This window comes from Hirundo rustica, chromosome 4, assembly GCF_015227805.2.
Source record: "Hirundo rustica isolate bHirRus1 chromosome 4, bHirRus1.pri.v3, whole genome shotgun sequence".
In the NCBI taxonomy this organism is placed as follows: domain Eukaryota; kingdom Metazoa; phylum Chordata; class Aves; order Passeriformes; family Hirundinidae; genus Hirundo; species Hirundo rustica.
The window spans coordinates 817060-955601 of record NC_053453.1 but is presented as its reverse complement, the minus strand read 5'-3'; the positions used below and the strand labels follow the sequence as shown (position 1 = coordinate 955601).

The following is a 138542-nucleotide window of genomic DNA, read 5'->3' as shown; positions in this document are numbered from 1 at the left end:
AGCTGGAGCTCCAATCCCACTTCCAGAGATTTCCAGGTGCTCAGGAACGTGGTGGAGGAATCTTAACCAAAATAATGGGAATTTAAACAAATTTTCCCCTCAGGTTTAACATTTTTAATGGAGCTTTCACTGGGTTTAGGTCAGGTTCAGGTTCAGGTTCAGTTATTCCAGGCCTGGAGCTCCAGTCCCACTCCAGAGGGGATTTCCAGGTGCTCAGGAACGTGGTGGAGGAATCTTAACCAAAATAATGAGAATTTAAACAAATTTTCCCCTCAGGTTTAACATTTTAACTTAGCTTTCCCTGGGTTTGGGTCAGGTTCAGGTTCAGTTTCAGGTTCAGGTTCATTATTCCAGGAGCTGGAGCTCCAATCCCACTTCCAGAGGGGTTTTCCAGGTGCTCAGGAACGTGGTGGAAGAATCTCAACTGAAATAATGGGAATTTAAACAAATTTTCCCCTCAGGTTTAGCATTTTAACTTAGCTTCCACTGGGTTTGGGTCAGGTTCAGGTTCAGGTTCATTATTCCAGGAGCTGGAGCTCCAATCCAACTCCAGAGGGGATTTCCAGGTGCTCAGGAACGTGGTGGGAGAATCTTAACCTCAATATTTGGATTTTAAACAAATTTTCCCCTCAGGTTTAACATATTTAACCGAGCTTTCACTGGGTTTGGGTCAGGTTCAGGTTCAGGTTCAGGTTCAGGCTCAGGTTCAGGTTCAGGTTCAGTTATTCCAGGCCTGGAGCTCCAGTCCCACTCCAGAGAGGATTTCCAGGTGCTCAGGAACGTGGTGGAAGAATCTCAACTGAAATAATAGGAATTTAAACAAATTTTCCCCTCAGGTTTAACATTTTTAACTGAGCTTTCACTGGGTTTGGGTCAGGTTCAGGTTCAGGTTCAGTTATTCCCGGCCTGGAGCTCCAATCCCACTTCCAAAGGGATTTCCAGGTGCTCAGGAATGTGGTGAAAGTATCTTAACCAAAATAACGGGAATTTGAATAAATTTTCCCCTCAGGTTTAATATTTTTAACTGAACTTTCACTGGGTCTGGTTCAGGTTCAGGTTCAGGTTCAGGTTCAGGTTCAGGTTCAGGTTCAGGTTCATTATTCCAGGAGCTGGAGCTCCAATCCCACTCCAGAGGGGATTTCCAGGTGCTCAGGAACGTGGTGGAGGAATCTTAACCAAAATAATGGGAATTTAAACAAATTTTCCCCTCAGGTTTAACATTTTAACTTAGCTTTCACTGGGTTTGGGTCAGGTTCAGGTTCAGGTTCATTATTCCAGGCCTGGAGCTCCAATCCCACTCCAGAGGGGATTTCCACGTGCTCAGGAATGTGGTGGGAGAATCTTAACCTCAATATTTGGATTTTAAACAAATTTTCCCCTCAGGTTTAACATTTTTTAACCGAGCTTTCACTGGGTTTGGGTCTGGATCAGGTTCAGGCTCAGGCTCAGGCTCAGGTTCAGGTTCAGGCTCAGGCTCAGGTTCAGGTTCAGGTTCAGGTTCAGGTTCAGTTATTCCCGGCCTGGAGCTCCAATCCCACTTCCAAAGGGATTTCCAGTTGCTCAGGAATGTGGTGAAAGTATCTTAACCAAAATAATGGGAATTTAAATAAATTTTCCCCTCAGGTTTAATATTTTTAACTGAGCTTTCACTGGGTCTGGTTCAGGTTCAGGTTCAGGTTCAGGTTCAGGTTCATTATTCCAGGAGCTGGAGCTCCAATCCCACTTCCAAAGGGATTTCCAGGTGCTCAGGAATGTGGTGAAAGTATCTTAACCAAAATACTCAGATTTTAAACAAGTTTTCCCCTCAGATTTAAGTTTTTAAACTTAGCTTTGACTGGGTTTGGGTCAGGTTCAGGTTCAGGTTCATTTTTCCAGGAGCTGGAGCTCCAATCTCACTCCAGAGGGGATTTCCACGTGCTCAGGAATGTGGTGGGAGAATCTTAACCTCAATATTTGGATTTTAAACAAATTTTCCCCTCAGGTTTAACATTTTAAACCTACCTTTCACTGGGTTTGAAGCACGTTCTCCCCTCATGATCCAGACTGAGCTTTCCCTGGGATTGGGTCAGGTTCAGGTTCATTATTCCAGGCCGGGAGCTCCAGTCCCACTCCAGAGGAGATTTCCAGGTGTTCAGGAACGTGGTGGAGGAATCTTAACCAAAATAATGGGAATTTAAACAAATTTTCCCCTCAGGTTTAACATTTTAACTTAGCTTTCACTGGGTTTGGGTCAGGGTCAGGGTCAGGTTCAGGTTCATTATTCCAGGAGCTGGAGCTCCAATCCCACTCCAGTGGGGATTTCCACGTGCTCAGGAATGTGGTGGGAGAATCTTAACCTCAATATTTGGATTTTAAACAAATTTTCCCCTCAGGTTTGACATTTTTAACCGAGCTTTCACTGGGTTTGGGTTTGGGTCAGGTTCGGGTTCAGGTTCAGGTTCATTATTCCAGGCCTGGAGCTCCAATCCCACTCCAGAGGGGATTTCCAACGTGCTCAGGAACGTGCTGGAAGAATCTTAACCAAAATAATGGGAATTTAAACAAATTTTCCCCTCAGGTTTAACATTTTTTAACCGACCTTTCAATGGGTTTGAAGCACGTCCTTCCCTCATGATCCAGACCGAACTTTCACTGGGATTGGGTCAGGTTCAGGTTCAGTTATTCCAGGCCTGGAGCTCCAATCCCACTCCAGAGGGGACTTCCACGTGCTCAGGAACGTGCTGGAAGAATCTTAACCAAAATAATGCGAATTTAAACAATTTTTCCCCTCAGGTTTAACATTTTCTAACCAACCTTTCACTGAGTTTGGGTCAGGTTCAGGTTCATTATTCCAGGAGCTGGAGCTCCAATCCCACTCCAGAGGGGATTTCCAGGTGCTCAGGAACGTGATGGAGGAATCTTAACCAAAATAATGGGAATTTAAACAAATTTTCCCCTCAGGTTTAACATTTTAAACCGACCTTTCACTGGGTTTGGGTCAGGTTCAGGGTCAGGTTCAGGTTCAGTTATTCCAGGCCCACTCCAATCCCACTTCCAAAGGAATTTCCAGGTGCTCAGGAATGTGGTGAAAGTATCTTAACCAAAATAATGGGAATTTAAACAAATTTTCCCCTCAGGTTTAATATTTTTAACCGAGCTTTCAACTTTCACTGGGTTTGGGTCAGGTTCAGGTTCATTATTCCAGGAGCTGGAGCTCCAATCCCACTCCAGAGGAGATTTCCAGGTGCTCAGGAACGTGGTGGAAGAATCTTAACCAAAATAATGGGAATTTAAACAAATTTTCCCCTCAGGTTTAACATTTTAACTTAGCTTTCACTGGGTTTGGGTCAGGTTCAGGTTCAGGTTCATTATTCCAGGAGCTGGAGCTCCAATCCCACTCCAGAGGGGATTTCCAGGTGCTCAGGAACGTGCTGGAAGAATCTTAACCAAAATAATGGGAATTTAAACAAATTTTCCCCTCAGGTTTAACATTTTTTAACCGACCTTTCACTGGGTTTGAAGCGCGTCCTTCCCTCCTGATCCAGACCGAGCTTTCCCTGGGATTGGGTCAGGTTCAGGTTCATTATTCCAGGAGCTGGAGCTCCAATCCCACTCCAGAGGAGATTTCCAGGTGCTCAGGAACGTGGTGGAAGTATCTTAACCAAAGTAATGGGAATTTAAACAATTTTTCCCCTCAGGTTTAATATTTTTAACTGAGCTTTCACAGGGTCTGGTTCAGGTTCAGGTTCAGGTTCAGTTATTCCAGGAGCTGGAGCTCCAGTCCCACTCCAGAGAAGATTTCCAGGTGCTCAGGAACGTGGTGGAGGAATCTTAACCAAAATACTCAGATTTTAAACAAATTTTCACCTCAGATTTAACATTTTTAACCAACCTTTCAGTGGGTTTGGGTCAGGTTCAGGTTCAGTTATTCCAGGAGCTGGAGCTCCAATCCCGCTCCAGAGGAGATTTCCAGGTGCTCAGGAATGTGGTGGAAGTATCTTAACCTCAATATTTGGATTTTAAACAAATTTTCCCCTCGGGTGTAACATTTTTTAACCGACCTTTCACTGGGTTTGAAGCGCGTCCTTCCCTCGTGATCCAAACCGAGCTTTCACTGAGTTTGGGTCAGGTTCAGGTTCATTATTCCAGGCCTGGAGCTCCAGTCCCACTCCAGAGGAGATTTCCACGTGCTCAGGAACGTGCTGGAAGAATCTTAACCAAAATAATGGGAATTTAAACAAATTTTCCCCTCAGGTTTAACATTTTTAAACCGACCTTTCACTGGGTTTGAAGCACGTCCTTCCCTCATGATCCAAACCGAGCTTTCCCTGGGACTGTCGCAGATTCTTCCCTCATGATCCGAACTGAGTTTTTCCCTCGCCTTTCCAGAAGGTTCTTCCTCACCATCCAATTTATATATTTTTTGTCCTGTCCCCAGCCATCGTGGATATCGTGCAATCCCAGAAATGCGGGAAAATCCTGGTGGGAGACCCTCACCAGCAGATCTACACCTTCCGAGGGGCCGTCAACACCCTCTACACGGTGCCCCACACGCACCTGTACTTCCTGACCCAGGTGAGGGCGGCGTTTTCTGTGGATAAATCCCAAATCCGTGGAAAATCTGGCACCGGGGAGGGGATTTGTTTTTGGGGAATCCAGAACTTGTGGGATTTTAGTGAGGGAAAAGTGGGAGCTGGGAGGAGAAAGGCCTTTTTTTTTTTAAAAGGGAGCACATCTGGAATGCTGCATCCAGCTGTGGGATCCAACAGCAGCAGGACGCGGAGCTGCTGGGAGAGCTGGGGGTGCTCACCTGGAGAAGGGAAGGATGCAGGGAGAGCTTCCAGAACGTTCCAGGGCCTGAAGGAACTCCAGGAGAGCTGCAGAGGGGCTGGGGACAAGGCCTGGAGGGACAGGACACAGGGAATGGCTCCCAGTGCCAGAGGGCAGCGCTGGATGGGATCTTGGGAAGGAATTCCTGCCCGGGCTGCAATTCCCAGAGCAGCTGTGGATCATTCCCTGGATCCCTGGAATGTCCAAGGCCACATTGGACATTGGGGCTTGGAGCAGCCTGGGATCATGGAATTATCCCTGGAATGAGCTCTGAGCTCCCTTCCCACCCAAACCGCTTCAGGATTCTGGGATTTGGGACACTCCGAATCCATCCCGAGGGATTTTTCTGGAAAATGGGGAGAGGAAAGAGAGGGGAAGGGAAGGGAGACCCTTGATGGTGTCCTGAGATTCCAAGTGAAGCCCCTGGATGCATCAATTTCTTGGAGAGGAGATGGATCCAACCTCAGGCTCTGGAGCCGGGCTGGGAGAGCTGGGAATGTTCTCCTGGAGAAGGGAAGGATGCAGGGAGAGCTTCCAGAACATTCCAGGGCCTGAAGGGGCTCCGGGAGAGCTGCAGAGGGGCTGGGGACAAGGCCTGGAGGGACAGGACACAGGGAATGGATTGGGATTGGAAAAGGGAAGATTTGAGATCTTGGGAAGGAATTCCTGCCTGGGCTGCAATTCCCAGAGCAGCTGTGGATCATTCCCTGGATCCCTGGAATGTCCAAGGCCACATTGGACATTGGGGCTTGGAGCAGCCTGGGATCATGGAATTATCCCTGGAATGAGCTCTGAGCTCCCTTCCCACCCAAACCGCTTCAGGATTCTGGGATTTGGGACACTCCGAATCCATCCCGAGGGATTTTTCTGGAAAATGGGGAGAGGAAAGAGAGGGGAAGGGAAGGGAGACCCTTGATGGTGTCCTGAGATTCCAAGTGAAGCCCCTGGATGCATCAATTTCTTGGAGAGGAGATGGATCCAACCTCAGGCTCTGGAGCCGGGCTGGGAGAGCTGGGAATGTTCTCCTGGAGAAGGGAAGGATGCAGGGAGAGCTTCCAGAACATTCCAGGGCCTGAAGGGGCTCCGGGAGAGCTGCAGAGGGGCTGGGGACAAGGCCTGGAGGGACAGGACACAGGGAATGGATTGGGATTGGAAAAGGGAAGATTTGAGATCTTGGGAAGGAATTCCTGCCTGGGCTGCAATTCCCAGAGCAGCTGTGGATCATTCCCTGGATCCCTGGAATGTCCAAGGCCACATTGGACATTGGGGCTTGGAGCAGCCTGGGATCATGGAATTATCCCTGGAATGAGCTCTGAGCTCCCTTCCCACCCAAACCGCTTCAGGATTCTGGGATTTGGGACCCTCAGAATCCATCCCGAGGGATTTTTCTGGAAAATGGGGAGAGGAAAGAGAGGGGAAGGGAAGGGAGACCCTTGATGGTGTCCTGAGATTCCAAGTGCAGCCCCTGGGTGCATCAATTTCTTGGAGAGGAGATGGATCCAACCTCAGGCTCTGGAGCTGGGCTGGGAGAGCTGGGAATGTTCTCCTGGAGAAGGGAAGGATCCAGGGAGAGCTTCCAGAACATTCCAGGAGAGCTGCAGAGGGGCTGGGGACAAGGACAGGACATGGGGAATGGATTGGGATTGGAGAAGGGGAGATTTGGGATCTTGGGAAGGAATTCCTGCCTGGGCTGGGATTGCCAGAGCAGCTGTGGATCATTCCCTGGATCTCTGGAATGTCCAAGGAAGGATTGGAGCAGCCTGGGATCGTGGAATTATCCCTGGAACGAGCTCTGAGCTCCCTTCCCACCCAAACCGCTTCAGGATTCTGGGATTTGGGACCCTCAGAATCCATCCCGAGGGATTTTTCTGGAAAACGGGGAGAGGAAAGAGAGGGGAAGGGAAGGGAGACCCTTGATGGTGTCCTGAGATTCCAAGGGAAGCCCCTGGATGCATCAATTTCTTGGAGAGGAGATGGATCCAACCTCAGGCTCTGGAGCTGGGCTGGGAGAGCTGGGAATGTTCTCCTGGAGAAGGGAAGGATCCAGGGAGAGCTTCCAGAACATTCCAGGAGAACTTCCAGAACATTCCAGGAGAGCTGCAAAGGGACTGGGGACAAGGAGAGGACACAGGGAATGGATTGGGGTGGGATCTTGGGAAGGAATTCCTGCCCTGGCTGCAATTCCCAGAGAATCCCTGGAATGTCCAAGGAAAATGTTGGACATTGGAGCAACCTGGAACAGCGGGAGGTGAATCCCTGCCCATGGCAGGAGGATTTCCAGGGACATTTTGGGGATTTTGGTGCCTTTTCCAAGAGAAAAAATTACCCAGGAAGTTGGTGGGAGTCAGATAATTTGGATTTGAAGCATGACCGGGATTTCCAGGAACGTTTTGGATGGATTCTGCTGCTTTTTCCAAGAGAAAAGCCCTCCAGAACGTTTTAAGAATAACCAGGATTTCCTGGAATATTTTGGAGGTCTTCTGATGGCTTTTTCCACGAGGAAAAAAAACCAAAAAAAATCTCCAGAAGCTCGCTGGCAATCCCATAAATCCGTACCAGAGCAATCCTTTTCTAGATTCCATCGGTTTTTTTCCCTGCTGATCCCGGGATTTTTCCGCGCAGAGTTTCCGCTTCGGCCCCGAGATCGCTTACGTGGGCTCCACGATCCTGGACGTTTGCAAAGAGATCCGCTGTAAAAACCTGCTGGGGGGAAACCAGAGCGGTGAGCTCTAATTCCGGAGAGATTCCCCCAAAAAATCGGGATTAAATCGGCGGGAATCGAGTCGTTCTGTTCAGTGGATCCGTTTAGTTTTGGGGTTTGCTGTTAATTTATTAGGAAATAGTCCCGATAAAAAATGAAATTATTATGTGGGATTATTATAATGTAATGTCATGTGATGTAATATAATATAATATAATATAATATAATATAATATAATATAATGTAATATAATATAATATAATATACATTATATTATATTGCATTGTATTATATTACATTATATTATTAAATTACATTATATTATATTACATTATACTATATTAAATTATATTAGATTACATTATATTACATTATATTATATTACATTACACTATATTAAATTATATTAGATTACATTATATTACATTACATTATATTATATTACATTACACTATGTTGCATTACATTACATTATATTATCTTACATTACATTATATTATATTACATTATATAATATTATATTACATTATATGATATTACATTTTAGTATAGTATAGTATATTACATTGCATTATATAATATTATCTTACATTATATCACATTATAGTTCATTACATTATATTATATCATGTTATATTATATTACATATTATATTATATTGCATTTCATTATATTACATTATATTACATTATATTACATTACATTATATTACATTGTTATATTAATATAATAATAATACAATAATATTATACTGTTAGTAGTCACTAATAATAGATTTTTTAAGCATAGTAAATAAATAAAGTGAAGTAAAACAAAGAAAATAAAATTAAATTAATTAAAAGGAAATGAAATAAAATGAAATAAAATGAAATAAAATGAAATAAAATGAAATGAAATTAAATAAAATAAACCAAAATAAAATAATGAAATAAAATAAAAGTAAAATAGAATAAAATTACATAAAATAAAATTATATAAAACAAAATAATAAAATAAAATAGAATAGAATAGAATAGAATAAAATAAAATAAATTAAAATAAAACAAAATTAAATTAAATTGAATTAAATGCTTCCTCCTGCAGGTGACGTCAGGGCAGGCCGGGCCGGGCCCGTGGCGCTGCTGTCCCGCAGCAACTGGAACGTCTTTGAGGACGCCGTGAAATTCTCTGGGAGACAACCCCCGGCCAAAATCCACGTCATTGGGGTGAGGGGCAGCGCCCGCCGGGGCTTCCCAGAAAAAATTCCAGAGATTCCCATGGATATTCCAGGAAAAAAACGGAATTTTTTGTGCCCCAGGGATGCCGCGGTTCTCCGAGCTGTGCAGGCCTCAATCCGTTTTTAGGCCTCTTTGTCCTGTTTTTATCAGGGATGGGGCAGGGAAAAGAGGGATGGACGGTTGGAGTAAATTAATTCCATGATTTTCAATAAATATTCCAGGAAAAACCAGGAATTTTCAGGAAAAATCAGGATTTTTTTTGTGGGATGTTATTCAGAGCTGTTAATCTCCAACCCTTGTAGGCCTCATCCCATTTTTAGGCCTCTTTGTCCCATTTTTGTCAGGGATGGGGCAAGGGAAAAGGGATGGACAGCTGGAATAAAGAATTCCAAGATTTTAAAGAAATTTTCTAGGAAAAAAAAATGGGAATTTTCAGGAAAAATCAGAAATTTTTTTGTGGGATGTTATTTGGAGTTCCCCAACTCTTACAGACCTCATCCCATTTTTGGGATAATTTGCCCCATTTTCATGAGGGATGGGGCAGGGAAAAGAGGGATGCACAGCTGGAATAAAGAATTCCAAGGATTTAAAGAAATATTCCAGGAAAAAAATGGGAATTTTCAGGAAAAATCAGGATTTTTTTGTGGGTTGTTATTCAGAGCTGTAGCTCCCCAACCCTTGCAGGCCTCATCCCATTTTTGGGATAATATGTCTCATTTTTCATCAAGGATGGGGCAGGGAAAAGAGGGATGGACAGCAGGAATAAAGAATTCCAAGGATTTCAATGAATATTCCAGAAAAAAAAAAAAAGGGAATTTTGAGGAAAAATCAGGATTTTTTTGTGGGATGTTATTCAGAGCTGTTAATCTCCAACCCTTGCAGGCCTCATCCCATTTTTAGGCCTCTTTGTCCCATTTTTGTCAGGGATGGGGCAAGGGAAAAGGGATGGACAGCTGGAATAAAGAATTCCAAGATTTTAAAGAAATTTTCTAGGAAAAAAAATGGGAATTTTCAGGAAAAATCAGAAATTTTTTTGTGGGATATTATTTGGAGTTCCCCAACTCTTACAGACCTCATCCCATTTTTGGGATAATTTGCCCCATTTTCATGAGGGATGGAGTAGGGAAAAAGGGATGGACAGCTGGAATAAAGAATTCCAAGGATTTCAATAAATATTCCAGGGAAAAAACAGGAATTTTCAGGAAAAAGCAGGATTTTTTTGTGGGATGTTATTCTGAGCTGTTAATCTCCAACCCTTGCAGGCCTCATCCCATTTTTGGAATAGTATGTCTCATTTTTCATCAGGGATGGGGCAGGGAAAAGAGGGATGGACAGTTGGAATAAAGAATTCCAAGGATTTCAATGAATATTCCAGGAAAAAAATGGGAATTTTCAGGAAAAATCCGGATTTTTTTGTGGGATGTTATTCAGAGCTGTAACTCCCCAACCCTTACAGGCCTCATCCCATTTTTTGTATGATTTGTCCCATAATTTGGGATAATTTGTCTCATTTTTATGAGGGATGGGGCAGGGAAAAGAGGGATGCACAGTTGGAATAAAGAATTCCAAGGATTTCAATGAATATTCCAGGGGAAAAATGGGAATTTTCAGAAAAAAAACAGAATTTTTTTGTGGGATGTTATTCGGAGCTCCCCAACTCTTACAGACCTCATCCCATTTTTGGGATAATTTGCCCCATTTTCATGAGGGATGGGGCAGGGAAAAAGGGATGGACAGCAGGAATAAAGAATTCCAAGGATTTCAATAAATATTCCAGGGAAAAAAAGGGAATTTTCAGGAAAAATCAGGATTTTTTTGTGGGATGTTATTCAGAGCTGTAACTCCCCAACCCTTGCAGGCCTCATCCCATTTTGGGGATAATATGTCTCATTTTTATGAGGGATGGGGCAGGGAAAAGAGGGATGCACAGCTGGAATAAAGAATTCCAAGGATTTAAATAAATATTCCAGGAAAAAATGGGAATTTTCAGGAAAAAAAGCAGAATTTTTTTGTGGGATGTTATTCGGAGCTCCCCAACTCTTGCAGGCCTCATCCCATTTTGGGGATAATTTGTCCCATAATTTGGGATAATTTGTCCCATTTTCATGAGGGATAGGGCAGGGAAAAGAGGGATGCACAGTTGGAATAAAGAATTTCAAAGTTTTAAAGAAATATTCCAGGAAAAAACGGGAATTTTCATGAAAAATCAGGATTTTTTTGTGGATGTTATTTAGAGCTGTAACTCCCCAACCCTTGCAGGCTTCATCCTATTTTTGGGATAATATGTCTCATTTTTCATCAGGGATGGGGCTGGGAAAAGAGGGATGGACAGCTGGAAGAAAGAATTCCAAGGTTTTAAATGAATATTCCAGAAAAAAAAAAATGGGAATTTTGAGGAAAAAATCAGGATTTTTTTGTGGGATGTTATTCAGAGCTGTAACTCCCCAACCTTTGCAGGCCTCATCCCATTTTTAGGCCTCTTTGTCCTGTTTTTATCAGGGATGGGGTAGAGAAAAGAGGGATGCACAGCAGGAATAAAGAATTCCAAATTTTTAAATGAATATTCCAGGAAAAAAAAAGAGAATTTTCAGGAAAAAGCAGGATTTTTTTGTGGCCAAGAATGTTATTCAGAGCTGTAACTCCCCAACCCTTGCAGGCCTCATCCCATTTTTAGGCCTCTTTGTCCCGTTTTTGTCAGGGATGGGGCAGAGGGAAAAGGGATGCACAGCAGGAATAAAGAATTCCAAGGATTTAAATAAATATTCCAGGAAAAAAAAGGGAATTTTCAGGAAAAAAGCAGAATTTTTTTGTGGGATGTTATTCAGAGCTGTTAATCTCCAACCCTTGCAGGCCTCATCCCATTTTTGGAATAGTATGTCTCATTTTTATGAGGGATGGGGCAGGGAAAAGAGGGATGCACAGCTGGAATAAAGAATTCCAAAGTTTTAAAGAAATATTCCAGGAAAAAATGGGAATTTTCAGGAAAAATCAGGATTTTTTGTGGGATGTTATTTAGAGCTGTTCCTCTTCAACCTGACCAGGCCTCATCCCATTTTGGGGATAATTTGTCCCATAATTTGGGATAATTTGTCCCATTTTTATCAGGGATGGGGCAGGGAAAAGAGGGATGCACAGTTGGAATAAAGAATTCCAAGGATTTCAATGAATATTCCAGGAAAAAAATGGGATTTTTCAGAAAAAAGCAGAATTTTTTTGTGGCCAAGAATGTTATTTGGAGCTGTTGCTCTCCAACCCTTACAGGCCTCATCCCATTTTTGGGATAATTTGTCCCATCTTCATGAGGGATGGGGCAGGGAAAAGAGGGATGCACAGTTGGAATAAAAAATTCCAAAGTTTTAAAGAAATATTCCAGGAAAAAAATGGGAATTTTCAGGAAAAAGCAGGATTTTTTTGTGGGATGTTTTTCAGAGCTGTAACTCCCCAACCCTTGCAGGCCTCATCCCATTTTTAGGCCTCTTTGTCCTGTTTTAATCAAGGATGGGGCAGGGGAAAAAGGGATGCACAGCAGGAATAAAGAATTCCAAGGATTTAAATAAATATTCCAGGAAAAAAAAGGGAATTTTCAGGAAAAAAGCAGAAATTTTTTGTGGGATGTTATTCAGAGCTGTTAATCTCCAACCCTTACAGGCCTCATCCCATTTTTGGGATAATTTGTCCCATAATTTGGGATAATTTGTCTCATTTTTATCAGGGATGGGGCAGGGAAAAGAGGGATGCACAGCTGGAATAAAGAATTCCAAAGTTTTAAAGAAATATTCCAGGAAAAAAATGGGAATTTTCAGGAAAAAGCAGGAATTTTTTTGTGGGATGTTATTCAGAGCTGTTAATCTCCAACCCTTGCAGGCCTCATCCCATTTTTAGGCCTCTTTGTCCCGTTTTTGTCAGGGATGGGGCAGGGGAAAAGGGATGGACAGCTGGAATAAAGAATTCCAAGATTTTAAAGAAATTTTCTAGGAAAAAAAATGGGAATTTTCAGGAAAAATCAGAAATTTTTTTGTGGGATATTATTTGGAGTTCCCCAACTCTTACAGACCTCATCCCATTTTTGGGATAATTTGTCCCATTTTCATGAGGGATGGAGTAGGGAAAAAGGGATGGACAGCAGGAATAAAGAATTCCAAGGATTTCAATAAATATTCCAGGGAAAAAAATGGAATTTGTAGGAAAAATCAGGATTTTTTTGTGGGATGTTATTCAGAGCTGTAACTCCCCAATCTTTGCAGGCCTCATCCCATTTTTAGGCCTCTTTGTCCTGTTTTTATCAGGGATGGGGCTGGGAAAAGAGGGATGCACAGCTGGAATAAAGAATTCCAAGGATTTAAATAAATATTCCAGGAAAAAAAAGGGAATTTTCAGGAAAAAAGCAGAATTTTTTTGTGGGATGTTATTCAGAGCTGTTAATCTCCAACCCTTACAGGCCTCATCCCATTTTGGGGATAATTTGTCCCATAATTTGGGATAATTTGTCTCATTTTTATGAGGGATGGGGCAGGGTAAAGAGGGATGGACGGTTGGAGTAAATTAATTCCATGATTTTCAATAAATATTCCAGGAAAAAAATGGGAATTTTCAGGAAAAATCAGGATTTTTTTGTGGGATGTTATTCAGAGCTGTTAATCTCCAACCCTTGTAGGCCTCATCCCATTTTTAGGCCTCTTTGTCCCGTTTTTGTCAGGGATGGGGCAGGGAAAAGAGGGATGGACAGCTGGAATAAAGAATTCCAAGGATTTCAATGAATATTCCAGGAAAAAAATGGGATTTTTCAGAAAAAAGCAGAATTTTTTTGTGGCCAAGAATGTTATTTGGAGCTGTTGCTCTCCAACCCTTACAGGCCTCATCCCATTTTTGGGATAATTTGTCCCACAATTTGGGATAATTTGTCTCATTTTTATGAGGGATGGGGCAGGGAAAAGAGGGATGCACAGCTGGAATAAAGAATTCCACGGATTTCAATAAATATTCCAGGGAAAAAATGGGAATTTTCAGGAAAAAGCAGAATTTTTTTGTGGGATGTTATTCAGAGCTCCCCAACTCTTGCAGGCCTCATCCCATTTTGGGGATAATTTGTCCCATAATTTGGGATAATTTGTCCCATTTTCATGAGGGATGGGGCAGGGAAAAGAGGGATGCACAGCAGGAATAAAGAATTCCAAGGATTTCAATGAATATTCCAGGGAAAAAATGGGAATTTTCAGGAAAAATCAGGATTTTTTTGTGGGATGTTATTCAGAGCTGTTAATCTCCAACCCTTGCAGGCCTCATCCCATTTTTAGGCCTCTTTGTCCCGTTTTTGTCAGGGATGGGGCAGGGAAAAGAGGGATGCACAGCTGGAATAAAGAATTCCAAGGATTTCAATGAATATTCCAGGAAAAAAATGGGAATTTTCAGGAAAAATCAGGAATTTTTTGTGGGATGTTATTTAGATCTGTTACTCTTCAACCTGACCAGGCCTCATCCCATTTTGGGGATAATTTGTCTCATTTTTATGAGGGATGGGGCAGGGAAAAGAGGGATGCACAGCTGGAATAAAGAATTCCAAATTTTTAAATGAATATTCCAGGAAAAAAAAGAGAATTTTTAGGAAAAAGCAGGATTTTTTTGTGGGATGTTTTTCAGAGCTGTAACTCCCCAACCCTTGCAGGCCTCATCCCATTTTTAGGCCTCTTTGTCCTGTTTTAATCAAGGATGGGGCAGGGGAAAAAGGGATGGACAGCAGGAATAAAGAATTCCAAGGATTTAAATAAATATTCCAGGAAAAAAAAGGGAATTTTCAGGAAAAAAGCAGAAATTTTTTGTGGGATGTTATTCAGAGCTGTTAATCTCCAACCCTTGCAGGCCTCATCCCATTTTTGGGATAATTTCTCCCATTTTTAGGACAATATTTCCCATTTTATTTTGCTTTTATTTGCTTTAATTTGATTTGTTTCTGTTTGATTTGATTTGATTTGTTTATATTTGTTCTTTATTTGGTTTTATTTGATTTTATTTGGGTTTTGTTTTATTTGTTTTGGGTTTGTTCATTTTTTATTTGATTTTATTTGGGTTTATTTGGGTGTATTTTATTTGGTTTTATTTGATTTTAATTTATTTGGTTGATTTGATTTGATTTGATTTTGATTTGATTTGATTTGGTTTGGTTTAATTTGGTTTTATTTGATTTTATTTGGTCTTATTTTATCTTATTTTATTTGGGTTTATTTTATTTTTATTTGTTTTTATTTGGTTATTTTTTTATTTGGTTTTATTTGGGTTTATTTTACTTGGGTTTTTTTTTGATTTTACTTTATTTTATTGGCTTTGTTTTATTTTATTTTGCTTTATTTGGTTTTATTTGATTTGATTTTTGTTTGGTTTTATTCGTTTTGATTTGCATTTATTTGTTTTGATTTGATTTGATTTTTGTTTTATTTTATTTTATTTTATTTTATTTTATTTTATTTTATAGGTTTTAGTTGGTTTTATTTTATTTGGATTTATTTGGGGGGGTTGGGTATTTTTGTTTCGTTGTTTTATTTTGTTTTATTTGGGTTTATTTGGGTTTATTTTTTTTTTTTTTTATTTTATTTTATTTTATTATTATTTTTGGTTTATTTTATCTTTATTTTTATGCTTTATTATTTTTATTTTATTATTTTATTATTATTATTTTTATTTTATTTATATTTTATTTTATTTTTTATATTTTTTATTTTATTTTATTTTATTTTTTATTATTATCTTATTTTAATTTTTATTTTATTTTATTTTGTTATTATTTAATTTTTATTTTATTTTGTTTCATTTCTTTCATTTTATTTTATTTTTATTCCATTTTCATTTCATTTCATTTTACTTTAATTTCACATTATTTTATTTTCATTTTATATTATTTTAATAATTTTTATTTCATTTCATTTTACAACTAAAATATTTATTTCTTTACCTTAGGGCTTGGAGCGTTTTGGCCTGAACAAAATCCACGACATTTGGAAGCTCAGGCAAAACTGTGAGTCCTTTAATCCTCTTTTTCCTAATTAATTTTCAGTTTTTAATAATTAATTTTACATTTCCTAATTCATTTTTAGTTTTTGATAATTAATTTTACATTTCCTAATTCATTTCCGGGTTTTAATAATTAATTTTACATTTCCTAATTAATTTCCAGGTTTTAATAATTAATTTTACATTTCCTAATTCATTTGCAGATTTTGATAATTAATTTTACATTTCCTAATTAATTTTCAATTTTTAATAATTAATTTTACATTTCCTAATTCATTTCCGGGTTTTGATAATTAATTTTACATTTCCTAATTCATTTCCAGGTTTTCATAATTAATTTTACATTTCCTAATTAATTTTCAATTTTTGATAATTAATTTTACATTTCCTAATTAATTTCCATGTTTTGATAATTAATTTTATATTTCCTAATTCATTTTCAGTTTTTGATAATTAATTTTACATTTCCTAATTAATTTTCAATTTTTGATAATTAATTTTACATTTCCTAATTAATTTCCATGTTTTAATAATTAATTTTACATTTCCTAATTCATTTCCGGTTTTTGATAATTAATTTTACATTTCCTAATTCATTTTCAATTTTTGATAATTAATTTTATATTTCCTAATTAATTTTCAATTTTTGATAATTAATTTTACATTTCCTAATTCATTTCTGGGTTTTGATAATTAATTTTACATTTCCTAATTAATTTTCAATTTTTGATAATTAATTTTACATTTCTTAATTCATTTCCAGATTTTGATAATTAATTTTACATTTTCTAATTCATTTTTTCATTAAAACCTGATTTTTTAATGGTTGGGGGTTATCAAATTTTAGGCAAATTTTTGTCAAATTTATTTCAATTTTTTGTCAAAATTTGTCACATTTTTGTCAAATTTTGTCAAAATTTTGTCAAATTTTGTCAATTTTTTGTCAAATCTTTCAAATTTTGTCACATTTTTGTCAAGTTTTGGCAAATCTTTGTCAAATTTTATCAACTTTTTGGCAAATTTTTGGCAAATTTTTGTCAAATCTTTGTCACATTTTGTCAAATTTTTTTGTCAAATTTTTGTCAAATTTTTGTCAAAATTTTGTCAAATTTTTGTCAAATTTTATCAAATTTTAGGCAAATTTTTGTCAAATTTATTTCAATTTTTTGTCAAAATTTGTCACATTTTTGTCAAATTTTTGTCAAATTTTATCAAATTTTTGTCAATTTTTTGTCAAAATTTGTCAAATTTTTATCAAATTTTTGTCAGATTTTATCAAATTTTTATCACATTTTTGTCAGAATTTTGTCAAATTTTGGTCACATTTTGTCCAATTTCTGTCAAGTTTTTTACCAAAAATTCGTCAAATTTTATCAAATTTTAGGCAAATTTTTGTCAAATTCATTTTAATTTTTTGTCAAAATTTGTCACATTTTTGTCAAATTTTTGTCAAATTTTTGTCAAATTTTATCAAATTTTTGTCAATTTTTGTCAAAATTTTGTCAAATTTTTGTCAAATCTTTCAAATTTTGTAAAATTTTTGTCAAGTTTTGGCAAATCTTTGTCAAATCTTTGTCACATTTTTGTCAAAATTTTGTCAAAATTTTGTCAAATTTTATCAAATTTTAGGCAAATTTTTGTCAAATTTATTTCAGTTTTTGTCAAAATTTGTCAAATTTTTGTCACATTTTTGTCAATTTTTTAATCAAAATTTTGTCAAATTTTGTCAAATTTTATCAAATTTTAGGCAAATTTTTGTCAAATTTATTTCAATTTTTTCTCAAAATTTGTCACATTTTTGTCAAATTTTTGTCAAAATTTGTCAAATTTTTGTCAATTTTTGTCAAAATTTTGTCAAATTTTGTCAATTTTTTGTCAAATCTTTCAAATTTTGTAAAATTTTTGTCAAGTTTTGGCAAATCTTTGTCAAATTTTATCAAATTTTTGGCAAATTTTTGGCAAATTTTTGGCAAATCGTTGTCATATTTTGTCAAATTTTTTTGTCAAATTTTTTTCAAATTTTGTCAAATTTTTGTCAAATTTTATCAAATTTTAGGCAAATTTTTGTCAAATTTATTTCAGTTTTTGTCAAAATTTGTCAAATTTTTGTCACAATTTTGTCAAATTTTTTTGTCAAAATTTGTCAAATTTTGGTCAAATTTTGTCCAATTTCTGTCAAGTTTTTTGCCAAAATTTTGTCAAATTTTATCAAATTTTAGGCAAATTTTTGTCAAATTTATTTCAAATTTTTGTCAAATTTTTGTCAAATTTTGTCAATTTTTTGTCAAATCTTTCAAATTTTGTAAAATTTTTGTCAAGTTTTGGCAAATCTTTGTCAAATTTTATCAAATTTTTGTCAGATTTTTGGCAAATTTTTGTCAAATCTTTGTCACATTTTGTCAAATTTTTTTGTCAAATTTTTTTCAAATTTTGTCCATTTTTTGTCAAATTTTTGTCAAAATTTTGTCAAATCTTATCAAATTTTAGGCAAATTTTTGTCAAATTTATTTCAATTTTTTGTCAAAATTTGTCACATTTTAGTCAATTTCTGTCAAAATTTTGTCAAATTTTGTCAATTTTTTGTCAAATCTTTCAAATTTTGTAAAATTTTTGTCAAGTTTTGGCAAATCTGTCAAATTTTATCAAATTTTTGGCAAATCTTTGGCAAATCTTTGGCAAATCTTTGGCAAATCTTTGGCAAATCTTTGTCACATTTTGTCAAATTTTTTTGTCAAATTTTTTTCAAATTTTGTCAAATTTTTGTCAAATTTTATCAAATTTTAGGCAAATTTTGTCAAATTTATTTCAGTTTTTTTCAAAATTTGTCACATTTTTGTCACATTTTTGTCACATTTTTGTCACATTTTTGTCAAAATTTTGTCAAGTTTTATCAAATTTTAGTCAAATTTTTATCAAATTTATTTCAAGTTTTTGTCAAAATTTGTCAAATTTTTGTCAATTTTTGTCAAAATTTTGTCAAATTTTGTCAATTTTTTGTCAATTTTTGTCAAAATTTTGTCAAATTTTGTCAATTTTTTGTCAAATCTTTCAAATTTTGTAAAATTTTTGTCAAGTTTTGGCAAATCTTTGTCAAATTTTATCAAATTTTTGGCAAATTTTTGTCAAATCTTTGTCACATTTTTGTCAAAATTTTGTCAAATTTTTTTCCAAATTTTGTCAAATTTTATCAAATTTTAGACAAATTTTTGTGAAATTTATTTCAATTTTTTGTCAAAATTTGTCACATTTTTGTCACATTTTTGTCACATTTTTGTCATTTTTTTTGTCAAAATTTTTGTCAAAATTTTTGTCAAAATTTTGTCAAATTTTTGTCAATTTTTTGTCAAATCTTTCAAATTTTGTCACATTTTTGTCAAGTTTTGGTAAATCTTTGTCAAATTTTATCAAATTTTATCAGATTTTTGGCAAATTTTTGTCAAATCTTTGTCACATTTTGTCAAATTTTTTTGTCAAATTTTTTTCAAATTTTATCAAATTTTTGTCAAATTTATTTCAGTTTTTGTCAAAATTTGTCACATTTTTGTCACATTTTTGTCAATTTTTTTGTCAAAATTTTGTCAAATCTTATCAAATTTTAGGCAAATTTCTGTCAAATTTATTTCAATTTTTTGTCAAAATTTCTCGAATTTTTTGTCAAAATTTTGTCAAATTTTGGTCACGTTTTGTCCAATTTCTGTCAAATTTTTTGCCAAAATTTCGTCAAATTTTACCAAATTTTTTGGCGAAATTTCAGGAAAATCACTTCGAGAACCTTAATTACCCCCCTTCATTAAAATCTCCCCCCCCGGCAGCGGCGCTCGGCATCGCCGATCCCTTCGTCGCGAGCTGGGCCCGGCGCGGCGGCTTTGGGGCGCTGAAGGAATACGCCGAGCGCGCCGACGACCGCGAGCTGGAGGTGAAGATTTCCATCGTGGAGAAGTACGGCGACAGGATCCCCGAGCTGGTGGCCAGGATCCGGGAGTTCCACGTCTCCCGGGAATCCCTGGCGGGTGAATGACGAAACAAACAAAAAAAAGAGCGGGATCGTGGGGGGTTTTTTTGGTCCTAAAATCGGCTTTTTTGGGGGGTTTTCGAGGGAGAGAGGAGAGGTGGGATGGGAGGGTTTGGGGATTGTTCTCGTGGAGCTGGGGAGAGCTTCCGGAACGTTCCAGGAACATTCCAGGAAAGAGCTTCTGGAACGTTCCAGGAGAGCTTCCGGAACGTTCCAGGAGAGCTTCCGGAACGTTCCAGGAACGTTCCAGGAGAGCTTCCGGAACTTTCCAGGAAGAGCTTCCGGAACGTTCCAGGAGAGCTTCCGGAACGTTCCAGGAACGTTCCAGGAGAGCTTCTGGAACATTCCGGGAGAGCTTCCGGAGCGTTCCAGGGGAGCTTCCGGAACGTTCCAGGAGAGCTTCGGGAACGTTCCGGGAGAGCTTCCAGAGCATTCCAGGGGAGCTTCCGGAATGTTCTAGGAGAGCTTCCGGAACGTTCCAGGGGAGCTTCTGGAGCGTTCCAGGGGAGCTTCCGGAACGTTCCAGGAGAGCTTCCGGAACGTTCCAGGAACGTTCCAGGAGAGCTTCCAAAACGTTCCAGGAGAGCTTCCGGAACATTCCAGGAACGTTCCAGGAGAGCTTCCGGAACGTTCCACGAGAGCTTCTGGAACGATCCAGGAGAGCTTCCGGAGCGTTCCAGGAGAGCTTCCGGAATGTTCCAGGAGAGCTTCCGGAACGTTCCAGGAGAGCTTCCGGAACGTTCCAGGAGAGCTTCCAGAGCGTTCCAGGAGAGCTTCCGGAACGTTCCAGGAGAGTTTACGGAATGTTCCAGGAGAGCTTCTGGAACGTTCCAGGAGAGCTTCCGGAATGTTCCAGGAACGTTCCAGGAGAGCTTCCGAAACGTTCCAGGAGAGCTTCTGGAATGTTCTAGGAGAGCTTCCGGAGCGTTCCAGGGGAGCTTCCGGAACGTTCCAGGGGAGCTTCCGGAACGTTCTAGGAGAGCTTCCGGAGCATTCCAGGAGAGCTTCCGGAGCGTTCCAGGGGAGCTTCCGGAACGTTCCAGGAGAGCTTCCGGAGCGTTCCAGGGGAGCTTCCGGATAGTTCCAGGAGAGCTTCCGGAACGTTCCAGGAGAGCTTCCGGAATGTTCTAGGAGAGCTTCCGGAACGTTCCAGGAGAGCTTCCAGAACGTTCCAGGAGAGCTTCCGGAACGTTCCAGGAGAGCTTCCAGAATGTTCCAGGAGAGCTTCCGGAACGTTCCAGGAGAGCTTCCAGAACGTTCCAGGAGATCTTCCGGAACGTTCCAGGAGAGCTTCCAGAACGTTCCAGGAGAGCTTCTGGATAGTTCCAGGAGAGCTTCCAGAACGTTCCAGGAGAGCTTCCGGAATGTTCCAGGAGAGCTTCCGGAGCGTTCCAGGATAGCTTCCGGAATGTTCCAGGAGAGCTTCCGGAATGTTCCAGGAGAGCTTCCAGAGCGTTCCGGGAGAGCTTCCGGAATGTTCCAGGGGAGCTTCCGGAATGTTCCAGGAGAGCTTCCAGAACGTTCCAGGAGAGCTTCCAGAATGTTCCAGGAGAGCTTCCGGAATGTTCCAGGAGAGCTTCCAGAATGTTCCAGGAGAGCTTCCGGATAGTTCCAGGAGAGTTTCCGGAACGTTCCAGGAGAGCTTCCGGAGCGTTCCAGGATAGCTTCCGGAATGTTCCAGGAGAGCTTCTGGAATGTTCCAGGAGAGCTTCCAGAACGTTCCAGGAGAGCTTCCAGAATGTTCCAGGAGAGCTTCTGGAATGTTCCAGGAGAGCTTCCGGAACGTTCCAGGAGAGCTTCCAGAACGTTCCAGGAGAGCTTCGGGAACGTTCCAGGAGAGCTGCAGAGGGGCTGGGGACAAGGGACAGGACACAGGGAATGGAAAAGGGGAGATTTTGGGATCTTGGGAAGGAATTCCTGCCTGGGCTGGGATTGCCAGAGCAGCTGTGGATCATCCCCTGGATCTCTGGAATGTCCAAGGAAGGATTGGAGCAGCCTGGGATCGTGGAATTATCCCTGGAACGAGCTCTGAGCTCCCTTCCCACCCAAACCGCTTCAGGATTCTGGGATTTGGGACACTCAGAATCCATCCCGAGGGATTTTTCTGGAAAATGGGGAGAGGAAAGAGAGGGGAAGGGAAGGGAGACCCTTGATGGTGTCCTGAGATTCCAAGGGAAGCCCCTGGATCCATCAATTTCTTGGAGAGGAGATGGATCCAACCTCAGGCTCTGGAGCCGGGCTGGGAGAGCTGGGAATGTTCTCCTGGAGAAGGGAAGGATCCAGGGAGAGCTTCCAGAACATTCCAGGGCCTGAAGGAGCTCCAGGAGAGCTGCAGAGGGGCTGGGGACAAGGGACAGGACACAGGGAATGGACTGGGATTGGAAAAGGGGAGATTTTGGTGGGATCTTGGGAAGGAATTCCTGCCTGGGCTGCAATTCCCAGAGAAGTTGGATCCCTGGAATGTCCAAGGCAAAGTTGGCCACTGAGGCTCGGAGCAGCCTGGGACGGTGAAATCGTGGGACCTCTGCCCATTTGGGATTCCCGTTGGGATTTGGAGAGAGAAAATTCCTGAAATGCCCAACGTTCCTCTTCGGGAACGTGGCTGGAGCTCGGGATCCCAACCTGGAATCTCCCCTGGGGCAAAATTCCCTTCTCCCACCCGGATTCCCCACAGGATTTTGCTCCCGATTTAAATCTGGGTGAAAAGGCAACAGCTGCAGAGCGACAGGAAACAAAAAAATGCCATTTTTGGCACCAAAGGCTGCTCCTTTACCCTGGATTCCGGGGTTTTTTTTCCCAGATTTCCTCATCGGGACCGTGCACCAAGCCAAGGGCCTGGAATTCGACACGGTTTGGGTGGCGGACGACTTCATGCAGATCCCTTCTGTCAGTGGAGCTTTCCTGAGGAGGATGAACGTGGACCTGGGTGAGGGAGCAGCTCCGTGCGCAGCCCGAAAAACGGGAGAGGAAAAGGTGGAGGGCGGGAACGGAGCTGGGAAGGGGCCGGAGAAGCTGAGGGAGCTGGGACAGGGGCTCCTTCTGTGGAATTCCATGCCCAGGGTGGGAGGAACTGGATGGTTTTAATGTTCCTTCCAATCCAAACCATTCCATGATTCCAGAAGCTGGATCCAGCACGCTCCAAACCCCGATTCCACCACACAGAATTCCCCTCTGAATTACAGGGATTGGAGCAAAAGCGCTTGTGGTCATCAAGGATTTGTCTTGGGATAAATCAGTGCAGATCCAGGAGATCTCCTTGGCAGGAATGGGGGAAAAAAAAGAGACAAAATTCCTTGGGAATAAACTCATGGGATCGAGGTCTCTCCAGCCCCTCATCAGGCAGGGCAGGGCAGGAATTCCAGCCCCTTGGCACCTTCCCAGATTTCATCCTCCACCGGAGCTTTCCCTGGAATGCTGGGATCAGCTTGGGGCTGGGGAACGGAGCTGGGAAGGGGCTGGAGAAGCTGAGGGAGGTGGGAAAGGGGCTCCTTCCGTGGAATTCCGTACCCAGGGTGGGAGGAACTGGATGGTTTTGATGTTCCTTCCAATCCAAACCATTCCATGATTCCAGAAGCTGGATCCAGCTCGCTCCAAACCCCGATTCCACCACACAGAATTCCCCTCTGAATCACAGGGATCGGAGCAAAAGCGCTTGTGGTCATCAAGGATTTGTCTCGGGATTTGTTGGGGATAAATCAGTGCAGATCCAGGAAATCTCCTTGGCAGGAATGGGGAAAAAAAGAGGCAAAATTCCTTGGGAATAAACTCATGGGATCGAGGTCTCTCCAGCCCCTCATCAGGCAGGGCAGGGCAGGAATTCCAGCCCCTTGGCACCTTCCCAGATTTCCTCCTCCACCGGAGCTTTCCCTGGAATGCTGGGATCAGCTTGGGGCTGGGGAACGGAGCTGGGAAGGGGCTGGAGAAGCTGAGGGAGGTGGGAAAAGGGTTGAGCCTGGAGAAAAGGGGGATCAGGGGGGAGCTGGGAAGGGGCTGAGCCTGGAGAAAAGGGGGATCAGGAGGAGCTGGGAAAGGGCTGGAGAAGCTGAGGGAGCTGGGGCAGGGGCTCCTTCTATGGAATTCCATACCCAGGGTGAGTGGAACTGGATGGTTTTAATGTTCCTTCCAATCCAAACCATTCCATGATTCCAGAAGCTGGATCCAGCTCACTCCAAACCCCGATTCCACCAAATCCACCTTGCTCCAAACCCCAATTCAAACAGAATTCCCCTCTGAATCACAGGGATCGGAGCAAAAGCGCTCGTGGTCATCAAGGATTTGTCTTGGGATAAATCAGTGCAGATCCAGGAAATCTCCTTGCCAGGAATGGGGAAAAAAAGAGACAAAATTCCTTGGGAATAAACTCGTGGGATCGAGGTCTCTCCAGCCCCTCATCAGGCAGGGCAGGGCAGGAATTCCAGCCCCTTGGCACCTTCCCAGATTTCCTCCTCCACCGGAGCTTTCCCTGGAATGCTGGGATCAGCTTGGGGCTGGGGAACGGAGCTGGGAAGGGGCTGGAGAAGCTGAGGGAGCTGGGACAGGGGCTCCTTCTATGGAATTCCGTGCCCAGGGTGGGAGGAACTGGATGGTTTTAAGGTTCCTTCCAATCCAAACCATTCCATGATTCCAGAAGCTGGATCCAGCTCGCTCCAAACCCCGATTCCACCACACAGAATTCCCCTCCGAATTACAGGGATCGGAGCAAAAGCACTTTTGGTTATCGTGGATTTTTCTGCCCAATTCCAAAATCCCAGCCAGAGCCCTGGAGGAGAAGGAGGTGGAAAATAAGAACTCAGCCTCTGCCCTAAATCCTCCACCTTGCTTTCTCTCCATTGCCGTGTTCCAAACCCTCCAGCTCGGAGTTTTGCACCCTGTGCTGTCACACACTCCTGTTGAACTCCACAGCCACAATCCCAGCGCTGGGATTTCATTTTGGAGCCTTTTCCACGGCCTCAGGTCAACGCAGCGTTTGCTTGGGGGTCAGCGCAGAAAATCCTGGGATTCTCAGTGCTCAGGAAAACGGGGATCTGGGAGCAGAGCGCTGCCTTTGCACCGAGGGAGGAATGTGGGATGAGGCAGCAAACACCGGGGCTGCAAATTAATTCCTGCAAATTAATTAATTCCTGCAAATTCATCTGTGATCGGGATACACAAAGCAATCACACGGAGACGAGAGATTTCGCAGGGCTGAGTTGTTCCTCTGAGCGAGCTCAAGGCTGAGCCAAGGCCAGAGCCCCTCTGCCTGTTTATTTCTTACTTTTTATACATTTGTGGGTCTGGCTGTGGATTGGCTTCTGGAGTTTTCACCCCTCAGCCTCAGTGGCCAGACCAACTGTCAGTTACAATTGTTTTTAGGTTAGAAATGTGCAAACAAAGGGCAAAGAATGAAAAACAAAGGATTTGTTTATATTATTTCTGTGAGAAAGGCAGAAACTGCTCCTAATATTGTACAGTAGCTAAAAAGTCTGACTCCGTTTTATGACCAATTAAAAGGCTTTAAAAAACTCAGAAAAACCAGGGTGACATCAATCCCTGCAAATTCCTGCTTTCCCGGAGGAAAACCCCCCGCCGTCTGTTACCCTGGTTTTTCTGAGTTACTTCATTAGCCTTTTGATTTTCATAGATGGAGTCAGATCTTTTTAGTTATTGTACAATATTAAGAGCAGTTTTCTACCTTTCCCACAGAAGTAATATAAACAAATCCTTTGTTTTTCATTCTCTGTCCTTTGTTTGCATATTTCTAACCTGAAAACAATTGTAACTGACAATCGGTCTGGCCACTGAGGCTGAGGGGTGGAAACCCCAAAAAGCCAATCTTCTGCTAGACCCAGAAATGTACAAAAAGTAAAAAAATAAACAAAGGGGCTCTCTTCTCTGGGCTTTCAGCTGTGAGCTGGGATCAGAAGAACCTCTGCCTTGCCAAATCTCATCTGTGTGTGACTGCTCTGTGTGTCTCTGTGACAGCCGTCCTTCCGAGCCTGGAATCCTGGAATGCTTCTCCTTGGGATGCACCTTAAAGCCCATCCAATCCGTGGACACCTCTCAGTATCCCAGCGTGTTCCAAGCCTCATCCAGGCTGAGGAACCCGGGAGCTGTTCACCCCTAAATCCCTGGATTCGCTCCTCCCTCCCAGGCAGGACCCCTGAGGACGAGTGGAACCTGCTCTACGTGGCCGTGACGAGAGCCAAGAAATGCCTGCTGATGTCCAAATCCCTGGAAAACCTCCTGACTCTGGCTGGGGTGAGTGAAACCTTCCCCAGCAGAGGGAATCCTGCTCTGGGGTGATTTAAGGCACCAGAGGGTTATCCTAAAATCCATCCTGATCCCAGGATTCGTGCCTTGGGCTGCTCCTTGTGCCGGTGTTTACCGGAACGGCAGGAATCGCTTCTGTTCCTGCTTTTTGCTGCTCCATCAGAGATTCCAGCGGGAAGACAGAGGATTGCAGTGGGGTTTTTCCATAGTTCTGGCGTTTGGATGATGTTTTCCACAGATCCTGGGGTTTTATCTCCATGGAAGGGTGGAGGGGCCCTTTTCCCTGCCTGCAGGGCCTTCCAGCTTTTCCTTTCCTTTCCTTTCCTTTCCTTTCCTTTCCTTTCCTTTCCTTTCCTTTCCTTTCCTTTCCTTTCCTTTCCTTTCCTTTCCTTTCCTTTCCTTTCCTTTCCTTTCCTTTCCTTTCCTTTCCTTTCCTTTCCTTTCCTTTCCTTTCCTTTCCTTTCCTTTCCTTTCCTTTCCTTTCCTTTCCTTTCCTTTCCTTTCCTTTCCCTTTCCCTTTCCCTTTCCCTTTCCCTTTCCCTTTCCCATTTTCCCTTCCCCTTTCCCTTTCCCATTTCCCTTTCCCATTTCCCTTTCCCTTTCCCTTTCCCTTTCCCTTTCCCATTTTCCCTTTCCCATTTTCCCTTTCCCATTTTCCCTTCCCATTTTCCCTTCCCATTTTCCCTTTCCCATTTCCCTTTCCCATTCCCTTTTCCCATTTTCCCATTCCCTTTTCCCATTTTCCCTTTCCCATTTTCCCTTCCCATTTTCCCATTTTTTCCCTTTCCCATTTCCCTTTCCCATTTTCCTTTCCCATTTTCCCTTCCCCATTTTCCTTTCCCATTTCCTTTCCCCTTTCTTTTCCCATCTCTTCCCTCCCTTGGCTTCTGCTGGAGTTTTTTCATCACCAGGAATTTGGGATTTTGTTCCTTCTCTAAATCCCATCATGTTCCAAGTCACTTCCTTAGGGGTTAAAAATTTTATGGAACCACCTTCAGCTTCCCTCAGCTCCCTCTGAGAGGAGCTCTTCCCTTTTTCCCGTGTTTCCTAGGAGCGTTTCCTGCGGGTGGAGCTGCTGAGTGAGGCTGGGAAGGACAAGGGCGGAGCTCCCATCACTTGTTGTATGTCGGGATGTACAAAATCCCTGGAATTCAGCTCCGGGCTGGTGGTGAAGAAACTCCCGTTGGCTCATGTACGGTCACTTCCCTGGGGTTTGGGGTGTGGGATTTGGGATTTGGGATTTGGGGTTTGGGATTCGGGAGCCTTCCCCAGCCATTCCAGCCCTGTTCTGAGCAGGGATCTCAGCTCCCAATCCACTTCCTTGTGCCCACAACCAGGGGTGAATTCCCAGGGTAATTCCAGGAGCAAATCCTCTCCATCCTGAACATCCCATCCTCAGCTGGATCCAAATTCGGGGTTTTGCTGTCAGATCCCACGTGTGACTCCTGGACTCCGTGGAATATCCATCCGTGTGGGATTGGCACAGCGCCCCAGTGACAATCCCAACTTTTGGGGCCAGGTTTGGGCTTGATCCCACCTGGATCCTTGTCCGGAGGGTGCTGGGAACGCCGAGCTCCGCAGGGAACACGGGGTCCATCTGTGCAGCTCTGCGTCCAGGACAGCAGGGAACGGCCTCAGGCTGTGCCAGGGCAGGTTCAGGCTGGATTTGGGGGAAAATTCCTTCATGGAAAGGGTTTCCAGGCGTGGGAATGGGCTGCCAGGGCAGGGCTGGGGTGGAATTCCCGTCCCTGGAGGGATTCCAAATCCACGTGCACGTGGCGCTTGGGGACGCGGGTGACCTTGGAGCAGTTGGACTCGATGTCCTTAAAGATCTTTTCCGTGATTCCGTGTGGGATTTCCTTGCTTCGGGCACATCGTGGCTCCTTTCCCTGGATGTGGCAGAGCTGGGAAAAGCTGGGAAGCCGAGGTTGTGTTCCTGCAGCTTCCTCTTCCCTGAAATCTCCTCTTTTCCTCCCACAGAGCGACGGCAGCCGGGATCCCGGGGGATTCCTTTGCCAGGCTTGCACCTGGCAGTTCTTCGGCCCGCTGACGGCGCTCACCTCCTTCCCAAAGATCCAGAAAGAGCCAATCCAGCTCTAACAGAGCCCTCCAGCTTCCCAGAGCCGTCCTGGATGTGGGACAAATCCTCTCGGCACATCCCAGCTCCAAAATCAGGCAGATGGAGCGGGATTTCGGCCCAGCTCCAAATTCCAGGGGGATGTTGGAGCAGGATTTCGGCCCAGCTCCAAACTCCAGGGAAATGGAACAGGATTTCAGCCCAGCTCCAAAATCAGGTGGAGCAGGATTTCAACCCAGCTCCAAATTCCAGGGAAATGTTGGAACATGATTTCAACCCAGCTCCAAATTCCAGGGAAATGTTGGAACAGGATTTCAACCCAGCTCTAAATTCCAGGTGGATGGAGCAGGATTTCAGCCCAGCTCCAAAATTAATTGGATGTTGGAGCAGGATTTCAGCCCAGCTCCAAATTCCAGGCAAATGTTGGAGCAGGATTTCAGCCCAGCTCCAAAATTAATTGGATATTGGAGCAGGATTTCAGCCCAGCTCCAAATTCCAGATGGCTGGAGCAGGATTTCAGCCCAGCTCTAAATTCCAGGGAAATGTTGGAACAGGATTTCAGCCCAGCTCTAAATTCCAGATGGCTGGAGCAGGATTTCAGCCCAGCTCCAAATTCCAGGGAAATGTTGGAGCAAGATTTCAGCCCAGCCCCAAATTCCAAGTGGAGCAGGATTTCAGCCCAGCTCCAAATTCCAGATGGCTGGAGCAGGATTTCAGCCCAGCCCCAAATTCCAGGTGGATGGAGCAGGATTTCAGCCCAGCTCCAAATTCCAGGCAAATGTTGGAGCAGGATTTCAGCCCAGCTCCAAATTCTGGGTAGATTTTGGAGCAGGATTTCAACCCAGCTCCAAAATTAATTGGATATTGGAGCAGGATTTCAGCCCAGCCCCAAATTCCAGGTGGATTGGAGCAGGATTTCAGCCCAGCTCCAAAATTAATTGGATATTGGAGCAGGATTTCAGCCCAGCTCCAAATTCCAGGTGGATTGGAGCAGGATTTCAGCCCAGCTCCAAAATTAATTGGATATTGGAGCAGGATTTCAGCCCAGCCCCAAATTCCAGATGGATGGAGCAGGATTTCAGCCCAGCTCTAAATTCCAGGGAAATGTTGGAACAGGATTTCAGCCCAGCTCCAAATTCCAGGGAAATGTTGGAGCAAGATTTCAGCCCAGCTCTAAATTCCAGGTGGATGGAGCAGGATGTTCCCAGCTCCAGAGAAATTTCCAGGCTCCCTGGGGATGATGTGATGCCTTTCCTCCAGCCCTGCCTCATCCTCCAGGAGCTGGGATCGGGATATCCAGAGGAATCTGCACTTTAGGAATGGGATCAGACAGAACAGGGTCCCCTCTCTTCCCCCTGTCATCCCAAATATCCCATCCTGGATTTCCCATTCCTGGAAATCCCTCCGAGCCACTGGAAAAAAAGAGGAAACACAATGCTGGAAGGTATCCAGAGAAGATTTATTTCTTGGAAATGGACTGTTCCTCTCCAGCCACGGGAGGAAATCCTCAATCTCTCCCAGTGAACTGATTTTCCATCCTGGCAGCCAAGGGGTTTCCCTGGATTCTTTCCCTTCTCCCTGCAGCCATCCGGGAGGGAAAAAATGAGGCAGCAACGAAAAAATTCCTCTGCTTTGGTTTCAGCCAAACTCAGGGACAAACTACAGAGGGATTCCCAATCCTAAAATTAAATTTATAGCCCAAAAAAAAAGCCTTAACACTTCTTTTGTGTCTCTTCCCTGCCCTCAAATATCCTTTATTTCCCGGGAACGCTCGGGTGGATCACGCTCAATTCCAGAGCCGGTGCCATGGGAAACCAAAACTGAAAGTGGTTTTGGGAATCTCCCTTTTGCATCCTTGGTTTTTTGGGGTTTTTTTTTTTCCCATTCATGGAGCTGCTTCCCTCCCTCTCCTTTCCCTTCCAAAAGCCGACTCCAGGAATGCGTTCCCAGCCCGGGCAGGAATTCCGGCAAACTCCTGGACGTGGATGGAAGCGCAAAGCCCGGAGCGGGCGTTGGATCACGCAGGGCTCCCTCCCAGCCTCTCCTGCTGCCTGAGCATCCCGGTTCCTTGGGAATGGGGATGTTCCCAGTGCCCTCCCTGCCGCACAGCCCTGCATCAGAACAGGACAAGAGCAGCCGGGAAAATCCAGGGAATTTCAGCTCTTGGATCCCGGCCGCTTCCCGCCGGAGGATGGGAATGGACCCTTCATTTCCGTGGTGCTGGATGGATTCATCCCGATCCAGCCCTTCCCACCATCCAGCTCAAGGATCCGCCGCTCTGAGTGGGATTTTATATAGAAAATATCTTTATTTGCACAGAAAAAAAACGGGGATTTCCGGAGTGTAAGGAAACGAGTGGATAAAACCGGGATGAGTGGATAAAAAAAAAAAAACGCCGATGGATAAAGGAAAAACACGCAGAGGGAAAAATCTTCCCTAAATTGTGTTATTTGAGTCCTTGATGGTTTCTGCTCCAGCTTGGATTCCCCGTGAGGCGGTGGGGATCCAGAGCCGGGATCGGCGCTGGAAGTGCTTCCAGAGGATCCCTGAGCTGATCCCTGAGTGTGAGCCTGGCACGGTCCCAACACCTTCGGCTCTGCCCTGTGGCTGGAAGAGAGCAGGAGAGGGATGGGGATGTGGGGGAATGCTGGGATTGGTCCCTCTCCATCCAGTTCCTGGGATTTGGGACAAAGGCAGGAAAGGGATGGGGATATGGGGAAATGCTTGGTTAACTCTCTCCATCCATTTTCTGGGATTTGGGACAAAGTTGGGAAAGGGATGGGGATGTGGGGAAATGCTGGGATTGGTCCCTCTCCATCCAGTTCCTGGGATTTGGGAGAAAGGCAGGAAAGGGATGGGGATGTGGGGAAATGCTGGGATTGGTCCCTCTCCATCCAGTTCCTGGGATTTGGGACGAAGGCAGGAAAGGGATGGGGATGTGGGGAAATGCTGGGATTGGTCCCTCTCCATCCAATTCCTGGGATTTGGGAGAAAGGCAGGAAAGGGATGAGGATGTGGGGAAATGCTGGGATTGGTCCCTCTCCATCCAATTCCTGGGATTTGGGACGAAGCTGGGAAAGGGATGGGGATGTGGGGGAATGCTTGGTTAAGTCTCTCCATCCATTTTCTGGGATTTGGGACAAAGTTGGGAAAGGGATGGGGATGTGGGGGAATGCTGGGATTGGTCCCTCTCCATCTAATTCCTGGGATTTGGGACAAAGTTGGGAAAGGGGTGAGGGTGTGGGGAAATGCTGGGATTGGTCCCTCTCCATCCAATTCCTGGGATTTGGGACAAAGGCAGGAGAGGGATGGGGATGTGGGGGAATTCTGGGATTGGTCCCTCTCCATCTAATTCCTGGGATTTGGGACAAAGGCACGAGAGGGATGGGGATGTGAGGAAATGCTTGGTTGGGTGCTCTCCAGCTAATTCCTGGGATTTGGGACAAAGGCAGGAAAGGGATGGGGATGTGGGGAAATGCTTGGTTAACTCTCTCCATCCATTTTCTGGGATTTGGGACAAAGTTGGGAAAGGGATGGGGATGTGGGGAAATGCTGGGATTGGTCCCTCTCCATCCAATCCCTGGGATTTGGGACAAAGGCAGGAGAGGGATGGGGATGTGGAGGAATGCTGGGATTCCTGGGATTTGGGACAAAGGCAGGAGAGGGATGGGGATGTGGGGAAATGCTTGGTTAACTCTCTCCATCCATTTTCTGGAATTTGGGACAAAGGCAGGAGAGGGATGAGGATGTGGGGAAATGCTGGGATTGGTCCCTCTCCATCCAATTCCTGGGATTTGGGACAAAGTTGGGAAAGGGATGGGGATGTGGAGAGATGCTTGGATGGGTGCTCTCCATCCATTTTCTGGATTTTGGGACAAAGGGAGGAAAGGGATGAGGATGTGGGGAAATGCTGGGATTGGTCCCTCTCCATCCATTTTCTGAGAACTGGGACGAAGCTGGTAAAGGAATGGGGATGTGGAGAAATGCTGGGATTGGTCCCTCTCCATCTAATTCCTGGGATTTGGGACAAAGGCAGGAAAGGGATGAGGGTGTGGGGAAATGCTGGGATTGGTCCCTCTCCATCCATTTTCTGGGAACTGGGACAAAGGCAGGAAAGGGATGGGACAGGTATCCAGCTAATCCAACCCTATCCGTGCTCCTGGACAGAGCATGGGAATTGCCTGAGGCAGGGCAGCTCCTCTCCATCCCAAACCCCATCCCAACATCCCAACCCTCTCCGGGAATTAACCTGAAGCAGAGCAGCTCAGCTCCATCCCAAACCCCATCCCAACATCCCGACCCTCTCCCTGCCCACCACCAGCATCCCGATTTCCCCCAAAAATTCCCCAAATCCCAGCTGCCAGTGTGGGACGCCCACCCACCTTTGGGATCATCCACGGGAATCATCGGCGTTCAGGCCGGGACGAGCAGCTCCGTGCGCTCCGCCAGCCCTCGGGGGAGCGTCCGGAATTGCATCCCGTCACCCCTGGGTGCTCCCGGCGTTCCCGGGGTGGGCGCTCAGCCCGTGGGGACAGCGGCGGGAGGAGCCGCCTCCTCGTTCCCGCAGGGACGAGCCTCCATGGGAACGCCCGTGTCCGTCACCGCGTAGCCCCGCCTGGAGCAACTGCGGAGGGAAGGGGAGCGTCCAAATTCCAAAGCTGCAGAAACCTCGGAAAGCTCATTCCCGGGGTTTGGCACTTACTTCCTCCTCCTCCTCCTCCTCCAGCAGCAGACGGCCGCGATTCCGGTGGCCAGCAGCAGCGGGAATCCTGCGGGACGGACGCGCGCGGAATGAGGAGCATCTCCCAAAAGCCGTGGCTGATGAATCCCACCAAACTCCGGGCGCCATCACAAGGTGCCCTCCCCACCCCCAGAGGGAGGGAATTGGGAATTCTTCTTTCCAGGGAGAAATTTGGGTGTTGAAACCTTCCCCCTCCCCTCTCTCCGTGGCCATGGAGCTCCCACGGCTCCCAAAAGGGATTTTAGCTTAAAAAATAAATCCCTATTTCCCAAATAAGTTGTTTTTTTTTTTTTTCCCCAGCTTACCGACGGAAGAGGCCACGGACTGGATGGAAACTGGAAAAGAGGAGAGAAAAGGGAATTTTGAGCTGCAAAGGTAGGAAAGGGGAGGAACCTCAGTAAAAAGGAGGTCGGGGAGAAGGAAAAAAATCCGTTGGAAAAGCAGAAGAGCCTTCATGGGTGAAACGAGCTTTGCATTCCCTTGGGAATTGGCCCAACCTGCGGCAAAATCCGTGGGCGGGGCGGGCGGCGGCGTTGTCCCCTCGGCCGGCGTGGATCCGTCTGGGGCCATCCCATCAGGTGCTGGTGGCACAGAGGGGCTGGAATTCGGGCTGGCGCCGGCGCTTCCTGCTGGGAAAACGGTGGGGAAAGTTTAAACTCGAATTCCCCGAAATCGAAAGGCGGCGCCGTTATTTCCGTCGACGGAACGCTGGGATTTCAGCCGACGGGGGTTGGATTTGATCCCACCACGGGAATGTTGTGGTTCCCACACGCTGGCGGGCTCCAAACCCAATCCCAATCCTGCTCCTCACCCGTCTGCGTCGTGCTCTCCGTGCGCGGCGCCGGCGGCAGCTCCGGGCCGGGGGTTTTCCAGGAAAGAGCCGGATCTCCTTTGGGAAAACACAACAGCTTGGGAAATGAACTCTCCAAGTGGTTTGGTAAATCAGAGAATCAAAATTGTTTTATCCAGCGTTGAGGTCTGGGGGAAATTCCACGAGTTCTGGGCGTTCGTTGTCAAATTTTAACAATTTTTACATTTTAGCAAAAAAAAGGATTTCATGTCCATTGGCTTCAAGTTATTTATGCCCGTTCTATAATTGATTCATAATTTCCCCCTTTTTAATTATCCTAATGAATCCCTATTTTCAGCCTTTTCATCCTGTTTTCCCAGTCCGGGCACCTCTGCTTTATAAATTCCGCATTCCCGGTGTTCCAGCCTCAACAAGAAATTCCTCTCCCAGGTTTTAACCTCCTCCCCCAGCTCCGGGAGCACTGGTGGATGCGAGGCCCTAAACTTTTGTTTTCCCACCCCACGGATCCATCAGGAATTCCAGGGATTCCATTCCTCTGCGTAATTTGCCGCCCCGATCCCGATTCTTCGCGAAGGAGCAGAACTCGGCCGGCGCCGACGTTTGCTCCCATCCGGAGGTTCCCCGGCTCCCAAATTCCCACCCAGGACTCACGGATGCACTGGAGCGTGGGGTCGGTCCAGCGGGGCTCGGAGCCGTTCCAGAGGATGCACTGGATGAGGCTGGAGGTCCCGGCTTTCCGCTTGTAGCCGGGCTTGCAGGAGTAGCGCAGGCGGGAATTCAGCTCCGTGCGATTCCCGGCGTCGATGTGAGCGTTGGCCACGGCCTTGGGGCGGCTGCATCGCGCTGCGACGGGAACGGGACGAGAGGGAGAGAAAGAAAAGACGGAATCACGACGGGGAGATCCGACAGCCTCCGGCTGTGCCGGGGAATTCTCCGTTCCTCGTCCCTGGAAGCGTCCAAGGCCAGGTTGGACCGAGGCTTGGAGCAAGCTGGGATCGTGGAAGGCGTCCGTGCCCGTGGCAGGACACAGAATGAGGCGCTCCCTAAATTCCAACCCAAACCTTTCCACGATCCCGTAAAATCCTGCCTAGGGGTGGAGGCAGGGATTCATCCATCCCGCAGAAATAAAGGAACGCCGTGCCTGACGCGGGGAATGGAGAAAGGGAGAAGATTCCCAGCGGCTTTGGGATCGCTGGCAGCAGCTCCTCCAGAGGCTGGAGAAGGGGAAAACGCCGCTTCCGGCGTGTTTGTGGTCGCTCCTCCGGCCGGCGAGGAATTTTTATGGAATTCCATCCCCTTGCAGTGACCGTCCCAGGCCCGCATCTGCCTCCAGCTGCTGAATTCCGGCCGCGCTCGCCGCCCCCGTCCTTCAACACTCGGGAGATGGAAAATTCCAGGTGCTGGTGAATCCTCCCGCCACTTCCCAGGGTTTTTTCCCTCTCTGGAAGGTGGCAGCTGAAATCCCAGTGTCCCAGGCACCGGGACAACGATGGATTTTGAGTTGTGGCTTTGCTTTTCCCCAAACGAGCTCCCGCTTCCCCTTCGGCCTCGGGATGAGCTCGATTCCGTACCGAATTTCCCAAATTTTCTGGTGCAAGGGGCAAAATTTCCTGGTTGCTCCAAAACTCTGCCGGCACCTGGATCCCTGTGGAGGGGTGGGAACGGCTCATCCATGATCCTGGCCGCTGGAAGGTCCCGTGTCCCAGCGGGAGGCAGCACGGAGAGATGGAGAGATGTACAACGGGAATAACACAAAACACAGCAACGGGGGGCCGGGATGGGATGGATGGACAACCAGGATGGAGTGATGGATATCTGGGATGGGATGGACAACCAGGATGGAGTGATGGATATCTGGGATGGGATGGACAACCAGGATGGAATGATGGATATCTGGGATGGGATGGACAACCAGGATGGAGTGATGGATATCTGGGATGGGATGGACAACCAGGATGGAGTGATGGATATCTGGGATGGATGGATGGACAACCAGGATGGAGTGATGGATATCTGGGATGGGATGGACAACCAGGATGGAGTGATGGATATCTGGGATGGGATGGATGGACATCCAGGATGGAGTGATGGATAACTGGGATGGATGGACAACCAGGATGGAGTGATGGATATCTGGGATGGATGGACAACCAGGATGGAGTGATGGATATCTGGGATGGATGGACAACCAGGATGGAGTGATGGATATCTGGGATGGATGGATGGACAACCAGGATGGAGTGATGGATATCTGGGATGGATGGACAACCAGGATGGAATGATGGATATCTGGGATGGGATGGATGGAGAACCAGGATGGAGTGATGGATATCTGGGATGGGATGGACAACCAGGATGGAGTGATGGATATCTGGGATGGATGGCCAGGATGGAGTGATGGATATCTGGGATGGATGGACAACCAGGATGGAGTGATGGATAACTGGGATGGGATGGATGGCCAGGATGGAGTGATGGATATCTGGGATGGATGGACAACCAGGATGGAGTGATGGATATCTGGGATGGATGGCCAGGATGGAGTGATGGATATCTGGGATGGATGGACAACCAGGATGGAGTGATGGATATCTGGGATGGACGGATGGCCAGGATGGAGTGATGGATATCTGGGATGGGATGGACAACCAGGATGGAATGATGGATATCTGGGATGGATGGACAACCACGATGGAGTGATGGATATCTGGGATGGGATGGACAACCAGGATGGAGTGATGGATATCTGGGATGGGATGGACAACCAGGATGGAGTGATGGATATCTGGGATGGGATTGATGGCCAGGATGGAGTGATGGATATCTGGGATGGATGGATGATCAGGATGGAGTGATGGATATCTGGGATGGGATGGATGGACAACCAGGATGGAGTGATGGATAACTGGGATGGGATGGATGGACAACCAGGATGGAATGATGGATATCTGGGATGGATGGACAACCAGGATGGAGTGATGGATAACTGGGATGGACAACCAGGATGGAGTGATGGATATCTGGGATGGATGGACAACCAGGATGGAGTGATGGATATCTGGGATGGATGATCAGGATGGAATGATGGATAACTGGGATGGGATGGACAACCACGATGGAGTGATGGATATCTGGGATGGGATGGACAACCAGGATGGAGTGATGGATATCTGGGATGGATGGACAACCAGGATGGAGTGATGGATATCTGGGATGGATGGACAACCAGGATGGAGTGATGGATATCTGGGATGGATGGACAACCAGGATGGAGTGATGGATATCTGGGATGGGATGGACGACCAGGATGGAGTGATGGATATCTGGGATGGGATGGACAACCAGGATGGAGTGATGGATATCTGGGATGGGATGGACAACCAGGATGGAATGATGGATAACTGGGATGGGATGGACAACCAGGATGGAATGATGGATATCTGGGATGGGATGGACAACCAGGATGGAATGATGGATAACTGGGATGGGATGGACAACCAGGATGGAGTGATGGATATCTGGGATGGGATGGACAACCAGGATGGAGTGATGGATATCTGGGATGGATGGACAACCAGGATGGAGTGATGGATATCTGGGATGGGATGGATGGACAACCAGGATGGAGTGATGGATATCTGGGATGGATGGACAACCAGGATGGAGTGATGGATAACTGGGATGGGATGGACAACCAGGATGGAGTGATGGATATCTGGGATGGATGGACAACCAGGATGGAGTGATGGATAACTGGGATGGGATGGACAACCAGGATGGAGTGATGGATATCTGGGATGGATGGACAACCAGGATGGAGTGATGGATATCTGGGATGGGATGGACAACCAGGATGGAGTGATGGATATCTGGGATGGATGGACAACCAGGATGGAGTGATGGATAACTGGGATGGGATGGATGATCAGGATGGAGTGATGGATATCTGGGATGGGATGGATGATCAGGATGGAGTGATGGATATCTGGGATGGATGGCCAGGATGGAGTGATGGATATCTGGGATGGGATGGATGATCAGGATGGAGTGATGGATAACTGGGATGGATGGACAACCAGGATGGAGTGATGGATAACTGGGATGGGATGGACAACCAGGATGGAGTGATGGATATCTGGGATGGGATGGATGATCAGGATGGAGTGATGGATATCTGGGATGGATGGATGGCCAGGATGGAGTGATGGATATCTGGGATGGGATGGACAACCAGGATGGAGTGATGGATAACTGGGATGGATGGACAACCAGGATGGAGTGATGGATATCTGGGATGGATGGACAACCAGGATGGAGTGATGGATATCTGGGATGGGATGGATGATCAGGATGGAGTGATGGATATCTGGGATGGGATGGACAACCAGGATGGAGTGATGGATATCTGGGATGGATGGATGGACAACCAGGATGGAGTGATGGATAACTGGGATGGGATGGACAACCAGGATGGAGTGATGGATATCTGGGATGGATGGATGGACAACCAGGATGGAGTGATGGATATCTGGGATGGATGGACAACCAGGATGGAGTGATGGATATCTGGGATGGATGGACAACCAGGATGGAGTGATGGATATCTGGGATGGATGGATGGACAACCAGGATGGAGTGATGGATATCTGGGATGGATGGACAACCAGGATGGAGTGATGGATAACTGGGATGGGATGGATGGACAACCAGGATGGAGTGATGGATATCTGGGATGGATGGACAACCAGGATGGAGTGATGGATATCTGGGATGGATGGATGGCCAGGATGGAGTGATGGATGATCAGGATGGAACGATGGATATCTGGGATGTAGGGATAGGATGGAATGTTGGATATCTGGGATGTAGGGATAGGATGGAACGATGGATGTCTGGGATGTAGGGATGGGATGGAACGATGGATATCTGGGATGTAGGGATAGGATGGAATGTTGGATATCTGGGATGTAGGGATAGGATGGAATGTTGGATATCTGGGATGTAGGGATAGGATGGAACGATGGACATTTGGGATGGGATGTAGGGATAGGATGGAACGATGGACATTTGGGATGGGATGTAGGGATAGGATGGAACGATGGATATTTGGGATGTAGGGATAGGATGGAACGATGGATATTTGGGATGTAGGGATAGGATGGAATGTTGGATATCTGGGATGTAGGGATAGGATGGAACGATGGATGTCTATGATGGGATGTAGGGATGGGATGTAGGGATAGGATGGAACGATGGATATCTGGGATGTAGGGATAGGATGGAACGATGGATATCTGGGATGTAGGGATAGGATGGAACGATGGATGTCTATGATGGGATGTAGGGATAGGATGGAACGATGGATATTTGGGATGGGATGTAGGGATAGGATGGAACGATGGATGTCTGGGATGTAGGGATGGGATGGAACGATGGATGTCTGGGATGTAGGGATAGGATGGAACGATGGATGTCTATGATGGGATGTAGGGATAGGATGGAACGATGGATATCTGGGATGTAGGGATAGGATGGAACGATGGATATCTGGGATGTAGGGATAGGATGGAACGATGGATGTCTGGGATGTAGGGATAGGATGGAATGTTGGATATCTGGGATGTGGGGATAGGATGGAACGATGCATGGCCGGGCTGGATGGATGCATTGATCCCTGGCATGGATGGAACGATGTCCAGCCAGGAGGAGCACACAAGTGGGCTGGGATCATTATGGAACAGGGATGGAAGGACAGCGGGAATGGGAATGCCACGGCAGTGAGGACAGGAGCAGACAGGGTGGAAAATACTTAAATATTTTAAATATTACGAGGAATTGGAAACGGTGGGGATGGGAGCAGGATGGGGACGAACACTGTGGGAGTGGGAGCAGGATGGGAAGGGGACAGTGGCACAGCAGCAGTGGGGACAGGAACACAACGAAACACCCAGAGATAAAAACCTCTGTCCTCAAAAATTCCTGCCCCAGAACATCCCAGGGGGAATCCGCTCCGATGGATCCGGGTGGATCCGGGTGTGATCCTGGCCAGTGCAGACACAGGACACGAGGGACACGAGGACCACACATGTGCTGAGCACAGCTGCTCCTGCTCGGTCTCCTCTCAGACGTGGGTGAAATTCCTGGAATCAGCAGCTCTTGGAAGCGGGATTCAAGGAAACGCCCACCCGGGGACGTTTCGCAACAGCCTCGAAGCTCACCAGACCTGAAACTGCCTTTAGGACATGAAAACCCTCCCGGTGCCAACTCCAGCCGCTCCTCCGGAGGGAGCGCAGCAGGAAATCCAGCCAGAAGCACCGAAAATGTCCAGGAAAAGCGGGGATCTGCGAGCTCTGTTTATTCCTGCCAGCTTTTAAACCTGCCCTCCTCATCCCAAACCCTCCAAAGAGGGGGTTTTTTTCCCAGTTGGTTGGAATCTCCTCTTCCAAAAAAAGCCCAAGTTGTTCAAACAAGATCCCAGCGGCGCCGCTCTCCGGGATCACCATCCCGGAGATGAGACCACCACTTTGATGAGACAGAACATCCCAAGAGGGAAAAGGGGAGGAATCAGGAGGCCTTTATCCCTCGGCAGTCAGTTGGAATTTCCCATGGATGGATCATCCCAGGTGCTCAAAGCCTCCTCCCATCCTTGGCCAACCTCCCAAAGGAGCTGCGGTGCCGGGAGCCGACCGTCCCAGGAAAACGCTTCCAGCTGCCTGATTTCCACCTGGATTCCCTGCATCCTGCTGGGATTGAATATCCGGGCTGAAACGTGCCCAATGTCCGTGGATTTCGCGTTTCCGTGGAATTTTGACTTCGTTTTTTTCCCTTGTCTTTCTCCACCAAAGTTGCGGAGGATGAGCTCATTCCGGCACGTTGGGAAGCAGAACGCGGAACGGGACCGGGACGGTCCCAGGCGTGGAGATGCTGCCCTGTGATGTCACCCCATGTCCACACACAACTTCCCAAGGGTTGCACAACCACAGCTGGACACCGGAGAATCCACACCGGGAGAAACTTGGCTGTTCTCCTTCCAAAAAAAAAAAACCACGATCAGGAAAAGGCCCAGAGAGGTGGTGTTACCCTGGTTTTTCTGAGTTTCTTCATTAGCCTTTTGATTTTCATAGATGGAGTCAGATCTTTTAGTTACTGTAGAATATTAGAGCAGTTTTTCTACCTTTCCCACAGAAACAATATAAACAAATCCTTTGTTTTTCATTCTCTGCCCTTTGTTTGCGTATTTCTAACCTGAAAACAATTGTAACTGACAATTCATCTGGCCACTGAGGCTGAGGGGTGGAAACCCCAAAAAGCCAATCTTCTGCTAGACCCACAAATGTACAAAAAGTAAAAGAATAAACAAAGGGGCCCCCTCTTCTCTCCGCACTTTCAGCTGGGAGCTGGATCGGAAGAACCTCTGCGAAAATCTCTTGCCTGCGTGTGATTGCTTCGTGCGTCTCGGTGACAAGGTGGAGTTTTCCTGCCTCAAAATGCAAAAGCCGTGAGCCAAAACAGAGAATATTTCCAAGTGTGCCAGGGATGGGAGAGCAGGAGAGGACGGGGTACCCGGGTGGGAACACCTTGGGATGCAGCAGCACATCCCAAATCGTCCATCAAGTGAACTAAAAGAAATAAATATTATTCATTTTCTCTACCACTCCTTAAACCGACAGGTTTTTTGCCCCGAACAACGATCCCGGTGGCCCCGCTGCCGCCTGGAGGCCTGGGATCGGTGGTCACTTGGGAATGACTTCAGGGAAGGGTATTTTTAGCTCATTCCCAAAGCTCAGGGCTCGCGTCTTCCCAGCACATGGAGCTCATCTGGTTTATTTTTGTCACCCGACACATTTTACAGTCCTCGCTGTTCCCGTCATCCCTTTACGAACAGGGACAAATCCGTTTTTCCAGGGCTCCAGGAGCTCACAGGAGCTCGGAGAAGAGCGGGCACTGAAGCTGTCCCAAAGCTCTGCGTTCCCTTCCAGCCTCATCTCACGGAATCCTTCGCAGTTCTCGCATTTTTGGCGAATTAAATATTTCCCGATGGTCTTGCTGCTTCCAGCAGCTCCCGGCGGGACGAACCGAGGCGTAGTTCCGATGTCTTGAGCTGTGATGAGATTTTTCCCAAAGCTCCAAGAGCAACAGAGCTGGGAAGGGGCTGGAGAAGCAGGAAAAGCTGGGGGGAGCTGGGAAGGGGCTGAGCCTGGAGAAAAGGGGGATCAGGGGGGAGCTGGGAAGGGGCTGAGCCTGGAGAAAAGGGGGATCAGGGGGAGCTGGGAAGGGGCTGAGCCTGGAGAAAAGGGGGATCAGGAGGAGCTGGGAAGGGGCTGAGCCTGGAGAAAAGGGGGATCAGGAGGAGCTGGGAAAGGGGTTCAGCCTGGAGAAAAGGGGGATCAGGAGGAGCTGGGAAGGGGCTGAGCCTGGAGAAAAGGGGGATCAGGAGGAGCTGGGAAAGGGGTTCAGCCTGGAGAAAAGGGGGATCAGGAGGAGATGGGAAGGGGTTCAGCCTGGAGAAAAGGGGGATCAGGGGGGAGCTGGGAAGGGGTTCAGCCTGGAGAAAAGGGGGATCAGGGGGGATCTGGGAAAAGGGTTCAGCCTGGAGAAAAGGGGGATCAGGGGGAGCTGGGAAGGGGTTCAGCCTGGAGAAAAGGGGGATCAGGAGGAGCTGGGAAGGGGCTGAGCCTGGAGAAAAGGGGGATCAGGGGGGAGCTGGTGGCTCTGCACAAGTCCCTGACAGGAGGGGACAGCCGGGGGGGTCGGGCTCTGCTCCCAGGGAACAGGGACAGGAGCAGAGGGAACGGCCCCAGGGGGGATTTTAGGGAAAATTCCTCCATGGAAAAGGTTTTAAATCATTGGAATGAGCTGCCCTGGGAGGTTTGGAGTTCCCATTCCTGCAGGGATTTCAAATCCATGTGCACGTGGCACTTGGGGACACGGGCAGCGCTGGGTTAATTGTTAGACTCAGTGACCCTGAAGGTTTTTTTTCAGCTGTCACAATCCGGTGATTCCGGGATTCTGGACTTTTGGAGAGGCAAGACGAGGATGTGACATTCCAGGCTCAGCAGCCACGGACGCCTCCCAGTGCCGTGACGCACCCACGGAGAGCGTCCGGGCTGAAATCCCGCAGTGAGGCAGCTCCGGCACACGGATCCTAAATAAATCACCCGCAGCCTCCTTGGACGCGGTGAGGAGGCGGTGTGGGAATGCCAGGAGCGAGGTGGGCACCCGGGAACACAGGGCTGGGCACTCGGGGGGGGTCATGAGGCACCCGGGGAGAGGTCTGGGGACGTGGGGAGCAGCGTGGGCACCCCAGGGATGGCATGGGCACCCTGAGGAGCAGCTTGGGCACCTCAAGTGGGAGCTTTGGCATCCCAGGGAGCAGCGTGGGCACCCCAGGGAGCAGCAAGGACACCCTGAGTGGGAGCTTGGGTACCCCATGGATGGCATTGACACCCTGGGGAGCAGCCTGGGCACCTCAAGTGAGGGCTTGGGTGCCCCAGGGAGCAGCGTGAGCACCCCAGGGATGGCTTGGATACCCTGGGGATGGCATGGACACCCTGAGGAGCAGCCTGGGGACCTCGAGTGGGGCCTTGGGCACCCCAGGGAGCAGAGCAAGCATCCAAGGAAGCAGAGAAAGCATCTTAGGGACCGGAGCAAACACCTTAGGGACGGCACGGGCACCCCAGGGACAGCGTGGGCACCTCGGTGGGAGCTTGGAAAGCCCGGGGAGCGGCGTGATTCCCTCCGGAAACCCCGCGGGCTCAGCCGGGAGCGGAGCGGCCGTGGCCGGGAGTAGCACCGGCACCACGGGAAACCGGAGCGAGCACCCTGGGGACGGAGCGGGCACCCCGGGGAGAGCGTGGGCACCTCCGGGAAGGAGCTCGGGCACCTCCGGGAGAGTGTGGGAACCCCGGGGAGAGCGTGGGCACCCCGGGGAGAGCGTGGGCAACGCAGGGAGCGGAGCTGGCTCGGCAGGGAGCGGAGCGGAGATCCCGGGAAGCACCGAGGGCATCCCGGGAAGCGGAGCGAGCACCCTCGGGACGGAGCGGGCACCCCGGGGGGAGCGTGGGCACCTCCGGGAAGGAGCTCGGGCACCTCCGGGGAGAGCGTGTGCACCCCGGGGAGAGCGTGGGCACCTCCGGGAGAGCGTGGGAACCCCGGGAAGGAGCTCGGGCACCTCCGGGGAGAGCGTGGGCACCTCCGGGAGAGCGTGGGAACCCCGGGGAGAGTGTGGGCACCCCGGGGAAGGTGTGGGCACTCCGGGGAAGGGTGCGGGCACCGCCGGGAAAGGTGTAGAGATCCCGGGGAGGGTGCGAGCACCCCGGGGAAAGTGTGGAGATCCCAGGGAGGGTGAGGGCAGCCCAGGGAGGGTGTGGACACCCCGGGGAAGGTGTAGGGATCCCGGGAAGGGTGCGGGCACCCCGGGGAGAGCTCGGACAAGCCGGGGAGCCCGGGGCAGCGTCTCTTACCGGTGTCGGCGGCGGAGCGGAGCAGCAGGAGAGCGGCGGTAGCGCAGAGCAGCGGCCGGGCCATGGGAGCGGCCCGGGGCAGCTCCGGGCTCCAGCGCGGTCTCCGGCAGGAGCTCCGTGGCTCTTCCCGGCCGCTGTCGCCGTCCCGGCGTGGCCCGAGCGGTTTCGGTTTCGCTTTGGAGCCGGGGCCATGGGGAGGGGACGCACCGCCCTGCCGGGATGGAGAGCCAGGGGCAGGGAGGGGAAATGCCGGGGGGGACTCGGAATCCCAGGGGAATTCGGGGATGCGATGCCCGGAAAAGGAGGGAATGCAGCGGGGAGAGCGGGATTTATGGCCCAGGGAGCTGATGAGATGCCCCGGGAGGATGAGATACGTGGGGGATGCAAGGGCTGAAGGGATGGAAGAGGCCGGGAATACAAAACACGAGGGAGCGGGGAGGGTGTGGAACTTGGTGCCTGAAGAGGGGAGCTGCAGTAACCAGGGAGGGGATGCGATATCCACGGGATGGGAGATCTCCCGAGGAGGGAAAAAGGATGAAATATTCGGGTTCGCCATCCGGGGGTGGGGTGAGACGTTAATTCTGAGGAACTAAGGATTTTTAACGAAAGTTAAGATAATAAGTTGCTGAATTAGCTGAGGTAGATAGGTAATCTTTGTTCGCAGTTAACAGAAGTCGGATTGCGACGTTAATTCTGAGGAACTAAGGATTTTTAGGAAAGTTAAGATAATAAGTTGCTGAATTAGCTGAAGTAGATAGGTAATCTTTGTTCGCAGTTAACAGAAGCCGGATCTTAGATAAGCTACCCCGGATCTTGTAACTCATTTCTTGTCAGCTTTATGTTTATGTGGCTGTGCTTGTAACGAAAAACAAAATGTGGTAAATAGGACATAAGAGAGCTGCAGATTTCCTGCTTCAAGGACCCATTGAAGACAGGAAACTAAGTTCTACCAAGGAATCATTTGTCGCGAATGCATTGAAAAGGTAGAAAGGTCAGGACGAGGAAGACTCATCTTACTTCCTCATTTTGGGTGACCCCTCCCCAAAATAGACCCCCGACTCATTTTAAGAAACAAAGTACGCATGCTTAACAGCCTTTTTGCCAATTAGCATACGAAGCGAGGAATGGGAGGTGACAGGGGTATGAATATTTGTATTTTGGGTATTCAACACTTCTGTAAATAAAAGGCTTTGTAATTAATTACCTGTGAATTTCGCAGTTTGATTTAGGGAAATATCCCGTGTGCTGCCTCACTGTAATAAACACACACGGTCTAACTTTAAACTGTGAGAGAGTTTTGTACATCACAGTTGGGGATCGATACTGGATCAATACTCGTATTTCTTTAACAAGTCAGGGGGAGAGGGGATGGGATACCCCTGGAGAAAGCAGTGGTACTCTTGGGATGCAATATTTGGGGAAGGGATGCAATATTTTGGGGATGGGATGCAATATTTGGGGATGGGATGCAATATTTTGGGGTGGGATGCAATATTTGGGGAAGGGATGCAATATTTGGGGATGGGATGCAATATTTGGGGAAGGGATGCAATATTTTGGGGAAGGGATGCAATATTTGGGGAAGGGATGCAATATTTTGGGGATGGGATGCAATATTTTGGGGAAGGGATGCAATATTTTGGGGAGGGGATGCAATATTTTGGGGATGGGGTGCAATATTTTGGGGATGGGATGCAATATTTGGGGAAGGGATGCAATATTTTGGGGATGGGGTGCAATATTTTGGGGATGGGATGCAATATTTGGGGGATGGGATGCAATATTTGGGGATGGGATGCAATATTTGGGGAAGGGATGCAATATTTTGGGGAAGGGATGCAATATTTTGGGGAAGGGATGCAATATTTTGGGGATGGGATGCAATATTTGGGGATGGGATGCAATATTTGGGGAAGGGATGCAATATTTGGGGATGGGATGCAATATTTGGGGATGGGATGCAATATTTGGGGATGGGATGCAATATTTGGGGAAGGGATGCAATCCTGGCAGGGGATGAGGCAGCGCTCCCTGCCCAGGGGAACGCGGTATCCAAGGGAATCATCCTGAGGGATGCAGCTCCTCCCTCCTGTGCCTGGCCATGGATTTTGGGGGATTCCATGAGTTTGGGATGCAGGAATCCCAGAGCTGGAACACGCAAATCCCCCCAAAACTGGAAAACAAGCGATGATCCAGGCCTGGAAGATCTGCAGATCTCTCGGGCTCCATCCCGCAGCATTCCCAGGATCAGATCCCACAGATCTCACAGCAAATCCTCCCCAGCTCAGCTCCTCGCTCGCAGCTCCTCTTGGTTTATTCTCACGTGGTTTCGTTTTGTCAGGGAGCATCAGCAAACGGCCCCACGCGTCCAGGAACGGGAAGACAAAGGGTTACTGGGGTGACATTTCGTGGCCGGTCACCAAATCTTCATGGGAGGTGAATAAATTCTCCCTGCGCCGTCGAGGAAAGAGAATTCACCTCAATTAACCCTCCCCGGAGCAGAAGAGAGGCCGCACCCGTGACGAACCGCCGGGCCCTGCCAAATGGGTTTTAGGGAGAGCCCAAAGGAGGTGCCAGGAGGAGATGCCAGGAGGGAGGCGCTTAGGAACATTCCAGATGCAAACGCTGTGGGAATTCCATCCCAGCCGAGGTTTATCCCAGATTCCCAGGGCTGGCTGCTGATGGTTGAGGCTGTACTCTGGCCGGGCTGAGATCCCACGTGATAAAATTATGAAAAACAATCAGCAGGGCAGGGTTCACTGCGGTTTATTGCAGAGCTGAGCGTGATAATCTCGGGGTTTGGTTAAAAAAAAAAAAGAAAAAAATCGGTCTGGGAAGATTTTGCCTTTCTTCTCGTCGAAAGATGTAAAAAATCCCATTGTGCGATGTTGGAGTCCAGGGCGTTCCTTTGGCTGCCCTGGAGGGTCAGGGACCTGGGCAGGGGGGTCTGGGACCCCAGCCCAGAGCTCAGAGAGACACTGGCTTTGATCCCAGTCCATGGGAAAAACTTCCTACACTGAGAGAAGGTTTACAGGCCACAAGAATGTGAGAAATAGTAGTTTAGCTTATCACAGAATGAGAAAATAATAGTTTTAGGTTCCTAGCATTGAAGTGCATGGGGACAAGATGGAGAATTTGGGGCGTTGTCTCCTTCTTCTTCTCCTTCTTCTTCCCTCACTCCATTGCTGCATTGACGTGGCACAAAGTAGTTAGTGAGGATTGGGTCAGAGTAAAGATGACCTTTTTAGTAATAGTGATAGACGTTGGTAAGAAATAGTAAACAAGAAATACGTAGTAATTAGTATAAAAGATAAGGACAGCCCAGCTCGGGGGGAGACGTGAGGAATCCACGCAGCTGCGAACATCTTGTCGGACTCCGAGAAAATTGTAAGATAAAAAACAATAAACGAAGTATGCAACACTGAAAAATCTAAACCTGAGAACTCCGTCTCTTCCTTCGGCTCGGCTCGGAGCTGTGCAGGGGAGCAAGGACCCTGAAACCACCTCAATGTTGGGGTAAGCCCCCGACATCTGGCGTCCCTGGCTGGGCGGAAACATCTGGCGTCCGTGAGTGGGCAGAAACAGGATCCAGGGAATGACCCACAGCTGCTCTGGCAATTCCAGCCCAGGCAGGAATTCCTTCCCAAGATCCCACCCCAATCTCCCCTTTTCCAATCTGAAGCCATTCCCTGTGTCCTGTCCCTCCAGGCCTTGTCCCCAGCCCCTCTGCAGCTCTCCTGGAGCCCCTTCAGGCCCTGGAATGTTCTGGAAGCTCTCCCTGGAGCCTTCTCCTCTCCAGGTGAGCGTTCCCAGCTCTCCCAGCCTGGATCTCTGGGAACTGAGGGGCTCCAGCCCTGGAGCAGCTCCATGGATTCCTCTGGAATCGCTCCAGCAGCTCCAGGTGTCCCCAGGGCTGGGGCAGCTCTGCAGCTGGGGTCTCACCTGAGGGGACACAGGAGCAGAATTCCCCCTCTCCTGCTGCCCAGGATTGGGGGGTTCTGGGCTGGGGCAGGTCCAGCCTCACCCCCCCACACCCCAAATCCTTCCCAAGAGCTGCTCTCCATGCCTTCATCCCCAGCCTGGACCAGTCCCTCCTCAGCACGTAAATCTGTGTGTGAATGGATTTCAGTCCCCTCCAGCAGGTAAAGGATGAGCGTTTCCATCTGGGATCTACAATTAAAGGGCTGCTTTAATTGGAGCAAACCCTGTCCAGGTAAATGTTTAATTATTCAGTGGTTAAGGGCTGCTAAAACCTTTTGTGCCCCCATCTTTTTTGCGCGTTCTCCACCCCCAGTCTGCGTCTGAATCGTTCTGAATTGGTTCTGACCTGGTGCTCATTTCATCCACGTGATAAAGAATAGAATGGACCTTGCCAGGGACATGGAACGTTGGAGAGAATCCAGGGGAGGCCACCAGGATGATCAGAGGGGTGGAGCAGCTGGGAGGAAAGGCTGGGAGAGCTGGGGGTGCTCACCTGGAGAAGGGAAGGATCCAGGGAGAGCTTCCAGAACATTCCAGGGCCTGAAGGGCCTCCGGGAGAGCTGCAGAGGGGCTGGGGACAAGGCCTGGAGGGACAGGACACAGGGAATGGCTCCCAGTGCCAGAGGGCAGCGCTGGATGGGATCTTGGGAAGGAATTCCTGCCTGGGCTGGGGTTCCCAGAGCAGCTCTGGATCATTCCCTGGATCCCTGGAATGCCCAAGGCCACATTGGACATTGGGGCTTGGAGCAGCCTGGGATCATGGAATTATCCCTGGAATGAGCTCTGAGCTCCCTTCCCACCCAAACCGCTTCAGGATTCTGGGATTTGGGACACTCAGAATCCATCCCGAGGGATTTTTCTGGAAAATGGGGAGAGGAAAGAGAGGGGAAGGGAAGGGAGACCCTTGATGGTGTCCTGAGATTCCAAGGGAAGCCCCTGGATGCATCAATTTCTTGGAGAGGAGATGGATCCAACCTCAGGCTCTGGAGCTGGGCTGGGAGAGCTGGGAATGTTCTCCTGGAGAAGGGAAGGATGCAGGGAGAGCTTCCAGAACATTCCAGGAGAGCTGCAGAGGGGCTGGGGACAAGGCCTGGAGGGACAGGACACAGGGAATGGCTCCCAGTGCCAGAGGGCAGCGCTGGATGGGATCTTGGGAAGGAATTCCTGCCTGGGCTGCAATTCCCAGAGCAGCTGTGGATCATTCCCTGGATCCCTGGAATGTCCAAGGAAGGATTGGAGCAGCCTGGGCCAGTGGGAGGTGTCCCTGTCACAGCAGGGGTGGCACTGGGTGATCCTTCAGATCCTTTCCAATCATTCTGTGATTCCATGAGTTCCTGTAAGTCACCAGGAAGTTTCCACCCTGGGCACAACCCAATTACTGGAGGGATTTTTCTCAAAGTTCTATTCCCAGTGGTACTTTTCCACTGGAGGCCCTTGGTGTGGACAATTTCTCCCACCTTTTCCATGCACAAGCTCCTGGCGTGGTTTTAGGGATGCCTCCCTGTCCAGCTGGTTTGGTCAAGGGACATTTCACCATCCAGGTGGGAATTCCTGAGGCCCCAGCGCGGCTCCAAGGAAGGGGAAGCCGGGGGGATGCACCACCACAAGTGGAATTCCAGGTTTCTCCTTGGATTTAGCTCATGGAGGGGTTGTGCTGTTGGCTGTGACTCTTGAACTGGAGAGTTTTGGGTAAGAAAAGCTGGATTTTAAGTCAGCACTAGAGATTAGCCCAGCGTCTAAAGGCAGACAAACTCTTTGTTTCAAAACACCGGAGATGAGGACGGAAAATATTCCTTCGCATTCATTCTCCAGCAAACAGAAACCAAAACTCTGCCTCGAGGAGCAGAAATGGTCCAAGGTCCAGCAGTTAATCAGCTTTTGTCTTCCTTTGGGGATTCAAGCAGGAATGACTTCATTTCTTATCAGCTCTCACAGGTTCCTGCACCGAGTACATAAAACTCGCTCAGGACGTGAGCGCATCCTCCCAGGAGCGTTTGGGACCGTGCTTCACTGCGCTAATTCCACGTGCTGAGGGAAAACGCTTCCAAGAAACGATTTGTAGAGCTCAGGCCGGCAGCCTGGGATGATTTCCCCTGGAGTTAATTACTTCCCTTTTAATTACCTGCTATTAATCCAGCGAGAAGCGGTTGCTGGGCCTGGATTCTGTCCCAAAGCAGCGCCGCCCGTTGCGCTTGGGGACGCCTGGCAAAGTCAAAATGTTGCCCTGGAAATTAAGAGGGATGGAGAAAGGGGAAAAAAAAATCCAGTGGTAAATTTTTGTGTTATGGGAGTAGGAGGAGAAGGAGGAGGAGAAGGAGGAGGAGGAGGAGAAGGAGAAGGAGGAGGAAGAGGAGGAGGAGGAGGAAGAGGAGGAGGAGGAGGAGGAGGAGGAGGAGGAGAAGGAGAAGGAGAAGGAGAAGGAGAAGGAGAAGGAGAAGGAGAAGGAGAAGGAGAAGAGAAGGAGAAGGAGGAGGAGGAGGAGAAGGAGGAGGAGAAGGAGAAGAGAAGGAGAAGGAGAAGGAGGAGGAGAAGGAGAAGGAGAAGGAGAAGGAGAAGGAGAAGGAGAAGGAGAAGGGAGAAGGAGAAGGAGAAGGAGAAGGGAGAAGGAGGAGGAGGAGGAGGAGGAGGAGAAGGAGAAGGAGAAGGAGAAGGAGAAGGGAGAAGGAGGAGGAGGAGGAGGAGGAGGAGGAGGAGGAGGAGAAGGAGAAGGAGAAGGAGAAGGGAGAAGGAGAAGGAGAAGGAGAAGGGAGAAGGAGGAGGAGGAGGAGGAGAAGGAGAAGGGAGAAGGAGAAGGAGAAGGAGGTCCAGTGCTAAGCATTGCAGTCAAGGTCGTTCCCTCACAAAATACACCACACGTGACACTTGCTACCGTTTTACAGAGCAAAAATCTCCTCTTTCGGCCGGAATTTGGCAGAATCGGTAAAACCGAGGCGTCTGCGCTGCCCAGCAAAGCAAAGGAGCAGCGGGGCGGGCTGGGCTCAGCTCGGGGGCCCGCAGGGGATCTCCAGAGGGATTTTTTTGGAACTTCAGCTCCTTTTCCGTGTGAAGGGAAAGCACCCGTGAAACCGCCCGGGGTTTTTTTTCGGTTTTTTTTTTTTTTTTGGCCACGGGGTTGTTTTAGGTCTCAGCCTTTAATCTGAGGACTTTCAGTTCCAGGATGTGAGGCTGTGTTTGAGAATCAGCCCTTTTCCCCCAAAGAGAACGAGCGGGTTTTGGTCACGAGCTTGGATTTAATCCAATTAAATTATTTGTTCTAGGAGGGACGAGGAGCGACAAAACACGGCGTTGTGAAAATTCCAGCTGGGGGCTTTTTCCCTGCAAACGACATCCCCGGAGGGTTTCCTCCTGAAACAAAACGAATTCACAACTTTTTTTCGGTTCTCCAGGGCGAGAAGGAAGGGGGAAGATTTGCGTGGATCTTTCCAGCCTCACTTTCTAGGAATAAATAAACGTCCATCACGTTTGTTCCCTTTCCCCTTTTCACAATAAATTCCGGCCAGCTGGGGAAACTCCTTCCTTTTTAAAAGCTTATATTTCAAGCTAATAATTGTCAAATTCCACTCGGCCCTGCTGTCAACAGCTGTGAATTACGACAGGTCAGGAATCTTGAATACAATAAACCTGTGCTAAATCACCGGGAAAACTTTAAAAATCCCCAAATATTCCCCTCGGAATTAACGCTGTGATGATCTCATTGACCTCCACGAGCACTCGAAGGAATCAGTGCGTTAAAGAGGAACGAAAACAGCAGGGAAAACTCGTTTGTGAGCGGGCTGGGATTTATTTTGGAGCCATTCCTCCGCCTGCAGGTGGCTGAGGTTAGGAAACGTCAAGTTTTGGGTGGAAAAGTCAGAGCTGGGAGCGTGGCAGCGACAGCTCTCGGCTCCTGGGGTTGGGAGGAAGCACCCGCAGCCCGTCCCTGGGGGGATGATTTTATTCCCTCTTCGTCCCGGGGTGATAAATCCTGGGAATAAAAAGCCTGGCTGTGCCGCCCACCCGGGACAAAGCCTCTCCCGAAGGCTCGGGAGATCCGAAAAGGAGCTCGGGGCTCCAAAATTGGGGTTTTTGGGTGGTTGTGGAGGGTGAGTGATTAAAATAATACCAGAGAGTGAATAGAAGCTCTTCGGCAGAGGATCAAGGAGGTTAAGTTATATTATATTATATTATATTATATTATAATTATATTATATTATATTACATTACATTACATTACATTGCATTACATTACATTGCATTACATTACATTATATTGTATTATATTATATGGCATTATATTATATTACATTGTATTATATTATATTATATTACATTACATTGTATTATATTATATATATTATGCAATGTATAATATATCTAATTTTATACACAGTGTATAATAGATAACATATTTAATATGCAATATGTAATGAAATATAACATATAATCTATTAAACAATATAAAGAATATAACATTATGTAATATCTTGTAATATATAATGCAGATTATAATATAATAATAGTATAATAATATTACAGATAATAAATATAATATGCAATATATGTCTCTATCTTATGTAATAATATTATATATTATATATGTGTATATACATTACGTATATAGCATATATTTAGTTACATATATATTATATAAAGTAATATCTATTATATACTAAATAGTATATATAATGCATATTAGATATTAAATACTAGTAAATAATGCCTATTATATAATAAAATCATGCCTGTTATATATATAAGTAGTATAATATATATATAATATCTATAATATGTACAATAATAACATATAAAAATATATAATTTAGTAGGTGATGTAAAATATATGTTACATGTAAAATAGAACATAAAAATTATTATAGGTTGTATATTGTGTATTGTATATGTTATATGTTACATATTATATATTATGTATTATATATTGTGTATTGTCTATTATATATTGTGTATTATATATTATACATTATATCACACATCTAGTATGTATTCTGTATTATTTATTATCTATAACATATTATTTTAGGAAATAAACCCATCCTGTTTCAGAAACCCATCAGTGGCTGGCGTTTAGAGGAACAAAACCAAACCCTTTCCTCACAACCCTCTGCTCCAAGCAAAAAAAAAAAAAAACCCTGGAATTTTTGCCCACAGACAGAAGTCACAAATCCACAATTCCACGGAGACAAGGGTGATATCGGGGAATTCAGCTAAATTAATTCAAATTGCTCCGAATTTCCCTGTCACTCGGGTTTGGAATGCAGCAAATTCCCACTTGGGGGAAAAGGTGACAGCTTCTAGATGGAAATCCCTTAAATCCCTCAGGCCACTCCATAAAATCACCTCTGAGAAAGGAACGGAGGGGGAAGAGGAAAGAAAAAAACCTGAAGGAATCCTGTGACATTTTTAGCTCGTATTTTATTTTTTCCTTCCCTCATTGAATGAACTCATTCACGGCTCCAGCGTGTCGAGTTTATTTTAATTTCTCTCCTAAGGGATTATTCAGGAAAACGTAATTGTGTCAGGAGCTGGATGCGTTCCCACCGGAGCAGGATGTACCAGGAAAGGTCACTCAGCTCCTGGTGTCCTGCCCAAAATTATTCTCTGGGCTCTTAAACCTGGCTCAGCAGCACAGGAAAAAAAACAGGATTAAGCTTAAAAACCCGCGAGTTACCCCAGGAGTTTTCACAACTGCCCGGATCGCGGATTAGAAGCGGGAGAAGTCGGGAAAATGGGGTGGAATTAAGCAGTTTTTCATGGTCGGGTTCCTAAAATACCACAAAAAATCCATTTTTGGGGGGAGAAAGTTCATTAAAAATGGGATCGTGGCTTTGCGCTCCAGCCCGTGCAAGGTCACTGCTGCTGGATTTAACAGGATTCAGGCTCGGATTGGGCGCATTTCCTAAGGAATTGCCTGTTTTCCTTTTATTCACAGAGGTGCAAGGCCTGAAATGATTTTTCCCTGCGGGATGAGGAGGAGAATTACGTGGGAATTGCACAGAAATGACATGGGAATTACTTGGGGATCACACGGGAATTGACATGGGAATCACTTGGGAGATTTAATGGGACTCCTGGGTTTTGCCAGTGGGCAAAAAAAACCTCAACCTAAAAATGTATTATATTTTAAAATAATAGATTTTATATTTATATATTTATATATTTATATATTTATATATTTATATATAAATATATAAATATATAAATATATAAATATATAAATATATAAATATATAAATATATATATATAAAACACATTTTATGGTTGGTTTGCCTTTAGAGCTACGTGAGACTTAACTCTGTTAACTTGCTAACATGTGAATTACATGGGAATTTTAGGGTTTTTCTTGGGGCGGGGGTGTTTGTTGTTGTTTTGTTTTGGGGGTTTTTTTGGGTTTTTTTGTTTGTTTGTTTTCGCGAAGGGGCTCAATGTTTGGTTTGTCACGGGACTCAAACGCGAGTTTACATAAATTACACAGGAGCTACCTTGTGCCGTACCCCGGCTTTTGCCAAAGGCCCCAGAGCGCTGGATTATCACGTGAATCCGCGTGAATTCCACGGAAATTCCATGCGAACTCCACGCGAGCTGCCGTTCCTTCGCCAGGAGCTCGGATGGTTTCTTTATCTATTTCTTTATCTATTTCTTTATCTATTTCTTTATGCAGAGCCTCGCTCCCCTCACAAAATAACGACGCGGCTCCTTTAAGACGCACCCTCACTCTGGCCCCGCCCCTTCAGCGCGCGCACGGAGGCGTGGCCCGGCGCGGCGGAAGGCGTTGGGATGATTGACAGCGCCCCGGCCCAATCAGAGAGCAGCGAGAGGGAGGGGGGCGGAGCTTCCGGCGGAGCTGCTGAGGCGGCGGCGCTCGGAGGGAACCGGAGCGGAGCCGCCATGATCAAGAAGTTCGATAAAAAGGACGAAGAGTCCGGTACGGGGGGGGTTGGGGGTGACGAGGGGGCTGTTGGGGTGAGGTGACGCTGAGGTGGAGATGAGGGGACGCTGGGGTGAGGTGACGCTGAGGTGAGGTGACGCTGAAGTGGAGATAAGGGGACGCTGACGTGAGGGGACACTGAGGTAACGCTGAGGTGGAGCTGAGGGGACGCTGAGGTGAGGGAGGCTCTGGAATAGAATTCCCGGAGAAGCTGTGGCTGCTCCCGGATTCCTGAAAGTGTCAGGCTGGAGCGAGCTGGGATGGTGGGAGGTGTCGCTGCTCTGGAAGCGAAAGGTCCTTAAATTTCCTTCCAAGCCAACCCGGTCCGTGGTTCTGTGATATCTCTCACAGCTCGTGGGGTGTTTGTGCTTCAGCTGCAAGAAGTGACTGACAAAGTATTTCAGAGGAATTGGGGTCTCTTTGCTCTTCCTTGTTTGCGCAGCTGCTTTCTAGAGAGGATTTTATCCCTGTCTCTGCTCGGTGCGGATGTTTCATCCCTCAAAAAAAAAGGAAGAGAGCAATGATGACGTGTATTTATATTTATATCGTTACCTGGAAGTGTCCGAGGCCAGGCTGGATAGGGTTAGGAGCAGCTTGGGATAGCGAGAGGTGTCCCTGGAAAATCCCTTTCAAAGCTCTGGAATTTAAATCCGTGTTCCCCACAAAAAAACTGATGCCGCCCTGCATTTTCTCTGCTGCCCGAACGTGCCCAGCTGGGGGCTCGAGTTGTGTTCCGTTTTCAATTTCTTTCCGCTCGGGATGCGAGAATTGAGGAGTAAAGGAGCTGGAAATGAGGAATTCCAGCTTGGGAGGAGAGGGTCAGGAGCAGAAGTGAGGCTGTGGAGGGATTTATGTCCCGAAAAATGGTTTCGGTTCTTTCACATCCCGATCAGCCGCTCTCGAGCTGATGCCTTCAGTGCTTTTGGTGCCTGAAGGAATAAAACCAGGCAGATTAGGAGAGCAGAAAAAGGAAATCATTCACTGTCAAGGCAAATTAAATATCATATTCTTCCTCTCTTTTTTATTTTTTTTTACATTTATTCTTTCTATAACTCCGAATATACCACTTAATAAAGTGGATTCAAAGCCGCTGATGGCCAACATCAGTTATTCAGAGAGGAATGTTGCCGTTTTTAGGCGGTTTGGTAAAATTCTGGGGTTTGTTCAGGCCTGTTGGGGCGTGGGAGGAATTGATTTCCTCGACTGAGGGCTCTCTTTTCCCTCAGGTAGCGGCTCCAATCCTTTCCAGCATCTGGAGAAGAGCGCTGTGCTTCAGGAGGTAGGAGTAACCACAGGGTAATGCTTTTGGTGAATGATCTTTTCCTTCAGGGGGTGTCGCAGAAGGATTGTGGATGGCTGAATTCATAGGGTTAATTTAAATAAAATTAATTTTATCTAGAGTTAATGAGGGGGGGCGTTTTTTAGGGTAATTAGATGACACGTGGCTTCTGCCTTCCGTATGGATGTGTGGCATCTCAGGGAGCTGTTCCTGAAGAAAAAAAAAATCTTTTATTTTGAGGCATTTTCGCCAGTTCCAGGTGGCCAAAATTGAGCTGTTTGTGCTTTGTCCAGATTGCTGCGAGCTCAAGATCCAAGAGCACACGTTAAACACAAATAAAACCTACGAGCTGCTTGGCTGGGAACGGATTCGTTCAATTTGGATGCTGCAGGGGAATAATTATTTGGGATAATCAGGATTTATCCAGGCAGAATTTCTGTTTCATTCCCAGGCGCGGCTCTTCAACGAGACCCCGATAAACCCACGAAGATGCCTTCACATCCTCACCAAGATCCTCTACCTGCTGAACCAGGTAGCTCCTGAGGATTTCTCTCCATCCACAACGAACGTTTTTAGCAGGGGGAAGAAATTTCCAACCTCTTCCTGCCCCCAGGGAAAACTCCTTGGGAAACTTCCATCCCTGTGGGGGGCGTTTAGAGCGGAGATAATTCCCAATTATCTGGGAACATGCATTCCCTTGGGAGGAAAGGATGGTTTCTACCAGGAGAAAATCTCCAAGATTCCTGGTGTGTGGGAGGGCATTAGAAAAATAAAAAAGGAGCTGGATAATTCCTGCTTTTCCATCCTCTCTGCCGCTCGCAGGGCGAACACTTCGGAACCACGGAAGCCACGGAAGCTTTTTTTGCCATGACCAGATTGTTCCAATCAAATGATGTAAGGACCTGGTGGTTTTGCCTCTCCCTGCTTCTGCAGGAGCTGCCAAACCCTTGGATTATTTTTCTTTTTGGGGGGGGGGGATGTGGGAGGCAAACGTCGCACGGGAGGAGCTCTGGAGGCAATTCCTGCTTTGGAAATAAAGGATTGAGTAGCAGCACATGCTTGGGTTGGGGGTGGAGGTGGGTTCTGAGTTAATTAACGCTGTAAAAGCGGGGAGAATGACACAGGCTGAGTTTATAAATCGGCCTCGCTTGCTGGTCGTTGCTTCCGCTCGCAGAGCGCCATCTGCTCGAGCCAAAGCAGAGTTTGAAAATTGCCCGCGGATCAAAAGCTCCCCAGAAAGTGGATCAGCATTGATCCCCTTCAGGCAAGGGATGGGAGCACCCTAAAAATCCGTGGAATGCTTTGGGAATTGAGTCTGGGAGCTGGGCTTTGGGCTCAGCAGAATGTGAAATCCTTCTGTGATGGCGTGGGGGCTCGTTAATTTTAATTAAAAAGGGTTTGCTTGTTAGAGGTCTGTCCGAGGAAGGTGTAGCTGTTCCAAGATGTGATAAAATCTTTGGAAGTACGGAGCGTTTTGGGGTGTTTCTCGTATCCACGTTTTGAAAATATAAAAATACTTTTATATTTTTTAAAATATAAAAGTAATTGTTTGCAAAGACTTAACGTCAACGCTCGGCGTGTGTTCCTCATTTTATTTTGTCAGTAGCAAAGTCATTTTTTGATTGGGAGGCTTCTGAGTACGGCTGTGCTGCATCACTTTAATAATTAACGTGGATTTTTATAATAATTCTTACCATTTTACAAAATATTGATGTCGTACTCCTCTGATTCGTTTGATATCAGGGAACTTGGCTCTTATCCAGGGACCAAAATGTAGTTTTCCACTGTCAGCTTGGAACTGAAAAAGAGCTGGTTTTTCTTCTAGAGTGAAACATTTCGTTCTTTATGTTCATTTCTCTTCTAAAACCTCTGACTGCCGTTGAGTTTAACCTTTTTTCTTCGCAGCAAACCCTCCGAAGGATGTGTTACCTCACGATCAAAGAGATGGCCAATATCTCTGAGGATGTCATCATTGTCACCAGCAGGTGGGAACCCCTCCAGGCTTTTCCAGCCTCTGGAAAAGGGGCTGCAGCTCCCTGGGGTTGTTTGGGCAGGGTTGAGGTTTTTGGGAGGATGCAGCAGTTCTGAGATACACAGTATGTGTATCTCTCTGAAATTATATTTTGTTCCCACTCCCTGGGAGAATTCAGTTTATTGAGCGGTCGTTACTTTGTTTTCTTCTGTTTTGTGGCGGTGTTTTTGTTTTTAAGTTCTCGATGCTCCGTGGATTTGTCAGAGTTTTGGTTGTGGCTTTGCTGGCAGAGCAAATTAAAGCAAAGCAGAGCGAATTAAAGAAAAGCAGAGCAAAGCCCAGCTCATTCTCCCAGCTGAGCTCTGGATTTTTTTATTGCTGCAAAAATAGCCACTTGCAGCTGTTGCTGGAGCAAAAAATGGATCTGTTGTTGGATTGCTGAACAGCTTTAGAAAGATTATAAAATAAACCAAACTGAACTTTGGTCACTATTTCTAAATCAAAATTCTGTGTAGGACAAGAAGCACCAAGAAGGAGAAAGATTTAAACAAACCAAAGCAATACAACAGGCTGTGCATTTTACAGTTCTGTGTTTCCCAGGTTTTGATGTCTGTTATTCTCTAATTAAACTGATTATTAAGAACTGATTGTTGCTGACCAGAACTAGAGCAGCTAAATGAGCTGGATGTCACCTAAACACTGAGCTCTGCGGGTGTTAAACAAACCAAAGCAATACAACAAATTGTGCATTTTACAGTTCTGTGTTTCCCCAGGTTTTGATGTCAACTAGTCTCTAATTAAATGGATTATTAACAAATTGTTTCTGACCAGAACTAGAGCAGCTGAATGAGCTGGATGAGGAGGAAAGGCTGAGCCATGAGGATATTAAACAAACCAAACCAATACACCAGACTGTGCATTTTACAGTTATGTATTTCCCCAGGTTTTGATGTCAGTTATTCTCTAATTAAACTGATCATTAACAAATTGTTTCTGACCAGAACTAGAGCAGCTAAATGAGCTGGATGTCACCTAAACACTGAGCCATGGGGGTGTTAAACAAACCAAAGCAATACAAGAGATTGTGCATTTTACAGTTCTGTGTTTCCCCAGGTTTTGATGTCTGTTATTCTCTAATTAAACTGATTATTAAGAACTGTTTGTTGACCAGAACTAGAGCAGCTAAATGAGCTGGATGAGGAGGAAAGGCTGAGCCATGGAGATGTTAAAGAAACCAAAGCAATACACCAGACTGTGCATTTTACAGTTCTGTATTTCCCCAGGTTTTGATGTCAACTAGTCTCTAATTAAACTGATCATTAACAAGTTGTTGCTGACCAGAGCCAGAGCAGCTAAACGAGGTGAATGAGGAGTTGAGGCTGAGCCCTGGGGGTGTCAAAGAAGCGTTGCCAGGATGTTTTTTTTGTGGTTTCAGTTTGACCAAAGACATGACGGGCAAGGAGGATGTGTACCGAGGCCCGGCCATCCGAGCCCTGTGCAGGATCACCGATGTGAGTACACGCCGGGCACGGCTGCCCTGGGGCTTTCAAATCCCAACACTGCTCTGGTCAGTGCCCTGTGCAATTTCCAGGAGCTCTGGGAATGTGCAGCTGGAATGTTTGGGAGCTCCAGTTTCAGTCTGGGATTGTTCTGATCGATGCCCTGTGCAGTTTCCAGGAGCTTTGTGGGGCTGGAGCTCTGGGAATGTGCAGCTGGAATGTTTGGGAGCTTCATTTTCTATCTGGGATTGTTCTGATCAATGCCCAGTGCAGTTTCCAGGAGCACTGGGAATGTGCAGCTGGAATGTTTGGGAGCTCCAGTTTCTATCTGGGATTGCTCTGATCAATGCCCAGTGCAGTTTCCAGGAGCACTGGGAATGTGCAGCTGGAATGTTTGGGAGCTCCAGTTTCAGTCTGGGATTGCTCCACTCAATCCCCAGTGCAGTTTCCAGGAGCTCTGGAGCACTGGGAATGTGCAGCTGGAATGTTTGGGAACTCCAGTTTCAGTCTGGGATTGTTCTGATCGATGCCCTGTGCAATTTCCAGGAGCACTGGAGCACTGGGAATGTGCAGCTGGAATGTTTGGGAACTCCAGTTTCAGTCTGGGATTGCTCTGATCAATGCCCAGTGCAATTTCCAGGAGCACTGGGAATGTGCAGCTGGAATGTTTGGGAGCTCCAGTTTCTATCTGGGATTGCTCTGATCAATGCCCTGTGCAATTTCCAGGAGATCTGTGGGGCTGCAGCACTGGGAATGTGCAGCTGGAATGTTTGGGAGCTCCAGTTTCTATCTGGGATTGCTCTGATCAATGCCCTGTGCAATTTCCAGGAGCACTGGGAATGTGCAGCTGGAATGTTTGGGAGCTCCAGTTTCTATCTGGGATTGCTCCACTCAATCCCCAGTGCAATTTCCAGGAGCACTGGGAATGTGCATCTGGAATGTTTGGAAGCTCCAGTTTCTCTCTGGGATTGCTCTGATCAATGCCCTGTGCTATTTCCAGGAGCTCTGGGAATGTGCAGCTGGAATGTTTGGGAGCTCCAGTTTCTCTCTGGGATTGCTCTGATCAATGCCCTGTGCAATTTCCAGGAGCACTGGGAATGTGCAGCTGGAATATTTGGGAGCTCCAGTTTCTCTCTGGGATTGCTCTGATCAATGCCCAGTGCAATTTCCAGGAGATCTGTGGGGCTGCAGCACTGGGAATGTGCAGCTGGAATGTTTGGGAGCTCCAGTTTCTCTCTGGGATTGCTCTGATCAATGCCCTGTGCAATTTCCAGGAGCTCTGGGAATGTGCAGCTGGAATGTTTGGGAGCTCCAGTTTCTATCTGGGATTGCTCCACTCGATGCCTTGTGCGATTTCCAAGAGCTCTGGAGCACTGGGAATGTGCAGCTGGAATGTTTGGGAGCTCCTTTCCACCCCGAAATTCCCCTGCTGGTGACTTTGTCACCGTCCCCCTTCAGCACCAGGCAGCTCAAACCCGCCTCCACCTTGCAGAATTAACTCAGGATTTTTGCTGGGGGATCCTTTGAACGTGGATTTTTTTTTTTTTTGCCTTCTGCCGCTTTTCTTCTCCTCCTCCGACGCTTCCCCCCTTCCCTTTTTCCCCGTTTTCCCCTTCCCAGGGTACCATGCTCCAAGGCATCGAGAGGTACATGAAGCAGGCCATCGTGGACAAAGTCCCCAGCGTGTCCAGCTCTGCTCTGGTCTCTTCCTTGGTAAGGAAAGCAGGAGATTTTTGTGGATCTGCTGGGTTGTTTTTTTTTTTTCAGGCTGGGAAGGCGAATCTGCTGCATCTGTTTTGTTTTTATTCTGAGGTATCTCTTCATCTGCCTGGGAAATAAGGAAAAAGCAGAGTTTCCTTCCCCTCCTCAAATTCCTTTGAGGAGCTCAATCGTGATAATAGTGCAAAATGCTCAGATTTCAGTGTAAAACGTGAAATTTATCTGGGGAGGGACCGTGAAATCACCTGCTGAACCTGCAATTCAGGATTATTTCTGCTGGCAGACACCAGGAGAGCAAGAGGAAGGAATCCACTCAGTTCTTTTAGGAGAAAATTCCAGGAAAGATCTCAATAATTAATATTTTTATTAATCAAACTGGTAACTTGGGACTGAGACGGAATAAAATCCGCAGGGGGTGGAGGGAGGATAAAGAGTGAAACTGCTCCGAGCTCGTCTCCGACCTCAATTTTCCCACTTCTTTTTTGTGCAGCACATGATGAAGATCAGCTACGACGTGGTCAAAAGATGGATCAACGAAGCTCAGGAAGCAGCTTCCAGTGACAACATCATGGTTCAGGTGTGTTTGAGGGTGGCTGTCCCCAAAAATGCTCTGGGGCATTAGTGGCCTGCTGAGAGTTCTTAAGAAAACTTCAGGGGGGGGGAAAAAAAATAAAAATCATCTTTTCCTTTAGCTTTTTAAAAGCGAGAATTGCGGGAAAGAACTTGACAGTTTTCAAAATAATTAATGGATTTTTTCCACCATGCCAGCGCGGGATCGTTAATTAAGGGCTGGCTCTGGAGTTCTCTTCCCCTTTTTTCCTGCTGAATTTCTGGTAGCTGGAATGCTGCTGCCTGTGCTTGTTGTAGAAGGGATTTGAATCTTTGGATCTCAGCTCAAAAATCTTGGGAAATGATCTCACTGCCTCCCAAGGGGCATCGCCTGACCTTCAGAAAACTTGCCAGGTGCAAAAGATGAACCCAAATATCAGTAAGATCTCCACAAGAGCAGAATTTTTTTGTTTTGCACAGATATTCCAGACATCTGTGGAAATGGGATTATTCTGCCTGGTGCAGGATGTGGGATTATTCTGCCTGGTGCAGGATATTAAATTATTCTGCCTGTGCAAAATATTAAATTATTCTGCCTGGTGCAGGATGTGGGATTATTCTGCCTGGTGCAGGATATTAAATTATTCTGCCTGTGCAAAATATTAAATTATTCTGCCTGGTGCAGGATGTGGGATTATTCTGCCTGGTGCAGGATATTAAATTATTCTGCCTGTGCAAAATATTAAATTCTTCTGCCTGGTGCAGGATATTAAATTATTCTGCCTGTGCAAAATATTAAATTATTCTGCCTGGTGCAGGATATTAAATTATTCTGCCTGTGCAAAATATTAAATTCTTCTGCCTGGTGCAGGATATTAAATTATTCTGCCTGGTGCAAAATATTAAATTATTCTGCCCGTTGCAGACACATGTCCAGAAAGATTCTGTCAAATCGGCTTTGTTCTTGCCCACTTAGCAGCTTCATTAAATGCAGTAAATCAGTTTTGTGGGAGGGGAAAATGAACAAAACCAAACCAAAATAACTCGGCAAGGAGTTAGAAATGTTCTTTTGTGCTTCCAGCGGAAAAGCCTCAAGGATTTCTGTGAGCTCAGCTTGTCCTTTCAGGGCCTTGGGTTATCCTGGATGTGAATTTCCTTAGAAACGCACTCAGAAGTGCAAAGCTGAAACCTTTGAAGTTACCATATTTAATGAGGAGGGGAGGAGGAAAAAAAAAAACCAAAAAAGAAATAAATTAACTTTGTGGCTCTTTGGATCTTCGGGAACAGTTGAGAGCAGACAGAAAAAAAGGGGCAAGGAAACGTTGCAGATCTTTGCAACTTGTCAGGAAGCTCGGCTCCGTTGAGGTCAGGAGGTGTTTGTGGCGGGAAGCAGCGAGAGTTCCCCCTCGGTCGACGTTTTCCTGTGGATTTTCCGGCTCTACTCAGTGCCTTGCCCCTCTGTTTCCCATCCCGTAGTATCACGCTTTGGGGCTGCTCTATCACCTCAGGAAGAACGATCGCCTGGCCGTCTCCAAGATGCTGAACAAATTCACCAAATCCGGCCTCAAATCCCAGTTTGCCTACTGCATGCTGATCAGGATCGCCAGCAAACTCCTCAAGGAATCCGAAGAGGGGTAAGCCAGGGGCAGGATCTCAGTTAAAAAACCAAAATTAATTAAGGTTTGGAAACAGCGGAGATTTGGGAGGGTTTTTTTTGGGTTTTTTTTTAGCGTTGGTGGAAATCTCCGCGGAGACAGAAGTGGAGCGCTGGGATAATGCGTGGATTCAGTCTTAAAGGGGTTTTATCAGCCTAAAAAAATTCCTGGGGTTGTTGTGTTTGTAGCCATGAAATTCCTGAACTCGATTTTAAAGGGATTTTTCCCGTCTAAAGTCCTGGGATTGTTGTGTTTGTAGCCATGAAAGTCTTGGACTCAATTTTAAAGGGGTTTTTCCAGTCTAAAAGATCCTGGGATTGTTGTGTTTGTATCCGTGAAAGTCTTGGACTCGATTTTAAAGGGGTTTTTCCAGCTTAAAATCCTGGGGTTGTTGTGTTTGTAGTCATGCAAGTCTTGATCCTAAGGGATTTTTCCAGCCTGAAAGATCCCGGGATTGTTGCGTTTGTAGCCATGAAAGGCTTGAAATCAAAGGATTTTTTTCCAGTCTAAAACCCTGGGATTGTTGTGTTTGTAGCCATGAAAGTCTTGAAATCAAAGGGATTTTCCAGTCTAAAACCCTGGGATTGTTGTGTTTGTAGCCATGAAAGATTTGAACTCAATCTTAAGGGATTTTTCCAGCCTAAATTTTTGGGATTGTTGTGTTGTAGCCATGAAAGTCTTGGGCTCAAAGGGGTTTTTCCAGCCTAAATTTTTGGGATTGTTGTGTTTGTAGCCATGAAAGTCTTGGACTCGATTTTAAAGGGGTTTTTCCAGTCTAAAAGATCCTGGGATTGCTGTGTTTGTAGCCATGAAAGTCTTGGACTCAATTTTAAAGGGGTTTTTCCAGTCTAAAACCCTGGGATTGCTGTGTTTGTAGCCATGAAAGTCCTGGACTCGATTTTAAAGGGGTTTTTTCAGCCTAAAATCCTGGGATTGTTGTGTTTGTAGCCATGAAGGTCCTGTACTCGATTTTAAAGGTTTTTTTCTAGCCTAAAACCCTGGAATTGTTGTGTTTGTAGCCATGAAAGTCTTGGACTCAAAGGGATTTTTCCAGCCAAAAATCTTGGGATTGTTGCATTTGTAGCCATGAAAGATTTGAAATCAGTCTTAAAGAAGTTTTTCCAGTCTAAAACCCTGGGATTGTTGTGTTTGTAGTCATAACATTCTTGAAATCAAAGGAATTTTCCAGCCTAAAATATCCTGGGATTGCTGTGTTTGTAGCCATGAAAGTCTTGGTCTCAAAGGGATTTTTCCAGCCGAAATTTTTGGTATTGTTGCGTTTGTAGCCATGAAAGTCTTGAAATCAAAGGAATTTTCCAGTCTAAAACCCTGGGATTGTTGTGTTTGTAGCCATGAAAGTCTTGAAATTAAAGGAATTTTCCAGCCTAAAACCCTGGAATTATTGTGTTTGTAGCCATGAACGATTTGAACTCAATCTTAAGGGATTTTTCCAGTCTAAAATATCCTGGGATTGTTGTGTTTGTAGCCATGAAAGTCTTGGACTCGATTTTAAAGGGTTTTTTCCAGCCTAAAATATCCTGGGATTGTTGTGTTTGTAGCCATGAAAGATTTGGACTCAAAGGGATTTTTCCAGCCTAAATTTTTGGTATTGTTGCGTTTGTAGCCATCAAAGTCTTGAAATCAAAGGAATTTTCCAGTCTAAACCCCTGGGATTGTTGTGTTTGTAGCCATGAAAGTCTTGGACTCGATTTTAAAGGGATTTTTCCAGTCTAAACGATCCTGGGATTTTTGTGTTTGTATCTGTGAAAGTCTTGAACTCAATCTTAAAGGAAAATTCCAGCGTAAAATCCTGGGATTGTTGTGTTGTAGCCATGAAAGATTTGGACTCATAGGGGTTTTTCCAGCCTGAATTTTTGGGATTGTTGTGTTTGTAGTCATGAAAGTCTTGGACTCGATTTTAAAGGGTTTTTTCCCATCTAAAACCCTGGCATTGTTGTCTTTGTAGCCATGAAAGTCCCGTACTCGATTTTAAAGGACTTTTTTCCAGTCTAAAAGATCCTGGGATTGTTGTGTTTGTCACCATGAAAGTCTTGGACTCGATTTTAAAGGGATTTTTCCAGTCTAAATGATCCTGGGATTGTTGTGTTTGTATCCGTGAAAGTCTTGAACTCAATCTTAAAGGAAAATTCCAGCGTAAAATCCTGGGATTGTTGTGTTTGTAGCCATGAAATGTTTGGACTCAAAGGGATTTTTCCAGCCTAAAATCTTGGTGTTGTTGTGTTTGTAGCCATGAAAGACTTGAAATCAGTCTTAAAGAAGTTTTTCCAGTCTAAAATATCCTGGGATTGTTGTGTTTGTAGCCATGAAAGTCTTGGTCTCAAAGGGGTTTTTCCAGCCTAAATTTTTGGGACTGTTGTGTTTGTAGCCATGAAAGTCTTGGACTCGATTTTAAAGGGGATTTTCCAGTCTAACACCCTGGGATTGTTGTGTTTGTAGCCATGAAAGATTTGAACTCAATCTTAAGGGATTTTTCCAGCCTAAAATATCCTGGGTTTGTTGTGTCTTTAGCCATGAAAGTCTTGGTCTCAAAGGGGTTTTTCCAGCCAAAAATCTTGGGATTGTTGTGTTTGTAGCCATGAAAGTCTTGGACTCAAAGGATTTTTTTCCAGTCTAAAACCCTGGGATTGTTGTGTTTGTAGTCATGAAATTCTTGAAATTAAAAGGAATTTTCCAGCCTAAAACCCTGGAATTATTGTGTTTGTAGCCATGAACGATTTGAACTCAATCTTAAGGGATTTTTCCAGTCTAAAAGATCCTGGGATTGTTGTGTTTGTATCCGTGAAAGTCTTGAACTCAATCTTAGAGGAAAATTCCAGCGTAAAATCCTGGGATTGTTGTGTTTGTAGCCATGAAATATTTGAACTCAATCTTAAGGGATTTTTCCAGTCTAAAAGATCCTGGGATTGTTGTGTTTGTACCCGTGAAAGTCTTGGACTCGATTTTAACGGGGTTTTTCCAGCTTAAAATCCTGGGGTTGTTGTGTTTGTAGTCATGCAAGTCTTGATCCTAAGGGATTTTTCCAGCCTAAAAGATCCCGGGATTGTTGTATTTGTAGTCATGAAAGTCTTGAAATCAAAGGATTTTTTTCCAGTCTAAAACCCTGGGATTATTGTGTTTGTAGCCATGAAAGTCTTGGACTCTATTTTAATGGGTTTTTATTCCAGCCTAAAAGATCCTGGGATTGTTGTGTTTGTATCTGTGAAAGTCTTGAAATCAAAGAATTTTCCAGTCTAAAATCCTGGGATTGTTGCGTTTGTAGCCATGAAAGTCTTAGACTCAAAGGGATTTTTCCAGCCTAAATTTTTGGGATTGTTGCATTTGTAGCCATGAAAGTCTTGGACTCAAAGGGGTTTTTCCAGCCTAAATTTTTGGGATTGTTGTGTTTGCAGCCATGAGAGCCCCCTGTTCGACTTCATCGAGAGCTGCCTGAGAAACAAGCACGAGATGGTGATTTATGAGGCTGCCTCTGCCATCATCCACCTGCCCAACTGCACTGCCAGGGAGCTGGCACCCGCTGTGTCAGGTTGGTCCCAGCCCTTTGAACCCCCGAAATAAAGAAATTTACAGGAAACCTGCCGGAATTGTAACCCCCAAACCCCGATTTTCTGATGATTTGGGGTTAGAAGGGCTTTTAATCCCGAATTTAAAGGGGTTTTGGGGTCAGATCCCTTTTTCATCCTGAGGTTTAGGTAAGAGGTGGCACAGGGGTGATTCTGGTCTTTATCCAGCTGCAGGAATTTGGGATGGGAGGGAATCGTGGAATGGTTTGGGTTGGAAAAAGATCTCAAATCCCATCCAGTGCCACCCTCTACCATGGACAATGACACCTCCCACTATCCCAGGCTGCTCCAAACCTTGTCCAACCTGACCTTGGACGCTTCCAGGGATGGAACAAGCACAGATTTCTCTGGGAAAACTCTCCTCCACCCTTAATACAGAGCTGGAATGTTGAGACACGTGTGCCACCCCTGTTATTGGGATAAAAACCAGGAGCTGGTTTCTAACTTGGGATGGGAGGGAATCGTGGAATGGTTTGGGTTGGAAAAAGAACTTAAATCCCATCCAGTGCCACCCTCTACCGTGGACAGTGACACCTCCCACTATCCCAGGCTGCTCCAAACCTTCTCCAACCTGACCTTGGACGCTTCCAGGGATGGAACAACCACAGATTTCTCTGGGAAAACTCTCCTCCACCCTTAATACAGAGCTGGAATGTTGAGACACGTGTGCCACCCCTGTTATTGGGATAAAAACCAGGAGCTGGTTTCTAACCTGCGTGAAGCTCGTCATAAATTAGGCATAGAGCTGCATGAATATTTAACGGTTGAATGGAGATTTATTCGACTTTTTACTCTGTTCCTTTGCTTTGAAAGAAGCCATATCTTTATTTTTGGGGGGTTTTTTTTGTGTTTTTTTCCCCTGCCAGTGTTGCAGCTTTTCTGCAGTTCTCCCAAACCTGTCCTGCGCTACGCAGCCGTCCGGACCCTCAACAAAGTGAGTGCTTCAAAACCTCCAAAAACAAAACTTCACTCTCTGAGATCAGAGCCAGGCAGCAGTGCCTAATGATGCCCTTGGGATGACTTTATTTGGAATTATTCCGTGCTGGAGAATTGGCTTTTCCAGGCCAGCTCTCCTGGTGGGACAGAAATCTTTTCCTGCATTCAGGCCGTGCTTCCTCATTTCTGAGCCGAGGGGATGTCACGAGCTGGAGTTTGATAATTTGTGAGCTTTCAGCTGGAATCCTGGCTGTTTAATACCACAAAATCCACCAGGTGAAGGGAAAGCTCTGATTTCAGTGCCACGCAGCGCAACAGCAAAAAAAATCTGTCCCTGTCCAAACTTGAACTTAAAAAATCCATTTAAAGCGCCGCAACCTAAAACTCCCCTGAGCTCAGATTGCGTCCAACCCTCTGTCAAGAGACCAAGGTCTCTGTAGGAAAGATGTGCATTTAGGGAGATGATTGTTTTAATTTGTGTAGATTTAAGCAAAGGTGTTTGTGATGAACTAAGTAATATTAATCCTCTAAGATGCTTGAACAGAGACAAAGATGAGAAGCCCCCTGCGCCAGTGAAGAAGTGAGAAGATGTCTCTGTACCTAGAAGTAAAGAATCCTTTGCTTTGAAGTTATTTATCTTTAAAAGGTGACACCCCAGGGTGCAAAAGTCTAAGACCCATGACCCATCAGCAGCTTGGGAAACTGCTCCTGGGAAGGTCACAAAGGCAATTTTCTCCGGGCAGTTGTTTTTGTGACAGTTTAAAACCCACAAGAGAACTGTTCTAAGTTGTCAGTGGGTTCCATGACTCAAAAAGAGACTCTTCCCCTAATGAATTGATAAAAGACTATTATCAGATCGTGAAACTGACTAAAAATTACAGGTTTTGTCTCTTTATGTTGTTTTGTAAGAAAGTGAGCAGTTTGTAAGGGGAGAGGAAAGTGGTTTTTTTGAAGTTTCATTCCATTTTAGTTTTTCTCCAACTTTTTTTTTTCTCTTCTTTTAGTGTACGTTAACAAACTCTTTGTTAATTTTAAAGCTGAGCCTTCTTCGTCTTTGTCCTGGTTTGGGACAAATTTGGGAGAAAACCCTTGTATAGGATTCCTCTAAGGAAGCAAACTCAAGTGGCCCCTCCTTTTAACCGGTCCGGTAAAAAAAAAAAAACCCTTTGGAGAAAAGTGGAAAAAACTATTTTACTAAACAAATGAAGTGCATACAAGTATAAAGAATGAATAATATGAAACAATAAACCTCTCCTTCTGAAGTGAGATGGCAAATTGAGAAAGTCCTTGCCGTGGGTGGAGCTCGGCTCTCTCTCAGTCTCTCCTCAGTCCCAGTCCCTCCGGCGCTGCTGGAAAATGCCGAGGTCCCGGCCCCGGTGGGCCGCAGGTGCAGCCCCCAGTGCTCCCCTGGGTTTTTAGTCTAGAGCAGGTTTAAACAGTTCCAAGAAAAAGGAAAAAAAAACAGTCCAGGGAACTTCTCTGCCCTAGCTAGCTGAAACGAACTAAAAGCAAAACAAGATCTCTGTCCTGCAGTCTCTCCAAGCCTCCGCCGAACACCCCGTCCGCAGCAGAATGTGGAGGAGTCAGGCAGTTTTCTCAAAACAAACTCCGCGCTTCTCCTTGCTCTTAGAACCAGTCTTAAAGGCACAGGACTCAATATACAGCACAAACAGAACAGACGACTGGGGATACAAACATCATAAAGTTACCCTAGGACAGTCTTTCTCCTAGTCCCTCTCCCACAAAAAGAGTAAATATCAAGACCAAAATTCAGTAAACGTGAAACCGCTGCGTTAATTGGTGTCTCCGCCCGGTTTAAAATTCAAACCATAACACCCTCCGAACCGCAGCACGCCGCGGCTCCCAAACAGATCCCGGCACTCTGCGTTCCTTGCAGGTGGCCATGAAGCATCCGTCTGCGGTCACCGCCTGCAACCTGGACCTGGAGAACCTCATCACCGACTCCAACAGGAGCATCGCCACGCTGGCCATCACCACGCTGCTGAAGACGGGCAGCGAGAGCAGCGTGGACAGGCTCATGAAGCAGATCTCCTCCTTCGTCTCGGAAATCTCAGATGAGTTCAAGGTGTGGCGCTTGGAGCCCTCCAGCTCTTTCCCAGCGGGTTTTTCTCCCGTTCTTGGTGGGGTTTTTGTGGTTTTTTTTTCTTTTCGATGAAGGGGTTTTTTTTTTTCCCCTGCTTGTCGGCGTTTCGGGTGGGTAAAGTTCAGAAGGTGTTTTCCAGTTGAAGTTTCTTGTGTGCTTTCCTCCAAGAAAGGAGAAATACGGTTTGGTGGATTCTTGGCTTCTGTGCAGTGACCTGCAAAGCTTCCTTCTGGTTGTTTTAGGGAGGAGGAAGAGGAGGTGGCTTTAGGGAGGAGGAGGAAGAGGTGGGTTTAGGGAGGAGGAGGAAGAGGTGGTTTTAGAGAGGAGGAGGAAGAAGAGGTGGCTTTAGGGAGGAGGAAGAGGTGGTTTTAGGGATGAGGAGGAAGAGGTGGTTTTAGGGAGGAGGAGGAAGAGGTGATTTGAGGGAGGAGGAGGAAGAGGTGATTTGAGGGAGGAGGAGGAAGAGGTGGTTTTAGGGAGGAGGAGGAAGAGGTGGTTTTAGGGAGGAGGAAGAGGTGGTTTTAGGGAGGAGGAAGAGGTGGTTTTAGGGAGGAGGAGGAAGAGGTGGTTTTAGGGAGGAGGAGGAAGAGGTGGTTTTAGGGAGGAGGAGGAAGAGGTGGGTTTAGGGAGGAGGAAGAGGTGGTTTTAGGGAGGAGGAGGAAGAGGTGTTTTTAGGGAGGAGGAAGAGGTGGTTTTAGGGAGGAGGAAGAGGTGGTTTTAGGGAGGAGGAGGAAGAGGTGGTTTTAGGGAGGAGGAGGAAGAGGTGGTTTTAGGGAGGAGGAAGAGGTGGTTTTAGGGAGGAGGAAGAGGTGGTTTTAGGGAGGAGGAAGAGGGGGTTTTAGGGAGGAGGAAGAGGGGGTTTTAGGGAGGAGGAAGAGGGGGTTTTAGGGAGGAGGAAGAGGGGGTTTTAGGGAGGAGGAAGAGGGGGTTTTAGGGAGGAGGAGGAGGGGGTTTTAGGGAGGAGGAAGAGGTGGTTTTAGGGAGGAGGAAGAGGTGGCTTTAGGGAGGAGGAAGAGGTGGGTTTAGGGAGGAGGAAGAGGTGGTTTTAGGGAGGAGGAGGAAGAGGTGGTTTTAGGGAGGAGGAGGAAGAGGTGGCTTTAGGGAGGAGGAAGAGGTGGCGTTAGGGAGGAGGAAGAGGTGGTTTTAGGGAGGAGGAGGAAGAGGTGGTTTTAGGGAGGAGGAGGAAGAGGTGGTTTTAGGGAGGAGGAGGAAGAGGTGGTTTTAGGGAGGAGGAAGAAGAGGTGGTTTTAGGGAGGAGGAGGAAGAGGTGGTTTTAGGGAGGAGGAGGAAGAGGTGGTTTTAGGGAGGAGGAGGAAGAGGTGGTTTTAGGGAGGAGGAAGAGGAGGTTGTTTTAGGGAGGAGGAGGAAGAGGTGGCTTTAGGGAGGAGGAAGAGGTGGCGTTAGGGAGGAAGACGAGGTTGTTTTAGGGAGGAGGAAGAGGTGGTTTTAGGGAGGAGGAGGAAGAGGTGGCTTTAGGGAGGAGGAGGAAGAGGTGGCTTTAGGGAGGAGGAAGAGGTGGTTTTAGGGAGGAGGAAGAGGTGGTTTTAGGGAGGAGGAAGAGGTGGTTTTAGGGAGGAGGAAGATTTTTAAGTGTTCTTCTTGAGTTTAGATCACGTCAGTCTTGATGCACAGTTAGGAAACTGTGTTAATTACAGATTTCTACCTAATTTGTCCATTTTTATAGTGACTAAACTGGTAACAAATTGGTTCGGGATGGTTCGGTTACATCGTGAAGAGCACGGCTCTGCAGAAATCAGTCTGCGTAAAGCGGTCTAAAGTTTTTGTTTCTTATGAGAAAAAGAAGTTTGGAATTGCCAAGAGTTTTAATGACAGAACTTGAGTTCAAATGGGCAGAAGGAAGGAAGGAGAGGCCTTTGGGTTAACCCATTCCATCCCAAATTCCAGTCTTTTTTAGCAGAGCCAGGCCTTGCAGCACCCTGGCACAAAAACGGTTCCACGCTGCCCCCGGAGAATCCAGCACGTGATTTTTATCCTTGTAGGTGGATTTAATCAATCAAGGCGACAGCCTGAGACAGAAACCTGTGGTTTTTTTCCTTGGGAAATAATCCCATGACCCAGGTTGTTGTGGTTTTTTCCTGCAGGTGGTGGTGGTGCAGGCCATCAGTGCCCTGTGCCAGAAGTACCCTCGGAAGCACAGCGTGATGATGACCTTCCTCTCCAACATGCTCAGGGATGATGTACGTCTGCCACCTGCTCTGGGGAGGGATTTTTGGGATGATTTTGGACCTGCTTGGTGATGAGAAAGGTTTTTTTTTTTTCTGTCAGTGGGTGCGCAGAGAGATGAGTGGTTACAGCACCTGGGGGGGTCAGACCTGTGTGAAAAGCTCGGGAATTAGCGATGGAGCGGCTGCCTAGAGCTGAGCTTGGACAAGGTTAAGAGAATAAAATGGGTGATTTATTAAACCCTTCAGCAGGTTCATTGATGCCTCGAGAGGCTAAACGTTGTTAAAGGAATAAAGCAGGTAAATAAATGTCTTTAAAGATACACCTTGGCCAGTACGAGCTCAGCCGTGGCTCCACCCAAGATGGACTCCGAGTTTTCACACTTTTAGAAGTTTTGATCCATTTCCATATTGGGGTTCACTGTCCAATTCCAGCTCCAGGTGATGAAATCCCATCCTCCCAGATTGCTCTCCTCAATTTGCTGCTGTTTGCACTTTTTGGACCCAAAGCTGCAACGCTGTCCTGGTTCTGGGGCTGGAGGAAGATTATTTTAAACCGTGAGGAGAACTTGCTAACACTTCACGTGAAGTTCCGAGTTACGCACCGACGTATTTAAAATACAAAAGCTAAAACTTAAAGCACCGCACCTTGGGCAGCCAGAAGCTTCACAGAGGCTCCACCCAAGATGGTCACGAGGTTTTTTTTTTCTTTGAGACAATTCTAAGTTGGGTCCATTTACATAGCAGGGCTTAATCCTCCAATTACAGCTAATGAAGTCATTACCTGAAGTTTCCTCCTCCTAATTCACTTTTGTTGATACCTTTCAGGGCCTGAGGCTGTAGGGTGGAATTTCAGGCTTAGAGAGGATTGTTTTATTTGACCAAAACATGAAGACAGTTAACTGACGTTTTATATGGAGTCAAGAGTTACACCCTAGAGCAGTACAGGGTTTAAAAGATAGAAAAGCTAAAACTCCTAAGCCATCATTCAGAGGGCTGGGAATGCCCTGTGGGGTCACCCAGCCCGCTTTTATTTTTGGACAAACTCGTCCCCAGCGCGTACAAACGTTCACCGTCCCCAATTTCCCCTTTGCCAGGGCGGCTTCGAGTACAAGCGAGCCATCGTGGATTGCATCATCGGCATCATCGAGGAGAACCCCGAGAGCAAGGAGTCGGGCCTGGCTCACCTGTGCGAGTTCATCGAGGACTGCGAGCACACCGTGCTGGCCACCAAGATCCTGCACCTGCTGGGCAAGGAGGGGCCCAGGACGCCGGCGCCCTCCAAGTACATCCGCTTCATCTTCAACAGGGTGGTGCTGGAGAACGAGGCCGTCAGGGCTGGTGAGTGCAGCTCCAGGGATGGAATTCTGGCTCTTTGGTCTTTTTTCTCTACCTGGAAGTGAAATTCCGGGTGATTTTAGTAAGGAGGTGCTGTAAGAGTGGGGGTTTTATTTGAGGGCCCTTCAGTGTGGTGCTGGAGAACGAGGCCATCAGGGGTGGTGGGTGCAGCTCCAGGGATGGAATTCTGGCTCTTTGGTCTTTTTTCTCTACCTGGAAGTGAAATTCCGGGTGATTTTAGTAAGGAGGTGCTGTAAGAGTGGGGTTTTATTTGAGGGCCCTTCAGTGTGGTGCTGGAGAACGAGGCCATCAGGGGTGGTGGGTGCAGCTCCAGGGATGGAATTCTGGCTCTTTGGTCTTTTTTCTCTACCTGGAAGTGAAATTCCAGATGATTTTAGTAAGGAGGTGCTGTGAGAGTGGGGGTTTTATTTGAGGTCTTCAGAGTGGTGCTGGAGAACGAGGCCGTGAGGGCTGGTGAGTGCAGCTCCAGGGATGGAATTCTGATTTGTTGGTCTTTTTGTCCACCCAGAAGTGAAATTCCAGATGATTTTAGTAAGGAGGTGCTGTAAGAGTTTGTTGGGGGATTTCAGGGTGGTGCTGGAGAACGAGGCCACCAGGGCTGGTGAGTGCAGCTCCAGGGATGGAATTCTGATTTGTTGGCCTTTTTTCTCTACCTGGAAATGAAGTTCCAGATGATTTTAGTATGGAGGCGATGTAAGAGTGGGATTTTATTTGGAGATCTTCATGGTGGTGCTGGAGAACGAGGCTGTGACGGCTGGTGAGTGCAGCTCCAGGGATGGAATTCTCCACCTGGAAGGTTTTTCTTCACCTGGAAGTGAAATTCTGGGTGATTTTATTAAGGAGGTGCTGTAAGAGTGGGGTTTTTATATGGAGATCTTCATGGTGGTGCTGGAGAACGAGGCCGTGAGGGCTGGTGAGTGCAGCTCCAGAGCTGGAATTCTGGCTCTTTGGTCTTTTTTCTCTCCCTGGAAGTGAAATTCCGGGTGATTTTAGTAAGGAGGTTCTGTAAGAGTGGGATTTTATTTGGAGATCTTCAGGGTGGTGCTGGAGAACGAGGCCGTGAGGACTGGTGAGTGCAGCTCCAGGGATGGAATTCTGATTTGTTGGTCCATCTGGAAGTGAAATTCCAGATGATTTTAGTAAGGAGATGCTGTAAGAGTGGGGTTTTATTTGAGGTCTTCATGGTGGTGCTGGAGAACGAGGCCGTGAGGGCTGGTGAGTGCAGCTCCAGGGATGGAATTCTGGCTCTTTGGTCTTTTTTCACTACCTGGAAGTGAAATTCCGGGTGATTTTAGTATGGAGGCAATGTCAGAGTGGGGTTTTATTTGAGGGCCCTTCATGGTGGTGCTGGAGAACGAGGCCATCAGGGGTGGTGGGTGCAGCTCCAGGGATGGAATTCTCCACCTGGAAGGTTTTTCTTCACCTGGAAGTGAAATTCTGGGTGATTTTATTAAGGAGGTGCTGTAAGAGTGGGGTTTTTATATGGAGATCTTCCTGGTGGTGCTGGAGAACGAGGCCGTGAGGGCTGGTGAGTGCAGCTCCAGGGATGGAATTCTGGCTCTTTGGTCTTTTTTCACTACCTAGAAGTAAAATTCCAGATGATTTTAGTAAGGAGGTGCTCTAAGAGTGGGATTTTATTTGGAGATCTTCCTGGTGGTGCTGGAGAACGAGGCTGTGAGGGCTGGTGAGTGCAGCTCCAGGGATGGAATTCTGGCTCTTTGGTCTTTTTGTCCACCTGGAAGTGAAATTCTGGGTGATTTTAGTAAGGAGGTGCTGTAAGAGTGGGATTTTATTTGGAGATCTTCAGTGTGGTGCTGGAGAACGAGGCCGTGAGGGCTGGTGAGTGCAGCTCCAGGGATGGAATTCTGATTTGTTGGCCTTTTTTCTCCACCTGGGAATGAAAATCAGGGAATTATAATAATTATATTAATACAATGTTATACATTGTTTACTATATATTATATGCTGTATAATATATATATTATTATAATTATATATAATTATATATTTAACAATGTTATACATTGTTTATTACCTATAATATATATTGTATACTGTATATAAAATATATATTATAATATTACAATGTTGTGTTATGCTTATTAGCTGTAATATATACTGTATATTATCTATACAGTTATATACAATATATATAATTTATTCTATTTATTATATTATAATAAGTAACATAACATTAATACTATAATAATATAACAATATATTATATTTAAAATATAACAATATAATAATAGTATAAACTGTAGAGCTACATATATATATATGCAAAGAATTTTTAAAAAATTAAAAAATAATAATTATTTGGTCTAGGCCTGCTGGAATTGGAGGTGTCATACACAAGGAGGGGACGCTGCTTCTTCCCTGTCATGAGTTTGTATTTCCTGAAGCAGCTTCCCCTTCTCTCTGCCTGGGGATTTTCTCCAAGCTGGCACCAGGCTGAAATCAGATTATTTTGGAGAACAGCTCCAGGTGATTGCTGGGGGCTTTGAGCTCCCTGCAGAGCCTCTGGCCCTGGCCACCACTCAGATTCCTCTGGAGTGGGAGCTGCTGCAGATGGCGCAGGGGCCAAGGGCTGGAAAATTCCACGGAGCTCCAACAGATATCTGATGGAGAACTCCCTCAGAACAGATCTGCAGAGCTGATCAGCTGTCATCTCGATCACAGAACTATTTCCACGTGGAAATACAGAAATACTTTGGAATTCCCATATCTCTGAAAAGGTTTATGGTGTAAAAGTGAAAAGAACAGATTTACAGAGCTGATCAGCTGATCTCATTTCCATGTGGAAGCACAGGAATACTTTGGAATTCCCATATCACTGAAAGGTTTATGTTGTGGGGGTTTATGTTGTGGGGGAAATACAGGAATCCTTTGGAATTCCCATATCACTAAAAAGGTTTGTGGTGTAGAATTGAAAAGAACAGATCTGCAGAGCTGATTAGCTGATCTCAATCACAAAACTATTTCCACGTGGAAACACAGGAATCCTTTGGTCTTCCCATATCACTAAAAAGGTTTGTGGGAGTGAAAAGAACAGATTTGCAGAGCTGATCAGCTGTGATCTCGATCACAGAACTATTTCCACATGGAAACCAGGATTCCTTTGGAATTCCCATATCACTGAAATGTTTATTGTGTGGGAGTGAAAAGAACAGATTTGCAGAGCTGATCAGCTGATCTCGATCACAGAACTATTTCCACATGGAAACACAGGCATACTTTAGAATTCCCGTATCACTAAAAAGGTTTGTGGTGTCAAATTGAAAAGTACAAATTTGCAGAGCAATATAGCAGATCTCGATCACAGAACTATTTCCACATGGAAACCAGGAATCCTTTGGTCTTCCCATATCACTGAAAGGTTTGTGGTGTAAAAGTGAAAAGAACAGATTTGCAGAGCTGATCAGCTGTGATCTTGATCACAGAACTATTTCCACGTGGAAGCACAGGAATCCTTTGGAATTCCCATATCACTGAAGTTTATGTTGTGGGAGTGAAAAGAACAGATCTGCAGAGCTGATCAGCTGTGATCTCGATCACAGAACTATTTCCACATGGAAACCAGGATTCCTTTGGAATTCCCATATCACTGAAAGGTTTATTGTGTGGGAGTGAAAAGAACAGATTTGCAGAGCTGATCAGCAGATCTTGATCACAAAACTATTTCCACGTGGAAACCAGGAATCCTTTGGAATTCCCATATCACTGAAAGGTTTATGGTGTAAAAGTGAAAAGAACAGATTTGCAGAGCTGTTAATCTGGTCTTGATCACAGAACTATTTCCATGTGGAAACCAGGAATCCTTTGGAATTCCCATATCACTGAAAGGTTTATGGTGTGGGAATGAAAAGAGCAAATTTGCAGAGCTGATCAGCTGATCTCGATCACAGAACTATTTCCACATGGAAACACAGGAATCCTTTGGAATTCCCATATCACTGAAAGGTTTATGTTGTGGGGGTGAAAAGACCAAATTTGCAGAGCAATATAGCAGATCTTGATCACAAAACTATTTCCACATGGAAACCAGGAATCCTTTGGTCTTCCCATATCACTGAAAAGGTTTGTGGGAGTGAAAAGAACAGATTTGCAGAGCTGATCAGCTGTGATCTCGATCACAGAACTATTTCCACATGGAAACCAGGATTCCTTTGGAATTCCCATATCACTGAAAGGTTTATGTTGTGGGGGTGAAAAGAACAAATTTGCAGAGCAAATAGCTATATAGCTATCTGCTATATAGCAGATCTCGATCACAAAACTATTTCCACGTGGAAACCAGGAATCCTTTGGAATTCCCGTATCACTGAAAGGTTTGTGGTGTAAAAGTGAAAAGAACAGATCTGCAGAGCTGATCAGCTGTGATCTCGATCACAGAACTACTTCCACGTGGAAACCAGGAATCCTTTGGAATTCCCATATCACTGAAAGGTTTATGTTGTGGGGGTGAAAAGAACCGATTTGCAGAGCAGTATAGCAGATCTCGATCACAGAACTATTTCCACGTGGAAACCAGGAATCCTTTGGAATTCCCATATCACTGAAAGGTTTGTGGTGTAAAAGTGAAAAGAACAGATTTGCAGAGCTGATCAGCTGTGATCTTGATCACAGAACTATTTCCACGTGGAAGCACAGGAATCCTTTGGAATTCCCATATCACTGAAGTTTATGGTGTGCGAGTGAAAAGAACAGATTTGCAGAGCTGATCAGCTGTGATCTCGATCACAGAACTATTTCCACATGGAAACACAGGAATACTTTGGAATTCCCATATCTCTGAAAAGACTTATGGTGTAAAAGTGAAAAGAGCAGATTTACAGAGCTGATCAGCTGATCTCATTTCCATGTGGAAGCACAAGAATACTTTGGAATTCCCATATCACTGAAAGGTTTGTGGTGTGGGAATGAAAAGAACAGATCTGCAGAGCAGTATAGCAGATCTCGATCACAAAACTATTTCCACGTGGAAGCACAGGAATCCTTTGGAATTCCCGTGTCACTGCCAGGTTTGTGGCGTGGGGGTGAGAAGCTGTGTAAGTTGCCAGCTCAGGGAGGGGTACAGAGCTCGTGCTCCTGTGACGCCTCGCCGCTCTCCCCGCAGCCGCCGTCAGCGCTTTGGCGAAGTTTGGGGCTCAGAACGAGAACCTGCTCCCGAGCATCCTGGTGCTGCTGCAGAGGTGAGTGCTGGTGGCACGGCAGCGAGGGCTGGCTCTGGCACAGTCCCAGCTGGGGGAGTGGGAAAAGGCTGCTCCCGTTTTTCCTGCGGGGCCGGAGGGAGGGAGGATGGCGGGGAAGGGAAGGAGCGGTCGTGGAAAGGCGCGATGGTCGTTTTTGTCACGTTGCTCAAAGAGCAACGAATCACAGATTTGGGTTGGAAGAGCCTCAAAACTCATCCAGTGCCGTGGCCGGGAGCTCCTTCCGCTCTCCCAGGCTGCTCCAGCCCGGCCTTGGATCTTCCAGGGATCCAGCAGCAGCTGCCAAGGTTTCCCCCTTCCTCACGTCCAACCTAAATCTCTTTTCATTTCAAGCTGTTTCCCTTTTGTCCCATCAGGATCTGCCCATGTAAAAAGTCATCCTCCCCCTTCAGAGCTTTCCTCCACTGAGTGTTTTCAACATCCCCTGGAGGCAGGAAAATTCCTCTGCGGGTGGCTGATAAATAACATTTGTGTTCCCAGAGATGTCACGGGTTCGCTTTCCTTGCTAAGACGTGCGGCGTTAATGATTTAATTGAAATTAAACGCGAAATGGAACGCACGAACGCGTTTTTACACAGTTTGAAAAATCTCTCGAGGGAGCTCTGGCTGTCACTGAATGCTTTTTTTCCAGGATTTTTGTTCGCTTCCTTGCTTTTTTTTTTTTTTTTAATACTACTGCATTTTTATATATATATATATATATTTAATATTCCTACTAAAGAACCGGTACTCCCATCCCCGCATCTCTGCCTGAAAGCCCCTTCAATTGCAAAATTACAACAATTTAGAGGGAAAAGCGCTTACGTTCTCCGCTCCAAGGGAATCTCCAGCTTCCCTTAGCAGACCCCCGGCTTTCCAAACTGAGACAGGTTTTGTCAGGGCCGTTTTTAACTCGGCTCGCTGATGTTGGAGTCCAGGGCGTTCCTTTGGCTGCCCTGGAGGGTCAGAGACCTGGGCAGGGGGTCTGGGACCCCGGCCCAGAGCTCAGAGAGACACTGGCTTTGATCTCAGTCCATGGGAAAGGCTTCCTGCACCACAGGAGGGATTGCAGGCCACAGGAGTGTGAAAGATGGGAGTTTAGCTTATCACAGGGTGAGAAAACAGTAAATTTAGGTTTCTAGCATTGAGGTGAATGGGGGCAAGATGGAGGATTTGGGGCGTTGTCTCCTGCTTCTTCTTTCTTCTTCCCTCACTCCATTTCAGCAGTGACGGTGGCACAAAGTAGTTTAAAGAGATTGGGTCAAAGTAGGGATGACCTGTTTAGTATAAGTGATAGGTATTGGCAAGTAATGGTAAATAAAGAACACGTAGCAATTAGTATAAAAGATAGAGACAGCCCTGGGTGGGGAGGAGTCGTCAGGTGCCCAAGCAGCTGCACAGATCTCAGCTGGGCACTGAGAAAATTGTGAGATAAGAAACAATAAACGAAGCGCGCAACCTTGAAAAATCAGAACTTGAACGCTCCGTCTCTTTCTTGCTTTTGGCACAGAGCTTTGCAGAGGGCGAAAATACTCGAAAACCACCTGAATGTCGGGGAAAGCCCACGACAGTTTGGGTTTCTAGCATTGAGGTGAATGGGAGCAAGATGGAGGATTTGGGGCGTTGTCTCCTGCTGCTTCTTTCTTCTCCCCTCACTCTATGTTCTGCAGTGACGGTGGCACAAAGTAGTTTAAAGAGATTGGGTCAAAGCAGGGATGACCTGTTTAGTAGAAGTGATAGGTATTGGCAAATAAGGATAAATAAAGAACGCGTAGCAATTAGTATAAAAGATAACGACAGCCCTGGGCGGGGAGGAGTCGTCAGATGCCCGGGCAGCTGCAAACATCTTTGTTGGGCACTGAGAAAATTGTGAGATAAGAAACAATAAACGAAGCGCGCAACCTTGAAAAATCAGAACGTGAAGACTCCGTCTCCTTCATCCATTTGGCTCAGAGCTTCGCAGAGGGCGAAAATACTCTAAAACCACCTGAATGTCGGGGAAAGCCCACGACAGTTTGGGTTTTTAGTATGGAAGTGAATGGGGGCAAGATGGAGGATTTGGGGCGTTGTCTCCTGCTGCTTCTTTCTTCTTCCCTCACTCCATTTTCTGCAGTGGCACAAAGTAGTTTAAAGAGATTGTGTCAAAGTAGGGATGACCTGTTTAGTATAAGTGATAGGTATTGGCAAATAATGATAAATAAAGAACGCGTAGCAATTAGTATAAAAGATAACGACAGCCCCGTTCGGGGGGAGTCGAGGAGTCGCCAGATGCCCGAGCAGCTGCACAGACCTTTGCTGGGCACTGAGAAAATTGTAAGATAAGAACAATAAACGAAGCGCGCAACCTTGGAAAATCAGAACTTGAACACTCCGTCTCTTTCTTGCGTTTGGCACAGAGCTTTGCAGAGGGCAAAAATACTCGAAAACCACCTGAATGTTGGGGAAAGCCCACGACAGTTTGGGTTTCTAGCATTGAGGTGAATGGGGGCAGGATGGAGGATTTGGGGCGTTGTCTCTTGCTTCTTCTTTCTTCTCCCCTCACTCCATTTCAGCAGTGACGGTGGCACAAAGTAGTTTAAAGAGATTGGGTCAGAGTAGGGATGACCTGTTTAGTATAAGTGATAGGTATTGGCAAATAATGATAAATAAAGAACACGTAGCAATTAGTATAAAAGATAGAGACAGCCCTGGGCGGGGAGGAGTCGTCAGATGCCCGAGCAGCTCCACAGACCTTTGCGGGGCACTGAGAAAATTGTGAGATAAGAAACAATAAACGAAGCGCGCAACCTTGAAAAATCAGAACGTGAAGACTCCGTCTCCTTCATCCATCTGGCTCAGAGCTGTGCAGAGGGCAAAAAGACTCTAAAACCACCTGAATGTTGGGGAAAGCCCACGACAGTTTGGGTTTCTAGCATTGAGGTGAATGGGAGCAAGATGGAGGATTTGGGGCGTTGTCTTCTGCTTCTTCTTTCTTCTCCCCTCACTCCATTTCAGCAGTGACGGTGGCACAAAGTAGTTTAAAGAGATTGGGTCAGAGCAGGGATGACCTGTTTAGTATAAGTGATAGGTATTGGCAAACAAGGATAAATAAAGAATGCGTAGCAATTAGTATAAAAGATAACGACAGCCCAGTGTGGGAGGAATCGAGGAGTCGCCAGATGCCCGAGCAGCTGCACAGACCTTTGCTGGGCACTGAGAAAATTGTAAGATAAGAAACAATAAACGAAGCGCGCAACCTTGAAAAATCAGAACTTGAACGCTCCGTCTCTTTCTTGTGTTTGGCACAGAGCTTCGCAGAGGGCGAAAATACTCGAAAACCACCTGAATGTCGGGGAAAGCCCACGACAGTTTGGGTTTCTAGCATTGAGGTGAATGGGAGCAAGATGGAGGATTTGGGGCGTTGTCTCCTGCTTCTTCTTTCTTCTCCCCTCACTCCATTTCAGCAGTGACGGTGGCACAAAGTAGTTTAAAGAGATTGGGTCAGAGTAGGGATGAGCTTTTTGGTGTAAGTGATAGGTATTGGCAAATAAGGATAAATAAAGAACAGGTAACAATTAGTATAAAAGATAACGACTGCCCAGTGCGGGAGGAGTCGTCAGATTCCCAAGCAGCTGCAAACATCTTGTTGGGCACTGAGAAAATTGTGAGATAAGAAACAATAAACGAAGCGCGCAACCTTGAAAAATCAGAACTTGAAGACTCCGTCTCCTTCATCCGTTTGGCTCAGAGTTGTGCAGAGGGCAGAAAGACTCTAAAACCACCTGAATGTCGGGGAAAGCCCACGACAGTTTGGGTTTCTAGCATTGAGGTGAATGGGGGCAAGATGGAGGATTTGGGGCGTTGTCTCCTGCTGCTTCTTTCTTCTCCCCTCACTCCATTTCAGCAGTGACGGTGGCACAAAGTAGTTTAAAGAGATTGGGTCAGAGTAGGGATGACCTGTTTAGTATAAGTGATAGGTATTGGCAAATAAGGATAAATAAAGAATGCGTAGCAATTAGTATAAAAGATAACGACTGCCCAGTCCGGGAGGAATCGAGGAGTTGCCAGATGCCCGAGCAGCTGCAAACATCTTTGTTGGGCACTGAGAAAATTGTGAGATAAGAACAATAAACGAAGCGTGCAACCTTGAAAAATCAGAACTTGAACACTCCGTCTCTTTCTTGCTTTTGGCACAGAGCTTTGCAGAGGGCAAAAAGACTCTAAAACCACCTGAATCTTGGGGAAAGCCCACGACACTCTGATGTTCCAGACCTGGCTGATTTTTTTGTCCCTTTTGTCCCCAAACAGGTGCATGATGGACAGCGACGACGAGGTCCGGGACAGGGCGACGTTCTACCTGAACGTGCTGCAGCAGAGACAGCTGGCCCTGAACGCCGCCTACATTTTTAACGGTCGGTGAGAGCCAGGAGACAGCTCGGAGCTGTTAATTCACCCGGTTTTTTCTGGCCTGAGCACCTTCCCTGCCCGGTGTTTGTGCTGGGAGAGGCAGATTTAGGAGATTTAACAATCTAAACCTGGCCTTGGACGCTGCTGGGGGATCCAGGAGCTGCCGCAGCTGCTCTGGGAATTCAAAATAATGTAAATCTGAGGCAGATTTAGCAGATTTAACAATCTAAACCTGGCCTTGGACGCTGCCAGGGGATCCAGGAGCGGCCGCAGCTGCTTTGGGAATTCAAAATAATCTAAATCTGAGGCAGATTTAACAATCTAAACCTGGCCTTGGACGCTGCCAAGGGATCCAGGAGCGGCTGCAGCTGCTCTGGGAATTCAGAATAATCGAAATCTGAGGCAGATTTAGCAGATTTAACAATCTAAACCTGGCCTTGGACACTGCCGGGGGATCCAGGAGTGGCCGCAGCTGCTCTGGGAATTCAAAATAATCTAAATCTGAGGCAGATTTAGGAGATTTAACAATCTAAACCTGGCCTTGGACGCTGCCAGGGGATCCAGGAGCGGCCGCAGCTGCTCTGGGAATTCAAAATAATCGAAATCTGAGGCAGATTTAGCAGATTTAACAATCTAAACCTGGCCTTGGACACTGCCAAGGGATCCAGGAGCTGCCGCAGCTGCTCTGGGAATTCAAAATAATCTAAATCTGAGGCAGATTTAGGAGATTTAACAATCTAAACCTGGCCTTGGATGCTGCCGGGGGATCTGGGAGCGGCCGCAGCTGCTCTGGGAATTCAAAATAATCGAAATCTGAGGAGCATGGGTTGGGAAATGGAGCCAGGAGCGTGAGTTTGTTGGAACTTCCTGCACTTGGCACAGATTTCTTGATTTTCCTCCGTTTTTTTCGATCCGAAAGGAGGGTGAGGGTCGGTTGTAAAAACGTTTTATGTCCGTGATTAAAGAATTCACTGCGCAGAGGATTTAATTCGCCCGTGTGAGGTTTTTGGGAGCGAGCTGCTTAAACTTGGCAACTTCTGTGTCATCTTCAGAGCAGCTTTTTTTTGTTATAATTCTACTTTGCCTGTTTTGTGTTTCCTGTGTATCAGCAGTGCCTGGGGCAGGTCCAGCTCTTAAAATTGAATTTTTCTGCCTTTTCTCCTCTGCAGGGCTGACAGTGTCTGTTCCAGGCATGGAGAAAGCCCTGCACCAGTACACGCTGGAGCCCTCAGAGAAACCCTTTGACATGAAAACGGTTCCCCTGGCTACAGCCCCCATCTTCGAACAGAAAGCAGGTAACGGAATCCACCCAGCCCCCTGGAGAAACGGGCTGGAGGCAAGGCTCAGAGCCCCGGGGCTGCTCTTGTTCTGCTGATCTCCTTAGCGAGTGTGGGCATAATCAGGATTTATTGGTCCACAGCCTTTGGGGAAAAAGCCATTCCAGGAGCTCTCAGTCGCTTCTCCGGCCTTTTTCCGTGTCCTTGCACAATTCTTGAGCGTCTTCGCTTAGCACAAACAATTTTGAGTTTGGTTTTTTCTCTCCCTTCTCCTCCTTTCATTTATTTTTTTTTAACTGGTTTTTCAGGGCTAAGGTGTGGTTTATTCCTCATCACTCAGACTGATTCTCTCTGCTTTCAATCCAGTATTTTCACACCAAAAAAATTTTTAAAAAAGATATTTCAGTGTGTGAGGAGCTCTCCTTAGCGAGTGTGGGCATAATCAGGATTTCTTTGTCCACAGCCTTTGGGAAAAAGCCATTCCAGGAGCTCTCAGTCGCTTCTCCGGCCTTTTTCCGTGTCCTTGCACAATTCTTGAGCGTCTTCGCTTAGCACAAACAACTTTGGGTTTCGTTATTTTTCTTTCCCTTCTCCTCCTTTCATTAATTTTTTTTTAAACTGGTTTTTCAGGGCTAAGGTGTGGTTTATTCCTCATCACTCAGATTGAATCTCTCTACTTGCAATCCAATATTTCTACACCAAAAATTTAAAAACAAAAAAAGATATTTCAGTGTGTGAGGAGCTCTCCTTAGCGAGTGTGGGCATAATCAGGATTTCTTGGTCCACAGCCTTTGGGAAAAAGCCATTCCAGGAGCTCTCAGTCGCTTCTCCGGCCTTTTTCCGTGTCCTTGCACAATTCTTGCGCGTCTTCGCTTAGCACAAACGACTTTGGGTTTGGTTTTTTCTCTCCCTTCTCCTTTAATTTCATTTATTTTTTTTTTTAACTGGTTTTTCAGGGCTAAGGTGTGGTTTATTCCTCATCACTCAGATTGAATCTCTCTACTTGCAATCCAATATTTCTACACCAAAAATTTAAAAACAAAAAAAGATATTTCAGTGTGTGAGGAGCTCTCCTTAGCGAGTGTGGGCATAATCAGGATTTCTTGGTCCACAGCCTTTGGGAAAAAGCCATTCCAGGAGCTCTCAGTCGCTTCTCCGGCCTTTTTCCGTGTCTTTGCACAATTCTTGAGCGTCTTCGCTTAGCACAAACGACTTTGGGTTTGGTTTTTTCTCTCCCTTCTCCTCCTTTCATTAATTTCTTTTTTAACTGGTTTTTCAGGGCTAAGGTGTGGTTTTTATTCCTCATCACTCAGACTGAATTTCTCTACTTTCAATCCAATATTTCCTCACCAAAAAATTTTTTAAAAAAGATATTTCAGTGTGTGAGGAGCTCTCCTTAGCGAGTGTGAGCATAATCAGGATTTATTTGTCCACAGCCTTTGGGAAAAAGCCATTCCAGGAGCTCTCAGTCGCTTCTCCGGCCTTTTTCCGTGTCCTTGCACAATTCTTGAGCGTCTTCGCTTAGCACAAACAACTTGGGGTTTCGTTATTTTTCTTTCCCTTCTCCTCCTTTCATTAATTTTTTTTTAACTGGTTTTTCAGGGCTAAGGTGTGGTTTTTATTCCTCATCACTCAGACTGAATTTCTCTACTTTCAATCCAATATTTTCACACCAAAAAATAATAATATAAAAAAAGATATTTCAATGTGTGAGGAGCCAGGCTGGCAGTGGTTTGCAGCAGAATGTGGGAAACATATAGGGAAATGCGATAAATATAAGGAATATAATATAAATAATAGGATGTAAGGGATAATTCGTGGAGATTTAATGGCATTTAAACCTCCTGCGTGGTTTAGCTGAGGCCGAGCACAACGTCTTGGCTTTGTCCTCTCCACAGAGATTGCCCTGGTGACCAGCAAACCCGAGAAAGTGGCTCCTTCACGCCAGGATATATTCCAAGGTAGGAGAGATCAGCGGCTCTCCAGAACATTCCAGGAGAGCTGCAGAGGGGCTGGGGACAAGGACAGGACACAGGGAATGGAAAAGGGGAGATTTGGGGTTTTGGGAAGGAATTCCTGCCTGGGCTGCAATTCCCAGAGAATCCCTGGATCATTCCCTGGATCCTGGAATGTCCAAGGAAGGATTGGAGCAGCCTGGGATCATGGAATTATCCCTGGAATGAACTCTGAGCTCCCTTCCCACCCAAACCTCTTCAGGATTCTGGGATTTGGGACCCTCAGAATCCATCCCGAGGGATTTTTCCGGAAAATGGGGAGAGGAAAGAGAGGGGAAGGGAAGGGAGACCCTTGATGGTGTCCTGAGATTCCAAGTGAAGCCCCTGGATGCATCAATTTCTTGGAGAGGAGATGGATCCAACCTCAGGCTCTGGAGCCGGGCTGGGAGAGCTGGGAATGTTCTCCTGGAGAAGGGAAGGATGCAGGGAGAGCTTCCAGAACATTCCAGGGCCTGAAGGGGCTCCAGGAGAGCTGCAGAGGGGCTGGGGACAAGGACAGGACACGGGGAATGGACTGGGAGAAAAGGGGAGATTGTGGTGGGATCTTGGGAATGAATTCCTGCCTGGGCTGGGATTCCCAGAGCAGCTGTGGCTGCCTTTGGATCCCTGGAGTTTTCCAAAGCCAGGCTGGACATGGATTGGGACAGTGGGAGTTTCCAAGGGTGGTGGAACTGAATTCCCATCACGTCCCTTCCAACCTAACCCATTCTGGGATTCTCTGGAGCGTTGGGATGGGGGCGGGATCCGAGCCTGCTCCCGTTGATCTCCTCTTCCTTCCCGCACAGAACAACTGGCAGCCATCCCAGAATTCAAGGGCCTGGGTCCTTTGTTCAAGTCCTCGGAGCCAGTGCAGCTGACAGAGGCAGAAACGGAATATTTCGTTCGCTGCATCAAGCACGTGTTCCCAAACCACATCGTTTTCCAGGTGAGGGGATCCACCCCCTTCTCCCATTGCTCAGCAGCGTTTGGCAGTGTGGAACCACACAGCAAATTTGCTGCTTGCTTGATTTGGGAGGGAAAAAGAACCTGGTCAAAGTGCGATCGTGATACGCAAAGCAATCGCACGAGACGAGAGATTTTCGCAGGGCGGAGACTTCCTCCGACCCAGCTCAAGCTGAGCCAAGGCCAGAGCCCCTCTGCCTGTTTATTTCTTACTTTTTATACATTTGTGGGTCTGGATGAGGATTGGCTTCTGGAGTTTTCACCTCCCAGCCCAATGGCCGGACCAGCTGTCAGTTACAATTGTTTTCAGGTTAGAAACATGCAAACAAAGGACAGGGAATGAAAAACAAAATATTTGTTAATGTTACGTGCGTGAGAAAAAGTGAAAACTGCTCCTGACATTGTGCAGTAGCTAAAAGGTCTGACTCCACTTTATGAACAATCAAAAGGCTTTAAAAAAACCCAGCAAGACCGGGGCGACAGTTGAAGGAACGTTTTCAATTCCTTTTTTTTCCCCCCCCTCCCCTGCTTGCTGCTGCAGTTTGACTGCACCAACACCTTGAATGATCAGCTCCTGGAGAGGGTGACGGTGCAGATGGAGCCGGCCGACGCTTACGACGTCATCTGCTGCATCCCGGCGCCCAGCCTGGCCTACAACCAGCCTGGCATGTGCTACACCCTGGTCAGCATCCCCCAGGACGACCCCACTGCAGGTGAGAGGTCGTGCACCCCCCAAAAAAATCCCTCCAGTGAAGGTTTTGGGGATGGGGAAAGAGATTTTGGGGGTGCGGGGGTGTCCTCGTTTGGGGACAAATTTGGGAGAAAACCCCTGGGAATTTCCAGGGAATTTCTGTGCCCTAGCTAGCTGAAACCAACTAAAAGCAAAAAAAAGATCTCTGTCCTGCAGTCTCTCTAAGCTTTTGCCGAACACTCTGTCCGCAGCAGAATGTGGAGGAGTCAGGCAGTTTTCTCAAAACAAACTCCACGCTTCTCCTTGCTCTTAGAACCAGTCTTAAAGGCACAAAACTCAATATCCAGCTGTCCTGGTTTGGGACAAATTTGGGAGAAAACCCCTGTAGAGGATCCCTCTAAGGAAGCAAACCCAAGTGACCCCTACCTCCAACCGGTCCGGTAAAAAAAACCTCTTTGGAGAAAAGTGGAAAAAACTATTTTACTAAACAAATGAAGTGCATGCAAGTATAAAGAATGAATAATATGAAACAATAAAACCTCTCGTTCTGAAGTGAGATGGCAAATTGAGAAAGTCCTTGCCATGGGTGGAGCTCGGCTCTCTCTCAGTCTCTCCTCAGTCCCAGTCCCTCCGGCGCTGCTGGAAAATGCCGAGGTCCAGGCCCCGGTGGGCCGCAGGTGCAGCCCCCAGTGCTCCCCTGGGTTTTCAGTCCAGAGCAGGTTTAAACAGTTCCAAGAAAAAGGGAAAAAAAAACAGTCCAGGGAAATTCTCTGCCCTAGCTAGCTGAAACGAACTAAAAGCAAAAAAAAAAAAATCTCTGTCCTGCTGCAGTCTCTCTAAGCTTTGGCCGAACACCCCGTCCGGAGAAGATTGTGGAGGAGTCAGGCAGTTTTCTCAAAACAAACTCTGCACTTCTCCTTGCTCTTAGAACCAGTCTTAAAGGCACAAAACTCAATATCCAGCTGTCCTGGTTTGGGACAAATTTGGGAGAAAACCCCTGTATAGGATCTCTCTAAGGAAGCAAACTCAAGTGACCCCTCCCTCCAACCAGTCCGGTAAAAAAAAAACCTCTTTGGAGAAAAGTGGAAAAAACTATTTTACTAAACAAACAAAGTGTATACAAGTATAAAGAATGAATAACATGAAAAAATAAAACCTCTCCTTCTGAAGTGAGATGGCAAATTGAGAAAGTCCTTGCCGTGGGTGTAGCTTGGCTCTCTCTCTCAGCCTCTCCTCAGTCCCAGTCCCTCCGGCGCTGCTGGAAAATGCCGAGGTCCAGGCCCCGGTGGGCCGCAGGTGCAGCCCCCAGTGCTCCCCTGGGTTTTCAGTCCAGAGCAGGTTTAAACAGTTCCAAGGAAAAGGGAAAAAACAGTCCAGGGAACTTCTCTGCCCTAGCTAGCTGAAACGAACTAAAAGGAAAAAAAAAATCTCTGTCCTGCAGTGTCTCCAAGCCTCCGCCGAACACGCTGTCCGCAGAAGAATGTGGAGGAGTCAGGCAGTTTTCTCAAAACAAACTCCGCGCTTCTCCTTGCTCTTAGAACCAGTCTTAAAGGCACAAAACTCAATATCCAGCTGTCCTGGTTTGGGACAAATTTGGGAGAAAACCCCTGTAGAGGATCCCTCTAAGGAAGCAAACCCAAGTGACCCCTACCTCCAACCGGTCCGGTAAAAAAAACCTCTTTGGAGAAAAGTGGAAAAAACTATTTTACTTAAATGAAGTGCATACAAGTATAAAGAATGAATAATATGAAACAATAAAACCTCTCCTTCTGAAGCGAGATGGCAAATTGAGAAAGTCCTTGCCGTGGGTGGAGCTCGGCTCTCTCTCAGTCTCTCCTCAGTCCCAGTCCCTCCGGCGCTGCTGGAAAATGCCGAGGTCCAGGCCCCGGTGGGCCGCAGGTGCAGCCCCCAGTGCTCCCCTGGGTTTTCAGTCCAGAGCAGGTTTAAACAGTTCCAAGAAAAAGGAAAAAAAACAGTCCAGGGAACTTCTCTGCCCTAGCTAGCTGAAACGAACTAAAAGCAAAAAGAAAGATCTCTGTCCTGCAGTCTCTCCAAGCCTCCGCCGAACACGCTGTCCGCAGAAGAATGTGGACAGTTTTTATCCAGGATTTCTCTCTCTCTCTTTTCCCAGTGGCTTCTACCTTCAGCTGCACCATGAAGTTCACAGTGCGGGACTGCGACCCCAGCACGGGGGTGCCAGAAGAGGACGGGTACGAGGATGAGTACGTGGTGAGTCCGGGTTTTTGTTCCCTCTTCCGCTCTGTCACTAATTTGGGAGAAATGTGGATTTTGGGACGAGTTTCCTCTGGATCCTGAGATCAAACAATCTGCCTGAAACAGCAAAAACGCTGGGAAATGTCGGGTTTAGATCTTTCCCCACGTCTCGGGTTTGAAGGACGGTTGTCTGCCAGGGAAAGCCGGAGCTTCCCTTTGGAATGGAGGATGTAAACTCCCCCTTCCCTCCAAATTATTGTAATTTTGCGATTGGGGGCTTTCGGGCAAAGATCTGGGGATGGGAGTAACGGTTCTTTACTAGGAAAATACAAATGTAGCAGTACAAAAGAAACAGCGAGGGAGGAAACAAAAATGCTGGAAAAAGCCCTGCCAGGGTCAGGGGTACGACCTGGCGCTTTGTTGGTCAGGGTGTTGGAAGCAGTCCAGATAAATCCTCCTGGAGTAACAGCTGTGGTTCTGTGGAGCAGAGATGGGCCTGTAGAAAGTCCAGCGGTGGTGAGACGGGTCCGGTCTTCCTCCGGGAATCCGGCGGAAAACCCGGATCCCTCGCGTCCTTCACTCCCAGTTTTTATCCAGCTGGGAACAGCTGGCTCCTCCCCACCGTGTGGAGCATCTCCCAGTGGGATGATGGAACGTGTCACGGCACTGGTGTGCCTCAGTGGCCCGTTATCAGCAGATGTCCCCTGGAGGATGGAGGGGAGGTGACAGAGATAACAAACACCGCCCCACCCGGGTGTAACGGCTGGGCCGTTACCAGGAGTCATCCTCCTCCTTCCCCATGGAGTTAGGAGGATAAAACACCTCCCAAAAAACCCACCTTTCACCAGATGAAACACAACATGCGTTTTTGGGCTCCATAACCTGTGACACCTCGTCACTGATTTGGGAGAAATGTGACCCTTGGGACAAGTTTCCTCTGGATCCTGAGATCAAACAATCTGCCTGAAACAGCAAAAACGCTGGGAAATGTCGAGTTTTAGATCCTTCTCCCAAAAACCTCGTTCCTGTCGAAGTTTTAGTGCCCCAGGGGATGGAATTTGTGGGGGCGGAGAGGAGGGAGGGAAAAAACTACTTCCATTGTTTGTTTTCAGAGCTGTGCTCCCATCTTTCCAGCCCGAACATTCGGATTTTTGTTAATTGTGTGGTCGGTGATAGGGGTACGGTCAGATCTCGGGAAGTACTGGAGGAAATAAAGGGGAGCTGGGAATGTTCTCCTGGAGAAGTGAAGGATGCAGGGAGAGCTTCCAGAACATTCCAGGGCCTGAAGGAGCTCCAGGAGAGCTGCAGAGGGACTGGGGACAAGGACAGGACACAGGGAATGGACTGGGATTGGAAAAGGGGAGATTTGGGATCTTGGGAAGGAATTCCTGCCTGGGCTGTAATTCCCAGACAATCCCTGGAATGTCCAAGGCCAGGTTGGAGCAGCTTGGGACAGAGGAAGATGTCCTTGCCCATGGCAGGGGGTGGAACTGGATTATCTTAAAAGATCCTTTCAACCCAACATTTCCTTGGGATTCCCTGGATTCTGAGGAATTCTCTCCATGGAAGCCCAGGAGGGGGCTGTGAAGGTTTTTTACCATCAAGTGGTGACCTCGTTCTCTGCTCTCCTTTAGCCTCACACATGTTTCGTGTAAATACTTTGAAGGTTTACAGATGGCCACCACAGATGCTACTTCCCCTCTTTTTAGAAGCTGTTTTTATACAGTTCCCCTGGAATTAAATCCAAGCATCGCCTCGGCAAAAAACGCTCTGGGCTCTTTTTCCCTTTCCGAGGTGAGGGTCATATCCTTAACTGGAAAATTTCCCTTTTTTTTTTTTGTTGGTTTTTTTCCCTCCCAGTTGGAAGACTTGGAGGTGACGGTGTCGGATCACATCCAGAAGGTTTTAAAGCCCAACTTCGCGGCTGCCTGGGAGGAGGTGGGAGATGACTTTGAGAAAGAAGAAACCTTCGCACTCAGTTCCATCAAAACCCTGGACGGTGAGATAATCCCTCATTTAACCCCCTGCCGCGCCGGGGTTTTAATTACTGCAATAAATAATCACCTGGAATCATTTTCTTCTTCAATCCCTGAGTGCAGAAGCTGTCAGTAACATCGTCAAGTTCCTGGGCATGCAACCCTGTGAGAGGTCAGATAAAGTGCCAGAAAACAAAAACTCTCACACCCTCTACTTGGCTGGTGAGTGTTGCTGCTGCCGAATTTCCACGTTTTTTTGTGTCCCCGCTGATTTTTTCGAAGTGAAGGGAAATGGTTTTGGAGGTGCTGCTGTTGTTTTGGGTTTTTTTTTTTTTCCTCTGTGGAAAGAGGATTTTTTTCCTCTGGAGTGAGCCGGTGTGTTGAACGCAGTTGGTCCTAACTTGGAGATTCTGTCTTGGATGTGCTCAGGCCGAGCTCTTGGAATGTGGGAATGGTGGAGAACCTCTGATTTGACAACTTCCAGAGCAGATAAGATTAAATCCTTTGCCTGAGCTTATCTCAGAAGGGCGACTCTGGGAGCGTCCTGTTCTTGAGTTCGTCGCTCAAGACGCATCCTGAGTTGTCCTGCAGCACCCACAGCTTCTTCCAGAACCATGGAATTGTTGAGGTTGGAAAAGCCCTCTGAGGTCATCGAGTCCAACCCTTCCCAGCACTGCCAAAGCCACCCGTGTCCCCAAGTGCCACATGCGCGGGGCTTGGAAATCCCAAACCTCCCCGGGCAGCTCTGCCAGGGCTGGACAAACGTTTCCATGGAGGAATTTTCCCTAAAATCCAACCCAAACCTCGCCCGGCCCAGGCTGAGTCCGTTCCCTGTGCTCCTGTCCCTGTTCCCTGGGAGCAGAGCCCGACCCCCCCCGGCTGTCCCCTCCTGTCAGGGACTTGTGCAGAGCCACAAGGTTCCCCCTGATCCCCCTTTTCTCCAGGCTGAACCCCTTCCCAGCTCCTCCTGATCCCCCTTTTCTCCAGGCTCAGCCCCTTCCCAGCTCCCCCTGATCCCCCTTTTCTCCAGGCTGAACCCCTTCCCAGCTCCTCCTGATCCCCCTTTTCTCCAGGCTCAGCCCCTTCCCAGCTCCTCCTGATCCCCCTTTTCTCCAGGCTCAGCCCCTTCCCAGCTCCCCCCTGATCCCCCTTTTCTCCAGGCTCAACCCTTTTCCCAGCTCCTCCCTGATCCCCCTTTTCTCCAGGCTCAACCCTTCCCAGCTCCTCCTGATCCCCCTTTTCTCCAGGCTCAGCCCCTTCCCAGCTCCCCCTGATCCCCCTTTTCTCCAGGCTCAGCCCCTTCCCAGCTCCCCCTGATCCCCCTTTTCTCCAGGCTCAGCCCCGTCCCATCTCCCCCCTGATCCCCCTTTTCTCCAGGCTGAACCCCTTCCCAGCTCCCCCCTGATCCCCCTTTTCTCCAGGCTCAGCCCCTTCCCAGCTCCCCCTGATCCCCCTTTTCTCCAGGCTCAACCCTTTTCCCAGCTCCCCCCTGATCCCCCTTTTCTCCAGGCTCAGCCCCGTCCCATCTCCCCCCTGATCCCCCTTTTCTCCAGGCTCAGCCCCTTCCCAGCTCCCTCAGCTTTTCCTGCTTCTCCAGCCCCTTCCCAGCCTCATTCCCTGGACACTCTCCAGGCCTCTCCCGTTGGGAGCCGTCCCCAGGATTCCAGAGTGTCCCTCAGGGGGACAATCCCCACCCTTGGGCTGTCCCCAGGTGCCATCAGCCTCTTGCCCAGCCGGGGATGCCCAACCACTGCCAGCAGCCACCCCCAGGCCCTTTCCCAAGCTTTTCCCAACCCGGATCATTCCGCGGTGTGGTGAAAAGGTTAAACCCGAAGGTTAAACCCGAGCCTCTCCCAAGTGACCTCTGCCCCGTTGCTTTGTCCCAGGCGTGTACAGAGGCGGCTGTGACGTGCTGGTCAGGTCCAGGCTGGCGCTTGGGGACGGTGTGACCATGCAGGTGACGGTCAGGAGCAAGGACGAGACGTCCGTCGATGTCATCCTGGCTTCCGTGGGCTGAGAGTTGCGGCGGTGCGATTCCTGGAATTCTTCCCGTTTTTCTTCTTTTTTTTTTTTTCTCTCTCCTGGCTTGTCCCCTCGTGAGTGTGATTTTTTTATTCCTCAACTTGGGAAATCGTTTTGTATGATGTTCTGGCCGGTATCTTATCATTTAACCGTTCCCACCTAATTTATGGCGTCTCGAGCTGGGGGAGATGAAAGACGCGAAAAAACGGGATCAGATCCTTTTTTTTTTGTCAAAATTGCTTTTTATTAACAGAAAATAAACACTGGTTCAGGTGGTGGAATTCATATGAATTACTGTTAATAAAATAGAAATTTTGTTGTTGTTGTTCTAATTCTGTCTGTTCCAGTACAGAAAAAAATAGCCTGTAATGGCTGTTTATTAAGCAAAAAAACCCCTTTATTCCTAAAGGGATGCTATTAAACTCCCAACATAAACAATTAAAAACCAGCCCAAACCTCCGAATTTGCAGTATTTTTTGTGACTGTCTCTTCTTCCTCACAGAAAAATCAATGTACAGAGAGAGATCAAACTCCATCTCTCGAGGCAGATTCAATCCTCTGAGCTTTATGTCAGTGAGTAACAACCAAACCTCAGGGGGGGCAGCCTTTTTCAAACTGGGGGAAAAAAAATCCCATGTGGAAAACTGGGAAGGGAGAGAGAGGGGATGTGAGGGATTTTCTGTGGGGGAAGAAGCGGTTCTTTCTTCCCGAGTCGCGGCGATGACGAAAGAAAATCGGAAATTCCGATTTTATGTTCGTTTAAACCTCTGCCTCTCTAAAGAAGAACAGCATCCTGCGTTTTCCCTTCATTTTTCCAGTTCCCCCAAGGATTTCCCTCGGTTTGGCAGCCCAGGATGAAGGCGTGAGCTCGGTGGTTGGACGCGGCAGAGAAAATCAAAGTTGGGTTTTTGGTTTTTTTTTTTCCTTTCTCCTGACTCTCGAGAGAAGAGAACCGAGCTGCAGCAGCTCAGAAGGAGTTGATGAAGTTCAGGTAGGCGTTGAGAAATCCCGTGGGATCCTCCAGCTGGGGGTAGTGGCTGATGTGATCATCCAGCACGGACACCGTGGACATGGGAAGCACCTTCCTGGTGGAAAAAGGGAGCGAGGCTTAAACACGGGAATTGTCGCCGACTCGACCTTCTCGGACAGCTCGTTTTTGGGGATTTAAAAAAAAAAATAAAGCCTGGAGCCGGGCTCCATCTGACCCCTTCCAAGTGGCTGGATTCTGTCACCGAGACACACAAAGCAGTCACACACAGGCAAGAGATTTTGGCAGAGGTCCTTCCGATCCCAGCTCACAGCTGAGGGAGCCGAGAGAAGAAGAGACCCCTTTGTTTATTTTTACTTTTTATACATTTGTGGGTCTAGCAGAAGATTGGCTTTTTGGGGTTTCCACCCCTCAGCCTCAGTGGCCAGAGCGATTGTCAGTTACAATTGTTTTCAGGTTAGAAATACGCAAACAAAGGACAGAGAACGAAAAACAAAGGATTTGTTTATGTTACATCTGTGGGAAAAGGTAGAAAACTGCTCTTAATATTGTACAATAACTAAAAAGATCTGACTCCCATTTATGAAAATCAAAAGGCTAATGAAGTAACTCAGAAAAAACAGGGTAACAGGATTCCCTTCAGGTTAATTTGGAGGAGGAGAACTTCCTCCGGAAACAAAACCTCCCCGGTGCGCTTTCGAAATGCATCGTGGCAGGGACTGAAAATCCTGATTTTTTTGGAACCGACTCCCAGACTGCTCTCACCGAATCACCCGGCCGTGCAGGTGACAGTGGGGATTAAAAACAGCCTCCGTGAGGACGGAATTGGAGGAACAGCCAGGCTAAAATATCCCTCGGAATGGGGGCCCGGTTGCACGTTCCCACTTTTTGCCTTACTTGTAAAGCTGCAGGAACTCCGGGTGTGGATTCACGGGGTCCAGGGGCCCGTAGATGAGATGCACTGCAAGGGAGGCACAGGCAGAGCTTTTAGATCCATGAATTAATGGATTCGTTAATTAGGACATCCCCAAGGAGACCTGCAGGAGCGTTCCCTCCTCACAGGAAGCTTGGGAAGCTTCCAGCGGAGCGCTGAATCGAAACAGCTCTGAACTGGCTTCGGCTGCTCTGCCCTGGGGTCAAGTTCAGCCTCCAACTCCCCAATTTTTTTTTTTCCCTGGTTGCAATTTTTTTTTTTTTGGGCTTGAAAAGCTCCTCAGCATCCCTGGAGCAGCACTTGGAGAGCCAGCAGTGAACCAGGGAACGTTATCTCGGCTGAAAAACTGGATTGGAGCTCAGAATAACGAGAGGCTGACGAGTGGAAGGAGCCTGGAAGTGAAGGGGGGGGGAAATTCCCAAAATTCCCACCCGGTGAAGGAATGGGTTCCTACTCACGTGGGACCGAGGTAGACATCAAAGCCCCAACCCAGCGCTCTCTGTGCTTCTTTCTCTGGTTTATGTACTGCAAAATACTGAAGGAAAAGTCATCGTTGGGCAGTGGATGCTGCCCGGCCTGGAATTTGCTCCCGGGGCCGTGGACACGATGAGATCCGGGTGGGATCTGCGTCTCTCCCGTGGGGAAAGCAGCACCAGCCCATCATCCCTGGGCTCAGACAAGGAGCTGAACTCAACCACCAGCCCAAGCTCCTAAAAGCCACCAGCTGGAAGAAGCACGTCCTTCCAAAATTCCCAAGGTGAAGATTTGGGATTGGGATTTCTGGGAATGGCCCAGAAGGTTCAAATCCAGAGGCAAATCTCTCCTGGGATAACGCTGGGGAGGGTTCTGCTCAAAGAACCTGCCACAGGCTGAGCTCCAGTCGTTAACCAAAACCTCCCCAAATCCAAACCCTTGATTTCCAAAAGGAAAAAAAAAAAAAAAAAATCCCCACGTTCCACATCTCAGATCCAACTCCAACCTTGCATCATCCCAGAGAATCCCCGCTCCAGCATCTCCCCCCCAGCTCCTTCTTGGGATGTAATGTTGATCCCAGCCAGCAAAAGAAGCAGCTGGAAGTTCTGGGGAGCCTGGCCGAGCTCCGGGAACCGCGGAGCTGACGCGGGAATTCGTGCCGAGCTACCTGTCCATGACGAGATTCCCGTCGTTGTTCCGCACCGCCGTCCACATATCCCAGAATTCCGCCTGCGAGGGCTGCGTGTAGGGCCCGAAAACCGCCCCGAGCCTAGGGGGGGGAGGAAAAAAAAAACCCAACGGAATTTGGAGAGACACAACGGCAGCTGCGTCAGGGAACCGCTCCGAAACTAGTGGAGGGCAAAAAAATTCCAGCGCTTCCAGTTTCCGCAGCGAAACTCCGAGATGTCACCCCAAGTAAGTGTTGGATGGCCTCAAAGGGATGTGGGTTTTTTGGGGGGGGAAAAAAAAATCTGGTTGTGCAGGGGTTTTGTTGGCTCTGAACTGTGTAATTCCAACCCTTGTGGGAGAGGAGGATTTCAGTGTCCGTGGAATTGTTTGGTTGATTATTAAACTGAAGCTCGTGGCCAGTGGGGAGAGGGAATGGGCCAGAGGTCAATCCCACCTCCCCAGGGACAGTGCCAGGAATCTGCTCCCTGCCAAATCCCTGATTTATGGAATCAGGGAATGGTTTGGGCTGGAAGGGAATTTAAGGATCACTCCCACTCCCTGCCATGGGCAGGGACACCTCCCACCGTCCCAGATTGCTCCAAGTCCCAATGTCCAACCTCGCCTTGGACACTTCCAGGGATCCAGGGAAGCCACAGCTTCTCTGGGAATTCTGTTCCAGAATCTCCCCCACCCTCCCAGCCAAGAATTCCTTCTACTTCCTGCACTTCCCCTTTCCCACTTGGTTCACATCCCTGTGGATCGAGCCCGCTCACCCTCCGGAGAAGAGGAAGAAGTTCATCAGCCGCAGGATGATGGGCGACAGCAGCCCCCCGTCCTTGAGGAGCTTGGGAAGGAAGGAGAGAGCACCGGACACAGGGATAAATCCATGGCGAGCTTTTCCCAGGACTCCCAGCCCAGACCCTTGAGGTGTCCGTGGGGTGTTCCTTTGGGATTTTGGGATTCACCATGACTAGAGAGGGGAGCAGCTCTCACCTTCTGGATGAAGCGGGGGTAGTGCGTTTCGGGAAAAATCCCTGGAAGGACATCAAAGAGCGGAGCTGTAACGCTGGAAGTGTTTTGTTCCACATCTCCCAGTTTGTCCCTCTTTATGGTGCCATGGAAGTGGCTCAGGGAGCCCCAGGATTGATGCTCCTGGTTAATTACAGCACCTTGATTGCAATCCTTGGGATTTGGGTGACGGAGATGGGAAGGCCAACCCGTCCCATGGGTCTCATCCTATGGATTCCATCCCGTGGATTCCCATCCCATCCCATGGATCCCCATTCCATCCCATGGATTCCATCCCATGGATCCCATCCCATCCCGTCCCATGGATCCCCATCCCATCCCGTCCCATGGATCCCCATCCCATCCCGTCCCATGGATCCCCATTCCATCCCATGGATCCCATCCCATGGATTCTATCCCATGGATCCCATCCCATCCCATGGATCCCCATCCCGTCCAATGGATCCCATGCCATGGATCCCCATTCCATCCCATGGATCCCATCCCATGGATTCTATCCCATGGATCCCCATCCCCATCCCATGGATTCCCATCCCATCCCATGGATCCCATCCCATGGATTCTAACTTATCCCATCCCATGGATCCCATCCCATGGATTCTATCCCATCCTGTCCCATGGATCCCATCCCGTCCCATGGATTCCCATCCCATGGATCCCCATCCCGTCCCATGGATCCCCATCCCGTCCAATGGATCCCATGCCATGGATTCCCATCCCATCCCATGGATCTCATCCCATGGATCCTAACTTATCCCATCCCATGGATTCTATCCCATCCTGTCCCATGGATCCCATCCCGTCCCATGGATTCCCATCCCATGGATCCCATCACATCCCATCCCATGGATTCTATCCCATCCCACCCCATGGATCCCATCCCATGGATTCCCATCCCATGGATTCTATCCCATCCCACCCCATGGATCCCCATCCTGTCACATGGATCCCCATCCCCATCCCATGGATCCCATCCCATGGATCCCCATCCTGTCCCATGGATCCCCATCCCCATCCCATGGATTCCCATCCCATCCCATGGATCCCATCACATCCCATCCCATGGATTCCCATCCCATGGATTCTATCCCATCCCACCCCATGGATCCCATCCCACCCCATGGATCCCCATCCTGTCCCATGGATTCCCATCCCATGGATCCCATCCCACCCCATGGATCCCCATCCCCATCCCATGGATCCCCATCCCCATCCCATGGATTCCCATCCCACCCCACGGATCCCATCCCACCCCGGGCAAGCCTTACCTCCGTTGGATAAGCAGAGGCTGTTGATCAGGATGCTTCCAGTTCTATTGTGCTCATACCTGGGGACAGCAGAGAAGAAGGTGAGACACAACCCAAACCTCTCCAGGCCCCGAGAGACGACCGAGCAGGAGAGGCCAAACTCCGCCGGATCATCTCCGTTTCCTTTGGGAACCGGCCGGCCGGAAGCCGCGGACACAAGGAAAAAGGGGATCCTGCTCCGCCTCTCCTTCCACTTATCTGCTGGGAATCATCTTGGTGGAGACCCCAGAGGGCGGGAGGGGTGGCAGGGACCTGTGGAGCAGCTCCTGGGCGACCGTGTCGCCGTAATCGTGGGACAGGAGGTTGATCCGCTGGTGCCGGAGCCCCAGGTGCCGCAGCAGCCCCTCCACGATGGTGGCCTGCTCGAAGATGGAGTAGCCGTGGGGCCTCTGCAAAAGCCGGAGAGAGGGGTCCCGGTGAGAGCCAGACCCCGCAGGAGCCCCACGGATTCCAGGATAAACGGCCCAAGGGAGGAATGTGGAAACAGGGAATACGGGGAGCAGTGGCTGGGATGTCCCGGAACGTCCTCAAAGTCGTGGGAGCGTGGGCTGTGCTCCAAAGGGGTCGAGGTGCGTTTTGGAGTCCCATCAAACCCAGCTGAAGGTCCACCATGAACCTTCCTTATCCCTCCCACCGTTGTAGTGACTTATCCCTTTTTCAGAGGTAAATGGGAGGAGAAAAAACGCAATTTTTCTCCTGGATAGCAAAAACTGATTCTCCGGAGCGCTGAGGCGAAAGCAACCGTGAAAATCCTCCTCCCAGGGTACTCACGGGCTTGTCACTGAATCCAAATCCGAGGAAATCCAGGGCGATCACCCGGTGGAAGCGCTGGGTCAGCCCTTCCCAGATCTGGGAAGAGGAGAAACGCATGGAAAAAGCATCCAGTGGGAGCAGAGTGTGGAGACATCCGCAGCGATGAGCAGGACGTGTGCTCCTCCCCACCATCCCAGGAGAACATTCCAGCTCCAAGAAAAACAGCAGGAGATCAAAATTCCCCAACAAACAGCCAGACCATCCCCTCCAAAAAAAAAAAAACCAAAAAACAAAAAATCAAAAAATCCAAGGAATTGTTGTGGCTGTTTTCCTGGACCGTGGGACGTGGAAAGAGCTTGAGTTTCACACTGGGAGAGGAACAAGGTCTGGAACAAGGAACACTGGGGGCCTGGGAAAAGCTCTACATGTGGTACAGCTGTCCACAAAATATGTGGCCTCGTTTTTGTACATCTCCACTGAGGCTTCATCCGGGCCTGAACATCCATATGTGAGTCCTGTCCCATGGGGAGCAGAGCCTTCAGCTGCTCATTCTGCTCCCAAGGAAGGGGGGCTGGGACACCACATGGTCATGGTGCCTGTGCCCAAATCCATTTGGCTGTTGTTGGAGAGGTGCTCTAGCTGACCTTGAGGCCTTACCCATCTGCCAGAGAGGATTAGGTAATCCTAATTCTCCTCCAGCAGAAATCAGGAATTCTCTGTTGGAGTCCAGGGCATTCCTTTGGCTGCCCTGGAGGGTCAGAGACCTGGGCAGGGGGGTCTGGGACCCCGGCCCAGAGCCCAGAGGGACATTGGCTTTGATCCCAGTCCATGGGAAAGGCTTCCTGCACTGCGGGAGGGATTGCAGGCCACAGGAGTGTGAAAGATGGGAGTTTAGCTTATCACAGGGTGAAAAAACAGTAAATTTAGGTTTCTAGCATTGAGGTGAATGGGGGCAAGATGGAGGATTTGGGGCGTTGTCTCCTGCTTCTTCTTTCTCCTTCCCTCACTCCATTTCAGCAGTGACGTGGGCACAAAGTACTTTGTGAGGATTGGGTCAGAGTAAAGATGACCTTTTTAGTATTAGTGATAGACATTGGTAAGAAATAGTAAATAATACGTAGCAATTAGTATAAAAGATAACGACAGCTCAGTTCGGGGCGAGTCGGGGAGTCGTCGGGAGTCCAAGCAGCGGCAAACATCTTGTTGGACACTGAGAAAATTGTGAGATAAGAAACAATAAACAAAGTATGCAACCTTGAAAAATCTAAACCTGAAGACTCCGTCTCTTCCTTCGGTTTGGCACAGAGCTGTGCAGAGGGCAAAGGACTCTAAAACCACCTGAATGTCGGGGAACAAACCCAACAATTCTCCTCCGGAGCCTGGCCCAGCCCCGCCGTGCTGCCTGCTCATCCCCAGGAGCTGAAAATCCTGGGATTTGCCGTCAGATTCCGGCCCCCCTCACCTTGCTCCAGTCGTAGCTGGACGTTGGGAAGCCATGCAGGAGCACCACGACGTCGGAGCTGCCGACGGCGCCGCCGGAATCTGCGGGGAGAGCGGGACACCTCCGGGTCAGCTTCTCCCAAAATCCCTCCCTTCCGACGGGAATCGCTGGGAATCCGCCTCTCCCTCCGCTCCCCGCGGCCAAGCACGGCTTCGATTCCCACCCCGGCTTCCCATCGGAAACCTCGGCGGCTCCGTGATCAATCCAGGGATTTAATTAGGCCAAATTAACTCCGGCAGCCTCTGTGCTGCTGCAAAAAGGGGTTTCCAGGGTCTTTTCCATGCTGGGATCCTTCCCACCAAGGTACGGAACCAACTTTCCCCAGCGACGCGTTCTGATCCATCCCTGCCGGATCCAGGACGGCAAAAACCGGGAGGGATTTGTCCCCAGCGTGCCCGGTTTCAGGAAGGTCCCCACGGCCACGCAGGGGTGGATGACTCTGGCACCTCTGTAGAAGATGTTCAGGTCCTTGTAGGTGAAGAAGCTTCCGGAAGATTTCCAGGAGCGGAGCGCCGGGGAGGGCTGTGGGGGCGGGATGTGCAGGTAGACGGCGAGGAGGGGCACGCCCAGCAACCCCACCTGCAGCCACCACTCCTTCATCCTGCGGGAACAGCCGGGACGGCGCCAGTCATTCCGGAACCTCAGCGTTCCCACGGGGCTCCCCGGGTCCCCAGAAACCACCTGCGTGTCCTCAAAACGTCCCCATTCCCAGAAACCACCAGCGTGTCCTCTAAATTCCCCCATTCCCAGAAATCACCTGTGTGTCCCCAAAACGTCCCCATTCCCAGAAACCACCTGTGTGTCCCCAAAATTCCCCCATTCCCAGAAACCACCTGTGTGTCCCCAGAAGTTCCCCATTCCCAGAAATCACCTGCGTGTCCCCAGAAGTTCCCCATTCCTGTAACTCCTTTCCATGTCCCCAAAACGCCCCCATTCCCAGAACCCACTCCATGTCCCCAAAACTCCCCCATTCCCAGAAATCACCTGCGTGTCCTCTAAATTCCCCCATTCCCAGAAACCACCTGCGTGTCCCCTAAATTCCTCCATTCCCAGAAATCACCTGCATGTCCCCAAAATTCCCCATTCCCAAAACCCACCTGTGTGTCCCCAGAAGTTCCCCATTCCCAGAAATCACCTGCATGTCCCCTAAATTCCCCCTTTCCCAGAAACCACCTGTGTGTCCCCAAAATTCCCCCATTCCCAAAACCCACCTGTGTGTCCCCAGAAGTTCCCCATTCCCAGAAATCACCTGTGTCTCCCCTAAATTCCCCCATTCCCAGAAACCACCTGCGTGTCCTCTAAATTCCCCCATTCCCAGAAACCACCTGTGTGTCCCCAAAACTCCCCATTCCCAGAAACCACCTGCGTGTCCCCTAAATTCCCCCATTCCCAGAAACCACCTCCGTGTCCCCTAAATTCCCCCATTCCCAGAAACCACCTGCGTGTCCCCAGAAGTTCCCCATTCCTGTAACTCCTTTCCATGTCCCCAAAACTCCCCCATTCCCAGAACCCACCTCCGTGTCCCCAAAATTCCCCCATTCCCAGAATCTGCGTGTCCCCAAAACTCCCCCATTCCCAAAACCCACCTCCATGGTCCCAAAACTTCCCCATTCCCAGAAACCACCTCCGTGTCCCCAAAACTCCCCCATTCCCAAAACCCACCTCCACGGTCCCAAAACTTCCCCATTCCCAGAATCTGCGTGTTCCCCATTTCCAGAATCCACCTCGATGTCCCCAAAACTTCCCCATTCCCAGAAACCACCTGCACGTCCCCAAAATTCCCCCATTCCCAAAACCCACCTGTGTGTCCCCAGAAGTTCCCCATTCCCAGAAACCACCTGCGTGTCCCCAAAACTCCCCCATTTCCAGAATCCACCTTGATGTCCCCTAAATTCCCCCATTCCTATAACTCCTTTCCATGTCCCCAAAACTCCCCCATTCCCAGAACCCACCTCCGTGTCCCCAAAATTCCCCCATTCCCAGAACCCACCTCCACGGTCCCAAAACTTCCCCATTCCCAGAATCTGCGTGTCCCCCATTTCCAGAATCCACCTCGATGTCCCCAAAATTTCCCCATTCCCAGAAACCACCTGCATGTCCCCAAAATTCTCCCATTCCCAGAAACCACCTGCATGTCCCCAAAACTCCCCCATTTCCAGAATCCACCTCCATGTCCACCTCCATGTCCCCAAAACTCCCCCATTCCCAGAAACCTCCATGGTCCCAAAACTTCCCCATTCCCAGAAATCACCTGCGTGTCCCCAAAACTCCCCCATTCCTATAACTCCTTTCCATGTCCCCAAAACTTCCCCATTCCCAGAATCTGCGTGCCCCCAAAATTCCCCCATTCCCAGAACCCACCTCCGTGTCCCCAAAACTCCCCCATTCCCAAAACCCACCTCCATGGTCCCAAAACTTCCCCATTCCCAGAGCCAGGGTCACAGGTCCAGCAAAGATTTGGGGTCGGAGAGGGAATGTTGGTCCCATTTGGGGTCTGAGGGGGATTGTGGGTCCATTTGGGGTCATTGAGGGGGGACATGGGGTCACTGGGGGGGGGCTCGAGAGGTTATGGGATCACTGGGGGGGGTCATTTAGGGGGGTTTCAGTGGGGTCACTGGGGAGTTATGGGATCACTGGGGGGAGTCATTTAGGGGGGTTTCAATGGGGTAATGGGGTCACTAGGGGGGTTATGGGATCACTGGGGGGGGGTCATTTAGAGGGGTTTCAGTGGGGTCATGGGGTCACTGGGGGGTTATGGGATCACTAGAGGCGTCATTTAGAGGGGTTTCAGTGGGGTCATGGGGTCACTAGGGGGGTTATGGGATCACTGGGGGGGTCATTTAGGGGGGTTTCAGTGGGGCCATGGGGCCACTGGGGGGTTATGGGATCATTAGGGGGGGTCTTTTAGGGGGTTTCAGTGGGGTCATGGGGTCACTAGGGGCATTATGGGATCACTGAGGGGGGTCATTTAGGGGGTTTCAGTGGGGTCACTGGGGGCGTCAAGAGCTTTTTGGGGTCCGGGGGGTTCATGACCCCAACGCGGTTCAGGGAGCCAATAGCAGTCAAGGGGAGGGGACCCACCCAGGGGACACACCCACCCAGGGGACACACCCACCCAGGGGACACACCCACCCAAGCCACACCCCGTTAATCCCCGCCCACAAACCGACCTCGGCGCCCCCACCCCTGCTCTTTCCCCTCAGGCCGCGCGCGCTCCCTGAGCGCGGGACCGGGGGTTGGGCGGAGCCCCCGCGCGCGCTCCCGGCGGGGCGTGGCCGCGGCCGCGCGCGCGCCGCTCTCACCTGCGCTCAGGTGCCGCCGCGGGCGCGCGCCGCCATCGCGCTCTCCCGGCGGCGGTGAGGGGGCGTGGCTTCCGCTCCGCGCATGCGCAGTCCACCATCTCCCCTTCCCGCCCGCCGCGTCCCTCCCGTTGCCCGGCGACGCGCGCTCTCCCGGCTGCGCGGCCTCTGATTGGTTGCGGCCGCGGCGGGCGGCCAATAGCGGCGGGCGTAGTTGCGGGGTGGGCGGGAGGCGGGAGCGCGGCCGCGCGTGAGGGACGGGCGGAGCGGGCGAACGGCGCTGAGGGGCGATGTCGGCTTGGGGAGGATTCGGCGACCCTCAGGTGCCGTGAGGGGTTTTTGCTCCTCGACACCGTCCGGGCGGCGAGGGGAGACACGGGGGAGGAGTTTGGGGGATGGTTCATGCAGCCGCCGGAGCCGGGAGAGCTCCGCGTGGAAAGAAAACGGGATAGATTCTCCTTTTTAAGGCTTTTAAATCAGCGGGGTTTAATACCCACATGGGGAGTCAGGAAAATCTCGCTCGTTTTTTTGTCTCTTAAACTTATTGAAATCGCATTTTCTGTTCATTTTTCTGCTTTTTAAATTTTTCTGCTTTTTAATTTTGGCTTCTCATCTTTTCCGTTTGGTTACAGCTTCTAAACCGTCGCATCCCCACGAATCCCAAGTATGAGCATATAAAAACTCGTCTGGATACTGGTAAGTGAAATTGTTGTGGGGTAAAACCACCCAAAACGAATGTAGGATGACAGAAAAATATAATTAACGTCTTAATTACCTCTGCCCTGAGCTAATTCACTCCAACACTGCAGAATCCTTATTATGGTTATGATTTGTCTCACCGAATGTTTGCAGCTTATAAAAAAATCCCGTTTGCGATTTTCCTTCAAAGCTGAATTTTAAACGAGCACGAACTACACAGATTTATGTGTATTTATCTATATTTTTATGCATTTATGTGTATTTCCCTTCACACAACACCGTGCACCCCCCCTGAAATTTGAGGTTAAATGCTCCGCCTGTAAATCACCACACGTTTCAAGTGTTTGTTGTCTTAAAGCTTGTTTATTTTTTTTTCCTCCTCTTCATTTTTAAAGAAGAAATTGAGGCTTAAATAGCTTTAAACTGGGTCAGGCTGTTGTGGTGGTTCCCATAGGAATTACCGGTCTTGGAATTTCTGTCCACGGACTTTTCCTGTATCTTGTCAAGCCACAATAATTATTTGGGGGTGTGTTTGTGAGGGTTTTTTTTGTTATTAAAGCAGCTGCTTTTATCCAGTAACGCTGTCTTGCAGCATCCTCACCAAAATTTTGGGAAAGGAGCAGCAAAACCTTGGATTTTTCTGTTTAGTTCTGCTTTCTTTGGGAGAAAAGAGGAAAATCCTGGCAATTTTTTTGTGCCTTTTGTTGTTGCTGTGGAGGAGGATCTACAACAAGCAGCTGTTTCCTTCAGAGAAGGAATTAAATTAAATTGTAATTACATTAAAATTTAAGCCTTAATGAAGAAAACCCCCAGTAAATAAATAATTGTAACAAGTTGTTCTTTTTTGTTGTTGTTGCAGGAAACAGTTTGTCAAAATACATGGAAAAATTGGAGCAGATCAAAAGGAGTGAGTACTTGGGGAGGAGCAGGATGGGTTAAAAATGGGTTTGGTTCAAAACTCCAAAGAGCAGGAGATGAATTCCAGGAGGCTTTCCTTGCAATTCTCCACAGATTTCATTTCAAAATCCAAGCAGGAATATTCCAGATCCTTCTTTGTGTGGTTTTCTTACTGGATTTTCTTGTTGGAAGTTCTCTGAGCTGAGGAGTCCAGGCTAGACTCATCTGGGAAGATTTATGGATCGTTTCTGAGGCTTTGTTTCACTTTTGGGTCACAATTGGGCTCTTTTATTTTTGTATAATTTAAATTCCTATCAAAACATTCCAAGCCAGGAAAAAAACAAGCTCATCCCTCGTGTTTCCATTGATTTCACAGCATTAAACGCTGGGATTTTGAAGACTTCAGCTTGTTCAGGCTGATGGCGGCCAAAATTATTTTTATTTCTCTATTTTCCCACCAAAACCAGGCTTTTCAAATAATTTTTCCCCAATAAAACCCGATGATTTATGACTTTATTCCCAGATCATTCTCACGTAAGGAGCCAGGAAAACTCTTCGACCTCAAAGCTGCATTTATGGAGGCAAAAAAAAAAAACCCAAACAACAAACCAAAGAGCCTGAATTGAACTGAAATCTCCATTAATGAGGTTTAATTAGGGTTTGAAACGTTCAGGTTTAGTTCTCAGCCCCGCTTTGTGAGGGAGGTCACGGGAACTGATTTGTGCAGAACGAGCCTTTGTTTGAGCCCTGTTTGTTGGGATCTTTTTTTCCAACACTGCCGGTCTTTTGAGGCGGGGGGGAAAAAAAAACTGAGAACAGGAATGACCTTGAGCTTTCCAAAACGCTCTGTTGCCTGAGATTTCAGTGCTGGGCACCGCCTCGCTTTTTATTTGTGTTGAAAAACCTCAGTTTTTTTTCTTGTCGCCGGGGCGGGTTTCCAATCTCACCGCCGATCTGTTCTTTCATTCCCTCCTTCTCTTTGTCGCCGTCGGGTTTTTATTTGGAGGCCAGGCAGGAGCTCTCTCCTTCTGTGGGGGCTGAATGGACGCGTTGTGTTCCCAGGGAGCGGAGGAACTTCTCCCCCTGGGTTTCTCAGGGATAGATGACACCCTCTGGATTTCCGTCCCCCGGCACAGGCACCTCTCTGTCCCTTGCGTAACCCGAGAGATTTAAATCCGCGCCGTCGAAAACGAAAAGAGCTGCGCCCGCCGCCGCCGCCCGTCCTTTGGAGGATTGACTCGAGGACACGCGGGAGGTCTTGTCCTCCTCTTCCTCCTCTTCCTCCTCTTCCCCCTCTCTCTCTGCTGTCGTTCCCCTCCTCTCCAAAGCCCCGAGGAGCCCGTCCTTGGAAAACACAATCCTTCCAAGCAAAACCATGTCAGGAAATCCCAACAGATCCAACAGGACCGGACCGGGTACGTGGGGTTGCTCTTGGAGCTGGGAGAAGCGCTTCTGAGCTCTCTTTTGGCGAGATCCAGGGCAAAGAGGCTTTTTTTTTTTTTTTTTTTTTTCTTTTTTGGGATAAAAACTCCTTATTTGAGGTGAGAAGGAGCCATCCAGGAGCTGCGTTGTTTGACAGCACTTCTGCTTGGCTGCTTTTATCCGTCCAGAACCTCCCAAGATCTGCTGCTTTTATTTCTTCTTCTAAATGAAATTTATTTCCCATGACAGGAAGGCTCTTCTTGGCCTTGGCTGGGCAGTTTTAATCCTTGAGCTGATGGAAAGGGAAATAATTACAGGAGATAATTACTGCTGGGGGGTTGGGGGGTGTTTTTTGAGTTAAAGGAGGATTTCACAACCTCACCATGAGGCTTGAACCCAGGTGGTTTTGGAAGAACCAGGAGGGTCCTTTCCTAGTTAATTGACATCCTGAAATCCAATTTTTGTACCACCTCATCCTCCAGAGCAGTTTCTGCACCATCAGTGGCTCCAGCCCCATGGTTTGGATGTGCAGGGGATATTTTGGAAGTTCCCCATGGTTTGGATGTGCAGGGGATATTTTGGAAGTTCCCCGAGGTTTGGATGTGCAGTGGATATTTTGGAACTTCCCTGTGGTTTGGATGTGCAGTGGATATTTTGGCAGTTCCCCATGGTTTGGATGTGCAGTGGATATTTTGGAAGCTCCCCATGGTTTGGATGTGCAGTGGATATTTTGGAAGCTCCCCAAGGTTTGGATGTGCAGGGGATATTTTGGAAGTTCCCCATGGTTTGGATGTACAGTGGATATTTTGGAAGGTTGCAGTGGTTTGGATGTGCAGTGGATATTTTGGAAGTTCCCTGAGGTTTGGATGTGCAGTGGATATTTTGGAAGTTCCCCATGGTTTGGATGTGCAGGGGATATTTTGGAAGGTTGCAGTGGTTTGGATGTGCAGGGGATATTTTGGAAGTTCCCCATGGTTTGGATGTACAGTGGATATTTTGGAAGTTCCCCATGGTTTGGATGTGCAGGGGATATTTTGGAAGCTCCCCATGGTTTGGATGTGCAGTGGATATTTTGGAAGCTCCCCATGGTTTGGATGTGCAGGGGATATTTTGGAAGCTCCCCATGGTTTGGATGTGCAGGGAATATTTTGGAAGTTCCCCATGGTTTGGATGTGCAGTGGATATTTTGGAAGTTCCCCATGGTTTGGATGTGCAGTGGATATTTTGGAAGGTGCCCATGGTTTGGATGTGCAGTGGATATTTTGGAAGCTCCCCATGGTTTGGATGTGCAGTGGATATTTTGGAAGCTCCCCATGGTTTGGATGTGCAGGGGATATTTTGGAAGCTCCCCATGGTTTGGATGTGCAGGGGATATTTTGGAAGTTCCCCATGGTTTGGATGTGCAGTGGATATTTTGGAAGTTCCCTGAGGTTTGGATGTGCAGGGAATATTTTGGAAGCTCCCCAAGGTTTGGATGTGCAGTGGATATTTTGGAAGTTCCCCATGGTTTGGATGTGCAGTGGATATTTTGGAAGTTCCCCATGGTTTGGATGTGCAGGGGATATTTTGGAAGCTCCCCATGGTTTGGATGTGCAGGGGATATTTTGGAAGCTCCCCATGGTTTGGATGTGCAGGAGATATTTTGGAAGTTCCCCATGGTTTGGATGTGCAGTGGATATTTTGGAAGCTCCCCATGGTTTGGATGTGCAGGGAATATTTTGGAAGTTCCCCATGGTTTGGATGTGCAGTGGATATTTTGGAAGTTCCCTGAGGTTTGGATGTGCAGTGGATATTTTGGAAGTTCCCCATGGTTTGGATGTGCAGTGGAATATTTTGGAAGTTCCCCATGGTTTGGATGTGCAGTGGATATTTTGGAAGGTTGCAGTGGTTTGGATGTGCAGGGGATATTTTGGCAGTTCCCCATGGTTTGGATGTGCAGTGGATATTTTGGAAGGTTGCAGTGGTTTGGATGTGCAGGGAATATTTTGGAAGTTCCCCATGGTTTGGATGTGCAGGGAATATTTTGGAAGGTTGCAGTGGTTTGGATGTGCAGGGGATATTTTGGAAGTTCCCCGAGGTTTGGATGTGCAGTGGATATTTTGGAAGTTCCCCGAGGTTTGGATGTGCAGGGAATATTTTGGCAGTTCCCCATGGTTTGGATGTGCAGGGGATATTTTGGAAGCTCCCCAAGGTTTGGATGTGCAGGGGATATTTTGGAAGGTGCCCATGGTTTGGATGTGCAGTGGATATTTTGGAAGCTCCCCATGGTTTGGATGTGCAGTGAATATTTTGGAAGCTCCCCATGGTTTGGATGTGCAGGAGATATTTTGGAAGGTGCCCATGGTTTGGATGTGCAGTGAATATTTTGGAAGGTTGCAGTGGTTTGGATGTGCAGTGGATATTTTGGAAGTTCCCCAAGGTTTGGATGTGCAGGGAATATTTTGGAAGGTGCCATGGTTTGGATGTGCAGGGAATATTTTGGAAGGTGCCATGGTTTGGATGTGCAGGGAATATTTTGGAAGGTTGCAGTGGTTTGGATGTGCAGTGGATATTTTGGAAGTTCCCCATGGTTTGGATGTGCAGGGGATATTTTGGAAGGTGCCATGGTTTGGATGTGCAGTGGATATTTTGGAAGCTCCCCATGGTTTGGAGGTGCAGTGGATATTTTGGAAGGTTGCAGTGGTTTGGATGTGCAGTGGATATTTTGGAAGGTGCCATGGTTTGGATGTGCAGTGGATATTTTGGAAGGTTGCAGTGGTTTGGATGTGCAGTGGATATTTTGGAAGCTCCCCATGGTTTGGAGGTGCAGGGGATATTTTGGAAGTTCCCCGAGGTTTGGATGTGCAGTGGATATTTTGGAAGTTCCCCATGGTTTGGATGTGCAGTGGATATTTTGGAAGGTGCCCAGGGTTTGGATGTGCAGTGGATATTTTGGAAGTTCCCCATGGTTTGGATGTGCAGGGGATATTTTGGAAGCTCCCCACGGTTTGGATTTGCAGTGGATATTTTGGAAGCTCCCCATGGTTTGGATGTGCAGTGGATATTTTGGAAGGTGCCATGGTTTGGATGTGCAGTGGATATTTTGGAAGCTCCCCATGGTTTGGATGTGCAGTGGATATTTTGGAAGTTCCCCGAGGTTTGGATGTGCAGTGGATATTTTGGAAGCTCCCCCATGGTTTGGATGTGCAGTGGATATTTTGGAAGTTCCCCATGGTTTGGATGTGCAGTGGATATTTGGAAGTTCCCCGAGGTTTGGATGTGCAGTGGATATTTTGGAAGTTCCCCGAGGTTTGGATGTGCAGGGAATATTTTGGAAGTTCCCCATGGTTTGGATTTGCAGTGGATATTTGGAAGCTCCCCATGGTTTGGGTGTGCAGTGGATATTTTGGAAGGTGCCCATGGTTTGGATGTGCAGTGGATATTTTGGAAGGTTGCAGTGGTTTGGATGTGCAGTGAATATTTTGGAAGGTTGCAGTGGTTTGGATGTGCAGTGGATATTTTGGAAGTTCCCCATGGTTTGGATGTGCAGTGGATATTTTGGAAGGTTGCAGTGGTTTGGATGTGCAGGGGATATTTTGGAAGTTCCCCGTGGTTTGGATGTGCAGTGGATATTTGGAAGTTCCCCATGGTTTGGATGTGCAGTGGATATTTTGGAAGCTCCCCATGGTTTGGATGTGCAGTGGATATTTTGGAAGTTCCCTGAGGTTTGGATGTGCAGGGGATATTTTGGAAGGTGCCCATGGTTTGGATGTGCAGTGGATATTTTGGAAGCTCCCCATGGTTTGGATGTGCAGTGGATATTTTGGAAGGTGCCCATGGTTTGGATGTGCAGTGGATATTTTGGAAGTTCCCCATGGTTTGGATGTGCAGTGCATATTTTGGAAGGTTGCAGTGGTTTGGATGTGCAGGGGATATTTTTGGAAGTTCCCCGAGGTTTGGATGTGCAGGGAATATTTTGGAAGCTCCCCATGGTTTGGATGTGCAGTGGATATTTTGGAAGGTTGTAGTGATTTGGATGTGCAGGGGATATTTTGGAAGTTCCCCCGAGGTTTGGATGTGCAGTGGATATTTTGGAAACTCCCCATGGTTTGGATGTGCAGTGGATATTTTGGAAGTTCCCATGGTTTGGATGTGCAGTGGATATTTTGGAAGGTTGCAGTGGTTTGGATGTGCAGGGGATATTTTGGAAGTTCCCCGTGGTTTGGATGTGCAGGGGATATTTTGGAAACTCCCCATGGTTTGGATGTGCAGTGGATATTTTGGAAGGTGCCATGGTTTGGATGTGCAGTGGATATTTTGGAAGTTCCCCATGGTTTGGATGTGCAGGGAATATTTTGGAAGTTCCCCGAGGTTTGGATTTGCAGTGGATATTTTGGAAGTTCCCCATGGTTTAGATGTGCAGTGGATATTTTGGAAGGTGCCATGGTTTGGATGTGCAGTGGATATTTTGGAAGTTCCCCATGGTTTGGATGTGCAGTGGATATTTTGGAAGTTCCCCATGGTTTGGATGTGCAGGGGATATTTTGGAAGGTGCCATGGTTTGGATGTGCAGTGGATATTTTGGAAGTTCCCCATGGTTTGGATGTGCAGTGGATATTTTGGAAGTTCCCCATGGTTTGGATGTGCAGGGGATATTTTGGAAGTTCCCCGAGGGTTTGGATGTGCAGTGGATATTTTGGAAGTTCCCTGAGGTTTGGATGTGCAGGGAATATTTTGGAAGCTCCCCATGGTTGGATGTGCAGTGGATATTTTGGAAGTTCCCCCGAGGTTTGGATGTGCAGTGGAATATTTTGGAAGTTCCCATGGTTTGGATGTGCAGTGGATATTTTGGAAGCTCCCCGTGGTTTGGATGTACAGTGGATATTTTGGAAGTTCCCTGAGGTTTGGATTTGCAGTGGATATTTTGGAAGTTCCCCATGGTTTGGATGTGCAGTGGATATTTTGGAAGGTTGCAGTGGTTTGGATGTGCAGTGGATATTTTGGAAGTTCCCCATGGTTTGGATTTGCAGTGGATATTTTGGAAGTTCCCCATGGTTTGGATTTGCAGTGGATATTTTGGAAGGTGCCCATGGTTTGGATGTGCAGTGGAATATTTTGGAAGTTCCCCATGGTTTGGATTTGCAGTGGATATTTTGGAAGTTCCCCATGGTTTGGATGTGCAGGGAATATTTTGGAAGTTCCCCGAGGTTTGGATGTGCAGTGGATATTTTGGAAGTTCCCCATGGTTTGGATTTGCAGTGGATATTTTGGAAGTTCCCCATGGTTTGGATTTGCAGGGGATATTTTGGAAGCTCCCCATGGTTTGGATGTGCAGTGGATATTTTGGAAGTTCCCCATGGTTTGGATGTGCAGTGGATATTTTGGAAGGTTGCAGTGGTTTGGATGTGCAGTGGATATTTTGGAAGTTCCCCATGGTTTGGATGTGCAGTGGATATTTTGGAAGGTTGCAGTGGTTTGGATGTGCAGGGAATATTTTGGAAGTTCCCCATGGTTTGGATGTGCAGGGAATATTTTGGAAGGTTGCAGTGGTTTGGATGTGCAGGGGATATTTTGGAAGTTCCCCGAGGTTTGGATGTGCAGTGGATATTTTGGAAGTTCCCCGAGGTTTGGATGTGCAGGGAATATTTTGGCAGTTCCCCATGGTTTGGATGTGCAGTGGATATTTTGGAAGGTTGCAGTGGTTTGGATGTGCAGGGGATATTTTGGCAGTTCCCCATGGTTTGGATGTGCAGTGGATATTTTGGAAGGTTGCAGTGGTTTGGATGTGCAGGGAATATTTTGGAAGTTCCCCATGGTTTGGATGTGCAGGGAATATTTTGGAAGGTTGCAGTGGTTTGGATGTGCAGGGGATATTTTGGAAGTTCCCCGAGGTTTGGATGTGCAGTGGATATTTTGGAAGTTCCCCGAGGTTTGGATGTGCAGGGAATATTTTGGCAGGTTGCAGTGGTTTGGATGTGCAGGGGATATTTTGGAAGCTCCCCAAGGTTTGGATGTGCAGGGGATATTTTGGAAGGTGCCCATGGTTTGGATGTGCAGTGGATATTTTGGAAGCTCCCCATGGTTTGGATGTGCAGTGAATATTTTGGAAGCTCCCCATGGTTTGGATGTGCAGGAGATATTTTGGAAGGTGCCCATGGTTTGGATGTGCAGTGAATATTTTGGAAGGTTGCAGTGGTTTGGATGTGCAGTGGATATTTTGGAAGTTCCCCAAGGTTTGGATGTGCAGGGAATATTTTGGAAGGTGCCATGGTTTGGATGTGCAGGGAATATTTTGGAAGGTGCCATGGTTTGGATGTGCAGGGAATATTTTGGAAGGTTGCAGTGGTTTGGATGTGCAGTGGATATTTTGGAAGTTCCCCATGGTTTGGATGTGCAGGGGATATTTTGGAAGGTGCCATGGTTTGGATGTGCAGTGGATATTTTGGAAGCTCCCCATGGTTTGGAGGTGCAGTGGATATTTTGGAAGGTTGCAGTGGTTTGGATGTGCAGTGGATATTTTGGAAGGTGCCATGGTTTGGATGTGCAGTGGATATTTTGGAAGGTTGCAGTGGTTTGGATGTGCAGTGGATATTTTGGAAGCTCCCCATGGTTTGGAGGTGCAGGGGATATTTTGGAAGTTCCCCGAGGTTTGGATGTGCAGTGGATATTTTGGAAGTTCCCCATGGTTTGGATGTGCAGTGGATATTTTGGAAGGTGCCCATGGTTTGGATGTGCAGTGGATATTTTGGAAGTTCCCCATGGTTTGGATGTGCAGGGGATATTTTGGAAGCTCCCCACGGTTTGGATTTGCAGTGGATATTTTGGAAGCTCCCCATGGTTTGGATGTGCAGTGGATATTTTGGAAGGTGCCATGGTTTGGATGTGCAGTGGATATTTTGGAAGCTCCCCATGGTTTGGATGTGCAGTGGATATTTTGGAAGTTCCCCGAGGTTTGGATGTGCAGTGGATATTTTGGAAGCTCCCCATGGTTTGGATGTGCAGTGGATATTTTGGAAGTTCCCCATGGTTTGGATGTGCAGTGGATATTTTGGAAGTTCCCCGAGGTTTGGATGTGCAGTGGATATTTTGGAAGTTCCCCGAGGTTTGGATGTGCAGGGAATATTTTGGAAGTTCCCCATGGTTTGGATTTGCAGTGGATATTTTGGAAGCTCCCCATGGTTTGGGTGTGCAGTGGATATTTTGGAAGGTGCCCATGGTTTGGATGTGCAGTGGATATTTTGGAAGGTTGCAGTGGTTTGGATGTGCAGTGAATATTTTGGAAGGTTGCAGTGGTTTGGATGTGCAGTGGATATTTTGGAAGTTCCCCATGGTTTGGATGTGCAGTGGATATTTTGGAAGGTTGCAGTGGTTTGGATGTGCAGGGGATATTTTGGAAGTTCCCCGTGGTTTGGATGTGCAGTGGATATTTTGGAAGTTCCCCATGGTTTGGATGTGCAGTGGATATTTTGGAAGCTCCCCATGGTTTGGATGTGCAGTGGATATTTTGGAAGTTCCCTGAGGTTTGGATGTGCAGGGGATATTTTGGAAGGTGCCCATGGTTTGGATGTGCAGTGGATATTTTGGAAGCTCCCCATGGTTTGGATGTGCAGTGGATATTTTGGAAGGTGCCCATGGTTTGGATGTGCAGTGGATATTTTGGAAGTTCCCCATGGTTTGGATGTGCAGTGCATATTTTGGAAGGTTGCAGTGGTTTGGATGTGCAGGGGATATTTTGGAAGTTCCCCGAGGTTTGGATGTGCAGGGAATATTTTGGAAGCTCCCCATGGTTTGGATGTGCAGTGGATATTTTGGAAGGTTGTAGTGATTTGGATGTGCAGGGGATATTTTGGAAGTTCCCCGAGGTTTGGATGTGCAGTGGATATTTTGGAAGCTCCCCATGGTTTGGATGTGCAGTGGATATGTTGGAAGTTCCCCATGGTTTGGATGTGCAGTGGATATTTTGGAAGGTTGCAGTGGTTTGGATGTGCAGGGGATATTTTGGAAGTTCCCCGTGGTTTGGATGTGCAGGGGATATTTTGGAAACTCCCCATGGTTTGGATGTGCAGTGGATATTTTGGAAGGTGCCATGGTTTGGATGTGCAGTGGATATTTTGGAAGTTCCCCATGGTTTGGATGTGCAGGGAATATTTTGGAAGTTCCCCGAGGTTTGGATTTGCAGTGGATATTTTGGAAGTTCCCCATGGTTTAGATGTGCAGTGGATATTTTGGAAGGTGCCATGGTTTGGATGTGCAGTGGATATTTTGGAAGTTCCCCATGGTTTGGATGTGCAGTGGATATTTTGGAAGTTCCCCATGGTTTGGATGTGCAGGGGATATTTTGGAAGGTGCCATGGTTTGGATGTGCAGTGGATATTTTGGAAGTTCCCCATGGTTTGGATGTGCAGTGGATATTTTGGAAGTTCCCCATGGTTTGGATGTGCAGGGGATATTTTGGAAGTTCCCCGAGGTTTGGATGTGCAGTGGATATTTTGGAAGTTCCCTGAGGTTTGGATGTGCAGGGAATATTTTGGAAGCTCCCCATGGTTTGGATGTGCAGTGGATATTTTGGAAGTTCCCCGAGGTTTGGATGTGCAGTGGAATATTTTGGAAGTTCCCATGGTTTGGATGTGCAGTGGATATTTTGGAAGCTCCCCGTGGTTTGGATGTACAGTGGATATTTTGGAAGTTCCCTGAGGTTTGGATTTGCAGTGGATATTTTGGAAGTTCCCCATGGTTTGGATGTGCAGTGGATATTTTGGAAGGTTGCAGTGGTTTGGATGTGCAGTGGATATTTTGGAAGTTCCCCATGGTTTGGATTTGCAGTGGATATTTTGGAAGTTCCCCATGGTTTGGATTTGCAGTGGATATTTTGGAAGGTGCCCATGGTTTGGATGTGCAGTGGATATTTTGGAAGTTCCCCATGGTTTGGATTTGCAGTGGATATTTTGGAAGTTCCCCATGGTTTGGATGTGCAGGGAATATTTTGGAAGTTCCCCGAGGTTTGGATGTGCAGTGGATATTTTGGAAGTTCCCCATGGTTTGGATTTGCAGTGGATATTTTGGAAGTTCCCCATGGTTTGGATTTGCAGGGGATATTTTGGAAGCTCCCCATGGTTTGGATGTGCAGTGGATATTTTGGAAGTTCCCCATGGTTTGGATGTGCAGTGGATATTTTGGAAGGTTGCAGTGGTTTGGATGTGCAGTGGATATTTTGGAAGTTCCCCATGGTTTGGATGTGCAGTGGATATTTTGGAAGGTTGCAGTGGTTTGGATGTGCAGGGGATATTTTGGAAGCTCCCCATGGTTTGGATGTGCAGTGGATATTTTGGAAGTTCCCCATGGGTTGGATGTGCAGTGGATATTTTGGAAGTTCCCCGAGGTTTGGATGTGCAGGGGATATTTTGGAAGTTCCCCATGGTTTGGATGAGCAGTGGATATTTTGGAAGCTCCCCATGGTTTGGATGTGCAGTGGAATATTTTGGAAGTTCCCCATGGTTTGGATGTGCAGTGGAATATTTTGGAAGCTCCCCATGGTGTGGATGTGCAGTGGATATTTTGGAAGCTCCCCATGGTTTGGATGTGCAGTGGATATTTTGGAAGCTCCCCATGGTTTGGATGTGCAGTGGATATTTTGGAAGTTCCCCAAGGTTTGGATGTGCAGTGGATATTTTGGAAGGTTGCAGTGGTTTGGATGTGCAGGGGATATTTTGGAAGCTCCCCATGGTTTGGATGTGCAGTGGATATTTTGGAAGCTCCCCATGGTTTGGATGTGCAGTGGATATTTTGGAAGTTCCCCATGGTTTGGATGTGCAGTGGATATTTTGGAAGTTCCCCATGGTTTGGATGTGCAGGGGATATTTTGGAAGCTCCCCATGGTTTGGATGTGCAGTGGATATTTTGGAAGCTCCCCATGGTTTGGATGTGCAGGGGATATTTTGGAAGGTCCCCATGGTTTGGATGTGCAGTGGATATTTTGGAAGCTCCCCATGGTTTGGATGTGCAGGGGATATTTTGGAAGGTCCCCATGGTTTGGATGTGCAGTGGATATTTTGGAAGCTCCCCATGGTTTGGATGTGCAGGGGATATTTTGGAAGTTCCCCATGGTTTGGATTTGCAGTGGAATATTTTGGAAGGTCCCCATGGTTTGGATTTGCAGTGGATATTTTGGAAGCTCCCCATGGTTTGGATTTGCAGTGGATATTTTGGAAGGGCTCCTTTTTTTCCTAGCACAACCTGTGAGGAGCAAAGAGGTGCTTGTTTTTCAGCCTGATCAAAATGATGTAGGGCAGGAATTTAGGAATTTGGGAACTCTGAATGTGTTGGGAAGAGCTGTCGGCCTCCAGCCTAAACTCAGCTCAGCTTGAGAATTCCCAGCAGCAAATCCCAGGGGAATTTTTTGGTGTGTTGTGGCTGCAGGAATGTGCCCAGGAGCCTTTCCCCCTCCTCCCTCATCTGCCCTGAGCTAATGGAGCATCCAGCAGATGGTTTCCGAGGATTTGGCATCGTCCCACTGAGTGGATTTACCGAAGATCCCGCTCTCCGTTGTTATCCCTGCGAGCTGAGCGGCTCCGGCCCTGATTTCCCAAAGGACAAAGCTCCCTTTTTTCCCCAGGACAGGTTATTCCATGTCGAGATGTTCCTACTGATACCCATCCCATTCTCCTCCTCACACCTTCTGTTTCACTCCGGGAGGTTTTTTATTTCTTCCCTTGCTCTGCATCTCCGGGATCTGGATGGGATCAGGCTCCCACCTCGGCTCTCTTGGGAATCTCTGGATCTTTGCCAACAGCCCTGCTCAGTTTTCTTCCTCCCTAAGCTGAGTCTTCGGGATTAAGATTCAATTAGTCCGGTTCCTTTGTCTTAATTACCCATTAAGACTCAATTAGTCCAGTTTCTTGCGTCAGTTATCCCTTCCCTCAGAGATCCCTGCCAGTGAATGGAAGGAATCAGAATTTAATTGTCGGATAAAATATAAAATCTTGGATTTGTTTTTTTTTTTTTTAATTGTTAAGATGAAACCCGAGTGGTTTATCTTGGTTATTTGCAAAGACACGATCCCCTGTGCTCTGATTCCGCCGTAATTTACACAAATTAGAGATTCAGGTAAACGAATCTTTTGGTTTTAAGGCGGTTTTTGACTCCAGTGGGCTCTGAAGAACAGCGGGGAAAGGAGAAATTCCTGAATTTCTTCCTGCCCCAGCCCCATGGAAAACATAAATTCATACTGGAGTCTAAAAGCAACTAAATCTGCCTCTTCCACTTCATCATAACTGGACGAGATCTCTCTTTACAACCGGTATTGATTAAAATCTCTCTTTATAACTGGTATTGATTAAACTCTCCCTTTATAACTGGCATTAATTAAACTCTCTCTTTATAATTGGCATTTCCCAAACTCTGCAGGTTGGCTGCTCTCATCCTTCAGCACAAACCTGCCCCGAATTCCTGCCTGGCTGCAGGAGCTGGGAATTAAACCACGACCTGGTGTCTTAAAAAAAAAATCCAAAAACCCCGGGAATGAGCTGGAAATTTACCTTATCCTCTTTGTTTTGTTTTTGAAGATTACAGGTATAGAAAGGACGAGCTGTTTAAAAGGCTGAAGGTGACAACTTTTGCCCAGCTGGTACGTACAGATCCCTCTCCGGCCTCCAAAACCTTTTAGGAGCAGCAGTTTTTCCTTGGAATTCCTAAAAAATTCCTCTTAATTCTTCTAAAATTCCCTTTAGCTGTAGTCGTAATTATCCTGTCTTGGCTTCTTCCTGCAAATATTTCGTTTAATTACAGATCAAAGTTTGTGGTGGCTCCATCTTTGAAATTTCTTCCTTATTTCATTTGTCCATTAGCTCGGAAGGATCTTCGAGCACCTTGCAGAAGAAAAAGGCTGCGTGAAGCAGCACCTAAATCTGAGTTTTGTGTCTGGAGCCCTCCCTGACCCCAGGTTTAACTGCAGAAAGAGGGCAGTTGGGACTTCAAGGCTTCCTGTGCATTATTTTATTTAAAAGCAGTGAATCGTAATATTAAAAAAAAAAAAAAAAAAAAAAAAGTGAAAAATTGGTCAGGAAACCAAGAGCTGAGGGGTGCTGGTTCAAAAAAACCCGCTTCAAACTAGGAAAAAAACCAACAAATTGTCTTAGAAGAGAAAGAAAGGGAAAAATTAAACCTGGAGATGTTGAAGAGTGGGGTTCTGCAGACTTGGGATATTTTTTTTTTTCCTCCGGATCGTTTTCCTTGAGCTGATCCCTGCCGTGCACGTGGGGAATCAGCGTCTCTGATCTGTGATTTCTGTGCCCTGCAGGTTCTCCAGGTGGCCTCTCTGTCCAACGAAACCTTAGAAGTGACAAACGAGGAGCTGCACAAGCTGCAAGGTGGGAAAAGGGGAGAAAACTCCCCCCAAAAAATGGGATAGAGGAGCAGGGAAAAGTGGGAAAAGGGACAAAGGGGAAGAGCTGGGAGGGCTCTGCTTAATCAGGAAGGAAAATAAAACTTCACCTGCAGCAAATCCAGGCTGGGAATAGAAACACTCCTAAAAAAAAGAAGGGTTTGCAGATAGAAAAGGCTTCGTGCTGGCAGCTTTGTTGTAGGAACACAATCCCCATCAAAAATTCCATTTTTTTCCCCACTTCTTCAAATGCCATCTCGAGCCCGGAAAAAAGAAAAAAAAAAAAATCCGTCGGCTCTTTGTTGTTTTAAGTAGGAAGCTCTGGGTAAATTCTCCTTAAGAGGATGAGGATAAAGCTGTCACACTTTTCTCCCCAGGAATAGAAACTGCCCTTAGAAACCTGCTCGTTTCACCTCGTGCCCTCTTCTCTCCGCAGATGCTGCAGGCGACGACGCGGCAGCGGGGACAAACGGGAAGGGGAGCCCTGAGGGGACACCCAGCTCCATCCTGTTCCTGAACAACTCGGGAGGAGGGGAATCCCACCGCTCCACGCTGCAGAGGTGCCGCACAGAAACGATGGGTTTTTATTTATTCCCTCCTGTCTTAGCAGATTGGCGCCGGAGGGCACGGAAAGAGAGATGCTCAGTCTGTAGTCAGGGCAAAAAGAAGAAGAAGGTTTATTCCTCGACCTTGATTCATATGGATTCTGGACAACGAGCAGGGGTTGGAGGATGAGGTTGCCACCTCTCCGTATCGCTGGTCAAATTAGAAATCCATCAGTTGTCCCTCCTCAGAGAGAAATGCGAAAACAATCGCTGCATTTGTGTTACAATCCGTGAGAAACTCCGCTACAAAAGTGCAAGCTCAGAAGGCTGAAAAGAGCAGGACAACATCAGACGGTCCTTTGAGCCCTGCGAAAATTTGGGTTTAAATTTCTGCCGAGTGGTTTTAGCTCGTATTTCTCGTTAAAGCCGGGGTTTGTTAGGGCTTGGCAGGATTCCCTCTTGGAACGGGTTTGGGTGGATGGAGGCAACGTTGTTGTCGCCCGGTGGTGGGTCTGACAAGGAACTGTGTTTGTGGGATTCCATCCGGGCCCTCACACCCCAGAATTTTGGGGATAGCACAGTGCTCTGGTCGACTCGGCCGCGTGCATTCCTGGTTTTGCCTGGATACGGAGGGAACGGCTTCAGAGTGACACAGGGATATTGGGAAGGCTGGGAGGGGGCTGCGATGGAATTCCCAGAGAAGCTGTGGCTGCCCCTCGATCCCTGGAAGTGCCCAGGGCTTGGAGCAGCCTGGGACAGTGGGAGGTGTCCTTAACTTGGGTGGATAAGATCCTTCCCGCCCAAACCATTCCGGGACTGAGAACAATTCCAACCGAGCGAAGAGATCTGCCGGAAAAGAAAACTTCATCCCGGCCTCGGAGCTGATGGAGAGGCACCAAAACCTTCCTTAAACCCCCCCCGTTCCCTTCGCAGTGTGATCAGCGGGGTTGGGGAGATGGACGTGGAGAAGGATTCCCCGAAGGAAGAGGATCCCCAGGCCAAGGAGAGGCCTTATCCCGACTGCCCGTTCCTGCTGCTGGACGTGCGGGACCGCGACGCCTACGAGCAGTGCCACATCGTGGGCGGTGAGCGAGCAGCCACGGGCACCTGGGCGGGGCTGTCACCTCGGCAGGGCGTCCCCTGCGTGTCCCCAGTGCTCCTCCAGCACTTCCCTGCTGCCTGGGAAGGGATGAGGGCGCTGAGCTGATCCCGTACTCAGTGGGTGCTCAAGGCTGTTGTATGCCAGGCTCTCGGTGTTCAGCCTCTGGATGATTTTTTCCCTCTTTTTTTTTTTTTTCCCCCCTTCTGCAGCTCGTTGCTACCCCATTGCCACGTTATCCAGAACCATGAATCTGTACACAAACGATTTTTCCCTCTTTTTTCCCTTCTGCAGCTCATTCCCACCCCACTGTAACGTTATCCAGAACCATGAATCTGTACACGAGCGATTTTTCCCTCTTTTTTCCCTTCTGAGCTCATTCCTACCCCACTGCAGCATTATCCAGAACCATGAATCTGTACACGAACGATTTTTCCTTCTTTTTTCCCTTCCCTACCCTTTGCAGCATTGTCTAGAGCCATGAATCCGTACACAAACGATTTTTCCCTCTTTTTTTTACTTTCCGCAGCTCATTCCTGCCCATTGTTCTCCTCTTTTTTCCCTTCTGCAGCTCATTCCTACCCCATTGCAACATTATCCAGAACCATGAATCTGTACACAAACTATTTTTCCCTCTTTTTTCCCTTCCCTACCCATTGCAACATTGTCTAGAGCCATGAATCCGTACACAAACAATTTTTCCCTCTTTTTTTCCCTTCTGCAGCTCATTCCTGCCCATTGTTCTCCTCTTTTTTCCCTTCTGAGCTCATTCCTACCCCATTGCAGTGTTGTCTAGAGCCATGAATCCATACACAAACGATTTTTCCCTTTTTTTCCCTTCTCTACCCCGTAGCAACATTGTCTAGAACCATGAATCCATACACAAACCATTTTTCCTTCTTTTTTCCCTTCCCTACCCATTGCAATATTGTCTAGGACCATGAATCCATACACAAACAATTTTTCCCTCTTTTTTTCCCTTCTGCAGCTCATTCCTGTTCATTGTTCTCCTCTTTTTTTCCCTTCTGCAGCTCATTCCTACCCCCTTGCAACATTGTCTAGAGCCATGAACCCATACACAAACGATTTTTCCCTTTTTTTCCCCTTCTCTACCCCGTTGCAATGTTGTCTAGAGCAATGAATCCATATACAAACGATTTTTCCCTCTTTTTTCCCTTCTGAGTTCATTCCTACCCCATTGCAATGTTCTCTAGAGCCATGAATCCTTACACAAACAATTTTAACTTCTTTTTTCCCTTCCCTACCCATTGCAATATTGTCTAGGACCATGAATCCATATACAAATGATTTTCCCCTCTTTTTTTCCCTTCTGCAGCTCATTCCTGCCCATTGTTCTCCTCTTTTTCCCCTTCTGCAGCTCATTCCTACCCCATTGCAATGTCGTCTAGAGCAATGAATCCATACACAAACGATTTTTCCCTCTTTTTTCCCTTCCCTACCCATTGCAACGTTGTCTAGAACCATGAATCTGTATACAAATTATTTTCCCCTCATTTTTTCCCTTCTGCAGCTCATTCCTACCCCCTTGCAACATTGTCTAGAGCCATGAATCCATACACAAACGATTTTTCCCTTTTTTTCCCTTCTCTACCCCGTAGCAACATTGTCTAGAGCCATGAATCCATACACAAACGATTTTCCCCTCTTTTTTCCCTTCTGCAGCTCATTCCCATCCCATTACAACGTTATCCAGAACCATGAATCCATACACAACGTACTTTTCCCTCTTTTTTCCCTTCTGCAGCTCATTCCTACCCCACTGCAGCGTTATCCAGAACCATGAATCTGTACACAAACTATTTTTCCCTCTTTTTTCCCTTCCCTACCCATTGCAAGATTGTCTAGAACCATGAATCCGTACACAAACGATTTTTCCCTCTTTTTTTCCCTTCTGCAGCTTATTCCTGTTCATTGTTCTCCTCTTTTTTCCCTTCTGAGCTCATTCCTACCCCATTGCAGTGTTGTCTAGAGCCATGAATCCATACACAAACGATTTTTCCCTTTTTTTCCCCTTCTCTACCCCGTTGCAACATTGTCTAGAACCATGAATCCATACACAAACGATTTTTCCCTCTTTTTTCCCTTCCCTACCCATTGCAATGTTGTCTAGAACCATGAATCCATACACAAATGATTTTCCCTCTTTTTTTTTTCCCTTCTGCAGCACATTCCTACCCCATTGCAACGTTATCCAGAACCATGAATCCGTACACAAACGATATTCTGGAATATGTATCCTTCACATGGAAACACGAGGAGATGGTGGGGGTTCCCAAAACCAGCTGAAGCTTATCCAAGCAAAATTAGGGATCTCAAAAAAACCCCAAAAAACCCTGGGTCAGGAGGTGGAGTTCCCTGGTGCAGCTCCACTGCCTCCATCAGGCGCTGGATTCTGCTTCCTCAAGGCTCCTCCTGAGTCCCGTGGGAGCTGCCTGGATTTGGCATTTCCCGGGATTTTGGCTGCTGGAAGGCCAAGCCACACTTGGGCACTGCTCTCCTGCTGCTGGAGATGCTCCGGGGATGCAGCCATCAAATCCTTTGGCACCTGGGTGGGATTGGGGACCGACAGAGGATTGTTAAGTGGGGTTATTCTGATCCTTCCCAGGCTGTTGATTGGGAGGGGAGGTTGTAAACAGAGGGGCTGTTGCCATTCCCGATCTTCAGGCAATGCTGGATGCGGTGGTGTCACGATCCGCTCGTACAAGCGGGGGTCGTGGTGGTTCGTTTACCGATCTCAGAGTGCAAAACACAACACAGAGGGGATTTCAGCATTAAAACAAATGCACCCTTTATTGATTGACCATAGCAAATGCGATAGAGGGATTAAGAGTGAGAGAAAGAGATAGAGAAAGAGATAGAGGAAAGGGGGGATATAGCTACCAAACGTGGAGATGGAGCCCTCGTGGTCCGGTTGATGGATCCGCCTGTCACGTCGGGGAGAGTCTCTCCAAATCTCTGGTTAACTCAGGGGTTTTTATTATAGTCCTCCATCATGGGGGAACAGGTAAATCTACTGAAGCCACCACGGGGGAACAGGTAGTCCATGTCCTTAGCAGTAAGCGAGAACCATTGTCTTCTTGGTCCAACGTTCACGCCTCCAGGCAAACATCTCGCTTTGGTTAAGACAGCCCCCACCCCCTGTATTGGGGTTGTCGGGGTCTCATGTCTCAGTCCTTGAGAGGGGCTTCATATAGGGGTCTCAATCTCAGTCCTTGGAAGGGGACTTTGATCTCTGTCTGTCACGGTGGTTGCAAAGATGAAGGATTTTCCGTGGGGGACCACCAAAGTTACCCCAGAAAGTTCCCTTGGCCAAGAGGTGGGGAAATTCATAGGCTGTTGTCGTGAAGCAGGGACCGTGAAGCAGATGCAATCTTCAGGTACAGAACTGCCATTACACCGCTCAAAGCCAGTGTACCGTGGCGTGGTGACACAGGAAAATGAACCCGCAGACGATTGGGAAGCATCCACCTGGAGCAGGCCAGAACTGCAGTGGGGTCCTCGGGGTCCTTATAACGATCGTGAGGCAAATGAGGGGAACTTCAGACAGACTCTTACAGGTGGGAATTAAGCTGTGTCTGGCAAACCTCATCCCCTGAGAATTCCCCAAGGAAAACATTCCTGCTGGATGCTTGTGAGCCAAATACGGAGTCTTTCCCCTCTCTGATCCCATTTATGGGGGTCTCTTCCTTCCTAAAATCCTTCGATGCCCTCTTCAATTCAGCGGCGGCCCCTTAACAATTCCCCACGGCAGAAAAACGCCCACGGGAAAATCATCATCGTCTACGACAACGACGAGCGCTTGGCGAGCCAGGCGGCCACCACCATGTGCGAGAGGGGCTTCGAGAACCTCTTCATGTTATCCGGGGGTGCGTGGGGCTGGGGGAGCTCCCCAAAACTCCTGGGGAAAAGGAGAGAGAGAGGGGAGCAGCGTGTGGGAGCTGGAGATGGGAGAGGTCTGGCTCATGGGATGGTTGGGTTGGTAGGAAACGGAAGGATCGTCTGGTTACAGCTCTTCCACCGTCCCGGGGTGCTCCAAGCCCCAATGTCCAACCTGGACTTGGACATTCCAGGGATCCAGGGGCAGCCACGGCTGCTGTGGGAATTCCTTCCCAAGATCCCACCCAAATCTCCCCTTTTCCAATCCCAGCCCATTCCCTGTGTCCTGTCCCTCCAGGCCTTGTCCCCAGCCCCTCTGCAGCTCTCCTGGAGCCCCTTCAGGAATGTGCTGGAAGCTCTCCCTGGATCCTTCCCTTCTCCAGGCTCTCCCAGCCTGGCTCCCTGGGAACTCAGGGGCTCCTCTGGATTCTCTCCAGCAGCTCCAGGTCCTGCTGCTGTTGTCCCCAGAGTTGGACTCCGTGCGGGATCTCCCCTGAGCAGGGCAGAGGGGCAGAATTCCCCCTTCTCCTGCTGCCCACATTTCTCCATCCAAACCCTCTGGACCTTCAGCAGCTCCATCAATCCCTCGGGACCGCTCCCTGCCGGCCCATCCGGCTGGGATAACGGGTTCTCCGTGTCCCTGCAGGCCTCAAGGTCCTCGCCCAGAAGATCCCGGAGGGGCTGATCACGGGCACGCTCCCGGTGTCCTGCCAGGTGACGGCTCCCGCGGGAACTGCCCGCAGGAAAACCGTTCCCAGGGCGCCAGCGGCGCGCGCGGAGAACAAGTGGAGGTTTTCTGCAGATGACCTGCAGAAGTTGAAGCATTACCTGGCCGAGGAGCACGTTCCTTCCGACACCGCCAGTAAGACTCCAGAGCGCGTCGCAACCTCATCGTGAAGTAATTGGGCGGGAAGGGACCTTAAAGCTCCATCCATCTCACCTTCCCCTGTCCCAGATTGCTCCAAGCCCCATCCAACCCGCCAGGACCCACCCAGGGGCAGCCACAACTCATGAAGGGCCAGATTTTCTGATTTGGGGTTGTTCTTCCCACAGGCCGCCTCACCCGAGGCGTTTCCAGCCGCGATTCCAAGCTCTCGTCCGTGAGGAGCAACCCCAGCCCTTCCAGCACCGTGAGATCGCTGAGCAGCAGCTCCCACAGCAGGACCAGCGTCCAGAAAAGGCCGTGGAAATAAACGAGCGGCCAGGTTTTGAGAATCCTCGGCGCTGCAGCCCCCTTTTGTGGTTTTTAGGAATCCTCGGGGAATAAGCGGCCGTGCTGAGGTTCGGGCAGCTCGGGTAAGGCTTGGGAATGTTTCCTAGGAGCAGGAATGGCATCACTTGAGGCGCAGGGCAGGACAGAGGTGAGACAACTGGTTTTGTAGGGGAGGGAGCAAACTGGTAGTAAAGGCTGGGACCGGTAGGAACTGTTCCACGAAGCTGAAGGAATTTGTGTCTGTAACATTCCCGGGCTGTGCCTGGAACCGTGAGGGTGAACGGGCCACAAATCATCTGTGAGCACGAACTTCGGTGGTTTTAGCGGAGATAAAAACATCCAGCGACTTGCCAAATGTGAGAGAAGATCCTGGAAGGGTTGGTTTGTTTTTTTTTTAGTTTCTTTTAAAATAAATTATGCTAATGAACAGAAGTCTTTCTAGTAAAGGTGGTTTTTATTGCCCAGTTGGTGCCGTGACGGTCGTGCTTGCTCGTGGACATTTTGTGAGTTGCTGTGTTTTTTTCAAGGTCAGCTGGAGGAGAAGAACTGGAATTTTTTTTTTTTCCCCAGTGACTCCTTTGCCAGCGTTTTTTTAGGCGTTTCTTTAAGGTTTAGGGTGGCTGAAGGGGAATTTGCTGCTGCTGCCCCACCAGGCTCCCTAAAACCCAGCAAGGACCTGGAATCTGGAACTGAACAGGGCGAAGGTTTCCTGGAAAATGAGTAGCACAGTTTTCCTTGAACTGACGCTTCTGGATAACCTGGGAACCCTCTGATTTCCCTGAGCCGCCTGTGGGACGCTTTGGAGGTGATTTTGGAGGAATTCCGCTCCGGTTTTTCCACCTGGCATTGCTGAGCCTGATCCCGCTTTGGTTATCGCGGTCTCGTGGGGTTTGTGTGTATTTTTTGGATTCAGTGTTTTTCCCCCTTTTTGAAGCGGACAAATCTTCAACGCATCCCAAAACTCACTGGTGATTTTGGGACAATTCTGGTGAAAGGACAAAAAGTAGGAGAAACGACGTGTGATTTCCAGTTTGGCAGCATCCCTGAGCACATTTGTCTTTTGTTGTGTCTCTGAGTGTGAAATCAGACAATGCTGATTGCAGGACTGGCAGGTCCAGTCTGATAAAGCCCTGCTGCTGTGGGAGTAGATTTTTCCAGCTCCGTGAGCTCTTGGAAGTGTTGCTTTGGCTAAAAATCCTGATTTTGCTATCCAGCTGTGGGAGACAGATCCAGAATCCCTGGCTGCTCCGTGCTGCATGAAAACCTCCTGGTGAAAGGGGCAAAACTCTCAAAAGGTGTTTGAGTTCCTCCAAATCCAAGGAATCAAAGCAAAGACTGGATGCACTTTCCCACCACCTCGATGGATTTGTGTGGATTTGGACTCTGGGGTGTTGTTTGGAGCGGAGTCAAACTCCGCAGAGGCTGAGAGGTTGAATTGTTTAATTTAATAAAACGTCAATTACAGCTTCCGCTTGGGTGATTTATTTGCAGCTTGGAGAGCTGTGGAGAGCCTGGAAAAGCTGGGAGTGGACAGGGGCTGAGCTCCCCATTCCCTAGGGATTGCAGCAGGTGAGGAGGGATCATGCAGAAAAGTGTGGGTGGGAAGGGACCTTAAAACTCATCAAGTTCCAGCTCCTGGACACCTTCCACTATCCTAGGGTGCTCCAAGCCCTGTCCAGCCTCACCTGGAAAACTTCCAGGGATCCAGGGAATGATCCACAGCTGCTCTGGCAATCCCAGCCCAGGCAGGAATTCCTTCCCAAGATCCCATCCAGCGCTGCCCTCTGGCAGCGGGAGCCATTCCCTGTGTCCTGTCCCTCCAGGCCTTGTCCCCAGCCCCTCTGCAGCTCTCCTGGAGCCCCAATAAATCCTGCTGGCCTCGTGTCCCAGAGCCCGATTCCCTTTCCCTCCTCTGCCAGAGCAAAGGGAAAAACCACCTCACCTCCTCCCTTTCTTTTTGTTCTTGCTATTTTCCTGCCCTTTCCATCGATTCCTTTTCCAGGCCACCGGCCCAGCACGCCCTGTTTGTGCTGGCACCACCTCCAGCTCCAAAAGGCCTTTTCCACCCGGTTTGGGAAAAAGGGAAAACAACCGCGGGCTCTTCTCATCCTTCTTCCCATTTATTTATTGATTCATTGCCTTCTTCCCCCTTCTCCAGCTGCTCCAGCCCCGATCCCAGCTCAGTAGAGGTTGTCCCGGGCGTGCTCCATGATGACCTTCAGGCCCAGCCAGGTCTCCTGGGCGGTGGGAACGATCTGCTTGGCGGGCAGCAGGAATCCGTAGCGCCCGGTGTCCCGCAGCTCGAAGGTGAAGGAATATTTAATCCCCTGGTTGTAGGTCCAGTCGATGGTTCCTCCGCTGGCTCTGTCTGAGGGAGGGAAAAACACGGGGGGGGGGCGATTCAGAGGTTCTGTGGCTTTGTAAGGGAATTCCACGGGATATTTGGCCGGTGTGAGGGATGATTTGGGGGATTTTGGGGCTGCCCCGGCACTTACAGATGGTGGTGATGATGCTGCCGTACTTGTACTTGGTGCCGTACAGGGAGGACAGAGCTGCCACGGCCTTGGCAGAAACCTCGTGCTGGGAATACAGGGAAGGGGGAAAGATGAGCCAAACAAAGGGAGAAAACCTGCGGGATCCACCTTTTTTTCTGGGTGCCAAAGCTCCTCCCGGCTTCCCAGTGGATGCAGGAAAGATGTGGCTCCTCCTTGGAGCAGCAGAAGAGCTCCACCCCATCCCAACCCTCCGAACCACGTGTGCCTCACCAGCTCCTGCTGGTCCGGCGCCGGGGCGCTGGTGTAGCCGTAGGGATAGAGCAGGAGCTGGGAGTAGCTGTGGATGGAGACAAAAGCCTTGATGTTGCCGTGGCTCTTCACAAAGTCCACGATGGATTTCACCTCGGGCTCCGAGTTGGGGTAGGGTCCGTGGTACGTCTCCGTGCAGGGGTTTCCGCTGGCGCCGGCCTCTGCGGAGGGAGAGGATGGTGAGAATGCGGCGGGGATTCGGGGGTTTTCCAAGCCCAAGAGGTTTTTCCCACCACCCCCTCGGTTCCTTGGTGGTGATCAAGGAATGCTCCCGGGGCTCCTCCATTTTTATGGCGACTCTCATTTGTCACTGGGGGGGCCCAAACCCTCGGCTCTGCCACGGAGAGCAAACCCCACCTCTTCCCCAGGGGTCACCGATGAGCCAGAAACAGCTTTGGAGCCTCCGCAGGGACAAGGGGACGGCTCTGACCTCCAAAACCTGCGTCCCAGTTGCGGTTGGGGTCCACTCCAACGCAGATGGAGCCCGAGTGCTTGGACCTGGTCTTGCGCCACAAGCGGTTCTGGAAGGGCAGAGCCGCCTCAGCCGGTGCGCGGGGCTGGAGCTCCACAGCTCGCGCTGGTCCCCTTCCCATCCCGTGGAAACGTGGAGGAGGAGGCTTTGCCCTCTCAGGGATGTGGAACTCCCCAAATCCTGCCCCCCAGCCCCATCCTGTAGGAAGCAGGGAGAGGAAAGGCGAGGCGATACCTTGGTATGGGTGAAGGCAAAGCCGTCAGGGTTGGTGACAATCTCCAGGAAGATGTCCATCGTCTCCAGGATGGAGGCCACACCTTCGTTATTCGCGTGATCCTGGACAATCTAGAGAGGGACGGAGGTTCGGGGCTGCCTGTCCTCCCTGTGGGATCACCCACCCGGATCCCACGGCTCCTGAGGACCTTTTGGGACGTGTCAGTACCTTCTTGGCGAACCAGACGCCGCTGGCCTGTGTCACCCACTCGCGGGAGTGGATCCCGGTGTCGATCCACACGGCTGGGCGGTTCGTGCCCCCCGTGCTGAACTGGGAGAGCAGAGAGGGAGGATTGGCGTTGTCCCTGTCACCGCTTTCCCCTCTGGATCACGACCCCCCAAACCCTCACCTTGAGCACGTAGAGGGGACGGTTCTCGGTCGAGCGGCCGATCTCCAGCTTGCTCACCAGGTTGGGGTTCTCGGCCACAAGCATGTCCATGAAATTGTAGATCTAGGAACGACAAGGGATGGTGGGGGTCACTCCCAAGCTCGCCCTCCTGCCCAAGAGCAAACTTTTTCGCCCAAAACGCCTCAAATTTCGTGCTTCCCCACCTCGTCTATGGTGTGGTAAGCCTCGTAGTTGAAGGTTTCGGTGCTGAGCGGCAGCTGGCGGCTGCTGCGGAGCATCTCCGTCTGCTCTTCATCCAGCAGGGCCTGTGGGGTGGGACAGAATGAGCCTCGTTCCCACTGGATGGGATCCCACCTCTGCCCCGCTCCCCTGCTGACCTGCACATCCTCGATCATGATGGAATAGGAGACCCCGCCCGCCTCCAGGTGGGCTTTGACCGCCTGCAGGCTGGGGAAGGGCACGCGGATGTCCACGGGGAGTCCGAGCCTGCGGGGAGCCAGCCAGAAATCCAGCTGGATGGGGGGCGGGAAAAACGGAGATGAGGGCTCAGATCCTGCCTCGGGATGCACCCCCCAGCACCGGCCTGGCTCGGTTCTTGTAATCCCACATCCAACCCCGTCCTTGCTTTTCTTGGTGAGGTGTAAAACAATGGCCGTGGGCTGGGGGGGTGTCCCCAAAATCCACCTCCACAGCCAGTACCTGCAGATGCTCCAGGTCCTGCAGCTCCTGCACCTTCTGCAGCTCCTCATCGCTCTGGGGGACGACGCGCAGCACCTGGTGCCTGTGGGGTCAGGGGGTGCCGGGGGTGTGGGACGAGCTCCGGCCCCGTTAGTCCAGCCTAACCCCACCCCATCCATCCCCACCGTTCCGGGGGTTTCCCCCGAGCCTTTTCCCTGCGCTCCCTCGGGGTTGAACCATCTCCTTCTGCCCCACGCGGTGCCGCCGTCCCCCATCCCGGCCCCCCTACCCGACGAAGGTCTCGGTGCAGGCGGCCACTGCCACCAGGGCAGCCAGGAGCACGGGGAGCCTCATGGTCAGCAGGGAGAGCCGGTCTCGCATCCCAACAGCGCCCCGGCGCCTCTTAAATCCCATGGCATGGGGGCCCCAGCCCAGCCCCTCCAGCTGTCCCTTTTCCCAGAGCCCTGGGAAGGCTCTGGCTGCCGCCAGCCAAGGTCAGGCCCCGTCATCTCCATCCAGGAACTCCCAGTCCCGGCCAGATCTGTTCCAGGAATTGGGACCGTGGTGAGCCAGCTGCCGGCAAGGTGAGACCGGGAGGTGCCAAAATCCCACAGCCCCCAGCGCCGGCTGAGGGGAGGGGAAGGATGGGTTTGGGTTGAGAACGCGCGAAACGCAGATTTTCACCGTGGCCGCGGTGAGCTGGATCCCTGAACCACAGCAGTTTAAAATCCGGCTGAAGTGGCGTAAAGCTTGGCTCAGGACAGAGGTCAGAGCAGGTGACAGTTGTCCCAGGAGCCAAAAATAAACAGCAAATGCCTGGAAGCACCTTGCAGGCAGCGATGGCCCTGAGGGCGCCCCATGCCCCTCCTTGCAGCCCCCTGGGAAAGGATGACGGAACAAAACTGCCCAAAAAACCCCACAAATTTGGGGCCGGTTGCCCAAAAAACCCCATCTCCTCCCATGCTGGCTGTTGGCTCCAAAGGATGCCAAAGCCCCCGGAGGACGGGGCCTTTGAGCCGAAGTCACGAGGGGAAAATCGACACCTGCAGGGCTGGGAGTCCTTTTCCACCCTTTTTCTGGAGTTTAGCATAGGAAAAAAAAAAACCGAGGGTGCCCAAAAGCGCTGAATCTCCATGAGGATTTATTGAGAGGAGGGAATGCTGTGGGAGGTGCTGGGGTCAGTAGGGATGCTCCAGGACGTGGACCATGATGTCCAGGAGCGCCGGCCACGTCTCGGTGGCGGTGGGGACGATCTGGGAGCTGGGCAGGAGGAATCCGTAGCGCCCCGAGTCCCTCAGCTCCAAGGTGAAGGAATATTTCACCCCGTTGTCATAGGCCCAGTCGATGGTGGTGCCTCCCGCCATGTCTGCAGGGAGAGGAGCCCAGCTGGGAGCGCGTTCCCGAGGGATTTGCTGCGGGATGAGGGAGGGACACTCACAGATGGTGTTGGCGATGCTGCCGTAGGTGTATTTTGTCCCGAACACGGCGGCCAAGTCGCTCACGGCCTTCTTGGCCAGCTCATTCTGCAAAGGAACCACCAAAAGTGGTGGGATCGAGGAGCAAGGGGATCTAGAGCCCCTCATTCCCCATCCCTCCTGCTCTAGGTTTTCCCAAAAACCCCGAATTTTTGCTGTTTGAGGTCCATCTCAGGACCCAGCTGCAGGGGTTCAATATTCGGGTTGTGTCTAACGGGAGGAGCAGGGAAGCTCCCGGGATGCTCTGCCTGACTTTTCCAGGGGGTCACAGCCCCACGTTTTGGAGCCATCTCACCATTTCCTGGTGGTCGGGTGCGGGCGCCCTCCTGTACCCGTAGGGGAAGAGCAGCATCTGGGAGTAGCTGTGGATGGAGATGACGGATTTCACCTTCCCGTGGGCGCGGATGAAATCCACGATGGCTCTCACTTCCTTCTCGGAGTGGGCGTGAGGGCCATGATAAGTCTCGGAGCAGGGATTGCTGCTGGAGCCGGCACCTGGAGCAGGGAGAGGAGGAGATCCAGAGAGGATCCCTCGGGAACGGTTTCCATCCCTAGCTTTCTCCGCTCTAGCAGAAAGCTTTGATGTTTTGAGGCACGAACGACGCCCGGCGCGGGGTGGCCGAGGCCTCACCTCCAAACCCAGCGTCCCAATTTCGGTTGGGATCCACTCCGACGCAGCGGGATCCAGCGTTGATGGACCTGGTCTTGCGCCACAGGCGGTTCTAGGAGCACACGGAGACTGGAACAGGGATGTGAACCCCAACCCCTGCCCAAGCATCTCCAGGGATCTCCACTCGCCGTCCCACACGGGGAGGAACATCCCTCCCCACCCAAAAACCACGGGCAGCCCTGGTCGGGGACAGCACTCGGGACGAGATCCCCCCGCGGCGTCCCCGCGCTCACGGAGCTGTGGGTGAAGGCAAAGCCGTCGGGGTTGGTGACAATCTCCAGGAAGATGTCCATGCTGTCCAGGATGGCCGTGACAGAGGGGTCCTGCCCGTATTCCTGGGCGATCTGTGCGTGGAGAGGAGCAGGAGCTGCCCCGGTGCCCCTCGGAGACGAGGGGATGGGACGGACGCAGGGTGGGAATTGGGGGTCCCACATCCCAGGGGATGCCAGGGTCACCTTGTTGGCCGTCCAGACGCCGGTGGCTTGGGTGATCCATTCCCGCGAGTGGATGCCGGTGTCCAGCCAGACGGCCGGACGGTTGGATCCCCCGGTGCTGAACTGTGCGGGATCGTTGAGGTTGGAAAAACCCTCCGGGATCGTGGAACCCAACCTGTGCCCCACCCCTGAGTGCACTGAGCGCCACATCCAGGCGTTCCTCGGACACCTCCAGGAATTGGGACCCCAAAGCTCCCTGGGAAGCCCTTTCCAAGGCCTGACCACACTTTCCATGGAGAAATTCCTGCTGATGTCCACCCTGAGCCTCCCTTGGCACAGCTTCTCGTCCTGAGGCCGCCCCGGGACCCACCTTCAGCACGTACAGGGGCCGGTTCTCGTAGCTCTGCCCGATCTGGATCTTGCTGACCAGCTTGGGATGATCCTCCACCAGGACGTCCATCCAGTCGTAGATCTGGAAAGAGGAGCTGCCAGGTCACGGGGCTCAGCCTGGTTCTCACCTCTGGGTTTTGAGGGCATCCAGCACTGGATGCAACAGGCAGAGCTTCCCTGGGGAAGATCTGGTGCTTCCTTGGAGAGCTGGGACTCCCCTGGGGAAGACCTCATGTGAGCAGGGAAAGGCACATCACAAGGTTTTGGGAAAAGTAGAAGGAACGGTGAGGGGAAAAGTAGAAGGAACGGTGAGGGGAAAAGCTCTGAGATCCTCCCAACACCATCACAGCCCCTCCACCAGTCCCAAACCGAGCTCCAAGAACCCCCAAAGTGAAGCTGAAAATGTCTTCCACAGGGTGGGAGATCCCAGGAGTGTCCACGCTGGACGTGGAAGGTTTCCCAGTCTCCCATCTCAGCTAAAAGCCCCTCCGAGGAGGAGAAAGGTGTCCCAGGGAGGTCTCAGCTGTCCCCAAGAACTTCACCGTGACCGTCACCCCAGTGTGACCCCAAGCAGGACAAAGCCATCGCTCTGCAGAGAAGGGTACCTCGTCTATCGTGTGGTAGGAGGCGAAATCGAACGTCCTGGAGCTTCTCTTTACCCTCCTAGACCTCCTCATGCTTTCCTTTTCTTCATCCAGTAATTCCTGGTTAGGAGGCAAAAAAATAAACCCCCCCCCCCCCCAAAAAAAAAAAAAAAAACAAAAACCAAGATCAAAAAGGGTGGGAGGAGCAGGGGGTTGGAGTTTTCTTCTGTCTCCTGACTTCCAACTTTTTGGACTTTCTCTCAGGGCTGAGCCGCAGGAGCTCGTCCTGTTCCCATCACAGCCATTACCTGCACGTCCTCGATCATGATGCTGTAGGAAAAATTACGGAAATCCAGGAGTTTTTTGACTCCTTGGAGGTTGGGGAAGGGCACCCGCAGGTCCACGGGGTGGCCGGGGATGTTGGGGTGACGCCAAAAGTCCACCTGGGGAGAAGAAGCTGAGGTAAAAGGGAGAACTTGGCCCCATCCTGCGCCGGTGCTCATCCACTGAGCTCCCCAGCACCTCCAGGGGTCTCACAGGAGCTTCCATGAAGGATCTAAAAAAGGGGTTTTGGATAAATTTTGGGCCACAGGTGGATCTCTGGATAGGGACCCACAGAAATGTTTCAGCCCAAGTTGTTTGAGTGTTTGTGGGATGCTCCCAGTTCATCCGAAACAGAAGCTCTGAGCTCGAGGAGCCTCGGATTAAATTCATATTTATGTGGTTCTAAATGATACATCTCCAAAAGCTGGAAAATTGGATGGGATGGCAAAAGAAGGAGGGAGCCCTGGCTTCATCAGGAGGGTGCTCAGGACCCCTCAGAGCTCACCTGCAGCTCCTCCTGCTCGCCCAGCACCCTGAGCAGGGCGATCTGCTCCTCGTTCCTGGCCGTGACGCGCAGGACCTGGTCCCTGCAGGGAGGCAGAGCGGTCACAGGGCTGGGGGGAGGCTGGGGAGGCTCCAGACCAGCTCAGAGCCTTGGAAAACTCATCAATTGGTGTCGAGAGGAAAAAAAAACAATGCGGGTTTGGAGCAGCCATGATGGGGAAAGAGCAAGTGCTGGGGAGCCTGAGATGATCTCCAGCCGTTGTCGGGGGCTTACCCCAACATTGAGGTGGTTTCAGGGTCCTTTGCTCCCCTGCACAGCTCCGAGCCGAGCCGAAGGAAGAGACGGAGTTCTCAGGTTTAGATTTTTCAGTGTTGCACACTTCGTTTATTGTTTCTTACCTTACAATTTTCTCGGAGTCCGACAAGATGTTCGCAGCTGCGTGGATTCCTCACGTCTCCCCCCGAGCTGGGCTGTCCTTATCTTTTATACTAATTACTACGTATTTCTTATTTACTATTTATTACCAATGTCTATCACTATTACTAAAAAGGTCATCTTTACTCTGACCCAATCCTCACTAACTACTTTGTGCCACGTCAATGCAGCAATGGAGTGAGGGAAGGAGAAGGAGAAGGAGACAACGCCCCAGATTCTCCATCTTGTCCCCATTCACTTCAATGCTAGGAACCTAAAACTACAATTTTCTCATCCTGTGATAAGCTAAACTACTATTTCTCACATTCTTTTGGCATGTAAACCTTCTCTCAGTGTAGGAAGTTTTTCCCATGGACTGAAATCAAAGCCAGTGTCTCTCTGAGCTCTGAGCTCTGGGCTGGGGTCCCAGACCCCCTGCCCAGGTCCCTGACCCTCCAGGGCAACCAAAGGAATGCCCTGGACTCCAACAAGCCGTGTTTGAGCAGCTCCTAAGATGCTGGGGAACATCTCACATGTTCTATATTCCCTAGCAGAGGTCCCAATCCAGCCTGGCTGGGCTTCCCAAGGACAGGCACAGCCCCTGGAGAGGAGGAAATGTTCTGTGGGAGAGATGTTTTCCCACCTCGGATCAATCCTTTACCTCCACCGTTGGGCAGCGCTTAAAGCCGCTCCCAAAATTCCTTCACCTTTCCCCTTTCGTGCCTTTCCTCCTCTTATCTCCTCATTTATCAGTCTCACCGCCTCCCCCGGCGTGATAACAATTTCCATTTGCCGATCCGTGCCCGGGGGACTCAGGCAGGCATTAAATCCTTTTGATTTTTCCAACATCAGGGAGCAGCCCTGACATTCCCTTGGCCCGTGCCTGGAGGAGATCCTGGGTGGATCCCTCAACCACGGCATCGCGGCCGAGGAGGAAGCGAAGCAGGAAGGAAGCTGGGTCAGTCACGTCTCGGAATATCCCGAGCTGGAAGTGGGATCAAATCCAGCTCCAGGCTCTGCCCAGACACCCCAACCATCCCACCCTGTCCTTGAGAGCGTTGTCCAAACGCCCCCAGAGCTCCGGCAGCCTCGGGAATGTGACCATTCCCTGGGGAGCCCAGCATCCCCTGGATGAGGAACCTTTCCTGATATCCAACCTAAAACCCCTCCCTGGCACAGCTCCATCCCTTCCCTGGGTCCTGTCCCTGGTCAGGAGCTCACCAGCTCTGGCTCCAGCTGGTGGGACGTCCAACATCCCGGGGGAACGTTTTTATGGGTAGGTTTTTCCCGACTCTGAACACGGAATTCCCGCTTTCTCTACAAGTTACTGCTCATTGCCAGCCCATTCGTTCAGGCCTTTCTGGAAATGGGTTGGAGGCTTTGGGAATTTGGGGTTATCCTTGAACCACCCCCCTACATTCCATCCCCCCTTCTCAGCCTCATTCCTGCACTGCACTTCGCTGTTCTTATCTCCGGGAGTTACGGCCAGGATGTTTGTCCTGGAAAAGTGCTGCCCTCCCTTCTCCAGCCACATCTTGTTCTTTCCCA

General features: G+C 48.3%; 6 protein-coding genes across 7 annotated transcripts in view; 3 read left to right on the top strand and 3 right to left on the bottom strand.

The window, feature by feature from the left end:
- The window catches only part of FBH1 (F-box DNA helicase 1), a 40451-nt gene extending 9658 nt beyond the window's left edge, over positions 1-30793 (top strand). Inside the window, exons 6-14 of the mRNA XM_040061431.2 lie at positions 4418-4554; positions 7432-7531; positions 8594-8715; positions 15676-15733; positions 19542-19739; positions 22542-22667; positions 25872-25978; positions 27042-27182; positions 27971-30793. Of these exons, the coding sequence (XP_039917365.1) occupies positions 4418-4554; positions 7432-7531; positions 8594-8715; positions 15676-15733; positions 19542-19739; positions 22542-22667; positions 25872-25978; positions 27042-27182; positions 27971-28090 (1109 nt within the window). The 3' untranslated portion in view covers positions 28091-30793. The remainder of the gene's footprint in view (positions 1-4417; positions 4555-7431; positions 7532-8593; positions 8716-15675; positions 15734-19541; positions 19740-22541; positions 22668-25871; positions 25979-27041; positions 27183-27970) is intronic.
- A 24083-nt stretch (positions 30794-54876) lies between these two features.
- On the top strand, positions 54877-94869 carry COPG2 (COPI coat complex subunit gamma 2). 2 transcript variants are annotated; one of them, XM_058420162.1, is made up of 25 exons: positions 54877-54983; positions 56213-56265; positions 56717-56797; positions 57088-57159; positions 58171-58250; positions 59673-59748; positions 61357-61449; positions 61946-62032; positions 63481-63638; positions 67070-67203; positions 68107-68174; positions 70074-70262; positions 72383-72478; positions 73561-73791; positions 75494-75506; positions 78942-79017; positions 83302-83405; positions 84570-84695; positions 86576-86638; positions 87478-87617; positions 88176-88347; positions 90457-90554; positions 92400-92538; positions 92639-92737; positions 94402-94869. In XM_058420162.1, exons 1-25 carry the CDS (start codon positions 54947-54949, stop codon positions 94530-94532), a joined length of 2616 nt encoding a protein of 871 aa, XP_058276145.1. In that variant the 5' UTR covers positions 54877-54946; the 3' UTR covers positions 94533-94869. The 2 variants fall into 2 exon arrangements, with proteins under 2 accessions (XP_058276145.1, XP_039917488.1); XM_040061554.2 differs by lacking the exon at positions 75494-75506 and having other exon boundaries at positions 73561-73804.
- On the bottom strand, positions 94810-105551 carry MEST (mesoderm specific transcript). The gene is made up of 12 exons (XM_040061555.2): positions 105495-105551; positions 102639-102793; positions 102154-102233; positions 100710-100787; positions 100191-100327; positions 99900-99958; positions 98596-98636; positions 98376-98446; positions 97601-97702; positions 96918-96994; positions 96423-96486; positions 94810-95622 (listed from the first exon to the last, which is right to left on the bottom strand). The coding sequence occupies exons 2-12, from the start codon at positions 102790-102792 to the stop codon at positions 95505-95507; spliced, it is 981 nt and encodes a 326-aa protein (XP_039917489.1). The 5' UTR covers position 102793; positions 105495-105551; the 3' UTR covers positions 94810-95504.
- A 163-nt stretch (positions 105552-105714) lies between these two features.
- CEP41 (centrosomal protein 41) lies at positions 105715-129087 on the top strand. Its single transcript, XM_040062140.1, has 11 exons — positions 105715-105814; positions 106124-106187; positions 107050-107097; positions 120050-120111; positions 120784-120853; positions 121304-121427; positions 122346-122497; positions 124697-124764; positions 126284-126398; positions 127055-127270; positions 127462-129087. The coding sequence occupies exons 1-11, from the start codon at positions 105782-105784 to the stop codon at positions 127599-127601; spliced, it is 1092 nt and encodes a 363-aa protein (XP_039918074.1). The 5' UTR covers positions 105715-105781; the 3' UTR covers positions 127602-129087.
- Positions 129088-129772: 685 nt separating this feature from the next.
- Positions 129773-132580, bottom strand: LOC120751722 (carboxypeptidase A1-like). The gene is made up of 11 exons (XM_040062005.2): positions 132488-132580; positions 132220-132301; positions 131898-132032; positions 131724-131825; positions 131521-131622; positions 131340-131441; positions 131132-131242; positions 130856-130946; positions 130387-130586; positions 130117-130201; positions 129773-129989 (listed from the first exon to the last, which is right to left on the bottom strand). The coding sequence occupies exons 1-11, from the start codon at positions 132577-132579 to the stop codon at positions 129802-129804; spliced, it is 1290 nt and encodes a 429-aa protein (XP_039917939.1). The 5' UTR covers position 132580; the 3' UTR covers positions 129773-129801.
- A 777-nt stretch (positions 132581-133357) lies between these two features.
- On the bottom strand, positions 133358-138249 carry LOC120751493 (carboxypeptidase A1-like). The gene is made up of 12 exons (XM_058420174.1): positions 138216-138249; positions 136979-137027; positions 136581-136662; positions 136060-136194; positions 135773-135871; positions 135148-135249; positions 134799-134900; positions 134577-134687; positions 134305-134395; positions 133969-134168; positions 133637-133721; positions 133358-133564 (listed from the first exon to the last, which is right to left on the bottom strand). The coding sequence occupies exons 1-12, from the start codon at positions 138247-138249 to the stop codon at positions 133377-133379; spliced, it is 1278 nt and encodes a 425-aa protein (XP_058276157.1). The 3' UTR covers positions 133358-133376.
- Between the last annotated feature and the right edge of the window lie 293 nt (positions 138250-138542).

What these genes read in the sequence shown, in the direction of transcription:
- COPG2 (XM_058420162.1), top strand. Translation starts at nt 54,947, where the DNA reads ATGATCAAGAAGTTCGATAAAAAGGACGAAGAGTCCG. An exon ending in AGAGCGCTGTGCTTCAGGAG is followed by an intron (nt 56,266 to 56,716) that starts GTAGGAGTAACC and finishes TTTCATTCCCAG; the next exon opens with GCGCGGCTCTTCAACGAGAC. An exon ending in CATCTTCGAACAGAAAGCAG is followed by an intron (nt 84,696 to 86,575) that starts GTAACGGAATCC and finishes TCCTCTCCACAG; the next exon opens with AGATTGCCCTGGTGACCAGC.
- MEST (XM_040061555.2), bottom strand. Translation starts at nt 102,792, where the DNA reads ATGAAGGAGTGGTGGCTGCAGGTGGGGTTGCTGGGCGTGCCCCTCCTC. An exon ending in CCTCTGCTTATCCAACGGAG is followed by an intron (nt 98,637 to 99,899) that starts GTAAGGCTTGCC and finishes ATGTCCTTCCAG; the next exon opens with GGATTTTTCCCGAAACGCAC. An exon ending in GAGTTCCTGCAGCTTTACAA is followed by an intron (nt 95,623 to 96,422) that starts GTAAGGCAAAAA and finishes TTTTTCCACCAG; the next exon opens with GAAGGTGCTTCCCATGTCCA.
- CEP41 (XM_040062140.1), top strand. Translation starts at nt 105,782, where the DNA reads ATGTCGGCTTGGGGAGGATTCGGCGACCCTCAG. An exon ending in TGACAACTTTTGCCCAGCTG is followed by an intron (nt 120,112 to 120,783) that starts GTACGTACAGAT and finishes TGTGCCCTGCAG; the next exon opens with GTTCTCCAGGTGGCCTCTCT. An exon ending in CCTCTTCATGTTATCCGGGG is followed by an intron (nt 126,399 to 127,054) that starts GTGCGTGGGGCT and finishes GTGTCCCTGCAG; the next exon opens with GCCTCAAGGTCCTCGCCCAG.
- LOC120751722 (XM_040062005.2), bottom strand. Translation starts at nt 132,579, where the DNA reads ATGCGAGACCGGCTCTCCCTGCTGACCATGAGGCTCCCCGTGCTCCTG. An exon ending in TCATGATCGAGGATGTGCAG is followed by an intron (nt 131,826 to 131,897) that starts GTCAGCAGGGGA and finishes CCCACCCCACAG; the next exon opens with GCCCTGCTGGATGAAGAGCA. An exon ending in CAGCATCATCACCACCATCT is followed by an intron (nt 129,990 to 130,116) that starts GTAAGTGCCGGG and finishes TCCCTCCCTCAG; the next exon opens with ACAGAGCCAGCGGAGGAACC.
- LOC120751493 (XM_058420174.1), bottom strand. Translation starts at nt 138,249, where the DNA reads ATGTTGGACGTCCCACCAGCTGGAGCCAGAGCTG. An exon ending in GCGAGCAGGAGGAGCTGCAG is followed by an intron (nt 136,195 to 136,580) that starts GTGAGCTCTGAG and finishes TCTTCTCCCCAG; the next exon opens with GTGGACTTTTGGCGTCACCC. An exon ending in CCTACCACACGATAGACGAG is followed by an intron (nt 135,250 to 135,772) that starts GTACCCTTCTCT and finishes TCCTCTTTCCAG; the next exon opens with ATCTACGACTGGATGGACGT.